This window comes from Oryx dammah, unplaced genomic scaffold (assembly GCF_014754425.2).
Source record: "Oryx dammah isolate SB20612 unplaced genomic scaffold, SCBI_Odam_1.1 HiC_scaffold_4, whole genome shotgun sequence".
NCBI lineage: Eukaryota > Metazoa > Chordata > Mammalia > Artiodactyla > Bovidae > Oryx > Oryx dammah.
This window is the reverse complement of record NW_024070188.1, coordinates 48,259,586-48,403,764: the sequence shown is the minus strand read 5'-3', so window position 1 is coordinate 48,403,764 and position 144,179 is coordinate 48,259,586. Positions and strand designations below refer to the sequence as shown.

General features: G+C 43.4%; 3 protein-coding genes and 1 pseudogene across 3 annotated transcripts; 1 reads left to right on the top strand and 3 right to left on the bottom strand.

The window, feature by feature from the left end:
* Window positions 1–3,316: 3,316 nt before the first annotated feature.
* On the bottom strand, window positions 3,317–21,374 carry GABRR1 (gamma-aminobutyric acid type A receptor subunit rho1). The gene is made up of 8 exons (XM_040238808.1): window positions 21,341–21,374; window positions 19,620–19,687; window positions 17,765–17,988; window positions 13,343–13,425; window positions 10,250–10,390; window positions 7,703–7,855; window positions 5,643–5,839; window positions 3,317–4,044 (listed from the first exon to the last, which is right to left on the bottom strand). The coding sequence occupies exons 1-8, from the start codon at window positions 21,357–21,359 to the stop codon at window positions 3,751–3,753; spliced, it is 1,179 nt and encodes a 392-aa protein (XP_040094742.1). The 5' UTR covers window positions 21,360–21,374; the 3' UTR covers window positions 3,317–3,750.
* Window positions 21,375–57,837: 36,463 nt separating this feature from the next.
* LOC120863146 lies at window positions 57,838–57,931 on the top strand (annotated as a pseudogene).
* Window positions 57,932–65,330: 7,399 nt separating this feature from the next.
* On the bottom strand, window positions 65,331–104,810 carry GABRR2 (gamma-aminobutyric acid type A receptor subunit rho2). The gene is made up of 9 exons (XM_040238807.1): window positions 104,686–104,810; window positions 95,820–95,926; window positions 76,759–76,826; window positions 74,874–75,097; window positions 73,754–73,836; window positions 73,435–73,575; window positions 71,157–71,309; window positions 69,876–70,072; window positions 65,331–65,658 (listed from the first exon to the last, which is right to left on the bottom strand). The coding sequence occupies exons 1-9, from the start codon at window positions 104,793–104,795 to the stop codon at window positions 65,347–65,349; spliced, it is 1,395 nt and encodes a 464-aa protein (XP_040094741.1). The 5' UTR covers window positions 104,796–104,810; the 3' UTR covers window positions 65,331–65,346.
* A 5,688-nt stretch (window positions 104,811–110,498) lies between these two features.
* UBE2J1 (ubiquitin conjugating enzyme E2 J1) lies at window positions 110,499–137,340 on the bottom strand. The gene is made up of 8 exons (XM_040238806.1): window positions 137,157–137,340; window positions 128,444–128,517; window positions 126,640–126,771; window positions 124,060–124,144; window positions 123,671–123,776; window positions 121,229–121,358; window positions 119,875–119,994; window positions 110,499–113,933 (listed from the first exon to the last, which is right to left on the bottom strand). Exons 1-8 carry the CDS (start codon window positions 137,185–137,187, stop codon window positions 113,655–113,657), a joined length of 957 nt encoding a protein of 318 aa, XP_040094740.1. The 5' UTR covers window positions 137,188–137,340; the 3' UTR covers window positions 110,499–113,654.
* Window positions 137,341–144,179: the final 6,839 nt, after the last annotated feature.

The window sequence follows — 144,179 nt, the reverse complement described above, 5'->3', positions numbered from 1 at the left end:
CCTAATTCAGTGCTTTGCTCACTTGAATGTATGTAAAAATCACCTGGGAACTTGTTAACATACAGATTCTAGTTGGGTGTGGGGTGAGGCTTGATGTTCTGCTTTCCTAACATGTTCCTAGGTAATGTCAGCGCTCTTCTGGGAATTACAAGTATTTGTCCCAATTATATATAGATAAAAATTAAACAATATGAAATTGAAAAGTTAAAGCATCCAATTATTTTGAGAGTGGTGATAATACTTAAGTGAACTAAATCGTTTTATTCTAACATTATTAATGTGTTTGTTGGATAATGTGCTTTCTTATTACTGCAAATACTGGAATTTCCCATAAAAGACATTCAGTTGTAACAGTTTTTTAAAGAACAATCAGAATGAAATGTTCTTTCTCTGTATGCTTTATTGTGATCATTATGACTTACATTCACACAGCTTTGGGCTCCATGGTCCAACCCACAAGTCCATGGGTGGAATGCAGGCTACAGGGTGGAATGCAGGCTCAGATCTAGGTTTGTGAAGTTCTCCAGTGAATTGGAAATATAAAATAATTAAACAAACTGGTCCTTCACCATAGACGGTTTGAGAAGCACTGCTCTTGAACATTGCATGCTACATACTAGGTGCTTAGAATTACTTGCTGAATGAATGAATAAATATAAAAAGTGCCACTATTAAAAATGAATAAATAGAAAAGTGCAACTATTAAAAATTTTTTCCTCATATTAATGTTTATGTATTATGAGTGACAATTTGTTTATTTGTTTAGTATTCATGTGATACCTGCCTTTTTTTTCTTTTTTTTTTTTTAGCTGTACTGCATGGCATGCAGGATCTTAGTCTCCCCACCAGGGATTGAATCCGTGCCCCTGCAGACTTAACCACTGGACCGGCGGGGAAGTCCTCATGCCTGCCTGTTAACTAGACCGTATTATTAACCGAATCTCTCTACTCTCCAGTCAAGCCAACAAGTTTATTAAGTACTATAGATGTCTACATATAAAGGGCGGTTTTCTCCAAAATTATCAGAAAAGAGAGTTGCTTTGTATTTGGGTTTTTATGAAGTCAAATTACAGAGTTCTGTCTCAGTGACATAGCTTTGAGAGCAAAGAACTGTCACCTCAATCAATGCTGTTAGATGCTTGTAGAGGTCACCTGAGAATTGCTAGAAAAGGTAGCAAAGACATTGAACATGAATTCAATAACTTATTCTTCATACCACTAATCTAGATATCAATGTAAACAAGCCTTTTAAAGATCACTCTAGAAAACAATACTGTATGTGATTATGTTGTAAAGATCAAGAGTAAATACTTAAAATATGCACTGTTGTTGTTGTTGTTGTTCAGCTGCTCAGTCATGTCTGACTCTTTGTGCCCCCATGGACTGCAGCACTCCAGGCTTCCCTGTCCTTCACTATCTCCTGGAGCGTGCTCAAACTCATGTCCATTGAATTAGTGATGCCATCCAACCATCTCATCCTGTCACCCCCGTCTCCTCCTGCCTTCAGATGCACTAGATATACTGTTATGAAGCTGAATAATTCCCATAGGCACATGGGCTAAATCGTGTCTTCTATTTTGAAGTTCTCACCCCTGTGATTTCTTTGAAGATAGGGCCTTGAAAAAGGTAATTAAGGTTAAATGAAATCGCAAGGTCTGGGCTATAATCCAATATGACTTGTGTCACCTAAAAGAAGAGACACCAAAGATGCATGTACTCAGAGAAAGAGGCCAGATGAGGACAGCAAGTAGGCAGCCATCTGCTAGCCAAGGAGACAGACCTCAGGAGAAAACAAACCTGCCAACCCCTTGACCTTGGACTTCCAGCCTCCAGAACTGAAAGAAAATAAATATCTATTGTTTAAGCTGCCCAGTGGAGTACCATAGTACCACTGGCAGCCTGAGCAGACTAATACAATACAGCATCCTATATGCTGGTTCAAATGGCAGAGCTCCCCAAATGCTGTGAATGGAAGTTCAGATTATGTGTTCTGGAGACCCACCCAGACAGTTCCTGCTCCAAGGAAGAAGCAAGTGGCAAAGATGTTTGTGAAATTTGGTTGGAATTGTTTCATAAAATAAGCATGAAAAAGGTAATGTTCTAAAAAATATTTTTAGTATTAAAAGTTGACATTTAACTATTTCATCTATATTCCTTTACATTTTTCTACTAGAGTTTGCTATTAAAAAAAAAAAAAGCTTTTTTTTATTTCAAGAAAATGGGAGATTGCCCTGTAACTAGACTTTCTGAAATTTTGGTTTTGTTTTTTTTTTCTCAAAGACCTAAGTATAGCCCTCATGAAGAAATAACGTGATATAGGGATCAGTCAAATTAGCTTTGGAGTAAAAATGACATAATAGGGTATAGAGTTTATCTGAATTTCAAACAAATGCTTTATGCATAAATTTGATGGGAGTTGATCCTGTGACTATATAGTATGAATAGCTATATGTTATTTAAATAATACACCAAATTAGAACCTTCTCCTTTATCCCCTGCCCTGATATCAGTGGCCATTGCTTTCTGGTTCACAGAAGATGCTGGTATTCACTGAGTATAAATGGAGATGTCCGGTGATGTGTAACCATTTCTTTTTCATTTTGGCATTCTCTTCTACATTCAGTAACCATGTATTTCTCATCCTAACAAATTATAGGTAGTCCCCAATTATGCATTTCCTTGCCATGGTTATGCAGAAAAAAGTCAGTCTAATCCCAGGTTCATCAGTGAAGATATCACATTACTAACTTCACTTTGAACTTGGACATGCTGCAAGGTGGAGATTCATGAAGCAGTGATTATTAAACAGGGAACACTCACACACAAATTTTCTAGGCTAGTTACCCCTATGACAAAACTGACAAAATGCCTGCAAATACTCTCTTCTTCAAAGTTTCCCTATCAGGGAAATACCTACCAAAATCAGAAACCACTGTACCTATCTAAAGAGCTTTTCTTGTGAAGAGGTGAAACCTTAGGAACCACAAGATGTAAATAAAGTAGGAATATTATTATTGCCTTGTAATGAAACCAACATGAAGAGATGCATATAAAATAGGTAAGAGGCTATAGACTAAAGTATAAGTTTTGGTCAAAGTGGGGATTTAGGTGCATGTAAATGAGTGGCTCAGCGGTAAAGAATCTGCCTGCCAATGCAGGAGATGTGGGTTTGATCCCTGGGTCAGGAAGATCCCCCCCAGAAGGAAACAGCAACTCTCTCCAGTATACTTGCCTGGGAAATCCCATGGACAGAGGAGCCTGCTGGGCTACACAATCCATGGGGTCACAAAGAGTCGGACATGACTAACAGACTAAACGACAACAACAAAAGAACTTCAGGTGCTTCCCAGATCCACCTGGTTCAGAGAACAGAGTCACGCTCACATAAAGGATATGGTTCGTATGAATAAGTATCTGGAGTCTAAAAGAGGTTGAACTACAGTGTGCCTACCCCACCCCAGGGTGCCTTTTCTCTTAGAAAGCTCACTGCTTTTCTAAGAGATCCCAGTAGCAACTAAGTTGCTACGGGTGTCTCTATACCTGCAGTACAGAGTATAATGCTGTGTATACAATAAGTGGTTAATAAGTGTAAATTAAACCAGTAAGTGCCTTGTCAGTGTAGTTTTGGAAAGCTGGAGAAGGGCGGGTACTGGGAACTTTGTTCTCATCATAACCTTAAATTATGTCTCATCATTCAATTATTTTTGTAGTACATACAGAAGAATGTGAAATATATAGAATTACAGGCATTTATGAGAAAATCGACCAGTATATTAAATTGAATAAGATGTACGCAGCTGGAAAAATGATCCTTGAGTATTTATCGATGGCGTGGGTGTCAATCCTCATGCTCACGTAGCTGCTCCTCTGGCTTTTCCTCCGCGGGGAGCTCCTCTCCGAGGCCAGCGTCAGCTGCACCATCATCCTGTCGGGCTTGTCTCCGTTCTCGGGGGTATAGTTGCCCAGGTCATTCACCTCCCCGTCACTGTAGCTGCCATCCAGGAGGACTGCACGCGGCTGAGGCAACCCGCAGGTGCAGGGAAGCTGCGGATATAGCAAACGCACGCTGGAATGTAAGCTCAGCCAAAAAAGTTGCACAGAGGAAGGGATCGCCTTTTCCTACTTTCTTTCAAGGTGTGTGTATTAGGTGCTCAGTCGTGTCCAACTCTTTGTGACCCCCTGGACTGTAGCCCACCAGGCCCCTCTGTCCATGGGATTCTCCAGGTAAGAATACTGGAGTGGATTGCCACTCCCTTCTCCAGAGGATCTTTCTGACCCAGGAATCAAACCCTAGTCTCCTGCATTGCAAGCAGATTCTTTATCATTTGAGCTACAGGAAAGTCTTTTCTTTTAAGGGGTTGGGGGAATAATGATGGTGGCATTGTAAACATTTTATCAATGAAAGAGCAGGTAACCCATCAACTGTTAGGAAACACCGTGATATTGGAGGCCCACAAGAAGGGTCATGATCAGATAATCGCTATGTTCTCTGATATGACCCCTGATAGAAATATTTGCAGTTATTGTGTATGTGAGGGGGTGGGGGAGAGAGAGAAAGAGAGAGAGATGGGGTGGGAATTTGAAAGGTGTGGCATTGTGGGGATAGTTTCCTCTACAGAGCCTGAGTTTTCTGGAGGAGATAATCATTGAACTGCAGACAGGAGAATGAAGGGGAAACCAGGTGTGAGGGAAGGTGATCTGGGAAGTGATGGGAGTTGTATGAGGTCACATATGAAGGAAATTTTCCTAGAAGGGAGGATGTGCTTCCTTGGAAGCTTATATATATATATATAAGCTTTCAAGAGACAGACATATCTATCCATCTATCTATGTATAATACATATATATAATGTTTATTGCAGCATATATAGTGGCAAAAAATGGAAAAGAAAAACACTGCCCATCAATAGGGGAGTAAATCATGTTATAATACATCCAAGACATTCTTTATTATGCAACTATTTAAAAGATTGTCTTGGAAAGAGACATTTCTGGAAGCTTCTTTTATGATTCCTCTATGTTCATAAATCATTTGTCCCACCATGTTGAATTGCCATTTACTTTTATCCCTGAACTAGGAACACCACCAAGATTGAAGAGACCTCGCCTTAGTTAACTTGACTTAGTTCCTGGTCTATGTGTGGGTGCTCAGTTGTTCAGTCCTGCCTGACTCTTTGAGATCCCATGGACAGCAGCCCACCAGGCTCCTCTGTCCATGGAATTTTCCTGGCAAGAATACTGGAGTGGGTTGCCATTTCCTTCTCCAAAGCATGAAAGTGAAAAGTGAAAGTGAAGTCGCTCAGTCATGTCTGACTCTACGGGACCCCATGGACTGCAGCCTACCAGGCTCCTCCATCCATGGGAGTTTCCAGGCAAGAGTACTGGAGTGGGTTGCCATTGCCTTCTCCAAAGCTAGTTTATGGTAGATGCTAAATAAATGTTTGAATGAGTAAAAGAGGTAGCTCAGAGTAAATTTCACACCATTTAAACTTATTCTCTTGTTTGTTCTTCACAGCTAACTGGTGAAAGAGTAGAGAAGGGAGTGCCATTACCCTATTTTACAGAGGAGGTCGGACCTGCCCAAGGTCCATTGCTAGACCAAATCCTACCCTTGCAGACACTCCTGCTCATGGTAAAGTCACCTTCTCCTGCGGCTTCCGCTCCTTCCGCTCCTGCACGGTGGTCAGGTAGTTGACGGCCGCGTACTCCAGCACCGAGAGGAACACGAACACGAAGCTGACCCAGAGGTAAATGTCCACGGCTTTGATGTAGGACACGCGGGGCATGGAGGCGTTCACACCCGTGATGATGGTGGACATGGTCAGCACCGTGGTGATCCCTGCAGACACAGAGAGAAAGGAGCAGGGGTTTGTCTTTCACCAAACCCACTGGATGGCTCCATGCCTCTCTTCTTTCTCCCAGCTGCTCCTCTGGCCTAGAACGTCTCCCTCCCTGCCCCTCCAGCTGCTCATGTTTCCAGTTTTAGCTTTTATGAAGTTTCTCCTATTCCTATGTTCCCAACTGTATCCCTGAATCTTTTTTTTTTTTTTTTTTGGTTTTGCTCAGTGTTATATCTTAGTTCCCAGACTAGGGATTGAACCCGTGTGCCCTGCAGTAAAAGCATGGAGTCTTAATGCAGTCAAAGTATGGCGTCTTAAGTGCAGGACTGCCAGGGAATTCCCCCTCCTTGTGTCTTCATCATGGCACCTTTATCACTTTGTTTTTCTGCAGAGAGCCCCTGACAGGTTAGCAGTAAGACAATTCTTTACATTCAGTTGTTTAAAACAAAGGTTGCAGGGGAGTTCCCTGGTAGTCTAGTGGTTAGGATTCAATCCCTGGTTGGGAAATTGAGATTTCACAAACCTTGCAAAATAGTCAAAAAATAAATTAATTAACTTTATTTATAAAATAAATATTTATAAACAAAATAAGAAGAAGACTGTATATACGAGCAGGTATGTATGTTTCTTGGAACTCCTTCTCCAAAAGAGGGGGGAAAAGTACACAAGTTATATTTTAATCTTTGTGTCCTTGTTGCTGGTGTAGAATCCTGTAGTCCTTGGCCTGTGTTATCAGCTGTCAGGGCCTGTCTGGGTCCTGGATCTGGCTGCCCATACTGCAATGTTGACTTAAGGACCCTGTCAATTTTACCAAGAATGATGTTAACCTCATTTATGGGAGACAGATTTCTGAATCTAGAATATTTAATTATTCAGCACAGTAACTGTTCAAGCTACAGAACAACTGTTAGAGGCCAGGGCATCTGTCAGTGGGAATGTCCCTGAGATTTCAAATTAAGCTCAGAACATTTGCTTGGCAAACACCAAATCACAGCGGATTGGGGTCATCTTAAGAGCCAGCACCAATCCAGTTTCACTAAAACCTGGTGAGTCATTCTCTCCCTTGAAGCCCCTGGGCCTCTGAGCCATGGTGGTACGTGTGGAATGGGTGCAATATTTAAATCAGGGAGGAGAGTGGGTGGCAAACAGCTATTGATAGTACAGTAGGGATTCTCAGACTTAAGTATGTATAGGAATTACTAGGGGAGGGACTTCTCTGGAAGTCCAGTGGTTGAGACTTCACCTTCTAATGCAGGGGTGCAGGTTTGAGTTCTGGTCAGGGAACTAAGATCCCACATGCCTCTCAGCCAAAAAACCAAAACATAAAACAGAAGGTGTTATAACAAACTAAATAAAGACTTTTAAAATGATCCACATCGAAGAAAAAGAAAAAAAAGGTTTACTGGGGGAGCTTGTTCAAAATGCAGATTCCTGGAACTCTCAGAGATTCTGATCCTATACATGTAGATAGACCGCAGGATTCTTCATTTTAAACAATTTCCCCCAGAGAATCTATCACAAAGATCCCTTGGGCCATCTTTTGAAAAGCCCTGTTACAGAATGTGACTTTCTTATCCAGGTGAGCAGAGAAAGCACTCTGCAGACCAGGACAACCCACTCCAGAACTCAGCTATACTAAGATTAAAGATAAACTGTTTGTGTGGACTCCCGGGGGGACCTAGAAACGGCTTTGCTACACAGATTCTTAATACTGGCATTATACCTGTGAATGAATAACTTGATGTTTTTCTGAGTTATAATGCCCACAGGGATTCAGGACCCATTTGGAAAAAAGGGTTTTATCTGAAAGGAATTCCTTGTATTTTCAGATGTCTTGAACGTGCACATGAGATGTTGCTTACCTAAAGGGACTCTGGCGGGCACGGCTCTGCGGTCAATCCAGAAGGACACCCAGGACAGCATGACCATCAGGGTGGCAGGAAAGTAGGTTTGGAGCAAGAAGAAGAAGATGTGGCGACGCAACGTGAAGTTGATGTACAGACGGTTGTACCAGCCTGCGGGACACAGGAAGAAGAAAGAATACACACCTTAGCTGCTTAGCTTCCCCATAGGACAGATTTTATTCAGAGAATCATAAATGCCTTAGACGCTTGCCTGGAAACTTACCCTATCTTTATAAAATGGAAGACCGAAAAACCATGGAACAGAATGATTATATGATAACCCACATCATAAGGGTTAGTACATTTCAAGGAATCTTTGGCCCCCATCCTTTTCAGGAAGGCCACGTAAGACTTTTGTTACTCAAATATGGCACATGGCCCAGCAGCATCACCATCACTTGGGTGCTTGTTAGAAACGTAGATTCTTGGACCCCGCCCTGGATCTACTGAATCATAACTTCCTTTTGGGAATTTCCTGATTGTCCAGTGGTTAGAACTTGGTGCTTTCACTGTGGTGGCCCAGGTTCAACCCCTGGTCAGGGAAATAAGATCCCACAAGCTCCGCACTGTGGTCAAAAAAAAGAAAAAGAAACTTCTTTCAACACTCCTCTCCACATGATTCTTACATGTGTTAAAGTTTGAGATGTGTGGATTTAACACAACTCCCTCTGGATTTCTCTATGGGGGAAAAATATGTTTAAAGTAAAAATACCACGCTCACTATAACAGTACATTTAGGCTATGCTTTAGCTTCACCCTGGTGCTCTTTACAAGGAAAACTTGCATGGAGGAATTGAAGGGAACAAAAAATGGTGGAAGGAGAGGAAAAGGCAGGATAAACTTGACATGACAAGAACTGAAAATAAAATGGGGACTTGGCAACATTAACTGGAAAACTGGCATCCCAGGACAATTTTAGTGCAACAGTTATATTTATAACAGCTCCAGAAAGTGATTGTGGAGGTGCTAGAGATTGAATTTGTCCTTCTCAAATTCATGTGTTGAAACCTAATCCTCTAAGTGATGGTATTTGGAGGTGGGGCCTTTGGAAGGTGAATTTCATTTGTGAATTTTATTTCATTGTAAATGGGATTTGTGCCCTTACACAATAGGCCTCGGAGAGCTCCCTTGCGACTTCTTTCCTGTGAAGACACAGTGTGTCCTAGGAAGCAGGCTCTCATCAGACACTGAATACTTCAGACTCCAGGAAAGACGAGCATGTCTGTGAGGCTCTCTGGGGACTGTAAGTAGGGTGAGTTTCCTTGATCTTGACTTCCCAGCCTCCAGAACTGTGCAAAACCAGTTCCTGTTGTTTAGAAGCCACCCAGCCTGTGGCTTCCTGGTGGCTCGGTGGCAAGGGATCTGCCTGCCAATGAAGGAGATGCAGAGGATGCCGGTTCGCTCCCTGCATTGGCAAGATCCCCTGGAGGAGGAAACAGTGATCCACTCTAGTATTCTTGATCCCATGGACAGAGGAGCCTGGTAGGCTACAGTCTATGGGGTTGCAAAGACTCAGACACAACCAAGCACACACACACACAGAGAATTATGGTAGTTTTTTATAGCAGCCCAAGCACACTCAGACAAGAGGGAATGTCAAAATGCTAAGAGTCAAAGGAATGCTTCTGCTGCTGCTAAGTCGCTTCAGTCGTGTCCGACTCTGTGCGACCCCATAGATGGCAGCCCAACAGGCTCCCCAGTCCCTGGGATTCTCCAGGCAAGAACACTGAGGGTTCCCCAAAGGACCAGGACTGGTGGGTGAGGTGTGCAAAAGATAAGAGATGTGATATCACCATATGTTGGAAATGAGCAATGCCTTCTGTTACAGATCAAAGAGTGTAGTCAACCATGCAGGGTTTTAGCAACAGAAATTGCAGAAAGATAAGAGCACAGTCATCTTGAAAGGCGATTAGTTAAGAAAGAGGCAAGGGTTGGACAGAGTGAAGCTCAGCTGTAACCTCAGCTGCCAGGAAGAAGACCACAGCGCCTGTCCTCAGGCAATATGGCGGTGGAGGTGGGGGGGTCATGGTGGCAAGCTTGCCCAGACTCGGTTCAGAAAACAACGACACTGCCCGTGGGGTGTAGTTCCCGCACTGTGGCTCACAAGAGGGTCATAAGAGGGGCTGTGCAAACAATATGGCAGCAGGGGATTGGTTAAGAGAGAACTCAAAGGGGCTGAAGTCAAGAGAACACGAACAGAAAGCAATAAACCTGAAATTGGACTATTTTTTGCCCATAGGAGATGTGTCTCTGGGAGTCATATCAGGGTCTCAAATAGACCTGCACAGAGGGCTTACGTTGGAGTTTTTATTAAGATTTTCTAGGTTATCATTTCTGATGCTGTGGTGGTATCAAAAAACCTTTTGCACCCTGTGCTCACCACCCTCTAGACCCGATCTGGAAATCTCATCTTTGGTTTCAAATCCTAGAGGCACAGGCTCTGCTCAACCAATCCACACGCCTCCTGAGATCCAAGTAGCCCCCTTTCTTCACTACCCCCCTCACCTGTGCTGCTGTAGAAAGCCAGCTTCGTGGTGGTGTGGAATTCCTGGATGAGGAACTGGGAGAGGGAGATCCGCTCATCTGTCTTTAAGGAGTCATTGCCTTTCTTCCAGTAGAGCATGAGGTCATCTTCCGTGTAGGCATCTAAAAAGACAAGATGGCATCAGACACCAGGAAAGATGAGCCTGTCTGCGAGGCTTTGTGGGGGTTGTAACAAGATCAGCTGAATAAACAAACTGCAGTCCAACAAAGCACAACAAAATCCAAAAAGACAAACCTAATTCTCCTCAGTCTTCCAGAATCATCAGGGCAAAGCTCTCAGGCCTAAATACTCATCCTAACTGCAAAAATGTTCACCCTTCAAGCCTAAAAGCAGATGAAATTGCTATTTTTGTAGACCAGAAACTACAATTTGCTCTTTAAAAAAAAAAAAAATTTTTTTTTTTTGCAGGTTCAGTTCAGTCGCTCAGTCGTGTCCAACTCTTTTCGACTCCATGAATTGCAGCACAACAGTCCTCCCTGTACATCATCAACTCTCGGAGTTCACTCAGACTCACATCCATCAAGTCAGTGATGCCATCCAGCCATCTCATCCTCTGTTGTCCCCTTCTCCTCCTGCCCCCAATCCCTCCCAGCATCAGATGTGGGACTCTTTTCCATTGAGTCAACTCTTTGCATGAGGTGGCCAAAGTACTGGAGTTTCAGCTTTAGCATCATTCCTTCCAAAGAAATCCCAGGGCTGATCTCCTTCAGAATGGATTGGTTGGATCTCCTTGCAGTCCAAGGTGGCAACATTGCATAGAGTTCAACTTTCTAAACCACAGGTAATTTAGCCCTTTCTTCTTTCAAAGGGTGCTGATGCATCATTGATGGCAAATACCTTTAAACACTCTCAGGTAACAGGGGCTGCATTCTAGCAAGGAAAGACCCACAAGGAGAGTTGCAGCCTAACAAGGTCTTTCTCTGCAGACCTCTTGTTGCTCTGCCCAGGGTAGAATCAAGGGGACTTCCCTGAGGATCCCTCCCTCTGGCCCCATACTTCCCCACCCCACTTATTTTAGGTGAGCACACCACTTACCCCAACCTGGCAGACCTACCTACTGTTTGGGCAAAACTAGGAGTAAAACCTGAAGGGGCTGCTCCTGTGTCAACAGTTCTTTCTGGGGCTCCCCGAGGCTCTGTTTTATTCCTCTTTTATTCTACCTTTAACCTTTGACCTATGCGATGACCTTTCACGTGTCTACTTGGCCAGGCTATGGTAAGTATCCAGTGATTCAATCCAGCACTAATCTGGGTGCTGCTGGGGAGATGCTTGTTGCTGTGTTATCTACACCCAGCTCACTTGAAATAAAGATAACCCAGGATAACCTGGGTGGGTCTGATCCCATCAGTTGAAAAGCCTTAAGAGCAGACCCGAGGTTCCCTGGAGGAAGATAAAATTCCACATGTGGACAGCAGGGTGGGCTCCTGCCTGAGAAGCCACAGCCTGCCCTTCCCACCACCTGCCCTACAGATGCTCACATAAGCCAGTCCTCTGCACTTGCCTCTCCCTGTGTATGTCTTATGGCAGTGGTCCCCAACATTTTTGGCACCAGGGGCCAGTTTTGTGGAAGACAGTTTTCTGCATGAACCAGGGTAGGGGCATAGTTTAAAGCACATTACATTTATTGTGCACTTTATTTCTATTATTATCCCATCAGCTCCACCTCAGATCATTAGGCATTCGATCCTGAAGGTTGGGGACCCCTGTCCTGTGGTTCTGCTTCTCTGGTGGAAGCCTGACGGGTACCACTGCCTGGGTGTCATGCAGAAAGCAAAATTCTTCAGCCAACGATTAGTCCTTCGCTGTTAAGCTCCATAAAGGAGATAACAGTAACCTTCTCACAGGGAGCTTGGGAGGATTAAAGGACAGAGCAGGCGGAGAGCCATGGTGCACGAGGCAGTCACTCCCTTGGTCCTGGGATTTAGTCTCCCTGACCCCATGCTGAGCAGCCCACAGAGCTGTCCCTCCTATGTGTGGAGTCCATGTCCCTGAACTCCTCAGCCCTGGGTGATTGGAGCCAGAGAACTCCTCATCCACCACCACAGCCACGGCAGGCTTACCAAGACGCGCCGGACCAATGAAAGTCCTCACTGAGACTCTGACACGGGCTGGGACATGTCAGTGGGTATGCGATGGTTTGAGACGAGTGTAGAAGGAGTCATGGTGGGGGATGGATCAGACTGTGACAGTCAGAGGAAACATTTTGGCAGAGATTGGAGCACGGACAGGTGCATAGAGAGCTAGGGATGCCAGTCCTGGACGTGGCCGCAGCCTTGGTCCTCCTATGGCTATTTAATTTTCCAGGGTTTCTGCATGTGTGTAAGTTTCCCAAGGCCCCTAGGTTATGCCTGAGTGTCTCAGCCACCACCTGCACTCACAGTGGCTGTCCCCTGGGGCAATTGCTGCCCAACTTGTTTTTGCCAGGAAATTCTTTCTTCAGCGGAAATCTTACTCAGAAGAGCAGTAACAGAGATCCATAAAGAGCTCTCTGGTGGACTGTGTGATGAGTGCCACGTTGGGGGCTTGGAAGGAGACCCATGTTTGCTGAGCCCTCAGCTCCCCTTCCCCAGGCACTTGCCCTGGGGAACTGGGAAACCTTCAGTTTCCACAGGACTGAGTTTATAACCACTGCCAAGAGTATTAAAAGGGTCAATTATGGGAATAGAAGGTTTTTAGTGCCAAATTTGTTCCTGATTTTCAAACTTACCCAAGACCTTGCTTCTATCTGAAACGTCATCTCAAAAGCATAGTCACCTGTGATGACCTAGAGGGGTGATGGGATGGGGTGGGAGGAAGATTCAAGACAGAGGGAACATACATATACCTATGGCTAATTCATGTTGATATATGGCAGAAACCAACACGATATTGTAAAGCAATTATCCTCCAATTAACAATAAATAAATTAATATTTATTAAGAGATTAAATTTCTTGTAAAAAAAAAAGAAAGCAGAGTCACGAATAGAAACACATCCTGCTCCTACTCCTGAGAGTCAGAGGCTCTAGGGTAACTTAAGGTCTGCAGGGGCTGTCTGAGCATAGGCTTACTCACAGCTCTCAATTTCAAGCGAGCACGTTTGTGTGTCCAGGGGAAACCGGCTGAAGTCCATGTTGCACATGGCGGTCACTGTAACCCTAGAAACAAACAGATAAAGTCCAAATGTGCAGAGGCTGCAAAATATAAGCGCAGAATGATAAAACAGAAAGAAAAGGCCTCTGCTTCCTCCCAATATAGAAGAATCTTATAGTTCATAAGCAGTGTGCCAGGACCTAGAGAACCAAGTAGCTTGTGTGTGATTTCCACACTGGAGAACTCTTGGGTGTTTATGTTTAACCCCAGGCTCACCATGGGGCCAGAAATGACTCCACTAACCCCCACCGCATGCAAGCATTTTAGAGAAGCAATGGTCTCCATCGATAAAACAATGTGGGGACTTCTTTTATGGTCCAGTGATTAAGATTTCGCCTTCCAGTGGAGGGGGTGGAGGTTCAATCTCTGGTCAGGGAGCGAAGATCCCACATGCCTTATGGCCAGAAAACCAAAACATAAAACAGAAGCAGTAGTGTAACAAATTCAATAAATATTTTTTTAAAAGAGCCACTTCTGAAATTAAAAATAAATAAAAAATAAAACAACGTGAAACCCCAGCTCCTATGGTTTCTTAAAAGAAACCGTAAGAGTATATTGCTCTCCTGTTTCAGCTTCATTCAAATTCTTCTTTTCTTGATTTTACTGACATTCACTATTTGTGTACAATGTTTTTACAATAATATTCATGAAGTATTTATGCCAGTTGCCAAATTAGGCACTTTATTTTTTTTTACAATGTTGATATTTCTATATTGATAATAACATCTACTAGTGGGAGCAGGTGTTCTTAGTGGATAATTCCATGGAGATCATGAAAATGGAAAAACACTGGAAGATCTTATGCATCAACATGCAAGCACTTGCTGGCATCTAATGGTTTTGCTTCAGAGTTTACACAGGAAAATTGGCTTTTGCATCAAAGAATAAGCAAATACAGATTGTTAGTCTTAGAAGAAAGATTTCCTACCGAGTGTGGAATTCCATGGCACGGTATAATTAACAGCCATTAGCTAGTGAAAATACTATTTTTCCTTCAGCCACAGAAAATTGGCTATGTGTAAGTTATGAAAATTATCTGGATAATTCAGGGCCAAAAAGAAAAAATCACTTTTAAATGGAAATTTCAAGGAAAAGAGCTTTTTTGAAACTCAGTTATCCAGATATTCGCCTTATTTTCCTCATTCCATTTGAGTCTTGTGGTCTGGAAGGGATCTTGTATTGTTGGCAGCTGGATCATCTTATCTCTCCTGGGAATACTGATGCTACACAGGATGTTTTTTGGGAGTGGTCAGGCCAGCCTCTGACTTGAACACCTAATGGGTGGGCTCCCATTTCTATGGATGCATCACCAGCACAACCACACCTGATGGCGTCACCAGCAAGAAAGAAACTAGGAGCTAAGCTTAGAGACACTTGTGGCGAACTCTGGGGACATCCAATGTCAAATGCAGGTAGGTTTTGCTATGAACAAAAGTATTAAATAGCTCTTCTCTCTGTTGTCAGTTGATACAGGAGCAGGTTTTCTAGAATCACAGACAATATCAGACTTGTTCTTGGCACCCTGACTTGATGCTTTTCCACTTGTAACCCAAACATTGAACAAGCACAGTGTGTGGTGTAATCTCACCCATGCTCACTGTTGTTTCCCTCAAGTCCTTTTGAATTATTTCATCTAGAGTATCTTCCCTTGGAAGCTTGGCTGGTCCTGAGATTTTCCTGCTTACCCCTCTCATGTAACAGGCAGTCAAAACCCTCAGAAGTAACCAAACATATCTCAGTTCAAAAACAAAGAATTTTGGTCCAAGGTATCGACACTTCAAACTTCATTCACATTGAGACTTCTGCTCCCCCTTCCCAGCTTAGGCACAGAGTTGGCATTTGAGTGGTCAGTGTCTGCCCATCTCTAATCACCTCCTACATGGGTAGAAGTGAGATAAGAGAGGGATGGTTCTCTGGTGAGGTGGTTTCAAGCTCTCTGAGACCACTACGTGGTTGAAGCTGAGACTTTTTTCCCCAGGTCCTTCATTCCCCCGACTGGGCACCTCCATCTTCCAGCAGCATCTTCCACTCCATCTCTTGGCTCACCACTCTCCATGCCACACATCCTGAACTATTCCCAACAAGCCTGGGAGTGCAGACTGGCCCCACAAGAGACGAAACTCCTCCTAGCTCTGCCCCTCGGCGGTTAAACTGCTCTTCTCTCACCCTCTAACTGCAGTGTCCCCCAACCATAAGCACTCTTGTGTCCTGTGCAGTCCTGCAAATGGCATGCCCACACCTCTCTCCCAAGAAAAATCTCTTCCTCCCAACAATCATTGACTCTCAGATCTTGAAACTGACTGGAAATTCAAGAACCATGGTATTGATTTTTCAATCTACCTAGTGTGATGGAGCATCTCATTTGTGAATTTCACTTGTTATTGTCTCTTGATGCCTAGGAAACTTCACCATCCTGTTACCTGTCGCTCCCTGCCCATACCTCCTTGGTGTCCAAGCCTCTCTCTGCATCTAATCCTTTGGTTCCTGCATGGCTCCCCCACCAGGCTGCAATCATGCTAAGCTCAGTGACTTTATACTATTCATTTTTATGTACCCAGAGCTTAAGACAAGACCTGACAGGGTTTTTATCTGTACAACTCTGGTGGCCAATCTTAACAAAAACACATTCTGTTGAATGGATCAGTGAGTATGGATGCGGTGGAGGGCAACATATTAGTACTGATTTGTGTTAACCTGCTGTTAACAGAGGTGACAGTACCCAGCTCCTCCATGTTTTCCCCCAAATAAATCTCAAAGTGATAGCCCTCACTAACTTGGACCTCTTTATTTCTCCCTTAAACAAACCCATGATTTCATTTGCAATGAAAAATCAAATTCTATGTTTTTAGGCACCTGGAGACTCACTGACAACTTTGATGCTGAATGAACAGAGGTTTTCCACTTCCTCTTTTCTCTCTTCTGCCTCTGGTGTCACATCCAATAGTGCCAGACTGGACCTCCACCCGTTCATGAGACCTGACTGCTAGACTATCAGAAGTTTGAAAGCCTCTTGTTAAACATAATTTTTTTTTTCTTTTGGCTATGCTGCTCAGCATGTGGGATCAGGGATAGAGTCCCCCATGCACTGGAAACTCAGAGTCTTAATCATTGGACGACCAAGAAAGTCCCAAACATAGCCATTATTAAAAATTAATGTTATGTTACTAACAGAAGTAAAACTCTGAGTCTGGGACCTAGCTGCTTAGATTCTAAGTCAGAATGAAGTATAAAAGATTACTATAAATATTCTTTTAGGGCAGAAATTCAGCTTCAATATTGCCATCTCTGACTCTAAAAATACACTGCATCGGTATAGGCACTCCCTTCTTAGACACTGGTGTGTGGATTCAGCTTTACCAAAATAAAGTCTGTAAAACTGAAATGCACTCTCAGCACAGCACAGAAGGAGTAAATCTCAGCCAGTAGCTGAGGTGCTGCTCTGTAAAGGCCTGCAGCTCATCTCTACACGTCCTCCTGGGGGAGGTGGGCACCAAGATTTTCTCAAGGGGGCATACAGGGAAAGCCCCACTGCAATGTCTGTGGCTAAGGGAAGGTTATCCAGGTCAGTGCTTAATGAGTAGTTAAACATTTCTAAGGCTACTGTTCAGCGCAGGGAATATAGCCAATATTTTACAATAACTTTTGAATCACTATGTCATACACCTGAAACTAATGTAATATTGCAAATCAACTGTACAGAAAGAATGAATGAATGAATGAGAGGAAGGAAGGAATAAAGAAAAAGAAGAAAAAAAACATTTCTATGATTTTATTCTTTATGTTTTCGAAGTGATGCTCAAAATACCATTTAAACTCCTCAAGTGGCCCGGGGTTCCCCATAGTCTCTTGAGGAGGACACTCTGGTGAGAAGAGATTTTTTAAAAAGAAACATGACTAAACTGACCAGGTGAGGTAAATGACTTTTTTTAAAGCAAAATTCCAAAATGGGAATCAGAGAGGTCAAAGGAGCCAGGTCTTTGAGAAGAATTACATTATCTACTTTTCTGACTCTCACTAGAGAAATAAAACCTTCATTAAACATTTGAAATTGAACGTGCACAGGGCCTAAATCATAAGCATCAGTATGAGAAATATCCCCAGATGTATTTTCAAGGAGAAATAATTCTTTAAAATGTTTACTCATGTGTAGAGTTAAGTTTTTCTGATGTTGAAAAGTTAGAGCCCCTGGAAAGTTAGAAGTTCACTGTTCAAAGCCAAAAGCAAAAGTGCTGTGGTGGGAGCAATGATACCCTTGGTTGACAAATGAGTTGCACTTCTTCCCAGCTTTGGGGTTAAGAGGACGCTGAGGGGAAGAGGCCCAGAAGGAGGTCGGGAAGGGCTCACCTGAGGCTGTAGAGCACTTTGCCATCGGGCTGGACTCGAAGCATCACGTTGTCTGTGGTGGTGTCGTGGATGAAGGAGCGCTTGGAGTGCACAAAAAACATGTCGGGGACCCAGATCTTCTTCACCAGCCGGCCGTCAAATGTCATGCTGAGGTTGTTGGTGCTCGGGAAGGACAGCCTCTCGTCCTTCCAGTAGTGCCTCAGGTAGAGGGTCATCGTGAAGTCCTGGGACCAAGGGTAGGGAGGAGGAGCCTCACGCTGAACGGCCGGGTGATAGCAGGGCACCGTGCACCCCCACCACTAGGCTGAGGAGTGAACTGAGCCCAGGGAGGCCTTGCTTCTAGTCTCTGCTGCTTCAGGAGGGAGGGAGCCTTGCATGGGGGACTCAGCTGGAGGTTGTACAGAGGGGGCCTTGAATCCACTGCACCCCACCCCTGGGCACTTGCCTCCATTTGCAGAAGGCTGCTCCTGCCACTGCTGGGACCGCAGCATGAGGGCAGCCTGCCCACACACAGGGCCAACTGCCAGCCTAAGAATTCATGCCTCTGGAAGCAGCCCTCAGCCAGGGAGTGGGGCTGGGGATGGGTAAGGGGGATGGATAACCCAGCTCTCTGGCCCCTCAGTGGGGACAACCCTGAGGCGAGCTCTTTGCTGACTCCCAGAGAAGCCCAAGAGGGACTGATTCTCACATAGATCTGATCTGATGACATGACCGTTTTTGCTTCCTTCCTTTTCCCTGTCTCACCTCTCCACCCTCTTCTTATATAGATAATTTTTTTATACCACCATATATATATATATATATATATATATATCCTAGGTGGTGCTAGTGGTAAAGAACCTGCCTGCCAATACAGGTAAACCCAGGAGATGCAGGTTCGATTCCTGGGGTCAGGAAGATCCCCTGAAGGAGGGCATGGCAACCCACTCCAGTATTCTTGCCTGGAGAATCCCATGGGCAGAGGAGCCTGGCAAGTTGCAGTCCATGGGGTCACACAAAGCTGGACATGACTGAAATGACCTAGCGCTCACGTGCGCGCACACACACACACACGCACACGCACACACACACACACACACACACACATATATAGGCTGTGCCACGCAGCTTGCAGGATCTTCATTCCCTGCCCAGGAATTGAACTCAGGCCCTCAGTAGTTAAAGTGTGGAGTCCTAAGCCCTGGACCATCAGAGAATCCCCCCCACTCTTTTCTTGTATTTCCTTGGTGTCTGTGTGTGCGCCCAGTCGCGTTTGACTCTTTGCAACCCCGTTAGCTATAGCCCACCAGGCTCCTCTGTCCATGGAATTCTCTAGGCGAGAATACTGGGGTGGGCTGCCATTAAACTACTTGTGCCAGAATGCTAGTCTCAGGTCTGCTTCTCCCCAGCTAAGACAAGTTTCTAAAAAGTCCTGTAAGTCAAGGAGTTGCAGAATGTTCTATTTGTTAATCAAAGCCCATTTAAAAAAGAAAAACAGAGGAAACTTGAGCTTTTTCTGCATTTTCACAGCCAGACACAGAATCCACAGGAGTAGCTTGCGTCTGGCTCCTTGGATCCTGCTGTTTACGCTGGACAGCATTTGCCCAGAGAACACATCCAGGTGGCAAGAGCCTGGACACTGGGGTGCGGACGGTCATGTCTGTCATGCGGCTCTGTTTCCTGCCAACGGGGCAGCTTTGAGCAAGTGTCTCGACCTCGCTGAGCCACCTGTAAATCAAGTATGGGAATTCCCACTGCCCGGGGGTTGTGAGCCCGGGGATTGTGAGCCCGGGGAATTGCGGTGTGTGGCGCTCCTGGCCCAGCACAAGGCCCGAGGGGATCCCCCACCCGCAGCCCTGGCCAGAGAAGCGCTTACCATATCCACCTCTGAGATGCTGTCCAAGCTCTCCACCTGCACGTCCACGCCAACAGGAATGGCTGGCCCTGGGGACGGGGCATGGCAAAAGCATTTACTCTTTTTATTTGAACTTTGACTATGAATGAGACAGGCATAAGCAGTATTTCTCGTAGCACATTCAGATTTGAAGGTTTGGTGTCCCACATGCCAGGCTAAAGTCAAACCAGAGATAAAAGGGTGGCATCATGGGCTCGCTCCCTAGAATATTCCAGCGAAGGTAAAAAAAAAAAAAATTCCTATTTGGTCTGAATCAGTCAGGTGATTCTGAAATGAGGAAGTTAATACAAAGCATTTGTCGTTGGTTACATATGCTCATCTGAAGGAACAATGAGACCTGGGTCAAAGTTGGGCCCCATCTAAAGAGTTACTCCTTACCATGAAGTCACACATTTTTAAATTTTTGTATTTACCTCCTGATTTTTCACCCTCTTTCATCTTGGAAGCCAGCGTCTCTGGCCAGGAGAAAGGCCCTGCTTGGGGAATTAGAACCAAGGTCATATTCAAAACATTTGCCAAGGTACTGGTCTGCATCTTTGCTAGACGATGGAGTCGCCTCCATGGCGGATGTGATACACTGGGTGGATATGAAAATATTATATTTGGGGGCATTTCTAGGCCATAAAAACTTAATATTTATAAAAAGAAAGAATTATCAGGGAAGTAGATTGCTGCCTCTTTTCTTCCCTGTTTTCAGGTGTGTAGGACAGGCATGAAACATCAACACAGAATATCATCATGGAACATCATCACTGAGTGAAAAGGTGAATTTGGGTCCAACAGCAGCAGATTAGGGACTGAATAAAGCCTCCCTACTAGAACCTGTTTATCTTTTAGGCAAAAGTGACTGGAAGAAATAAAAGGCATGAGAATGATTCCTGAAATAAATATTTTTTTCCCAGGGGGGAAAAAAAAAACCTCATAAGAATGAAAACCCTATTTGACACTAAGAAACCTGAAATGTGGCAGCTGCAGGCTAAGCTTCAAAGGGCTCTGGCACTAAATCATTATTTTCTAAACAATTTTCATTTAATTAAACTCAGCAGACCACACTCTACCCTAGGATATGGGCCCAGAGTTCTGTCTGCCAGCTCCAGGATAAGAACAAATTTAGTCCAAGATTCATATTTCACGTTAAATTGATAATACAGTCATGATTTTAGGGGTATGATTATTGTGCATTTTTAAATGTATATTGCAGACAGAACTTTTACATTTTATTTTTAAAATTATGCATTTCTAAGAGCTATGAAAGTGAACATCATTTAAGAAAATTTCAAAAACTGCTTCCACAAATAAATAAATTTAAAAGACCTAATTTTAAAAAAATTGTTATTTCAAAGCATTTTCAGGAGGCAACTTTGGACTGCAACCATCCCCACAGCCAGCTACTAGCCTCTCTATTACTGAGACATCCTTGTTGGGAGCCATGGCCTGAGGACAGCTCGGCTGGTCTGGCCACAAACCAGCCGCTGCCTCCCAAGAATGCGTTCAGCAGAGTCCAAGGCAGGCTGGCCAGGGCAGGTGCTCAGATGATGCTGAAGGCTCAGGCCTTGTTCACAACCTAGGCAGACCTGATTGGAGTAGGGAGCAATGCTGAATGGTTCCCTGGTCAGATGCTGCCCACAGACAGACAGAAGGACCTGGAAAGAAGACGAGCCTCAAGAGTGCATGCCTCATACCTCCAAAGCCAGGCCTCATGCTGAAATCGTGGTCATCTATCCTCAGAAGCTGCTCTGATTTTGTTAGTGGCGATTTCGTAATATCAGGGCTTCGTTTAAGAATTGGGCTGCAGAGCGGGAGAAAACAGGTTGATCACATACCCTAATTAAGTCAGATGAAAACTATTTGCATTCAGACCTGATCTTGACAAGTTTGATGGGCTGTGGTATTTTTTCTTTAAAGCTACTGGAAATCCTCTCTTCCATTGTCCAGCTTTCTGGATCAATGAACCAACCCAGAAGATCCAAGACAGGAGTTTAGGAATGTGAATCAGGAGCTTGCAAAATACCAACATCTAGGGGACTTTCCTGGTGGTTCAGTGGTTAAGACTTCACCTTCCAGTGCAGGGGGTGCAGGTTTGCACCCTGTTCAGGGAGATAAGATCTTACATGCCTCTTGGCCAAAACCCAAAAAACATAAAACAGAAGCAATATTGTAATAAATTCAACAAAGACTTTAAAATAAATAAAATATTTTAAAATCCAACATCCAGGCCCCATCTCAGAGGGGCCAATCTGGGCAGAATGGAACCTGGACATTAATGTTTTTAAAAGCCTCCCAGATGATTTTAATGTGAAACCAAGGCTGAAAACTGCTGGACCTGGGCTTACTAATAAGTCTGCTGCTGCTGCTGCTAAGTCACTTCAGTCGTGTCCGACTCTGTGCGACCCCATAGACGGCAGCCCACCAGGCTCCCCCGTCCCTGGGATTCTCCAGCCAAGGACACAAGTGGGTTGCCATTTCCTTCTCCAATGCATGAAAGTGAAAAGTGAAAGTGAAGTCGCTCAGTCGTGTCCGACTCTTAGCGACCCCATGGACTGCAGCCCACCAGACTCCTCCGTCCATGGAATTTTCCAGGCAAGAGTACTGGAGTGGGGTGCCATACTCACCCAAAGCTCCTCAGCCATTTGGAGCAGGTTGCAGCTGGAGGGGAGAGGCAGTGGGTGTGGATTGAGCCTGGCTCCCTTGGACCCCTCTGGCCCATCCTGCAGAGAGAGCATGGACTTGCCCTTGGTTCAAATGCCAACCATTCTGGCTCCCTGGGAGGCAGCTTCCTGTGCTTCTGCTTCTGAATCGAATCTAGTTCCATTTTAATTCATATTCACTTTTTCTAAATAGGTAATATATTTGCAGGGTTTGACAATTAAAAAGAGACAGGAAATGCAGTGAAAAGTTGGCTTTCTACCTGTGCCTCCGTTCATCCCATTCCCCAACCACTGTTACTGCTCTCTCTCTGCTCTTCATTTGGCCGTGGGGCTTGTAGGATCTTAGTTCCCTGACCAGGGATCAACCCAGAGCCCCTGCTTTGCAAGCGTGAGTCTTAACCACTGGACCACCAGGCAAGTCCCCCTTCCCCCTGGCACCCCTCTTATTGGTTTCTGGTCTATCTGTTCAGAGTATCTTGTAGGTACAAGTAAATACAAACATACATTCTTATATCCTGTATTTTTCCAGTTTCATTGAGATACAATCAATACTTAACATTGTATTAGTTTTAGCTGTACAACATGATGATTTGATGTATGTATATTTTGTGGTAAAATTATTACCACAATGCATCTAGTTAACACCCCTCACCTCACATAGTCACACTTTTTTTTTCTTGTGATGAGAAACTTTAAGAGCTACTCTTTTCAAATATACAATATAGTAGTGTTAACTATAGTCACCATGCTCTACATTAACATCCTCAGGACTTATTTATGATATAACTGGAGGCTTGTACCTCTTGATCCCTTTCATCCATTTCACCCACCCCACACCCCACACCTAAGGCAACCACCTATCTGTTCTCCGTATCTACTAGTTTGTTTTTTTTTTAATTCCACATAGAAGTGAAATCATACAGTATTTGTCTTGGCAAATAGTCTCTTATTTTTACACATCAAGGAACATATAAACTTACACTTTTAATTTCTTTCTTTATATATATATATAACTTGGATTTTTTTCCATATCAAAGCATCCCAAGCCTCATATTCTTTTTCACACTACATAGTGTTGCACTGCACAGATATACCATCACTCACGTGCTCAGTAGTCTTGCTGTTACAATCAGTGCTACAAGGGCCTTGCACAGTCTTCACTTACCCCTCAGCAGCATCTCTGGAACTCACAGAAACAATGAACTGCCCTCCCAGCTCCTCGTCCCAACAGCAGTGTGTGTGTCCTCCCGTGTATCATGCACACTCAAACACACACTCACACTTCTTTCAATGCACATGTCCCAAACTTTGGCCTACATCAGCATCTCTTGGAGGCCTGTTTCAAACCTAGGCTCCTGAACCTCGCCTTGCCCCAAAGTTTCTGATTTAGCAGGTCTGGGCTAAGGTCTAAGAATTTGTATTTGTCACACGTTTCCAGATGCTGCTGCTGGTGGTGGTGGTCAGGAGATGGCGCTTTATTTTAATGTTTTGGCCATACCACCCAGCATGTAAGATATTAGATTCCTGACCAAAATGGAACCTGTGCCCTCTGCATTGGAAGCACGGAGTCTTAACCACTGGGCCACCAGAAAAGTCCCTGAAGATGGCACTTTGAGAACCAGAGCTCTGGTGCATTCATTCTCAACACACAATTTCCTCCCTTGTAACTGGCTCCGTCCATCGTTAAGTGCTTGGCTATCTTCTTTCCTGAAGAAACTATCATTCTGGGCGGGGGGTGGGGGGTGAGGAGAATGTGTCTGGGAGACAGAAAAACAGAGTTCCACTCTCCAGTGACCTTCCTGCTCCGTGCCTTTGGGTACCTTTCCCTGGGATTCAGTTTCCTCATCTTATTGAAGGTGAAGCTCTGTGACAGGACCAGGGCTGCGTGGAGCCAATGGGATCATGTGTGTGTGTGTACTTTTTAAACTTGAAGGTGGACTGCACATGGAAGGAGCCATTGTTGTTTCTCAGCCAACAGGAAGTTTCCTCCTAAAGGAAGGAAATTGCTGAGCTGGCAGCAAAGGCTGTGCCCCGGGGAAGAATCTTAACTAATGGATCAGGATGGAGGTACGCTGCTGCTGGAAGGGAGGGAGGAAGCCATTGCTGCCTACCTCCTCTCTCTCCTAATGGAGCCAGGAGCCCTCCTTCTGCTCCCTCCCCCTTGGCCAGGAGTAGAGGCGTTGCTGCAAATCACTGCAGCTTAGGTGTGGAGAAGAGGCCCCTTACAGTGGTGTGCGTGCACCTGTGGTCACTGTCTGCCTTACTTGAGCACATCTTTGTGCACTCCATCTTTGAGGCTTACTATGAAATTAAAACTAAAGGTGTTCTAGAGAGCCCAGGTACTCAAATCAACAAAGTATCCTTCACCCTGTAGATTTGCTTCAAATCTAATTGGAATAAAATGTGAAAGAAAAAAAAAAGACTACAAAACTGCAATGCATTATTTCAGCTTTTCAACGAGCAATTCCCATGACCCACAGAAGCAGGAATTGGAGGATTAATTATTCAGAAGGCCTGATTTGAAGAGGTCTGACCTAAACTATCTCCCCAGCTGAAACTGATGGCATTTTTAACCTGGAACTGCCATGAAGCTGTCAGTATGGAGAGCGACACATTGCCAGGTGAACCATTTCTCTTGGGCATCCTTGCACTTCAGCTTAGGGATTCAGCCAAAAGTGCACTGGCAGGAGATGAGAGAGCAGAGGGTAAGTCTTCCTTCTCTCTCAGCTTCGATGCCAGGGACTAGCCATATCTGTGTTGCTCTGTGACCACAGATAATCACAGTACTTCAATAAGCTCCAGTTACACAATTTCCCCTTTAGGTCTGCAGGTAGTCATGGCTTCCTGTATTTCTTGTGCTTGGGGGTGGGGCATTCAGTTGCCTGGATGCTGCCCTGAACCCCGTGCACTGCTCTGCGAGCGGTCTCTTTATTCAATTATTGGTTAAGCCCTTTTGAGTGCACCGCTGTTTTCTGCCAAGACCCGACTGATACCCAGGGATATCAGGGCTGATGCACAGGGATTATGTCATCTGCGACAAAGTGGAGCAGGGGCAGGTGTGCACTCTGCAGGAGGTGGTCCCAGGGCTGGGGAAGGGCAAAGACTGGCCATCACAGTGGATGGTCAGCAGGGGCAGGACGAGGCCACAGGCCACTGAGGGCAGAGTCCTCTTCATCTTTGGCATTTTGCACAGTGCTGGGTGCCCGTGGACTCTCAGTACATGTTAGTGAGTGAAGAACGGTATTAGTTCTTTGGATCGGTGCCAGAGAGAGCAATACAAGAGATGCAGGAAGAAAGAGGGGGTAGGAATAAAAATAAAGTTTGGCCCCAGTCTTACTGTGGCTTTTGTTGTTGTTTAGTTGCTATGTCGTAGACCACCAGTCTCACCTGTCCATGGAATTCTCCAAGCAAGAACACTGGAATAGGTTGCCATGCTCTTCTCCAAGGGATTCTTCCCCACCCAGGGATCGAACCTGAGTCTCCTGAATTGGCAGGTGAATTCTTTACCACTGAACCACCAGGGAAGCCCTACTGTGGCTTTGGGCCAGTCTAAAACAGAACTGGGCACCCAAGGAAGGGCTGCCAAATTCTGAGATGTCACTACCTCTGCCACCATGAAGCTGAGATTCTAGCTTAGCAAAAAACTGATAATTAGGACACATAAAATCTTATTCTTTCTTTGCCACACCATGCAACTTGTGGGATCTTAGTTCCCAACCAGGGACTGAATCCCAGCCATGGCAGTGCAAGCACTGAGTCCTAACCACTGGACCACCAAGGAACTCCCATAAAATCTTTTTTAAATTGTTGCTATTTAATATTTTAAAATAACTATTTTCTGTTCACATTCCTATGTTAATATTTTTTGGAAAATAGATTGAAGCCTAAAGGAAAGGATGAAAACCACTAAGAAATAACCTGGACCATCCTGAGTATATCCTTACAACCCTGAGAGAGGGAAAAACACTGTAACTTGCTTCTAACTCAAGTTACGTATATCTTAAAATACTTTTCATGTCACCAGCATCATTTTACCAGCTGAGGTATGAGTATTAACCTTGAAATGAAGTGTAACACATAGCAAATAAAAGGATAACTAACACTGCCTGAGTACTTACTCTCTGCCAGTTACCAGGCTAATTATATCACATGTATTAACTGGGTTAGTCCTTATAACAACCCTGTGAGGTAGGCCTTGCCATTGTACCCATTTCATACATGAGGAAGCTAAGACACAGACAGTTTAAATAACTTGTGAAAGTGAAGGAGCCAGGAGTCACACTCAGAGGCTCTGGCTCTAAGGATGGGAGGCAAGTTTGGCCACTGTATCTCACTGGGAGATCTGGCTCCCATTGCCTGCAATCTGGGTTCAATGTGGAAGGTCCAAGCTTACCTTTCCCCTCACAGAAGAGCCAGCATGGACCTTGCACAAAACTGGTGCCCACTCACTGATTAAACAAAGGCATTTATTGGGATTTCTCTGGCAGTACAGTGGTTTAATTTCCATGCTTCCAATGCAGGTGAAGTGGGTTCAATCCTGGTTGGGAAAAAAATGAGTGCATTTACTGATTGAGTCCCTAGGAACTTATGAAGAAGCAATTGACATGTTCCAAGTTGGATACTTGGCTGTCTGAGGAGGCCTTACAAATAGCTGTGAAAAGAAGGGAAGCGAAAAGCAAAGGAGAAAAGGAAAGATATACCCATTTGAATGCAGAGTTCCAAATAATAGCAAAGAGAGACAAGAAAGCCTTCCTCAGCAATCAAAGCAAAGAAATAGAGAAAATCAATAGGATGGGAAAGACTAGAGATCTCTTCAAGAAAATTAGAGATACCAAGGGAACATTTCATGCAAAGATGGGCTCGATAAAGGACAGAAATGGCAGGGACCTAACAAAAGCAGAAGATATTAAGAAGAGGTGGCAAGAATACACAGAAGAACTGTACAAAAAAGATCTTCACGACCAAGATAATCACGATGGTGTGATCACTCACCTAGAGCCAGACATCCTGGAATGTGAAGTCAAGTGGGCCTTAGAAAGCATCACTATGAACAAAGCTAGTGAAGGTGATGGAATTCCAGTTGAGCTATTTCAAATCCTAAACGATGATGCTGTGAAAGTGCTGCACTCAATATGCCAGCAAATTTGGAAAACTCAGCAGTGGCCACAGGACTGGAAAAGGTCAGTTTTCATTCCAATCCCAAAGAAAGGCAATGCCAAAGAATGCTCAAACTACCGCACAATTGCACTCATCTCACACACTAGTAAAGTAATGCTCAAAATTCTCCAGGCCAGGCTTCAGCAATACCTGAACCACAAACTTCCAGATGCTCAACTGGATTTAGAAAAGGCAAAGGAACAAGAGATCAATTGCCAGTATCCACTGGATCATGGAAAAAGCAAGAGAGTTCCAGAAAAACATCTATTTCTGCTTTATTGACTATGCCAAAGCCTTTGACTGTGTGGATCACAATAAACTGTGGAAAAGTCTGAAAGAGATGGGTCTGGGAACCAGACCACCTGATCTGCCTCTTGAGAAACCTGTATGCAGGTCAGGAAGCAACAGCTAGAACAGGACATGGAACAACAGACTGGTTCCAAATAGGAAAAGGAGTATGTCAAGGCTGTATGTTGTCACTCTGCTTATTTAACTTATATGCAGAGGACATCATGAGAAATGCTGGACTGGAAGAAGCACAAGCTGGAATCAAGATTGTTGGAAGAATTATCAATAACCTCAGATATGCAGATGACACCACCCTTATGGCAGAAAGTGAAGAAGAACTAAAGAGCCTCTTGATGAAAGTGAAAGAGGAGAGTGAAAAAGTTGGCTTAAAGTTCAACATTCAGGAAACTAAGATCATGGCATCTGGTCCCATCACTTCATGGGAAATAGATGGGGAAACTGGAAACAGTGGCTGACTTTATTTTTCTGGGCTCCAAAATCACTGCAGATGGTGATTGCAGCCATGAAATTAAAAGACATTTACTCCTTGGAAGGAAAGTTATGACCAACCTAGACAGTATATTAAAAAGCAGAGACATTACTTCATCAACAAAGGTCTGTCTAGTCAAGGCTATGGTTTTTCCAGTGGTCATGTATGGATGTGAGAGTTGGACTATAAAGAAAGCTGAGCGCCGAAGAATTGATGCTTTTGAACTGTGGTGTTGGAGAAGACTCTTGAGAGTCCCTTGGACTGCAAGGAGATCCAACCAGTCCATCCTAAAGGAGATCGTCCTGGGTGTTCATTGAAAGGACTGATGCTGAAGCTGAAACTCCAATACTTTGGCCACCTGATGCGAAGAGTTGACTCACTGGAAAAGACTCTGATGCTGGGAGGGATTGGGGGCAGGAGGAGAAGGGGACGACAGAGGATGAGATGGCTTGATGGCCTCACTGACTGGATGGACATGAGTCCAAGTGAACTCCAGGAGTTGGTGATGGACAGGGAGGCCTGGCATGGTGCAGTTCATGGGGTTGCAAAGAGTCAGACACAACTGAGAGACTGAACTGAACTGAAGTTATAATAATACAGGATGACATTTCAGACAGCTTCTTGGACTGAATGGAGGGTGTATGTTTTTTGAACATACATTTTTATTCTATCTTCTTGGAGATTATGAAAAATTCTGGCCCATGGTCCTGCTTCTTGATATTTCCTTGCTGTAGTTACCAGTCAGTTTGTCTAAGGATGATGTTTTCTTAAAACATTTCCCAGAGGTTAGATCAGGTCTGCGGGCCTGTTAGGAGGCAGGGTTCTTCCGGAAGGCTCATTTAACTAATAGCAGAGCATTTGATAAGTTATACTTCACTTTGTTCATTACTTCATCTTCAAGCCTGGCATGCTGAAGTCCATAGGGTCGGAAAGAGTTGGACACAACGAGTGACTGAACAACAACATTATAGCTCTAGTCCTACTGGCAGACGGCAATGTGGAAATATGGTCAGTCTACTGTCAGAGCCCCACAGAGATGGTTTTATGTTCCCCATAGACTCACTGGCCTGGGGGTTGTGTGAGTATGTGTGTGTGCATTTAATTTTCTCTTTATTTTATTTATTTCTGCCATCATGTTATTTACACTTTCTTGAACAGCATTTCTTGAACTGCTAGAGAGACTGTGCATTTTTCCACATAAAGAGTAAGGATTGTGTATTTTCTCTCAAGTATAACTTTCCTTGAATTCCTCACTAAATGGATTTTTGGGTAACTGATGATCTCTTTTTCAAACCACTGCCTCTAAGACTGTGTGATAGGTAAGTTAGGTGTCAACTTGGCTAGACTCTGGTACCAGTTTTTGGTTTGAATACCAGCCTCGATGTTGCTATGAAGGTGTTCTTAAGATGTTAAGTCAGTAGCCTTTAAATAAAGCAGATTACCCTTCATAATGTGGGTAGATCCCATCCAATCAGTTGAAGACCTTAGAAAAAAAGACTGAGGTCCTCTGAGGAAGAGGGAATTTGTTCTGCAGACTGCCTTCAGCTGTAACACCAGCTCCTGCTGGAATTTCCCCCTGCCTGCCTGACTGTCATGTAAATTTCAGACTTGGTTGCCCACACAATCACATGAGCCAATTCTTTAAATAAATCCTCCTCCCACCCCAACTCCCCTCATATGTGTGTGTGTGTTTGTGTGTGTGTATGTGTATACGTATGTGCTTAGTCCCTCAGTTGCGTCCAACTCTTTGTGACCCCATGGACTATAGCCTGTCAGGCTCTTCTGTTCATGGGGATTCTCCAGGCAAGAATACTGGAGTGGGTTGCCATGCCCTCCTCCAGGGGATTTTCCCTACCCAGGGATTGAATCCAGGTCTCCTGTATTGCAGGCGGATTTTTTACCTTCTGAGCCACCAGGGAATCCCCGTGTATACACATATATAGGTATATATATATTATAATAAATATTGTACTATATATGTGTGTGTGTTTGTGTAATACCACAGAGAGATAGATAGATAGATATACACACATACATTGTTGTTGTTTAGTATCTAAGTTGTGTCTGACTCTTCTGGGACCACATGGACTATAGCCCACCAGGCTCCTCTGTCCATGAGACTTCCCAGGCAAGAATACTGGAGTGGGTTGCCGTTTCCTTCTCCAGAGGATCTTCCTGACCCAGGGATGGAATCTGCATCTGTTGCATTGGCAGGCAGACTCCTTATCACTGAGCCACCAGGGAAGCTCCACACACATACAGACATCATATATACATGTTACACACATCCTGTTGGTTCTATTTCTTGGGAGAACCCTTACTAATCGAGTCAGTGAATATTCCATGATGCCTAAAGTCTGCACACCTGTGGGAGACCTGAGTTGCCTAGACCCGGAAGGCTGTGTCTGGGGTGGGTGGAGTGTTTGTGCTGTCTCAGAGTCTTCTGAACCAGCCTTCTTGCCACCACAATGGACCCAGGTTCCCACCAACCTGATGGATCCTCAGCACTCAGACTTGGCCTGCTGTGGCCCTCCCAGGGGGACAAGATGGCACAGCAAGGGCATATTTGTCCACCTGCTTCTCTGGTAAAATCTCAACCTTGAACATCCCCTTTTCTTGATCCTTCTGCTTCAGTTTCCTATAAAATGAGGGAATAACCCTAACCTTACAGGATCACTATAAGGATTAAATAAGAAAATGTTAACATGAACATTGCTCTGGTTTTGACATATGAAAACATTTTCATATGGTTCAACCTGAATTTTACATCCATGAGTATAACTTCTTGTTCTCCTTTTATAGTGGGCAGAGTTGGGCACAGGAAGTAGAGAAACAGGGGACGCAGAACTCTGAGGGTACACTGTGTGACCTGGCACGACTTCTGTGCTTTTCTGGGCCTTTCTCTTCTCATCTTTGAAAGGAGGGCATTTCCAAGGCCTTTGAAATTCTGCAGTGGAAGGGGTGAGGTCCAATTTGCTCACCGCTTCTTCCAGTGCCTGGAGCAGAGTGTCATCAATACATATTTGTTGAATGAATGAATGAGTGAGTGAAGTACAAGAAAAGGAAGGGTTAAGAGTCTCTCATTTATTCATGCACAACATTTCTTGAATATCTGCTATTTATCAGATATTGTACTTGAACCTGGGGAGACAAGGATAAAGGTGTTAGCTGAGCCCTTGTTATAACTAAACTGTGCCCTGCCCATTCATATAGTCTCCTAACACTCCATGTGACTGTATTTGGAGGCAGGGCCTTTAGGGAGGTATTTAAGGTTAAATGAGACTGGTGCCCACTTATGAAGAGGAAGAGACACCAAAGAGCCTCCCCATCACATTCCATCTCCCCAGCGGTGAGCCCAGAGGAAAGACCCTGTAAGGACACAGCAAAAAGGCAGCATCTACAAGCCCAGAATAGATTCCTTCCCAGAAACCAAAGTTGCCACCATCTTGATCATGGCCTTCTAGCCTCCAGGACTTGAGAAAACGAATGTCTGTTGTTTAAGGCACCCAACCTGTGGTGTTTTGTTATGGTAGCCTGGGCAGACAGCTCTCAGGGGGCTCATAGGCTGATAATGCTGAATGATCAGTTGTCCGAGATAGGATAGATGGGGGCTGTGGAAGCTTGGAAAAAAGCCATCTGAGACTTGAGATGCAGGGATGGGGGAGGGCCAAGGAAGGTCCTCGAGAAAAGGTGACATCTGTGCTAACTGTTGGAGGAGGAAAAATAAATGAGCCAGAGGAAGAGGGAAGAGATGGGTGTGGTGAGCCTTGGAGCAGCCCAGTGAAGGCTCAGGAAACTATCAGGATGAGTGGCGCTTTGTAACCAGACAAGAGTGAGAAGCACAAAGTGAAGACTCAAAGTTCTAGCAAGCTCTCTGGAGAATGAAGGGATGCAATGAAGAGAGAACACTGCTAACTTAAAAGAAGAAATCACAGGGTTTCCCTGGTGGTCCAGTAGTTAAGACTCCACACTCCCAATGCAGAGGACCCAGGTTCAATTCCTGATCAGGGAACTAGGTCCTGAATGCCTCAACTAAGACCCAGCACAGCCAAATTAAGAAAAAATATTTTTAAATAAAAATCTAATAAAAGAGGAATAGGGCGATCAGAGAGACCCCACCCATAACCCAGAGGTTTGCGCTTTGTCAGGACAGGTCCTGACAGCCAACGACCTCCTCCCTCCTGGCCTCTGCCCTTCATCACCTGAATCCGCTGCAAGCTCCCATCGCTGTCTATCCCTCTCACTTCCTTCTAGTCTCAGTGGTCCGGTTGACAGCCAGGCTTCTTGTAAAAGTGAACCACATTCACTCTATTTTCTCCTCTCCTCAACACACCGCCACCCGTCTCCTCCCGCTGAGATTGTTAAGGGCTCTTCATCCCGTAAGTGGAGCTTGCATCTTGGCCCTCTACCTGACTGATTTTGACCCTGGTGGGATCTGACCCACCAGGTTTTGCAGTCCACCATGGATTGCTCCCTCCTTCTGGACACCTTTGACACCTCAACTGAATGCCTCTCTGGTCCGTAAGCCTCTTGCGAGGAGAGTGTGTACCTGACTTGGTCACTGATGAGGCACCCACTGCCCAGGGCGGTGTCTGCGCTGTAACACGCGTCTGATAACTGTCCCGTAGATGCTCCCGTAGCCTCTTTGACACCTCTCCATTCCAGTTTTACACCCATTTCTCTGATCACCCATTTCCAGCTTCCTTCCCTGAATCCTCTAGTTGTGTTATGTGGGATCTTTCCTCGTGGTGAGCGAGCTCAGTTGCCCTGCAGCATGTGGGGTCTTAGTTCCTCGACCAGAGATTGAACCTGTGTTCCCTGCATTGCAAGGCGAATTCCTAACCACTGGACCACCAGGGAGGTCCCCACGGAGTCCTCTTCATCCTTGCCTTAAATGTTGCTCATCACAGCTCTCTCTGTCCTGCTCTTATCTCATGCTGTCTTTGGGTCACTTCATCCATCACCACCGAGGAACTCTCTTTACAGCTTCACCTCCAGACCCTAATTCTCTTTTGAGCCACAGACCTGGAGGCCTTCCTGTCAACTGGACAATCATCTCCTAGTAGCTTGTAAGCACACCTGGGTCCACGTGCTCATACTGATCTCATCCTCTTTGCCCCCAAACCTGCTTCTCCTCCTGCTCTCCCTTTCCAGGCACTCCCCTCTACCCAGTTACACCTTCCAGATACCTGCTAGACTCCCACCCAGTCTAATCCTGACAACTCTGCCTCCTTAAACTTCTCATCCATCTTCCCCATCCCTGTTCATTTCATCCCACTAATACCGTCCTTGCTCCGGCTCTCACCGTCTCTTATCCGGTCTAAAGCAGGGACTCTGGATGACTTTTTCTGTCCGCCTTGCAACTCCTTCTGCATCCTCCTGCCACCCTGCCACCAGTGTCATCTCCCTAAAATGGAAATCAGCTGAAACTCTTAGATCCTCACTTTCCTGCAGTTTAAATTTGAGTTCTATAGCATTACAGACAAGAATGCTAATGGTACTTTGCTTCTGATGGGATCCATTTGTGCTTCCAGAGCTTGAGCAGGAATTTGTCCAGGGGCCTGAAGTATAAACAGGCTAGATTTTCATTCTTCCAAGGGGGAGGGAGAAACCATAAGTATTGATATATTCTAGAAACACTGCTCACTGCCCTGGCACTCTGATCTTTATCCAGCACGTTTCATGAAGGTGGATCCCACCTGGATATATCTCCCAAGAAGATGCTGAGAAAAACACAGAAATTATTTGCCACGGCAGAGACTAGAGTAAGCCCCAAGTGAGGCATAAAATGTAAGAAGGCCCTTACTCTTGGGTCGTGCAAGGCCCTATTCATTCATTCAGTCAGCTATTTACTTTTCAGTCGTGCTCTGAAGCTTCTAGGATCTTAGTTCCCTGACCAGGGATCAAACTCGCACCCTTGGCAGTGGAAGGAGTAGTAACCACTGGACCACCAGGGAATTCCCAAGGGTCTCTTTAAATTTTGCATCATTGGCACCTCACTAGCCTCACCCTCACCGTGTGCATGCATTCACCTTGCTTCTTATGTTATTAGTATGAACTGTGAAAAGCAGCCTGGCTACAAATTACCAGCAGTTTATGAGTTTAGAGTCTGGCTAAAATTAAGTGAGCCCTTTAAAAATTTAGGCTATATAAAAACAAAAAACCTGGCTGGGTTCACCATTTTGGAAAGCAATTCTGCCAACTCTACTGGAACTTTAAATGTTCTTATGCCATTTGTTCTAATATACTTCCAGGAGTCTATCCTAATTAAATAATCATGCACATAAACAATGACCTTGTATACAAAGATATCCAGACAGAATATTTATAATAACAAAGAGAAAACAATTAAATATTGTAAGCAGAGGAAGATACTTAAGCAGTTATAATTGTTATTGTGCTTTATAGTGTTCATTCAAATGATAACACTATATACTTCAAGTAAGAAAATATACAGATAAAATCACATTAGATACAATAAGGTTACAAAACTATATGCATAGAAAAATCCCAGACTAGTTAATATTCAATACATGCTTATAAAAAAGCAAAAGAAACTACACAAAAATGTTAACAAGGTTATTTCTAGGTTTTAGGGATTATGGGTGATTTTTGTGCACTGAAAAAATTTTTTTCCTATGGGTTTTAAAATAATGTCTTCCATAATAAAAATAAAAGTTCCTTTAAGTAATTTTTAAAAGAAAATTTATTTTGCTTTGTCATTGTGTGTGTGTGTGTGTGTGTGTGTGTGTGTGTGCGCGCTCAGTCTTGTCTCACTCTTTGTGACCCTATGGACTGTAGCCCACCAGACTCCTCTGTTCATGGGATTTTCCAGGCAAGAATACAGGAGTGGATTGCCATTTCCTTCTCCAGGGGATCTTCCTGACCCAGGGATCCACCCTGAGTCTTTGCATCTCCTGCATCGGCTGGCAGACTCTTTACCACTAGTGACACACTGGTATTCCTAATAAGTCACCTCTCTAACTCTGGCTTGGGAGAGAGGCTGAGAAGTTTTTGGTGACAACCAATAGGATTTGTTGCTGTCATCTGTAATCCTCGAGAGCACGTTTGGTTCAGATCATTTCTATGGCGGCACCGCTCCACAGATTCCACTGTTTGTCCAGCAGCCTCTGACTCTGACAGTGATGGGACATGTGTCTTGCACACAGCAGTCCCTGTCTGTGTCCTGGGCCCACCATGACCAATGGATATTTCAGCTCCTTAACTTTGATATGTTACTAAAACTGCTTGAAACAAGGGCTGTGAGCCATAGCTGGCTGTTCAGGAGCCCAGGTGTGAAGGGCTCTCTCAGACCCAGAGTGGGTCATTCAGGAGTCAGACACCCAGCCCTCCCACTAGCCCCAGACTCCAAGAAGCTGGATTTCCTTTCATATTCATCCATTTTGCTTTTTAAAAAAAGTTTTTGGCCACACCTTGTGGCATGTTGGATCTTAGTGCTCTGACTGGGGATTGAACCTACACCCCCTGCACAGGAAGGAAGAAGGTTTAACCACTGGACCACCAAGAAAGTCCTATATTAATTGATACTTATGACCTCTGTTCATCTTACATTCAGAGATGAAGAAAGCTAAAGCTCAATTTGAACTCAGCGTGATAAAGAACCAAGAATCAAGAATGCCCTTCCTGCCTCCATCTCTTCATCAGTAAAGAGAGAGCTGGTTTGGGGGGTGGGGAGCGGGGTCTCTAAAAATCCTATTTTATTGATACGTATCAGGCAAGCAGGTGTGCAGACATGCACTTCCACTACCAGTGCTGTCACAGAGCCACTCTGGTGAAGCTGATGCTAAAGGATCGGTCTGTTTCTGTCTGGGCTGGCACAGCCAGGCCGGCATGTACCTTGCTGGCAACCATCAGCAGCTGTTCCTCAGACTGGTCCACCTCTGTACCCTCCCAGTTTACAAATGGGGACAATCTAACGATCCTCCGGGCCATACAGCTTGAAGAAAGCTGTTTTGTTCTCTTTTAAAAGATTGTAAAAGGGACCTACACATCTAGCAGAAATAATTAGAACTCACAGAATCATTCTCCCTAATTAGAGGTCCCATCAGTCATTTGAGAATTCCCAGATTCGCTCCAACCTAGGATGCAAACATCAAATAATTGCCCTTATTATTTTTAATGTGCATATATGCTTTTTCCCCCCAGAATCTTTCACCCAGGACAGTTCCTAAGAGATTGAAGAATATGCAATGATAGCACTGTATCAAATCTAAGCATCATTTAAAAAGAAAATGTAATTCTAACATCATAAAAAAAGAGGGGAGGAAAGCAGGAGAACAAAGGGAAAAGGAGCAAGAAGGCAAAGGGCATCCACAGGAAACACCACATACTGGAAACGATTCCACAGTTAAACCAGAAGCTCACTGTACACACCATCTCCCCCGAAATCCTCTGTGCTGAAATGTCCACTCACCTGCCTTTCTTCGACATCTCCTGTATGTCTCTTTTTCGCCAGTGTACTCTGCTTTCAGTAGGCAAAACCCACGCCCACCACAAAAAGAAAACGCCAACTTTCATATTCTGGATGGCCAATGTGGGTTTCCAAATCCAAACGGTTCTCTGAAGAAACAGCAAAAAAAAAGGAAAAGGATGTTCTTTTTCTCTCTTAAGACATTATTGGTCTTTTCATTATTAGAAAGATGTTTATTCACGGGAAAAAAAAATCAACCCACAGTCTGTAATCTGGAGAGCAGGAGAAAGCAATTTCCACTAAACCTATAAATCCTCCTACGTCAGATGTCAGGGATTTTCTGCAGGGAGGTTGAAGTCCTGTGTCCCTGGCTGACAATTATTTTGGCTGGTCTAAATAAGTTCATCGTCAGACCTGGTGAATTCGTTCATAAAGGTCTGTATGAATTTCTGGTCCAACGAATAGAAGGAAGTAAGGAGGAACCAAAACAATTTCCAAATCCAGAACTGCCTGAGATGCTGAATTGCTTCTTATGCCCTGAAAATGAGCTCCTCCCTGGATCTATTTTAAGCTTTTAGCCATTATTATTTGCTTCAGATGAGGGCTAGATTTGGACAGCTCCCCACCCCCACTCCTCTCTGTGGTTGAATCTGTGGAAACTCAGGGCTTTGTAACTGGGTGGGCTGGCTATTTGGCTAACACTTCAGTAGAAGGCTAATCCTTGTCTGATGGACTCTCCAGGAATCTTCTCATCCTCTATGGATACGGTTTTCATTGTCTTTGTTTTATCTGTTTTGCTTTGATGTGGAGGATAGTAAATGCTTTCTTTTTCTGTATTTTTTCTTTATACTAGAGTCTGTTTGATCTACAGTGTTGTATTAGTTTCAGGTGTACAGCAAAGTGATTAGTTATACATATACAATATCTGGAGAGAAGGCAATGGCAACCCACTCCAGTACTCTTGCCTTGCAAATCCCATGGATGGAGCAGCCTGGTAGGATGCAGTCCACGGGGTCGCTAAGAGTCGGACATGACTGAGCGACTTCACTTTCACTTTTCACTTTCATGCATTGGAGAAGGCAGTGGCAACCCACTCCAGTACCCCTGCCTGGCAGATCCCATGGATGGAGGAGCCTGGTGGGCTGCTGTCTATGGGGTCGCACAGAGTCGGACACAACTGAAGCGACTTAGCAGCAGCAGCAGCAGCATACAATATCTGGACTTCCAAGGTGGCACAGTGGTAAAGAATCTGCCTGTCAATGCAGGAGGTGCAAGAGATGCCAGTTCCATCCCTGGGTCAGGAAGATCCCCTGGATCAGGAAACGGCAACCCCCTCCAGTATTCTTGGCTGGAAAATTCCATGGACAGAGGAGCCTGGCAGGCTATAGTCCATGGGGTTGCAAAGAGTCAGACAAAACTGAACACACACACATACATATATCTATTCTTTTTCATATTCTTTTCCCATATAGATTATTATGGAATATTGAGTAGCGTTCCCTATCCTATACACTAAGTCCTTATTGATTATCTATTTTATATGTAGTAGTGTTTATCTGTTAATCCCAAACTCTTAATTTATCCCTCCCCACCTCATTACAAACAAAGCTAGTGGAGGTGATGGAATTCCAGTTGAGCTATTTCAAATCCTGATGCTGTCAAAGTGCTGCACTCAATATGCCAGCAAATTTGGAAAACTCAGCAGTGGGCACAGGACTGGAAAAGGTCAGTTTTCATTCCAATCCCAAAGAAAGGCAATGCCAAAGAATGCTCAAACTGCTGCACAATTGCACTCATCTCACACACTAGTAAAGTAATGCTCAAAATTCTCCAGGCCAGGCTTCAGCAATATGTGAACTGTGAAATTCTAGATGTTCAAGCTGGTTTTAGAAAAGTCAGAGGAACCAGAGATCAAATTGTCAACATTCACTGGATCATGGAAAAAGCAAAAGAGTTCCAGAAAAACATCTATTTCTGCTTTATTAACTATGCCAAAGCCTTTGACTGTGTGGATCACAATAAACTGTGGAAAAGTCTGAAAGAGAAGAGAACACCATACCACCTGACCTGCCTCTTGAGAAACCTCTATGCAGGTCAGGAAGCAACAGTTAGAACTGGACATGGAACAATAGAGTGGTTCCAAATAGGAAAAGGAGTACATCAAGGCTGTATATTGTCACCCTGCTTATTTAACTTATATGCAGAGGACATCATGAAAAACACTGGGCTGGAGGAAGCACAAGCTGGAATCAAGATTTCCAGGAGAAATATCAATAACCTCAGATATGCAGATGACACCACCCTTATGGCAGAAAGTGAAGAAGAACTAAAGAGCCTCTTGATGAAAGTGAAAGAGGAGAGTGAAAAAGTTGGCTTAAAGTTCAACATTCAGAAAACAAAGATCATGGCATCTGATCCCATCACTTCATGGCAAATAGATGGAGAAACAGTAGAAACAGTGGCAGACTTTTTTGGGGGGGGGGGGCTCCAAAATCACTGCAGATGGTGATTGCAGCCATGAAATTAAAAGACACTTGCTCTTTGGAAGGAAAGTTATGAACAACATAGACAGCATGTTAAAAAGCAGAGACATCACTTTCTCAACAAAGGTCCGTCTAGTCAAGGCTATGGTTTCTCCAGTAGTCATGTGTGGATGCGAGAGTTGGACTGTGAAGAAAGCTCAGTGCCGAAGAACTGATGCTTTTGAACTGTGGTGTTGGAGAAGACTCTTGAGAGTCCCTTGGACTGCAAGGAGATCCAACCAGTCCATTCTGAAGGAGATCAGTCCTGAATGTTCATTGGAAGGACTGATGCTGAAGCTGAAACTCCAATACTTTGACCACCTGATGCGAAGAGCTGACTCATTTGAAAAGACCCTGATGCTAGGAAAGATCAAAGGCAGGAAAAGGGAACAACAGAGAATGAGATGGCTGGGTGGCATCACCGACTCAATGGACATGAATTTGAGTAAACTCCAGGAGCTGGTGATGGACAGGGAGGCTTGGTGTGCTGCAGTCCATGGGGTTGCAAAGAGTCGGACATGACTGAGTGACTGAACTGAACTGAACTGAACTGAACCTTGCCTTTCACTTTTGGTAACTAAGTTTGCTTGCTACGTTTTTTAGTCAGTTTTTGCTTTGTAAATAAGTTCATCTGGATCATTTTTTACAGATATCACTTATATGCGATGTCACATGATATTTATCTTTCTCTGACTTCATGTAGTATGATCATCTCTAGGCCCATTTGTGTTGCTGCAAATGGCATCATTCGTTCGTTTTCATGGCTGAGTGGTATTCCATAGTCTATATGTACCACATCTTTATCCATTCATCTGTCAACGGACATTTAGATTGCTTCCATGTCTTGGCTATTGTAAATGCTGCAATGAACATTTGGATGCATGTATCTTTTTGAAGTATGGTTTGCTCTAGATATACACCTAGGAATGGGGTTGCTGGATCATATGGTAGCTCTACTTTCAGTTTTTTAAGGAACCTCCAAACTGTTCTCTGTAATGGCTGTAACAATTTACATTCCCACCAACAGTGGAAGAGTGTTGATTTTCTTTACACTATTTTACAACCCTGTGAAAGGTAGATATTAACATGTAGAAAACTAATAGTAATACATATCTTTCCTGTCCATAGCTATGTAAATTATTCCTCTTGTCCACTAGAGAATATAAATCTCTGAAAAGCAAATCCTCATTTGAACCATTTATAGCATGTTCCCTCACTAATTAATGAATTAAGCAAATTCTTTCACATGTGTTCATTTTATGGTTATGTGAGTCATAATTAAATCCTCTTGTGTAAATCAGAATAGAGCACTTTCACTAAATACATGTTGGAAACAGTTCAACGCACAGAAAGAAAGGCGGAATATTTGATGTCTCCAGAAGTCAATATAAGCCAAGCATCATTAGATACTTAGTTGGTGTGTGTGTGTGTGTGTGTGTGTGTGTGTGTGTGTGTGTGTGCGCGCATCTGTGCTCAGTCATTTCGGACTCTTTCTGACCCCATGGACTGTAGCCCTCCAGACTCCTCTGTCCATGGGATTTCCCAGGCAAGAATACTGAAGTGGGTTGCATTTCCTGATCCAGGGGATCTTCTCGACCCAGGGATTGAACCCGAGTCTCCTGTCTCTGACATTGGCAGGTGAATTCTTTACCACTGAGCCACCTAGGAAGCCAATAGTGACTTGCTGAAGAACCAAAGTAGCAAAGTGGGATGATTCTGGGGTTGAGTATAATAAAAATGTCTCCAGGCCAAGAAGGCACTGAGAGGGACATTAAATGGCTTTTTGATGCCCAGATTAGAAAATCTCTTTCTTTCTTGTTTGGAGAACCCCAGACTAGCTCCAGCAGCCAGAAGCCCGGACATAACCACAGAGAACAAACCTGGATGGCCTCACAGGGACAATTCCTACCTTCCTCAGTAGCTTTGTAGCGAGCTGGCTCAGCAGATCTGAGTTAGCTCAGTGGAAGCACAGGCTGATACCAGGTGCTGAGCTTTCCCAACAGAGCCTCTTCTTCTTTCACCAGGAAGCTCCCATGGCAAAGCTGGATGGCAGGAGCCCATCCTGGAGCCATTTAGCCCCAGTCGACCATGCCCAACACAACTCAGAGGGATCAGGAGAGCTCAGAAAACTGTGTGATCTTTGCTACTTTCCTGCTTGTAAGTGCTCTTGATGACTGTTGTTTTTTTTTTTTTTTCCATTAACACCACATGACTCCATTGCAGAGTATCTGTGCCCCTCTGCAGGACATGGACATGGGAAAGAGTTGACAAGACATCTGAAGATAAACAAATAAGATAGAAAAGTGAAAATTCAGAGGCAAATAACCTAGACTGATGGGAGTGTCTGCTGCATATGATGGTCTTTTTTGTCTTCCTGCCCTTTCTTAGTGTGTGGTCCTTAGATGCACAAAGTTGGGTGGCCGCTAAGACTGTGGTCCAGGCCACTGAGAGAGGCAAGGAGAAGAAATGAAAGGCAAGCAATTTCACAAGTGACACAGAACTGTAGTCATCACTTTTATTCACATTCCACTGGCAAAAACTTGGCCACATAGCCACTCCTAGCTGTGAGGAATCTGAGAAATGTAGTCTCTAGCTGAGTCACCTTCAGTTCAGTTCAGTTCAGTTCAGTTCAGTTCAGTTGCTCAGTCGTGTCCGACTCTTTGTGACCCCATGAATCGCAGCACGCCAGGCCTCCCTGTCCATCACCAACTCCCAGAGTTCACTCAGACTCACATCCATCGAGTCCGTGATGCCATCCAGCCATCTCATCCTCTGTCGTCCCCTTCTCCTCCTGCCCCCAATCCCTCCCAGCATCAGAGTCTTTTCCAATAAGTCAACTCTTTGCATGAGGTGGCCAAAGTACTGGAGTTTCAGCTTCAGCATCATTCCTTCCAAAGAACACCCAGGGCTGATCTCCTTCAGAATGGACTGGTTGGATCTCCTTGCAGTCCAAGGGACTCTCAAGAGTCTTCTCCAACACCACAATTCAAAAGCATCAATCCTTCGGCGCTGAGCTTTCTTCACAGTCCAACTCTCACATCCATACATGACCACTGGAAAAACCATAGCCTTGACTAAATGGAACTTTGTTGGCAAAGTAATGTCTCTGCTTTTGAATATGCTATCTAGGTTGGTCATAACTTTTCTTCCAAGGAGTAAGCGTGTTTTAATTTCATGGCTGCAGTCACCATCTGCAGTGTTTTCACCTTACGTCCAGCTAAAATTCCATCACTATGGGAAAGACACTTACTCCTTGGAAGAAAAGTTATGACCAACCTAGATAGTATATTCAAAAGCAGAGACATTACTTTGCCGACTAAGGTCCGTCTAGTCAAGGCTATGGTTTTTCCTGTGGTCATGTATGGATGTGAGAGTTGGACTGTGAAGAAGGCTGAGCACCAAAGAATTGATGCTTTTGAACTGTGGTGTCGGAGAAGACTCTTGAGAGTCCCTTGGACTGCAAGGAGATCCAACCAGTCCATTCTGCAGGAGATCAGCCCCGGGTGTTCTTTGGAGGGAATGATGCTAAAGCTGAAACTCCAATACTTTGGCCACCTCATGCAAGGAGTTGACTCATTGGAAAAGACTCTGATGCTGGGAGGGATTGGGGGCAGGAGGAGAAGGGGACGACAGAGGATGAGATGGCTGGATGGCATCACAGACTCGACGGACATGAGTCTGAGTGAACTCTGGGAGTTGGTGACGGACAGGGAGGCCTGGCGTGCTGCGATTCATGGGGTCAAAAAGAATTGGACACGACTGAGCGACTGAACTGAACTGAACTGAACTGAACTGATGGGAAAAAAGGAGAGTAAATTTGGAGGAACAGTCAGCCATCTGCCAAACTCTCCAACTTTGCTTTCCATCTTAGGAATCAGGTAGCAGTGACTTGAATTGCAGCTTCTGTTCCAATAAACCCCTTTTGTTAGGGTTTACTAGGTCCCTTTCCTCCTGGCCTGCTTTATAATATAGAGCTAAACTTTTCAGGTCAGTCAGAGCATCCAGACTAAAGAGAGGGGACAAAACGTCAGTCAGACCATTCATCTGCGGCTTGTCGAAAGGCTGGTATTTACGATGAGCAGCTCAGTTACCACCTCAGATCTGCGTTGCTATTCTAATTCAGGTCAAAGTCCTTGATCCCTAGGTCCTTTAAAGCCCATCTGTAAGGTGTGCTCTCTTTCTCATTTCCCTGTTGTCCCTTCCCTGTTGAACCACCAATCCCACTAAAAACACTTAAATTACTTAATTCAAATTATTTAATATGGCAATGACAATACGCTGTCTGGAGACTGTGCGTGCTAAGTTGCTTCAGTCGTGTCCACCTCTTTGCAGCCCTATTGTCTGTAGCCCACCAGGCTCCTCTGTCCCTGGAATTCTCCAGGCAAGAATACTGGAGCCATTGGAACCATTCCCTCCTCCAGGGGGTCTTCCCAAATGAGGGATCAAACCTGCATCTCCCACATTGGCAGACAGGTTCTTTACCAGTAGTGACACCTGGGAAGCCCATTCGGAGACTACCCACCATCTCTACAGAAATTTTCATCCCTGATGGGAAATGTAAATTAATAAGAAACTTCAGTTACTTGGAGTTAACTTTTTTTTTTTTAACAGTATAAGTCTTGTGATCTGAACATATCTTATTGATATCCCTAAGATTTTAATCATCAGTGAGGCATATTTGTTTTGCTCATCACTTGGAACCTTAGCTAGTTCACTGTGGGTGCTCCATAAATATTTAGTAAATGAATAAATGAATCTATTAAATGCCCAATGCTTTTATTTCTTAAGGAAGATAATGTATATTTACATTTTTTCTAAGTTTAATTTTAAAACATTCTAAAATACTGTTAACTATTTCAGATGCTCATGTATTAATACATTTGGGAGAAATTTTTCAACAACCGTGTTTGACACAAAAATTATTCCTGACTAGTATTGATACCATTTTTTAAATCCAATACTATAACTGCCCCATTTCTCTCAGTTTGCAAGTTCATTCAAATCCAAACCACCCTATTTAGCGCTTCTCTGTAAAAAAACCTCCCCTGATCATAGTAGCTCACTCTAAGCCCTTTTTTTCCGTATACTGATAGCACTTCTATATCTCTTAACTTTAGCATTTAATTGCTGTTGTTGTTCAGTCACCAAGTCATGTCCTGCTCTTTGCGACCCCACGGACTGCAGCATGCCAGGCCTTCCTGTCCCTCACCAGCTCCTGAAGTTTGCCCAAGTTCATGTCCATTGCATCAGTGATGCCATCCAACCATTTGGCCCTCTGCCGCCCTCTTCTCCTTCTGCCTTCTATCTCTCCCCGCAGGCATTTAATTATCTGCTGCCTAAAATGGTTGACTACTTGCTTTCCCATATACGGTATTAGTCTTCTTCCTCTAAGGAAGACTATATAAATGTCATTACTGTATTTTAGTCATCTTTTAATCACATCAGCACTGAGCACAAGATTTTGTATACTGTTAGCTGAAAAATTACACCCTTTTTAAATTTTATTTTATCTTTTAGCTGTCCTGCACAGCCCATAGGATCTTAGTTCCCCAACAGGGATTGAACCCAGGCCACGGCAGTGAAAGCACTAAGTCCTAAACACTGGACCAGGAGGGAACTCCCTTTCTTTTTGGTTGTTTATTTCTCATGCCTGCGTGCATGCTAAGTTGCTTCAGTCATGTCCAACTCTGTGCAAAGCTATGGACTACAGCCTGCCAGGCTCCTCTGTCCATGGGATTTTCCAGGCAAGAATACTGGAGTGGGTTGCCATGCCCTTCTCTTATTTCTCATAATTATAGCCGAATAATAACTGTTTAATGAATGCTTGGATTGTTTATCTGGTGATTCTCTGAACAAGCCGTCAAACACTTGGCCAAAGTCCTTTGGATGCTGAGTAACTAGTCTTCTTCCTGTAACGCAACCACAACCTCCTGCTTTGGCAAGTTCTTTCTACCACAAGCCATGAAAGACTTTTATAATAAGGATTTTAGAAGCTATAAAGATTAACTAGCAATGAAAAATCGATAAGTAAAAACACATATATGATCTCTCACCCTTTGAAAAAGAGAACAAAGGAAGGCAGCACTAAAGATTTCTATTTTTTAAAATCACCATAAGACTTCCCTGATGGTCCAGTGGTTAAGAATCTGCCTGCCGATGCAGGGGACACGGGCTCAATCTTTGGTCCAAGAAGATTTCACGTGCTTCGGGGCAACTCAGCCCGTGAGCCAGAACTACTGAGCCCGTGTGATACAAACTACTGTAGATCACACGCCCTAGAGTCCATGTTCTGCAACAAGAGAAGCCATCGCAATGAGAAGCCCACACACCCCAACAGGAGAGTAGCCCCGTTCACCACCACAAGAGAAAGCCTGAGCACAGCAACAAAGACGCAGTGCAACCAAAAATAAATGAATAAAATTTTTAAAAACGACCATAATTTGCTATGTTAGTTAACTTGAATTTTTCCCTCCAACAGGGTAGAACTAGAAATGAATGGAGCACTTATGAAGTACATGGTATTTTCAGCACAGTCGTGGACATCTTGGGTGACTTTGGACATGTGTTGATTTGCTGTACTGCAATCTCTCACTTGGAGCGATAACCCTTCCAAGTTACAGATCCATCTAGGACTAAGAATAAATAACAAATATCTTTAAAGTACTGGATCAATGAAAAGAATAATACGTAACAACATCCTCAACAAGTGACCCAGGGAAAACCAATAGATAGTTTAATGTCCAAATTAGTCACTCTTGGCCCCTATGTCAGCCCAGCTAGTGGGTGGCCTTGGGGAAACTGAAGGGAGTTCATTAATCCATATAAGCATGATATCTGCAAAAAATAAAAGATTGATACAAGCGGGTTTAAACAGAAATGTGTCACCTCACAAGACAAGAAATTCAGGTGACAGGGTTGTTGGATTTAGTGATGTTACCAAAAACCTGGTTCTTTCCTCCTTTTTCCTTTGGCCATCTTACTCATGGTTACAATATGACTGCCAAAAGCAACAAGATTCCACTTTCATTCCATATTCGTATCCAGTGGGAAAGAAGGAGGAAAAGCTTTCTTCCAGATCATAATAGATCATAAGCCCTATACTTCAGTCTGATTGGACTAAGAAAGGTTCTAAGTCCATTCCTGGACCAGTTGCTTTTACCAGGTTAAAACATGCTCTGATTGGCTCAGACTAGTCAGGATCTCTTCTGGACTAGCAATGGGGAGATACTTGAGCAAAACCAAAGTTCTGATTCAGGAAGAAGGAAAACAGGGTGACTGCTAGCTCAGCCACCAGTGGTGCCCATTGCTCACCAAAGGTGAAAGCATTCAGCTTGCAAAAGCCCAAGTGGCTTCTGCAATTAAAAAAAAAAGTTTGAACCCATTTTGTAAGTGTTTGGAAGTGCAACTGAAAGCATAATGATGGCCTTCAGTAATGTCTTTTTTCCACAAAAATATTAAAACTATGACTGTTGTTCAGTTGCTAAGTCAAGTCTGACTCTTTGTGACCCCAAGAACTATAGCCCACCAGACTCCTCTGTCCATGGATTTCCCAGGTAAGAATATTGGAGTAGGTTGCCATTTCCTCCTCCAGGGGATCTTCCTGATCCAATAATCGAACCTCATCTTCTGAAAGAAAACAGGCTCTTTGTGGTGTTAACCTTTGAATTACATTGCGGTTCCCAGGTGGCTCAGATGATAAAGAATCTGCCTGCAATGCGAGAGACCCAGCTTCGATCCCTGGGTGGGGAAGATCCCCTGGAGAAGGGAACAGCTACCCACTCCAGTATTCTGGCCTGGAGATTTCCATGGACTGTATAGTCCATGGGAGCGCAAAGAGCCGGACACGAACTTTCACTTCACTTGACTTCACTCCAATAGGAGAGTCAGTGCAGCCCTGTCGCCCTCTACTGGAATCATAGTAAAACTGTTGAAGGCAACTTTATTCCTTCTCAAATCTGTTTTTAAAAACCACATACTTCTAGGTTCAAGTATGCGAAAAGATTTTATTATCTTACTTAACATGTTTCTCTCGGAGAAGGCAATGGCAACCCACTCCAGTACTCTTGCCTGGAAAATCCCATGGACAGGGGAGCCTGCTAGGCTGCAGTCCACAGGGTCGCTAAGAGTCAGGCACGACTGAGCGACTTCACTTTCACTTTTCACTTTAATGCACTGGAGAAGGAAATGGCAACCCACGCCAGTGCTCTTGCCTGGAGAATCCCAGGTACGGCGGAGCCTGGTGGGCTGCCGTCTATGGGGTCGCACAGAGTCGGACACGACTGAAGCGACTTAGCAGCAACATGTTTCTAGGTTCAAGTATACAAAAAGTCCCCCTGTTTTCTGCTGATGGACTTTGATATTCTTGTTCTGGCTCCAGGGGAGTCATTGTGGAGAAGAAAGGAAATACTGTGAGATCAATCTAGGTCTAAAGCCGCATTAATCATATGGAGAGCCTCAGGGAGTCTGTTGGGATGGAAGAGTGAGTGAGGATAAGAGGTTCTCTCAGCAGCATTTGAAGGCAAAAGGACAAGGGGGCGGCAGAGGATGAGATGGTTGGATGGCATCATCAACTCAATGGACGTGAACTTGAGCAAACTCGGGGAGACAGTGAAGGACAGGGAAATCTGGTGTGCTACAGTCCATGGGGTCACAGAGAGTCAGACACGACTGATCAGCAGCAGCAGCAGCAGCAGCAGCAGCAGCCTTACGTGGTCTGAAATCCGAATGTAAAACACAAGGGTTGTCTCCAAAGCAACTGGACTACTAAATAATTGTAGTTTGTAATCAAATGGTCCTTTGGCATTTATAAAGCATTTTTACAAGATTCATTGGGCCCCAAGAATGAACTCGGAAGCAGACTTAGGTTACTACTTTTGCTTCATCAATGAGGAACCCAAGGCCTTAAGACATCATTTTCCCCAGGATATGTAGCTAATAAATAGGAAAATTTGTGCTTTCAGTCCCAGGGCCCATGCTTTTCCATTGACTCTATATCCTGCTTTCCCTTCCTGGCTGGTCTGTAAAATGATTTTGTTATCTTACTTAATATGTTTCCCAAGGCAGTTTGATGACAACTCAGATCTTTTAGTTAATTAGTTCCAGATTTTTCCCTGCTAATTTGAGAAACTGATTCATTAGCATGAAATAAAGGGTTTTTCTGGCAGTGGTTTAGAATGAATTCTTTGAGTTAGAAGGCACATTTGGACCTATTCAACTCTTGAAGAAAAGAAAGAATGTAATTTAATTGTATGACTAAATAAACAACGGGCTTAAACTGAACTCATGAGTCAATGTCCAGCAGAAAAGAACAGTTGTGCAATTTAATATGTGACCATGCAATTTAATGTTCTAGGGGTAGACAATTTTTCCCTTCTTCCATTCTAGGTTCTTTGGCTGGTCTAATAATTAAATTGACATAAGACACATTAATAAGAGAACAACAAAATTTAATTTTGTATATATAGGATTCCCATAAAAATTTGAGACCCAGAGTTAAGTTGGGCAACTGAGACTTACACGCCATCCTTGGTCAAGCATTGGGTAGGGGTACTTCCCTGGCAGTACAGTGGATAAGACCCTGCATTTTCAAGGCAGGGGGCAGGAGTTTGATCCCTGGTTGGGGAACTAGGATCCCACATGCAGTGCAGCCAAAATAAAGAATTGGACCAGGGGCCTAGATCTTCAAAAGGGAGGAGGGTAATTCACAAGAAGATAAGAAGAGCTGGTATTTGATGGTCAGATATTCATCCTTCCATGTAGACAGGTCGTCAAATAAAATGTAGTTTCTACTAGGATCTCGTTTTCTTGACCAGGCCCCCTATCTAAGTTCTTTTAGGCAGTTAAGGGAAAGTAAGTTTTCCCTGAGTCTGCTGGGTCTTGACTGCCTTCAGTTCAAAACAATCCACAAGCCAAAGTGGCCTATTTGGGGGTGACCTATTCGCCTTCCCTTCGCTATTTAACTTTTTTCAGCATGTCACTTTCCTGGCTCATAGATTAACTTTGTTTGCATATAATTTAGTAAAATAAGTTAACAAATTCCATTTTTTCTTTGAATCTGTTAAAAAATCTTTTTAAACAGCAAGTCTCAGACTGTATTCATCTCTATATTTTCAGATGACATGGTTCTTTGCTTTAGGGAGAGAGAAGGTGCTGGAGATTGAGTCAGTAACATGAGATGTTTGTAGCCTGTGTCCACCTTCTGCACTCTGAGAGCTGGGGTTAGGATTTCTTTGGGGGCCTCTGCAATTTCTCTCCTCCATGTCCTGCCTCCCCACCGAGAAAACACCCAAGACAGCTCAGATGTGAACATTACAGGTACTTGGAGGGTTGTAGCCCTTCACTGGTGGTGGCTCAAGTGTACAGAATCATGACTATTCTAGCTGGGAATACGTGCTGGGGCTCCCCAGGTTAACTTAAGCCTCATTTAACAGAACAACACAGCTCCAGATGGGTTATTTGGTTTTAGCTGCTTTTTCCAAGTGGTTATAAAGTCATTGGAGGTTCTGGTTTTATTAGTTCCATTTAGGTACAACTGGTAATTTCCTGTTTTTAGTCAATGCTGGAGAGAGAGCTGGCCAATCCCTGGTGACGTGGTCTTTGGATCCATGACCACTGCTTTTAATTACTCTATGGGTTGTGTGCTAAGTCACTCCTCTGTCCGTGGGATTCTCCAGGCATTAACACTGGAGTGGGTCTCCATTTCCTCCTACAGGGGATCCTCCCAACCCAGGGATCGCACTTGCATCTCTTACGTCTCCTGCATTGGCAGGCGGGTTCTTTACCACTAGCACCACCTGGGAAGCCAGTCAATTGTTCTATAGAAAATGCTAAAGAGAGCAGCTGCAGGTGGTTTTCTCAGCTGGTTCTTGAGTTGTGTATTCAGTTGTTTCAGAAGTTGCTGAGTGAAGTTTCATCTAACTTTAGGATGTCCACAGCTCACACTCTGAAACCTCAGTGTTAGGGAAGTGTAATTTTTAAACATAAATTTTTTGCTTAAATACCATGTTTTACTTTCAGGTCAATTTACAGGCATTAGTCTGTTGATCCCTAGTAATTTTTTTTTTAATTGAAGTATAGTTGATTTACAATGTCTCAAGTGTACAGCAAAGCAATTCAATTATATACATATATATATGTATAACTTTTCAGATTCTCTGCCATTATAGGTTATTACAAGCTATTGAATATAGTTCCCTGTGCTGAACAAGTAGCTTCTTGCTGTTTATTTATCTTATATGTAGTAGTGTATGTCTGTTAATTCCAAATTCCTCATTTATCCCTTCCCTCCAACTAGTAATTTTTAAATGCAAATGAAAAGCTGGTCTGTCCAGCCCCACCTGTCCACACCCAGTCTTGCAAGCTTCTTCTCCAGCTCAGTTATTCATGGCCTCTCAGACAGAAGAGGTGGCCCCTGAGGTGCTGAAGGAGTCTGTTAAGAAGGAAGTCCAAACTGCGCAGGCGCTGAGGACAGAGCCATTTAGTAAATGACCAAATGGCCCTGGGCGTGGGGATGCTCATTTCTTAGCATTCAATGCCATGGGCATTTCCCACATCAGTTGGACACCATGCTGTGTGTCCTGGGGAAGGCAGCCATAGGTGGGAGCTCCTGGGATCTGTTCCAGCAAGTTGGTGGTTTTGATTATTGTGCAAATACAAAGTTTACACCAAGAATATGGCTGGCTCAGCGGTGTCTCAGCAAGCCTCTGGGACGACCATTAGCTTTTAGGCAAGATTTCAGTTTCTGTTACATCTGTTAGATAACATGCCAAAGAATTTGAATATAGCAACCCTCCCACGAGGAAATAAAGGCTGAAGACAGTTCCTGTAACGTGGGTGGCTAGGAGGAGGTATAATGACAACTTCTTAGAAAGACAGATGGCACAATAGTAACAGCTCAGATTAGAGCCAATTCTACCTGGGTTCAAATCCCAGAGATGCTATTTATAGCTGTGTGGCTTCTGGGTGGTAAACCTGCCCAGGCTTCAAGTTCTTCATCTGTAAAATGGAAATGATAGCAACAGTGCTTATTTCTTGGGGAGGTAAATGAGTTAACAAACAAAAAGTACATGACGTGTAAAATGTTCCACTCTAGTCTCTCAAGGGAAAACTGTGAATTCGTTACAGACACCACCCACCTTGTGCTTAGAGCTTTAAGCTAACAGTCTTCCATTTGCCTCTCACAACAGCCCTAGGAGGTTGGCTAGGTAGGAATTAATGCCTCTCTGCTGTAAAATGTGACGATTAACAGCCAAGAAATATCTCTGCTGTAAAATGGAACGATTAATAGCCCATTGGGAGTGGCTCATCTCTAAATTGTAGACATGCATTTTCCAACCAAGCCTATTTCATTTGGTTGCAACTGATAGATAAAAACCTTTTAAAACTACTTTTATTTATTTATTTTTATTCTTGGCTCTGCTGGACCTTCATTGCTGTGCAGGCTTTCTCTAGTTAGAGCAAGCAGGGGCTGCTCCCTGGTTGTGGTGTTCGGGCTTCTCATCTGGGCGGCTTCTCTTGTTGAGGAGCATGGCCTCTAGGACACAGGCTCAATAGTTGTGGCGAATGAGCTTAGCTGCTCCGCGGCGTGTGGGATCTTCACCACTGAACCACCAGGGAAGCCTGATAACAACTTTTTTAAACTGCATGAATTCTGCTTCATCCTACGAACGTCTGCAAATTCCTCACTCATCCGCTCTGTCCAACCAAAGCAAACTTCAAGTGTATGTTCGCCACCTCTGAGCTTTAGCCCAGGAACTTCTTTTTTTTTTTTTAAAGACTTCTTGATGTGGACCCCCCTTTTTTGTCTTTATTGAATTCATTACAATGTTTGAATTCATTACAATGTTTGTTTTATGTGTTTTTTGTTTGTTTTTTTTTTTTTGCTGAGAGGCTTGTGGAATCTTAGCTCCCCAAACAGGGATAGAACCCTCACAACCCTGCATTCAAAGGTGAAGTGTTGCTGGGCAAAATCTTGGCTTTCTGTGTCACTGAAGCGGAATTTTAAAATATGGAACTACAGTCTGGAAGAAATAGAAAAGTGGCTTTAATTCCCAGCTGGTGGAGAGGGGAACACAGTAGGTTCATGCCTCAAGAACTGTGTCCCCTTCTATGAGGAGTCTAGGGGCTTATACTAGAAGAGGGCTTGCTGTCAGGAGTCTGTGATGAGGAACAAAGGTGTTAAGAACTCAATCTCTTCCTCTTGCATTGTTTCAAAGACAGTCACAGGCTGGAGTCAGTAACCCAGTGATTGATTCTGGCCATTTGGTGGCTCTTCAGCCTTCTTTCTGATATGTAATTACAAGGGGAAGGGTGCTGCAAGGATAAATACCAGACACAGGATGTATTTAGCATACGGTCAAAGGAAAAGAGATGTGAAGTGTAGCTCCTACAGAGTTAGGGGACAGAAAAGCAAACTTAGATACTGACATGCAGAGTTAGAAGCAGTTAAAGTGGAAAAAACTAGGAATGTTCAGACTTGCTCACTGTTCTGTTTATCTTCTTTGTTCTCAGTAAAGGAAAAGGAAAAAAACCACAACTCATTCCTCTTTTCTTCTTTCCTTTTCACTGCAACAGAAGTCATAACCACTGGACTGCCAGGGAATTCCCTAATCCAGAAACTTCTCAATGAACATGTTTCTGTGCGATGTCAGGCACACACTCACACACACACTTGCTAGTTTCTTTGCTTATGAGTTACAAAGTCACTATTTGTTTACCATCATTATTATAAGAAGCTTTCTTTTTCCAAACCAGAAATAATCCAAATGTCTACCACATGAGAATGGAAGAAGAAATCATGGTTTATTCAAACAAGAGGCTACTTCTCAGCAGCAAATAGGAATGAACTATAGATACATGTAATGACGTGAATTCATCTCAGAAATGCTATATTGAGTGAGAAAAGCCAGACACAGAAGGGAACCTACCTTATAATTCCACTTATATGAAGCTTTAGAAATGACAGAACAAATTTAATGTGATAGAACTAAGAATATTGGATGTCAGGTCAGGGGGAGGTGAACACAGGGAATGATTAGAAATGCGGCACGTAGGGGCTTCATGAGGTGTCAGAAATGTTCTGTCTCTTAATAGGAAGACAGGTTAAGCAGAAATACTTTAAAACTCATTGAACTGCATACTTAAAGTCTGTGCATTTTATTGCAAGTAAATCATATCTCAATAAAAGCTGTCAGCTGTAGGTAGTTATACAGTTATGATTAAAAGGGAAGTGACTTCCCTGGAGGTCCAGTGGTTAAGACTTCACCTTCCACTGCAAGAGGCACAGGTTTGATCTCTGGTTGGGGAGCTAAGATCCCACATGCCTCCCGGCCAAAAAAACCAAAACAGAAAACAAAAGCAATATTGTAATAAGTTCAATAAAAGACTTTTAAAATGGTCAACATCATAAAAAATCTTTACGGTAAAAAAAGGCAACTTTCCCAGAAATACAGATATGACTAGGCATATAATTGGGAAGGGTTAATTTTGAATTTATGCTGGATCTGCTTCTGTAACTTTAACCTCATTTTGCCACTATTGTTATTGTGGTGGTGGTTCAGTTGCTCAGTCGTGTCCGACTCTTTGCGACTCCATGGACTGTAGCCCACAAGGCTCCTCTGTCCATGGAATTTTCCAGGCAAGAATACTGGAGTGGGTTGCCATTTCCTTCTCCAGGGGAACTTCCTGACCCAGGGAGCGAACCCTGGTCTCTTATACTGCAAGAAGTCTCCTGCACTGCTGGCGGATTATTTACTGACTGAGCCAGGAAGGAAGCCCCTTTGTTATTGCAGGTAAACATAATGGCCTGCCTCGGGGAGATGGCCTGAGCTGCCCACTTTCGAAGGACAGCAAGGAAGTGAAACTAACACATTCCCCTGGCTGAGGTTTGCCATTCTAGGGTACCTTTGCAAGGACTGAATAGTCCTTTTACTTTGATTCCTTACCTCCCCCCTCCCACCATCTCTGATCCATAAAAGAACCTGGCAACCAGGCCCCAATAAGATGGTTCTTTTGAGGCGCTACCCTGCCATCTTCTTGGTTAGCCAACTTCTGAATAAAGTCCCTTCCTCGTCCCAACACTTTGTCTTGGATTCTTTGGCCCATCTTGAGGCAAGCAGAGTGAGCCTGGACTCAGTAACAAGCACGCCAACTATTTAGATGACCATGTTCATGCAGACAAGATGGTTGGGTGGCATCACTGACTTAATGGACATGAGTCTGAACAAACTCTGGGAGATGGTGAAGGACAGGGAAGCCTGGAGTGCTGCAGTCCATGGGGTTGCAAAGAGTCAGACACAACTGAGGAACTGAACAACAATTCATACAGACTATTGACTAACATTCAATAGACAAGAGCAGCATAATGTGGTAGAAAATAAAAGATTCCTTTGTTCTTGGACACTACAACATTAAGGTGAGCAGTATCTTGAATCAAGCAGTCCAGATTACTGACTCATTTAGGGACCCATTGTTAATTTACAATGTTGTTTTTAAATATAGTCTTTTTTCTTTAGTTAAGAAAGACACTCCAGAACAGTAAACTCCACCTATCTGAATACACTGTGATATTGTTCTTGAGATATATATATATATATCTCATATTAGCCTACTGACTCGATTTTTAAAAAATATTCAAACTCAGAAGAACCTCTCCTCTCCCCTGTGGTCACATTTACATCCCCTCAGCCAGCAAGATATCTCAAAACAAGGCACTATTGTCGTGGTGAGAATGGGGGTGACTGGTGCAAATCCTTCACGCACCTGGGAAAACAACTAAGGTGATGAATCACTAAGGAGACCATGTCCTGCCCTCTTGAGTGTGGTAATTTAACTTCCTCTAGAGGGTGGGGATTACAGGCCAGCTTGCCTTCTGGAGAGAACAGCTCAGGGAGCAATCACCAAACAAGTGGGGCAGCTGGTGGGAGCAGAATATTTGGGACTCCACAGTCTACCCCAAGGAGAGTTATCCTAGGTTTCCTGACCCCACTGCTTTCTCTCCCAATTGGCAGAGTTGGTGGGAAACGGAGAACTCCTCCCTCTCCCAAAATAAACAACGATGGGGACTCACTCCTATTTCCAGGCTCAGAAACATTCCAAGTTTCCCTGAGCTTAGTTGTAGCTGAAGCTCTAGACATTACCACAGTACATTAGAAAGACCCATTTCTCTCTGACTGTCTGCTTCACACTTGAGATATAACAGGAAGGTGTATGCGTGAGAGGCAGGGAGAGCGGATGCATCAGCCATACATGTGCTTAGAGAGGAGCTTCCCTATAGTTCTTCACTGGTGCTTCAGGAAGATCCCCTGGAGGAGGGCATGGCAACCCACTCCAGTGTTCTTGCCTGAAGAATCCTATGGACCGAGGAGCCTGGCAGGCTATAGTCCACAGCGTCACACAGTCAGACACGGCCGAAGCATCTCGGCACAGCACAACACATGGAAACAAGGGGGTGCCCTATTCAGTGGTATGGCAGGAACTGCTCTATCCTATACTCTGCGTTTTCCCTTTCTTTCAGCATTTCCTCTTTGGGAGTTAGGTATATGCCTATTCAGAATAAATACATTTCCCAGCATTCTTTGCAGGTAGATGTGGCCAAGGGACCAAGTTCTGTCCAGTGGGAAGTGTGTGACAGCCTCCTGGAACTTTCCTTGAAAGATTACAGGCATGTTCCCTTTCCCCTTCATCCCCTTAAGCATCCTGCTTCTCCAGTGGCAGAAATGATGGCTGATGGGCCAGCGGTTAAGATGCCATGCTTCCACTGCAGGGGGCACGGGTTTGATCCCTGGTCGGGAAACTAGGATTCCACATGTTATGTGGCAGGACTAGAAAAAATAATAAAATAAAAATTGAAAAAAACAATAATGGCTCAAGCTCCTGCCATTGTCTTGAACCATGAGGTCAAGGGCCACACTCTAAGGCTGCATGCGGTGAGCTAGAAAGCCCAAGTTTTCCATCCCTGAGGTCTACATGGAGAGAGCTGACGTACTCTCTGGATTGCCTCTTCCAGACTTCTTTCTTCCGAATCCCTTGTTCTTTCACTGGTAACTGAGTCTAATGGAAACAGCAAGTCACTGAAAGCAAGTCACTGAGAACAAATGCAACCTGGAAGGTATTCCATGACATGAAGAAAATTTTTTCAAAGGAGTTTTCCTGAGGCCAGAAATAATACTCCATGATGCTCAATGAGTAGCAAGATTCAGTGAAAAATCCTGAGAGCTGGGCCATCTCATTCCAACTTCAGAGAGAACCCATGTAGTACCAGGATCGGGGTATTCACAGGTGTCCCAGGGCATCAGAGGGCTGAGAGGATGAAATCTGGAGCCAAAAGGACAAGCCTCAACCCAGGTCACATGTTGCCACCAGCTTTACATAGTCTGATGGATACTAACTAATTTAGGGTATCTGGACAAGATACTTTTGTCCATATTAGGGTATTACTTTTTCTTTAATAACTAGCCATCTGACATAAAGCCTGTTACTCAGCCTCTCTGGGTCTGTCTTTTTATCTGCAAAATGAAGGGTGAGACAGTTCCCTGGAAAGTTGGCCCCCCAACACTCCAGCTGGTCCATGACAGTTTTCATCTGTTCTTTTGATGAAAATGTCAGGATAAAGAGCAGACTAGAAGGATTTTATATTCTGAGATCACGTCTTCCTACATTTTCTGTGTGGAAATTTTTGTTGCTGATTTAGAAATGACTGTGGGCTTTCTAGGTGGTAAAGAATCCACTTGCCAATGAAGGAGACACAGGTTCAGTCCCTGGGTTGGGAAAATCCCTTGCAGGAGGAAATGGCAATTCACTCCAGTATTCTTGCCCAGAGAATCCCATGAACAGAGGAGCCTGGCAGGCTATAGTCCATAGAGTCTAAAAGAGTCGGACACAACTGAACAGCTGAGCATTAGAAATGATTGCAGTTATGGATGCAATTATAGATTGGCTTGTGGGTGTGGTTTCAAATATTTTCACTTGGCAAAATTAAAAGTTGGCTCATCCTCTCCTTCTTCCCTTTCTCATCCTTCTTCTTCCTCCTCATCCCCTTCCTTCTCCCCTTTGTCTAGTTTTTAATTTTCTGAACTGAATACTTCAGACCCTCTAACTCATTCCTCCCATCCACACTAAGAGGCCAGAATTATCCTCTTTTTTTTTTTTTCAGATAGAGAGATTAAAACTCAGAGAGATTAATTAAATTACTCAAGGTCACATAGCTGGCAAAATGCATTCACTTCATATCTAGCTTCCTGCCTCCATACTGAACATGAATAAGTGAAAGATAAAAAGAAAAGAAATTAGATAAAAAGATAAGGCATCCTTTTTTCTAATTACAAAGCTATGATGCAGTACCTTTGAAGCAATTTCTGTACAAACAGCAGAGTTAAAAAATCATTTTGGCAAAAATCGTACATGTGTCCTTACATGTAAAAGGTGTAACTACGAGGAAAATATCTTAGTTTGGGGACATCTTTACAATAATAGATGAAGTACAACTATCTCCTTCTTCAGCATTTCAATAAAAAAGACGATAGTCAAGGGTAACTGAAATTAAAATAAAAATACAAAGCCTGAGATTTTGGAGAGAAGAAATTTCTATAATCTCTATGTAGCACGGTGTCTAGTGCATAGTGAGCAGTTATAAACAGCAGCATTAGTGCTCACTTTGGCACATATATACTAAAATCAGAACAATACAGAGATTAGTATGGCCCCTGCTCAAAGATGACAAAGAAATTCATATTTTTTATGTATAGCTGAATCACTTTGCTATACACTAGAAACTAATAAAACATTGTAAATTAATTATATTTCAGTTTAAAAAATAGCTTTCATTCCTTCTTTCCATCAAAATTACTGAGCAAATAACATGTGCCAACACTGTTATGTACCCTGGAATACAGCAGCTGAGAAGCTAGACAAAAGCCCTGCCCCTCGGAGCTGACATTGTTAGGCTTGTTACACCTGTAATTACATCTTCTGCAGCAGCTTTCACTCACATGCACTCTCTCTGCTCACAGGAGGAAGGAGAAAGGTTCACGGCCACACTCTGCAGCCCTTCAAGGCCACGGCAGCCTGGACGTGGTGGGTAATCAGGAATACAGGGCCGCAGCTGCCAGCTTCCTACTGGGTGCAGAGGAGGAGTGCTCTCTGGGGGAATGGAAAGGTGACGGGAAGGAGGAACTGGGTAAAGGCAGGAGGTCAGAAGAGGCTGGCAACCAGAGGACCAGGACCTGGGTCTAAAATCTTCCTTCAAGCAGTTTGGGCAAATCCAATGTTGGAGCAGAAAACCAAAGCTCTACATGGTAGTACCTGCCTGCCTGTCACTCCCAACTCTGGCCTTCATTCCACCCATGCCAGGAGGCCAGGTACCTTCTGGATTAAGGAATGTTGATAGGAGCCCTTTGAGCCCTTTGTGTCTCATACCGCACAGCTTTCTTGTGGGAAACCATAAAAGTGAAAAGGTTTGGGGGCCAGAGGCCCCAGTTCTATTTCTGGCCTGTATCTTGCCATTTTCACCTCTTGCCTCCTCTAAACCCTACTGCAGCATCTCTCACTCCCAGAGCAGAACCTGAAGCACCCGCCCAGAGAACCTCTTGAGTTCCAGGGAATACCGTTTGCAAACTATGCAAAACTCTCCCCTCAAAATTTATTTCAGACTTGGTATGAGCCTTTTAAAAAGAGTTACTGTTATTAACAACAACCACCACCAAAAAAGAGTTGGGATTATAAGAAAATCATGAACTCTGGGAGTGGGACTCAGGCACTGAGAGTTTCTCAACAGTTTGCCGGGTGACTAATCCAGGCCTGGGAAGCAGGGATTAAGAAGAATAATCAAAACATCAAGGAAATGCCTCAGTGCACAAATGTATAACATGCTTTGGAAATATAGATGAGTTAAAGATTAGTTGTGCTTCGGGATGGGAGAGGATGTAAGGGAAAGTCACAAAGGGGAGGCAATATCTGAGCTCAACTTTAAATTATGAGAGAGAGGTCCCTAGGGCCTCCCTACTTAAGATGTGGTCTGCAGGCCAGCAGCACTGATGTCTCCAGGCCACTTGTTAGAAACACATAATCCTGGAACTTTCCTGGAGGTCCAGTGGCTAACAGTCTGAACTCCCAATGCAGGGGACCTGGTTCAGTTCCTAATTGGAGAATTAAGATCCCACCTGCCACAGCTAAGATGCAGCTCAGCCAAAGTAGAGCGGACTTTTGGACTCGGAGAGAGAGGGAGAGGGTGGGATGATTTGGGAGAATGGCATTGAAACATGTATACTATCATGTAAGAAACAAATCACCAGTCTATGTTCGATACAGGATACAGGATGCTTGGGGCTGGTGCACGGGGATGATCCAGAGAGATGATATGGGGTGGGAGGTTGGAGGGGGGTTCATGTTTGGGAACTCCTGTACACCTGTGGTGGATTCATGTCAATGTATGGCAAAACCAATACAGTATTTTAAAGTAAAATAAAGTAAAAATTAAAAAAAAAACCACATTTCTTAAAAAGAATGAAAGAAACGCATAAGCCAAGGTCCCCTCCCACACCTACTAAATGAGAATCTGCATTGTAACAAGGTCTGCAGATTATTAATGGGCACCTTTAATGTGAGATACCTTGGGCTAAATGGACTAAACAGCACTCGCCATCATAAACCTGGTCAGTTTAGATTCAACATGGTGTACTACACCTGAAGTTGATTTTTCAATTTATCTTTTAAAATAAATCCCAAACCTGATATTCTCAAAGTTGACCCAAATGCCATTTCATGATGACATCTGCAGGTCTGAAAGTGAGGACTGAGTATTTTAATGAATCTGCTGATGGAGAGTATGTTTATACTATAGGTGTGGATTGCCCTCAGATAGCTCTGGAGGTTGGACAGGCTGGGACATAGGTCCCTTCCTGCATGGGATTTAGCTCTCAGTGCAAATAGGCCAGTGCTCTTGCCCTCAGACACATGCTGGAGCACAGCCTTCCCTGTGGGTACCATTTTAACTTGCGTCACATTGCTTAGTGATTGGTGTGGGATTAGGGGTAGAGGGCTGGGGATGTGTAGACTGCTCTGAATGGCTGCTGGTCCAACAGCTCAGCTTCTGGTCTCAAGGAGCTAAGCCCATGGCCTAGTTTAACTCTCAATTTCAACTGGCTGTTAGGATAACTCCAGGCAGACATGTTTCGGCACAACCCAGGCCAGTTTGGGTTTTGTTTTTCAGCTGCTTCTCTAAGTAAAGAAATAAATCACTTTTTGCCTGAAAATACTATGAGCAATGAATTCTTTCATGCAAATCCACCTACCTGATGGGTTGAACACAATTATGGAAGATAGCACATTTCAGTCGGTATATAGAATGAAAATCCTTGAGACCCCTGTGAGGTTCATGTGAGAAATGAATTAGGAGCCACACATCCAGCTCTCACTGCGGTGCTCTTGGAGCAGAAAATGCACTCCGCACTCCTCCCTTTACACACTGCAGTTGCCCTACCCAGAGGCATATGGGATCCTAGTTTCCCCACCAGGGATCGGAACTAAACTCACCTGTAGTGGAAGTACAGAGTCTTAACCACTCAAGACTGCTGCTTCCCAAGCAGGGTCCACAGACCTGGTAACCAGGTTATAAACACCATTCGTGGACCACTTCCACCAACTCCAATAGAAGAGTTTGAAGAACCCACCATTAAAACCACAACCTCATCCAGGCCAGTTATGTCTGTCATAGTATTCTTTTGAAGTCCTCCAAGAAAACAAGAGTCTAAAACCATCTCCTATTGTAAATAGCAGTTCTCTGAACATTTTTTCTTCTACCCACATAAACCTTTTGTACTTGAGAGACTGGTTCCTCTTCTTTGCCAAGGAAGGCCATCATCTATCTGCACGATTTTTAAAAAATATTTATTTATTTGGCTGTGCCAGGTCTTCACTGAGGCACATGGGATCTTTAGTTGTGGCATGTGGGATCTTAGTTCCCTGACCAGGGATTAAACCCAGGCGCCCTGCATTGGGAGTTCCGAGTCTTAACCACTGGAAACCGGGGAAGTCCCCTTCATGCATGCTTGATCCCATCTAGCCTCTGGCCTCCATCTTGCTTTGTTTGTTCACAGCCCTTACCCTTCTCAATTTTTATGTTTTTATTTGCCCCAGCCCTCCTCTCCCCGACTTGAGAATATTCCTTCTTACTGTATCTGTGACAGTCTTCAGTTTATTCTGTTTCTCTGATCAGCATTCCTCTTCCCACCTAAATAAGTACTCCCAAGCTTTTATCTTCAGACCTCCTCTCTTCTGCTTTTCTTCTGAGGAGTTTTGTTCCCCTTGATAGAGTTTCCTTAAGCACATCTGGGAAGATAGTTCCAAATCTTTATTCCCTTCAGCCCTAGACCAGCCTTATTAAGTTTTTACTTGACATCTCCACTTGCCTGCCAGACCCCGACTCCTCACCTTCCACTGGACTGGCTTCTTCCTCTGGCTGCCTGGTCTAAGTCAATGTCAGCACACAGGCTGCACTTCTAAACATCACTGAGCTTAACATGAATTTTCTCCACTACCATCATCATTATTTTCCTGCCTCATTGGTTCCCTGAAACTCAGCAGCTTTCCATTTTTTAAATTCATGGTCTCCCTTCTGCAGAGGGAAGAACAAAATCAAAGTGGTTTTGAAGAGTCCTAACTTTCTAAACTTGCTTACAACCCAGAGCTCTGGTTTTTCTTTGACATTCGTGGGCCCAGACAAGATCCATCCAATTTCTTCCCCAGGTTTATTTCAAGTGGAATGAATCTAGAAGGACCCTTGACCCTGGGGTCCTGGAACTGCTAGGATGCGAACCCAAGACTTTTGTACATTTGGTGGAGTGTTTGCTCACAGTTCCCTGAACACACCCAAGCTTTCCTTCTGCCATGGTAATATTCCCTTCTCTCCTTTGCTATTAGTTGAAATTCTATCTAGCCATTGCTCAAAATTTACCATAAACAGCAAAATCTGTAATCTCTCCCTCCTTTGAACCATTTTGAACCATGCCTACTATGAGTGTGAACTTTTTTATCTTTTGTCTTTCTTTTTTTTTTTTTTGTCACTCTGCACAGCCTTGTGGGATCTTAGTTCCCTCACCAGGGATTAAACCTGGGCCTCAGCAGTGAAAGCATCAAGTCCTAGTCCCTGGACCTTCAGGAAATTCCCCAGTGTAAGTTTCTTAGTGACTAAAAGGAGTTTCCCATTCATTTTTTTATCTGCTACCACCCCAGGCACCACCCCATCTCCCACCTGGGCATAAGGCCTTGAAGACAAGTGCACGATAAGGCCTTGAAGACAAGTGCATGATAAATGTTGTCTCCTTGGTGTCCAGGAAGTGTGTCTGATCATCAGTTTTTGTATAATACTTATTTCTTTTATTCCAGCATACACATGTTTTACAATTTAACATTGGTGAAGTTGGGATTCATCCTATAATCATTGACTGCTGTAACTTAATTAGCAGCATTTTTTCCTCTCAGTGGTACATAAACTATGGGGGCATCTTACATTTGATGGTGCCTTAGATTCAGTGAAATCAAGCATCATTCAAGCATCTCTGATAACAATTATGTGCACTCATCTGTCCTCTCTCTATGGCGAATCATTCTCTTCTCAACGTTTCTTTAATTCCTGTTCTCCACTCCGACAGTTGTCTCCTCTCTACCTCATTTAAATTTCTACCTTTCTCATGTAGAGTCACATTATTACATTGCAATAAGACTGTGCTAAATCCAAAGGTGTTATTGGCTCATGATAAAATGCTGTTTACAATTCTGTTTGCTATAGAATGAAGGCCAGTTCACTATATAAGCTAGTTAAAATACATCTTTATTTTTGTTAAGTGTGAATAGGCCACCATGCTAAAGGAGCTTCCATTTATGAAGACAACGTGGTCAGAAGCCAAGCAGTGCTGAAATTAAATACGACAACTAGAGCAACAGGATGTATTTTTAATGACAATGTAATTATCATTCTTTGAGCAGCAGTGTGGCCAAGAGAGTAAGGTTTCTAAACATTTCCAGATGCCCTGTACCATGCAATTTCCTTCTTTATGTACCTTCATTCTTCATTTGTTTATGAGGCTGGGAGAGCCACTGGTCTTGGGCCAGGCAACCACATGAAGGGGACTCTGTCCCCATCAGCATGGGTGGGAGGGGAGAGGTTGGGGGACCTGCCATGACTCTGAGTGTTGCAGAAATAGCGTGTCTCTCACCTCTTCCCGCAAACTAGGATCCAGCAAAAAAAGATGACTTGCCCCACAAACTCTACACTCTGCGATCCCAAACTATTCTGCCTGTCTCAAGCTTTTTGCTCAGGCCAATCCTTCCATCCACAGCAGCACTAATAAGACTTTCTGTGACTGTGGAAATGTTTTATAACTCTGCAGTATCCAGTACAGCAGCCACTGGCCACATATGGCTATTGAGTAGAGCACTTGAAATGTGGCTAAAGCCATGTGGCAAGAACTCAGGTTTTTTTACTTTAATTAACTTAAATTTAAATTCATGGCCAGTGGCTACCATACTGGAAAGCCCACATTTAGCATGTACTTTCTACATGTGCACTTGGCATGAACATTTCTTCTCCAGATCCCCAACCTTCAAGGAACAGCTCAGAAGCTGTTAGCTCCACAAGATTCAGCCTTCCACTGGAAATCATTCCTTCCTCAGAATTTCCATTACACATTGAACCATTTTTGTTGCGTGTAACATTTTTAATGTATACATAATCATATATCACATCCTTGACCTGTCCTTCCTCTGAGGGCTGTGTGAGAATGTAATTATGTCTTCTTCTTACTTTGGATCCCATGTCTAGTGTAGTGAAAAAAAGTGAAAGTGTTAAACACTCTGTTGTGTCCAATTCTTTGCACCCCCATGGACTATAGCCCATCAGGCTCCTCTGTCCATGGAATTCTCCAGGCAAGAATACTAGAGTGGGTTGCCATTCCCTTCTCCAGGGGATCTTTCCAACCCAGGGATAAAACCCAGGTCTCCTGCATTGCAGGCAGATTCTTTACCTTTTGAGCCACCAGGAAAGCCCAATATCTAGTGTAGGATGTTTTTAAATGTCTGTTACATGAATCTTCTAATGACTGGAAGCAGAGTTATTCACATTAACAATGAGGAATTGACAAGGATTATTGTGTAGTACAGGATTACCAAAAGACAGATTTGGGCCTTGGCCTCCAGCTCTTGGGAGGTAACTTTTAGACCCCTGAACTATCCTACCTGATAGGTGGGTCTTTGTTCACCTGGGGGCCTACAGCCATGCCAGATGGTCTAGACTAACAGTTTGATTTATGGGGGTCTTGGGCCGAGGGTTATCAACTCAGCCTCTGGAGGAACGGGAGACTAAGGTCAACCATATGGGGAGTCAGCTGAGATGGCCAGCCCCCTCAAAAAACTCTGCATCTTGATGAGTTTGGGCAGTGTCTCCCTGGTAGGCAATATTCAGTGTATATTGTCACATATTGCTGAGAAAAATAAGCGTTGGCACAGGCTAGGTATTCAATATTTAATGAATGGCTGAATGGATGGATGAAAGAATGATGTTCCTTAATACTGCAAAATCATGGGAGTTGCCAGACTCACTCAGGTCAAATCATTTCCTGTCTGGGATCTGAGTTTTCCTTTTTCTTCTTTCCTAGATAGGCACTTAATCCAGGTGTAGAGTTTACAGATTTTTTCATTTCCATTTTGAATCCTCATTTCCTATCTCCTGTCAAGAAAGTCCCTAAGCTTGCCTTTCATTTTCCCCTTTCCTCTATAACAGAATCCTAGGCCTTATAAGGGTCTCAGAATATTTATCTGGAAGGCATTTGAGCCTTTTCTTTATTGGAAGGGGGCCCTCATGAAACTGTTCACACACAAGAACAGAAGAAGACAGTCCCAGAGAGGCAAGAAGTGGGACAGAGCACAGCAGGAATGACAAGCAAGCCCACGAGGTCTGGGGAAGGGCAGCTGGAGGGCTCCTGGGGTCCTCCAGGGGCCAGGATTCTGCTCAAGGTGGTCCAGGAGCTGCTGCTCTGTCTGTGAGGGGACATGGTCAGCAGGTCCATGTGTGGACAGCTGGCCAGACCCCATAGATGTCCATATCAGGCAGGACAGTCCAAGAGTTTAGAAGTTACCTTCGCCAGGCACAGCCTCGGAGTCCCTAGGCAAACACTGACCAATAAATCAAGTTGAAAAATATGTAGGAAGCTGGGAATATCAACCGGGAGTATTTGTCGATGGCATGGGTGTTCTGGAAGATGCGAAGACCCACCTGGCCCTTCAGAAGCCCCTTCTTCCTGGAGGAGCTGGATTCATTGCTCAGGGCCAGGTGGACCACTATTTTGTCTTGTCTTTCCTCTTCTGGCAGAATATGGCTTCTCGGGTACCCAGCTAGGCTGTTGGCCTCGGACTCACTGTAGCTTCCATCTAACATCATGGTTCTTGAGTGAAGCATTCCACACATGCATGGGAACTGCGGGCAACAAACACAAGGGGAGATGTCAGGCACGTTTAGACCTGGAAGAGATCCAGATGAAGGGGCCTGACTGAGAATATCAGTTCAGTTCAATTCAGTCGCTCAGTCATGTCCGACTCTGTGACACCATGAATTGCAGCACGCCAGGCCTCCCTGTCCATCACCAACTCCCAGAGTTCACTCAGACTCACGTCCATTGAGTCAGTGATGCCATCCAGCCATCTCATCCTCTGTCATCCGCTTCTCCTCCTGCCCCCAATCCCTCCCAGCATCAGAGTCTTTTCCAGTGAGTCAACTCTTCGCATGAGGTGGCCAAAGTACTAGCCCACAGCTATTCGGAACCATAGAAAGCAGAACTAGCAACATCTCCAGAGATTACTTTGTCCAATGACTCTCTACCCTAGCTGCATATTAGAATCACCTTGGGAGTGCTTTAAACTGGGCACACCTAGGCTCCACTCTAGACTAATTGATTTAAGGCTCTCAGGTTATTCTACTAAGAACCACTTATCTAGTCGAAATGCCCTTAGTTACAGAAGTGAAAACTAAGAACAAGAGAAGCTATACAACTCTCCTGGGATCAGGCAGCTGGTATCAGAATTAGGACTTCAAATCCACATATTCTGGTTCCAGCCAGGGGCCCCCACCTCTGTGTATAAATACAAAGATGACTAGGTAAGAGACTGTCCTTATTTTAAAGGGTTACATTTAAGGTTCAAGGGTCATGGTGCCTGCCTGTATTGTATTTTTATTGTTTTATTTTATTTTTTCTTGGATAATCCTCTAAGTATAATTGATTTACAATGTATAGTTTCAGGTATAGAACAAAGTGATTCAGTTTTATATATATAAGTATGCATATGCAGATCAGCAGCAGCATGCATATGCAGATAGATATAGATATATATAAGACCTTTTTCAGAGTCTTTTCCATTATAGGTTATAACAAGCTATTGGATACAGTTCCCTGTGCTATACAGTATGTCTTTGTTTATCTATTTTATATACAGTAGTGTATATCTGTTCATCCCAAACTCTTAATTTATCTCCTCTCCCACCAGCCCTTTGCCCTGTACTTTCAAATGGTTTAACTGCACTGACCAAAAGATATGTTTATATGAGAAAAAGTTCACACAAAAATGGCAAAATGTCAACAATGTTGGATGGAGGGGCAGGGTGTATGGATGTACATTATCCTATTTTTTCAACCACTTCTGCAAGTATGAAAATGTTCAGAGAAATTATAAGGTGGAGGGAGGGAAATGGTTTTGCTTAACACCTCCTCCTACTTAACTTCTCCTCAGCAAAGTTGGCACAATTAACGTTTGGCTCATGAGCCGATATTTTTTGAACGAAGGCTTTGCCATATTTTGAAAGTCCAATACTTTCCTGTATAAAGTCCAAAAGTATTTAAATATAATCCAAAGGTATTTGATAATAATCTATGTACAGATTATTAAAAATTTAAACAATACCCTAGTAAAAAGGATTTGTGTTTGATTGATGCTGGAAAAAGGTATGATGCTAGCCAACTGACCATGGGTTTATTCTCAGTCTGTTGGTTGTAATATGTTTCAAACTCTGCTGTCAGTGTGCCTTTTCCATCTGGGAAAGTAAAATAATAACATTTTACACCCTGTCTCCTACTGTCATGGATTTTGAAATATACAGATGGATACCAAGAGGCATTAGGATACAAAAATAGATGAGAAAAATCAAAATTACTTGAATTATTTTTACACTTGAAGAAATCTGTAGTTTGGAGAGCTATTTTTTTAATCAGGCATGATTGTTTCATTATAATTTCTATGTCTTGTCCCATCAGCAATAATAATTAAGTAGCACACTAATACATTCCTAGATCAATTAACATAGATTTTAAGGATAAGGGTTAATAAGAGGTCATCTATTCAATTCTTTGCATTTAGATATAATCACCCCAAACTTGGTAACATTATGAGACATTGTTATATCACTGGGGACTTCTTTTTTTAAGACACAGGTCTTTACTCCTTTTCCTTGCTCTAAGCTGAAATTCTGTCTGCTAAAATAAACACAGACTTTTAAGATTTTGAGTTAGACTCAGGTGATGCTCAAGATTATGGAAAATCTCTATTTCCCACATCAGCTCATTTCTAAGAAAAATTAAGCTGCTCTTGGCACATTGGGCAGGTCTGGATAATCAGCCAAAGAATTTGAGCACATACAGTGGAGCAGAGCCCGTGCCTCCACGCTTTGCCTTCCAGCTTCAACCCAAAACAGCATAGAGCCCCCTTTTGAACCTGGGTGAATTCAGCAAGCTCTGGTTAGACTTGCTGTCTGCAGAGCAGAAGCCAGACTTTAGTGGGCATTAGAATTGCTCGGGAACTTGTCAGCAACGCCAGTTCCAGGGTACCGGCTCCAGAGAATCTTAATCCATAGGTATGGGGTATGCCTGGGATCTTCATCTTTAGTAGGCTGAGAAGGTGAATCCAGGCCTCTTTGGGAACCTCAGCTCCACTGGGGGCCATGTTAACAGTTGTGAATAGTGATTTCTCTGTGGAGCAGTGAGAGAGGGATTTCATGTCTCCCCACCTATCTAGCCTCCAGCAACTAACTACACCTTCTCAACCTTTCAATCACATGTTTGACAACAGTGGAGAGCAAGTCCTTACTGCCCGGATTTCTGTTCCCATAGACAGGGAACTAGACTTGGGATCAATGGTCTGTCCACTGATGACTTCCTCTTGGCTCCTTAGATAGCATTGTATCATCACTGCCCAAGACCAGGCTTATCATATGGTAATAGGTTGATGATCTGCCTGAGAACATGTTATATGAGGTTAATAGTTTGTAAGTCCATATTTGTTAGAGGAAGCCTTTGCTATTTTTTTTGAAAAGCTCTCCACAAGGAAAGCCTCAGTTCAGTTCAGTTTCAGTTCAGTTCATTCACTCAGTCATGTCTGACTCTTTGCGACTCCATGAATTGCAGCACGCCAGGCCTCCCTGTCCATCACCCGGAGTTCACTCAGACTCACGTCCATCGAGTCAGTGATGCCATCCAGCCATCTCATCCTCTGTCGTCCCCTTCTCCTCCTGCCCCCAGTCCCTCCCAGCATCAGAGTCTTTTCCAATGAGTCAACTCTTCGCATGAGGTGGCCAAAGTACTGGAGTTTCAGCTTTAGCCTAACAGATTATAAATCAAGTGCTTAAGTAGAATCAAAGGCATTGGATAATGATCAATGTACAGATTATTGAAAATGTGAACAAATACCCAAATGCTGAAGCAGAAAAGTTCTGAAGAGAACTTGAAATGTGTATCTTAAACATTCTAGCATATTTAAAGACACCCTGGAAATACTTAGCAGATATATTGTGGAATTGAAAGACTATTTTTGAAAATGCAACACATCCTCTTTGCCTAAAATTTAAAGCTCTCTTATGCAAAGGAGCTCCCAGACATCTAGACATGCATCAATGTAGGATTTTTCAGTCCCCTAATCTCTACATCTTTCATATGAACATCATTTTTATTAGTGCAATGATTAGTAAGAATTTGGTAACAAGTTGGCATTTTATTTCTTAACATGATTCATAAGAGTCTGTGTGTGAATAGAATAGACTTTCCCTCTCTGCCCACGTGCATTGCCCATTTGCCCATTTGCCCATTTGCATTCCATCTCATAGTATACTTTAGTGTAGTGCAGTACTGCGTAGATAGCACAGTATTTCCAATGAGCCTAAAGGCTAAAGTCTTAGGATCAATGGGCCAGAGAACTGATAAATATATGCGTTTTTTATTTTAGAACTTTCCTCTTGTCTGCTCAAAGGCCATGGAGACATTTTCCCTAGACATGTTCAGGAATGATAGTGAGACTTCATGTGCATCTAGAACCATACAATTTCAAAGTAACTTTCCCATACATTATTGCAAGGGCGTTGTAACCCTTAACAGTAACCCTGGGAGGTAGGTGGGGTGAGGATTCCGTTTTACTTTTTTAAAACAGATGAGGAAACTGAGGCCCAAGAGAAGTGGCAGAGCTGAGATCAAGAACCCAAGTCTTTCTAGTTTTTGTCCAAAGACTAGCTACTTCCTGGGATCCATTGTGATAGAAGCTAGAATATTCTGAAATGGATTCTCCTCTTGCACAAACATCTCCCTTTTCTCCCTCCCACTATCCTCATCCAACCAGCAGCATGGACTCCAACAAGGAAATGAATGAAACTTCTCTCGCCTTCTCCTGCAGCTTCCGCTCCTTCCGCTCCTGCACGGTGGTCAGGTAGTTGACGGCCGCATACTCCAGCACCGAGAGGAACACGAACACGAAGCTGACCCAGAGGTAGATGTCCACGGCCTTGATGTAGGACACGCGGGGCATGGAGGCGTTCACGCCCGTGATGATGGTGGACATGGTCAGCACCGTGGTGATCCCTGCAACGTCCAGCTTTAGTTCAGCCTCTGACAAGCGTACATGGCTGCCCCATTTTACATTCTCTCTATCTCTATATCCAACCAGAAGTGCCCCTGGCAGGTTTCCACCTCACAGAGGTGTGAGGGTCTGCTCCTAAGCAGTCACCCCGTTCTCCTCCTGGGCCACTCACTGCGTGTCCCCTTTTACTCTGAGCCCCCTGGAGCTGGGGGTCTCTGTGATGTGACTGCCAAGATCCATGGTGCATCCCAGAGGATCTGCTCAGATGTGGAATTTAAGTCACTGTGAAAATCAACTATATGTCAATAAAAAATAATATTTTTAATTTAATAAAAATGTAACTAATTGAATTTAAATTTAAAACTAATTAATTTAATTTAATTTAATAAAAATTTAAAAGCAGGGGCTAAAGAACCCCTCTCAAGGAACCTTCCCAAACCTCAAGAAAAGAACACATCCGCCCTCATCTGAGTCCAGAAAGCTTGTCACACCAGTTTCTTCCTCATTGTGCCTTGCTGGTCAAACCCTCTCGTGTCTCAGGGCCCAACCTGATTTCATCCAAATTGACAATGATGAGGTGCAAGTGTTGACTCTGACACTTAGGGGCTTCTAAGGCTAAGCCACAACTCCAGGGAGTGCAGCCCCCCTCCTTCCAAGAAATCATGAAACATGGGCCCTGCTCCCAAACTCTGTCTAAACAAAGCCAACAAACTAATATTTTGTATTTACAGAGTAAGTTTGGGCATTTGTCGAATTGACTCATTTATCAAAGTACGGAGCTCTGACACGGCCAGTGGTAGAAGTCCACATCCAGAAAGTGGACTTTCTGAAAGTACTCTCTTTCTGAAATGATTTGAGCAGAGGTGGTGCGGTTTGAGCTCCCTCAGGTTTTCACCACGTGGTCTGGGAAACTGAGGGCAGCGTGGAATTGGAAAGCAAGAAGTAGGAGGAAAGTTCGCTCCTCTGACTCGGACAGACCATCACTTAAGAACCCTAAATGGTGATTTTTACTTCTCTACATAGTGGCTGGTTGAAAAAAACAAAAAACAAAAACCCACCCTGCCACACCTTATCAAGTGCTTTTACCCAGTGAGACTCTGGCGGGCACGGCTCTGCGATCGATCCAGAAGGACACCCAGGACAGCATGACCATCAGGGTGGCAGGAAAGTAGGTTTGGAGCAAGAAGAAGAAGATGTGGCGACGCAACGTGAAGTTGATGTACAGACGGTTGTACCAGCCTGCGGGACACAGGAAGAAGCCAGTGAGATCCCATCACAGAGGCAGAAACAGACTCCTTTCCTGGGAGCCCTTCTTTCCCCATCATCATATTCATCTTCAGCAGAAAGTTAAAAGTTCATGACTGGTTGCCTTAGTACAATAAGCTTCCTTTCTAAAATCTAATCCCTCTGAGCCTCAGTTTTCTGGTCTATAAACTGGGGAGAATATCAATATTATCTACACCATAGATTCATTGGGTAGACAGTAGTTAATTCATATAAAACGCTCAAAACAGCAGCACATAATGAAAAAGAAATTCTTTAAAATGGCTTTAGGGGCTTCCCTGGCAGCCCAGTGGTTAAGACTGCACACTTCCATTGCAGGGGGCACAAGTTTTACCCCTGGTTGATCCCTCACGCTGCTTGGTGCAGCCAAAAAATAAATAATTTGTTTCAAAAAAGGTTTTAGAAAAGAGTTTATTTAAACTTGCCAAGAAGAGATGAGAAAAGAAGATTGTGTGCCAAATACACATCAGAGCAGAAGAGAAGAGAGGGATGAAGGTGAGCACCATGGACATAAAGGGAAGCTGGCACGGGCTGTCCTGACACCCTTAGCTGGGGCTCGCTCTTCTCCACTGTTGGATGTTGTGGACAGAAGAGTGGGGCTGGGGGCAGGCAAATGGGGAGATAGTAGCCATGAGCAGACAATAGCACAAAATCTTCCCACACCTGCACCTGAGCTTCTCAGCACTGGGACAGGAAGGGTAAGGAAGTGAGAAGTCCTCTATGGTCCTGTGGCTACTGCAGAGCTGTATATTGTATAAAGGTACATTGAAGTCCTAATTCCCACCACCTGTGAATGTGACCTTACTGAGAAATCAGGTCTTCAATGTAAGGTGAGGTCCCTTTGAGTTAGGGTGGCCCATAACCCAATGACAGGGGTCCTTAGAGAAGAGGGAAGTTTGAACATAGATGCAGAAAAACACAGGCTTCCCTGGTAGGTCAGATGGTATTGCTCTGCCTGCAATGCAGGAGGCCTGGGTTCAGTCCCCAGGTTGGGAAGATCCCCTAGAGAAGGGAACGGCTACCCATGCCAGTATTCTTGCCTGGAGAATTCCATGGATAGAGGAGCCTGGTGGGCACCAGTCCACGGGGTTGCAAAGAGTCAGACATACCATGGACACACCAGAGACACAGGGAGCCACATAACAATAAAGGCTGAGGTTGAAGTAATGCTACAACTACCAGGAGCTGATAGGAAGCAGGGAAGGATTCCTTCCCAGAGCCTTCAGGAGGAGCAGAGTGCTCAGGCTTCCAGCCTCAGCACTGGGAGTAAACACATTCCTATTGTTTCAAGCAACCAGTTTGTGGTACTTTGTTAGGATGCCCCTAGGCAACTATTTACAAGGGCTGATGGTGAGATCAGAGAAGAGCTCACAAATGGACACTCTCAAAACTTCAAATATGGACCCAGGAAGAAATATGACCTCCAAGAAGAGGTCACACTACATGTGAGAAATGAATCTATATCTCTGAATATAGGTTGTAAATACATTTCCCTGGAAAGCTATCCATCTATATCGTTAAGTCAGATGAATCAGTTTACAGAATCGTGTGTAAAACCTGACTTTTGTAAAATTACACTTTTGTAATTTTTCTAAGGGCTTTCCAGGTGGCTCAGTGGTAGAGAATCCGCCTGCCAAGAGGGAGACACCAGTTCTGTCCCTGGGTTGGAACGATCGTCTGGAGAAGGAAATGTCAACCCACTCCAGTAGCCTTGCCTGGGAAATCCCATGGGCAGAGAAGGCAGGCAGGCTACAGTCCATGGGGTCTCAAAAGAGTCAGATATATTACTTAGTGACTAAACAATAACAATTTTGTAAAATTACATAATTTTGTAAAATGACATAATTAATCAGGATGTCTGCAAGGATATTTGCTGAACTGTTCAGAATGAGTGCCTCCAGCCATGGGATTTCAGAGGACAGCAACTTTTAAATCCTCTGCATTTAAGTGCTATTTTTGTTCTGTTGCACTATGCATTATTAAAATAATAAAAAAATTATTTTCATCAGAAGGGGGCCAAAGAAGAATTCTAATGTGTTTTCTTCCACATGTGAACCCAACCGTGGCAGAAGTTAGCTACCCGTGCTGCTGTAGAAGGCCAGTCTGGAAGTGGTGTGGAATTTCTGAATCAGAAACTGAGATAGGGAGATCTTTTCATCCGTTTTCAGGGATTCGTCCCCATTCTTCCAATATAGCATCAGATCTTCATCTGTATATGCATCTTTGGGGAGAGGAAAAGAAGTTAATTTGACTGCTTGTCTTCTGAGGCAAGGTGGAGCAACCCGGCCTGGGAGTAAATAGGTCTTATCTCTGGCCGGCGGTACTCAGTCTCACAGTTACTAAAATGGCACAGGGAGGGAAGAAGGCAAAGGTCTGTCATTCTGAATACAGATACTTACAGCTTTCCAGCTCCAAAGAACAGGTCTGAGAATCCAGGGGAAAGTGGCTGAAATCCATGTTGCACATGGCAGTAACCGTAATCCTAGAATCCAAACAAACATTCGGCTCATTCAGTGACCTACTGACTCGCCTGTCTACCCACAGTAAGGAGGACACAGGCGTGGCCAGGAGCAGCTGCCTCCTTCCAGGAGCTTGGAAACCCAGGTCTCTAACTTTTTTTTTTTTTTTTTTTTTCGGAGCACCATGTGGCACACTGGACCTTATTTCCCCAACCAGGGATCAAACCTGTGTCCCCTGCATTGGAGGCACTGAGTCCCTCTATGTTAACTTTTAGAGTTTTGTCTTCTGTAGATGGTGGTATTTGCTCCGGCCAGATGACAGCTCCTGAGGGTGTTGGCTGTGAATGACCCACGCTGGCACCTCCCTTGGGCATTGTTCTTATCCAAAGAGCCACCTTCCCCAGAGATGCCCAGAGGTTATGCCTTCGCAGCCCCCACATCAGATTCTGGCAAACTGTACAGGCAGGCCAGGAAGGTGGGAGATAAGACTGTAATCACTCAAGTCAGCCCAGAAGACATTCTATAGTAGCACCTATTAAGCAGTAGCTATTGCTATTTTTCTAATGTTTATTATTAATCAACATAGATCATATGTTTGATAGAATGTTAGAATCATAGGCTGTCAGAGGTGGAGGGTGTAAAGAAGGTCATTGTCTCCTTCAGTTCACTCAGGCTCAATTAGTTTCCTAACCCAAGCTTAAGATCCCCAGTGATGGGGAAGTTACCACCTACTATGGTGGCCATTTCATCTTTAGAGAGTTCTGTTATCAGAAAGTTCAGACCTTCCCATGTATTCCACAGACCCAACCACAGTGGCAAACTCTCCAGGGCCAGATGGACAGACCACACATTTTTTTAACAGAGGGTTGTCTTTTCTTTGTGGTGTTTTTTTAACCCAAAATTGAATAGCTAATTCATTCCACAAATACCGTTTCCTCACCTACCATGAAAAGCAGTTTAGCTCTGACGATACAGTGGTAAATCAGCCAAACTTTCCCTGGCGTTGTCCACACGTATTAGAATGACTCTAGACAGAGACCATGATCCTGGGGACAGTTACCTCATGCTATACAGCACCTGCCCATCGGGGAACACTCTCAGCATGATGTTGTCTGTGGTGGTGTCATGGATGAACGACCTTTTGGAGTGAACAAAGAACACATCGGGGACCCAGATCTTCTTCACCAGCCGGCCGTCGAAGGTCATGCTCTTGTTGCTGGCGCTGGGGAAAGCCAGCCGCTCATCCTTCCAGTAATGCCGCAGGTACAAGGTCATGGTGAAGTCCTGTGGAGCAGGGGTAAGACCAGACAGAGATGCCTTACAAAACTCCCTTCCTGACCATCCCTTCTACCACCATGATGGATGCCTCAGGCTCAGCCTCCAGGGTCTGGGTGACAGTCTGCTGTCCTGCCGGACCACAGCCACCACTGCCACAGGAAAGAGAATGACTCCTTCTCATGCCTTGTGAGATTGGAGCCCAGGAGACTGCACAGCTCCTCCTTCAGGCCTTGCAAAGGAAAAATGGCAGCTGTGATGCCCTCTGGCTGGCATGGAGCCAGCAAGGCAGGATTTCCCCAAAGCCCTGCACGCTCACCAATACCTGTGCACACACAGCTCCTTACCGATTGGCTAACCATTCAGCTCAACTCAGTAGACACTTCCAGAAACCTGGACAGTCAAGTGTCCCATTTAGGAGGATTTCTTAGACTTGTAAGATCTTTGAAGGCAGAATTGTGTCCTGCATACCACTGAATCTCCAGACCCTAGTTTAGTGCCTGGAAGAGCAGAGAAGTGGATGCTCAATAAATATTTGCAGGATGGAAAAAATGAAGGGAATGAATGGATGAAGAGATAGGCAGCAGTATAATTTCAGCCTGAAAGCTTATTCTGTTAACAAGTGTCTCCGTGGTTGTGCCTTAAACTAAGAGTGAAGCCCTTACACTGCAGCCAGAGCTAAGACATAAACGCAGATGAGTCTTCTGGGAGCAGGTGGAGGAAGGCTGGAAAGATGCCTGGGATGTTGCGCTCAGAGTGGATGCCCATTTCTGCTCTACCAGCTACACCCAGACCCCTCCTGCCTGTCCTGCAGGCCGGTCCCGTAGAGGTGAGCACCAACCAGCCCATTTCTTAAATCTTTCACTTCCCTCTTTTGTCTTTCTATTTGCAAACTCCCGGTTTCCTCTGCCTCAGAGACCTCGGACAAGCTCTTGCTGTGCCCTCTCCACAGCTATCAGGTCTCAGCTGAAATGAGACTTCTTCAAAGAGGCTCTGGTGACCCTCCAATCCTGCTGGACCCCTCCATAGAGTGAGAGGCGGGCACTGGTGATCAGAGACCTGCAGGACTTCCAGGTGAACGCGTCCACCTCCTGTGCTCCTCCGAGTGTGGCTCCTCTGACCACTCACATTACTTGAGGGGTGTCTTCAGAACAAAAAGTGCTGGCTCTCACTCCCAGAGACTGAATCTGCAAGTCTGGCGCAGGGCCTAGGATCTGCATTTAACCAACATCCCCTCCCAGGCCGGGGCTTCCCAGACAGCACAAGTTGGGCAAGAACCTGCCTGCCAGTGTAGGAGAGGCAAGAGTCTGGGGTTCAATTCCTGGGTCGGGAAGATCCCCAGGAGAAGGAAATGGCAACCCACTCCATATTCCTGCCTGGAGGATTCCATGAGGAGTCTGATGGGCCACAGTCCAGAGGGCCACAAAGAGTCAGACACGACTGAGCGACAGAGCACCCTCCCAAGTTATTTTGACCCATGAAGCTAGAGAACCCCGGCTGTAGATTTCACTGCACCTGGGTCAACCTCCAAGTGCCAGTATTATCCCCTCCAGCTGTGGCCCCGCCCCCAGGCACAGCCGGTACCAGCGTGGCCCCACCCACCGCAGGCTGCCGCAGGACAGCAGCCCTGGCATCCCACACTAGAGCTGCCCACCAAGGGCCCCGCGTACCATGTCCACCTCGGAGATGCTGTCCAGGCTCTCCACCTGCACGTCCACGCCCACCGGGATGGCAGGGCCTGCAGAGGGGCAAAGACAGCTGGTTAAGTTGCCTTCCACTGGGTGGGTATATAGCTCCAGCTGCCTTCCATGGGCACCCTGAGTAGAGCAGTAATGAGGTGATGATTTTAATTCCATGAGAGTTTTCTTACTACCTCCTGATGTGTTGGGTACCTAAGCTTTCTCCATGAAGGCTGGGACTGTGTCTACCTTAACTGTCTTTCCTGGGTCACATGTGTGTGTGCTAAGTCTCTTCAGTCGTGTCTGACTCTTTGTGACTCCAGGGACTGTAGCCGGCCAGGCTTCTCTGTCTGTGGGATTCTCCAGGCAAGAATACTGGAGTGGGTTGCCATGCTCTGCTCCAGGGGATCTTCCTTTTTTTTTTTTTTTCCAGGGGATCTTCCTGATCCAGGGATTGAAACTGCATCTCTTAGGTCTCCTGCACTGGCAGGCAGATTCTTTACCACTAGCGCCACCTGGAAGGCCAGGGTGGGTGTTTAATCTATGCTTGTATGAGTGGATGAGCTGGATTATGTATGTTATGCTTCTGTGAAATGACTTTTTTAGATTTTAATATTTATTTAAATTTAATCTTAATATTTTAAACTATTTAGTATTTTAAAAACCTCCTAAATGGGAAAAACCGAACAGCTGTATCTGTCAGGCATATTAATGAATGCTGTTCCACTCACAGGTAAAAGATGTCTTTGAGAGCATCAGGTAGCATCTGGACCGGGCCTTCTGAGAGGAAGGCATTGTCTGGAGGCTAGCCTGATGCACCTGGGGCCGCTGGGCCCTGACCAGTGGTTGCAGGACTGGGGCATGCCGACCCACAGTGGTCTGAGCTGGGAGAAACTTAGGGTGGCGGTGGGAGTTTGGGTCTCAGGGAATGAGGACTGGGAGGGCCAGGGACTTTAGCTGAGGGCAGGGAAGCAGGATCAGACATCCTAACAGGATCTAGTGGGTCAGGACATTGGATGGGCTCACCGATTTCCCCAAACCTCTCCCGGTAGGTTTGCTAATACTTGCAATCTTACCATAAGAGATTTGGGGGGTTTTGACTGAGCATGATAGAATGAGAGCATTTTAGTTATTACTGGTGGGATTTCATGGCTATTTTCTGTGTTCTTAAGCATGAACACAAATGAAAACATACACACCGCTTTTTTTTTCGGTCTGTCATACCACATGGCTTGTGGAATCCTAGTTCCCCAGCCAGGAATTGAACCCCGGCCCACAGCAGTGAAAGCATTGCGTCCTAACCACTGGACTGCCAGGGAATTCCCACTTTTTATTTTTTATTTTTGCTTTTCCCCTCCCAGAATAATTGGGTCATAAGCTGACCTTTTTATTTTCCTGTGCTTTCAACTGATGGCTCAGGTCAGGGCCCATGAAAGATCACTGCTCTGACAGCCAGTCTTTTCTTATTCCAGGCTCCAGGTAGAGTGGAATGGCCAGTGTGAGGCAGAGGCCCCCTCCTCAGGGCTGACTGCTGGTCTTTCTCTCCTGAGAGGACTGCAACATGAGGAACGGCCTGCCTGCAGCCTGGCCGGGGTTCCCCCTTGCAGCACCTAGACCCCTGTACCGGACCGTGTGCTCCCAGTATCACCGTGGGAAGCAGGGCTGTTTAATTCCTTGTCCTCTGGACCTCCTTTACCCCTGAGACATTAAAACAGCCCAGGGCCAGAGCTCTTCACCCTCCCTTGAGCCCTTATCCCCTTTCCCGTGTCCCCTTTCTATAGAGTACCACATAGCCTGTAATGCCCGGTCGTCCCAAAGCCAAAGGGCAGAAATAGTAGAGCCATCACCCCTCTTTGGAGCCACTTCCCAGTGCCCTGGTTTTCAGATAATGAGTACAGTGTTTGACCAGTGGCTGGACAATTTCCAGATAAAATACGTCAGCTTGCTTGGTGCCTGCTACTGTGTCTCTCTGTCCCCAGGGCCTGCCTTGTCCTCTGTAGCTCCAGTTGTTCTTTGGAGAGAAAGTTGATAAAGCCTAGGAGGGTGAATTCAAGGCTATGAGGTGTCGCCCATATGGGAGCACAGGACAGGTGTCAAAGATCCTGGGCTGCTGGAAACTATCTGTGTATTCAGGAGGCTCCAGAGCTGTGTTCAGGGGCTCGCACCCCCAAGCTTGAATGGAACCAACAACTCTGCCTCCCTTGGTTCCAGGGCAGTGAAGGTCATCTTGGCCATTGACCAGCTCAGCAGCCCAAGGCTAATGCTCCACCCCCAAGTTCTGAGTGCTCCGTTTTGTCACCCTTCCCAACCTTATTTTTGAGAAATTCTTCCAAATTACTGGCCTTTCTCCTTCCTCCGTGAACAATTTTATGTTTTTGGTAGGACTAAGCCCTATAAGAGTTAGAAAGAAAATAGTCTAGTGAAGTCACCTAGGCATTCATGTCTTGGCTCCAGAACACTGATGTGGGTTTTTCAGGTTTAAGAAGATTGAAAATGCACATGCTGCAACTAAAATCTGGCACAGCCGAATAAATAAATATTTTTAAAAAATATTTAGGAATAGGTACATAGAAATAAATTCAACAAAATATCCAAATGTCTTCTATAAAGAAAGCTATGAAGTACTGAGAGAAATGAAAGAAGACCTAAGTAAAGGAAAAATAATTTTCCTGAATTGGAAGATTCAATATTATAAAGATATTAATTGTGTGTTTGTGTGTTTACCTTGCCAACAAAGGTCCATCTAGTCAAGGCTATGGTTTTTCCAGTGGTCATGTATGGATGTAAGAGTTGGACTATAAAGAAAGCTGAGCGCTGAAGAATTGATGCTTTTGAACTGTGGTGCTGGAGAAGACTCTTGAGAATCCCTTGGACTGCAAGGAGATTCAACCAGTCCATCCTAAAGGAGATCAGTCCTGCGTGTTCATTGGAAGGACTGATGTTGAAGCTGAAACTCCAATACTTTGGCCACCTGATGCAAAGAGCTGACTCATTTGAAATGAGTCCCTGATGCTGGGAAAGATTGAGGGCAGGAGGAGAAGGGATGACAGAGGATGAGATGGCTGGATGGCATCACCGACTCAATGGACATGAGTTTGGGTAGACTCCGGGAGTAGGTGATGGACAGGGAGGCCTGGCGTGCTGCAATTCATGGGCTCACAAAGAGTTGGACACGACTGAGTGACTGGACTGAACTGAACTGTGTGTGTTAGTTGCTCAGCTATGTCTGACTCTTTGAGATCCCATGGACAGCAGCTCAGCAGGCTCCTCTGTCCATGGAATTTTCTAGGCAAGAATACTGGAGTGGGTTGCCATTCCCTTCTTTAGGGAATCTTCCCAACTCAGGGATAAAACCTGGATCTCCCACACTGCAGGCAGATTCTTTACTGTCTGAGCCACCAGGGAAGCCCAAAGATATTAATTACTCCATATTAAACTATAGACTCAATGCAATTATAATCAAAATCCCATTTGGTTTTCTTGTGGAACTTGACAAAGAGATTATTAGGAAATTCAAAGTTCCAATAGCAGTTCTTCTTGAAGGAAAAAAGGGTGGGAGGATTTGTTCTACCAGATATCAGGATTTGCTATAGAAATACAGTAATTCAGAAGTGAAGTACTAGGACTCCGGTGGCTAGGATTCTGGTCTTGCAATGCAGGGGCTTCAGGTTTGATCCCTGATGGGAGAACTAAGATCCCATGTGCCATGTGGTGCGGTCAAAAATTTTTTAAAAAGAAAAAGTGAAGTACCAGTATAAAAATGGACAAATGAATAAATGGAACAGAGTGGAGACTCCAGAAACACACACACACTTACAGACACCTGACTTTAGATACCACTGCAGATCATTCGCAGAGAAGGCAATGGCACCCCACTCCAGCACTCTTGCCTGGAAAATCCCATGGATGGAGGAGCCTGGTAGGCTGCAGTCCATGGGGTCGCGAGGAGTCGGACACGACTGAGCGACTTCACTTTCACTTTTCACTTTCATACATTGGAGAAGGCAATGGCACCCCACTCCAGTACTCTTGCCTGGGTAATCCCTTGAATGGAGGAGCCTGGTAGGCTACAGTCCATGAGGATGCTGAGTCGGACACGACAGGGTGACTTCACTTTCACTTTTCACTTTCATGCACTGGAGAAGGAAATGGCAACCCACTCCAGTGTTCTTGCCTGGAGAATCCCAGGGACGGGGGAGCCTGGTGGGCTACCGTCTATGGGGTCACACAGAGTCAAACACGACTGAAGTGACTTAGCAGCAGCAGCAGATCATTGGAGAGGGAATAGTATTTTCAATAACTAATGCTGCTGCTGCTGCTGCTAAGTTGCTTCAGTCGTGTCCGACTCTGTGTGACCCCATAGACAGCAGCCCACCAGTCTCCCCCATCTCTGGGATTCTCCAGGCAAGAACACTGGAGTGGGTAACTAATGCTGAGACAAAGTATATGTGAAAATCATGCAATGTGCAGAACAACTCCAAGTGGACTGTGGATTCAAAGAAAAGAGGCAAAACAACAAATAGCAGGATAGCAATGATCTTCTTTATCCAGACTCAAAAAGCACTACCCTTAAGAAAACTCATGGCAAAATGAATCCTTTGGTATTAGAAGCTAGGACAATGGTTGGCTACGGTGGAGAGAATGAGACTTCTGGAATTCTGGAAATTCTGTTTCTTAGTCAAGGTGCTGGTTGCAAGAATGTGTTCACTTTTTGATAATTTACTAAGCTGAACAGTTATGATTTGTGTACTTTTCTGTACACATGTTGTAGGTCAATGAAAAATTCTGATCAAAAAAATCAAGAACTCTTATTTATCAAAGACACCATGGAGAAAGTAAAAATAAGCTACTGAGTGGAAGATATTCACAGTACATGTGACTGGCAAAGGGCTCATATATAGAATATAAAAATAACTCCTAAGAGTTCCATTAAGAAAAAATCATATAATCCAGTACAAAAAGGGGCAAGAGATTTGAATAGGCATTTAACAAAAGAACAACCAATAGACATGAGAAAGTACACAGTTGCATTAATATTTCCCTTAGAACCACAGTGAAATAATGATACTATCACCCAACAAATCAGGCTCATGAAAGAGCAACTACACATGGTGTTGATAAGGATATAGAGCAACAGGAGGAACCTCATACATTGCCAGTGGTGGGTGCAAATTGGTACAATCACCTTAGAAGACATTATCCAGCAAAATGGAAGCTATATAAACCTCATGACCTATCTACAGAATAGGAAAAATACATTATGGTATATTCTCAGAATGGAATGTTACCTTTACATTCAACAACATGGATGAATACACTTTATGAAAATTTTATCAATGCAGATTGCTTGGCTTGACTTTCCCCTCCATGGCCCTTCCCGTTCCTTGAGAGCTTCTTAGAAAGTCTGAGTTAATTTGAAGACTGAGTTAAGTTGAAACTCTTTCTCATGTTGGTGAATATAATCAAGCATTTTGGTTTGAAAACAGACCTGACTTTTTTCATGGTGAGCACTGCCTCCTGTACAGCAGTGCCATATGGCAGGCATTAACCATCCACCTGGGGTGGGGTAGTGGAGGCTGGACTAGATCAAGGCTCTCCATTCCACAAACCAGCATCAGCATCGCCAGGCACCTAGAGATGCAATTCTTGGGTCCCACCCTGAGTCTCCTGCCCCAGAGACATCACAAGTCCTGGAATGATGCTGATCCATAGTCACGTTTGAGGACACTGGACAACTGACCTTTAATGAAACTCCAGGAGTGAGGTTTTATACTGTCCCATGTCCTGGTTACCATTTTCCTCTTGTTTTCAACTCTTCCACTGTGCTATCTCCACCAGCTGTCTCCACTTTCTGCTCAACCATGCCTTCCTTCCCCCAAAGCACTTGCTGAGCTGAGGAGTCTTTTTTCCTAAGCCTTGCTTGGCTCCCTGACCTCTCTCCCATGATCACTCACCTTAGTAGAAACCCCCTTCCTTTTCCATCTCTGTGACACAGATCTTGCCTGGCCCCTTCTCTTCTCTGCAGACACTCAGTCCCTCCCACAGCCAACTCGCCTCTTAAAGCTGATGACTCTTGGTACTTTCCTGGCATCCAGTGGTTAAGAATCCATCTTCCAATCAAAGGATATAGGTTCCATCCCTGGTCAGGGAACTAAGATCCCATATGCCACAGTGCAACTAAACCCACAACCTCTGGAGCCCGAGCACTACAACCAGAGAGCCCACGTGCCATAGTAATGACCCAGCATAGCCAAGATTAAAAAAATAAAAACTGATGACTCTTTGTCCATCCTGGTTCCAATCTCTGACCCAAACTCTGACACTGTTGTTGTTAAAGTCTGGAAGGAGTCTCCACTGGATATCAAACCAAGTTCTCAAATTTAACAAGGTGCATAGTGATTTCACTGGTCACTGGGTGCAGGTGAGGTCAGGGAGCAGAGGAGTGAGAATGCCCAGAGGGTATTGTAGAAAAAAGACTTTCTGAGGAAGAAGCTAGGAAAAGAAGATTAATTTTAGGGGAAGGATGAAACTGAGTCCCCCTGCTGAATTTATGATTACCCTCTCTATCCAAAACTTTGTTCCCTTTCTTGTCCCGCCCTTGTTCCCTTCAGTACAGAAGAATGTCAATGAGAAGTAAAAACTGAAGCTGAACAGGATCTTCTTGGGTATAATAGCCCCACTATGTGCCCAGTTTCTACTTTTGTAGAAAAAGACTTTATTCTCCAAGGACTTCTTAGAGTTCTAAAGAGCAGACTCAAGAAGTTACCAATTAGGGAAATGAAAGAATTCAGAAACGAAGGAAAAGAAGTCAAGCAAGAAAAGTAATGATAGTTTAAACAACAGTTCATCAATAAAGCAGAGCCCTGGGACTTCCCTGGTGGTCCAGTGGTTAGGCCCCGGCGCTTTAATTGCTAGGATCTGGGTCCGACCCCTGGTCAGGAAACTGGGTGTCCTTGAGCTGTGCAGCACAGCCAAAATAAAGATAAATATCTTTATTTATACCTTTATTTATATATTTAAATATCTGTGTGGATCACAACAAACTGGAAAATTCTTAAAGAGATGGAAATACCAGACTACCTTACCTGCATACTGAGAAATCTATATGCAAGTCAAGAAGCAACACTTAGAACCAGACATGGAACAACAGACTGGTTCCAAATCAGGAAAGGAGTACATCAAGGCTGTATATTGTCACCCTGCTTATTTAACTTATATGCAGAATACATCATGCAAAATGCTGGGCTGGATGAAGCACAAGCTGGAATCAAGATTGCTGGGAGAAATATCAATAACCTCAGATATGCAGATGATACCACCCTTATAGCAGAAAGCGAAGAACTAAAGAGCCTCTTGAGAAAGTGAAAGAGGAGAGTGAAAAAGTTGGCTTAAAACTCAACATTCAGAAAACGAAGATCGTGGCATCTGGTCCCATCACTTCATGGCAAATAGATGGAGAAACAGTGGAAACAGTGGCAGACTTTCTTTTTTTGGGCTCCAAAATCACCGCAGATGGTGATTAAAAGACGCTTGCTCCTTGGAAGAAAAGCTATGACCAACTTAGACAGCATTTTAAAAAGCAGAGACATTACTTTGCCAACAAAAGGTCCATCTAGTCAAGGCTATGGTTTTTCCAGTAGTCATGTATGGATGTGAGAGCTGGACCATAAAGAAAGCTGAGCACCAAAGAATTGATGCTTTTGAATTGTGGTGTTGGAGAAGACTCTTGAGAGTCCCTTGGACTGCAAGGAGATCCAACCAGTCTATCTTAAAGGAAATCAGTCCTGACTATTCATTGGAAGGAGTGATGCTGAAGCTGAAACTACAATACTTTGGTCACCTGATGCGAAGAACTGACTCATTTGAAAAGATTCTGATGCTGTCAAAGATTGCAGGCAGGAGGAAAAGGGGATGACAGAAGATGAGATGGTTGTATGGCATCACCGACTCAATGTACTTGAGTTTGAGCAAGCTCCGAGAGTTGATGATGGACAGGGAGGCCTGGTGTGCTGCAGTCCATGGATCACAAAGAGTCGGACATGACTGAGCAATTGAACGGAACTGATCTTTTAAAAAAAGAGAGTCCTAGTTCCTCTTCACAGGATATATATAATTATCTGACCCATATGTTTGAGTTGTTCTACAGAAACTAAGGCCTCCACCCAAGTGGAGGATGGTGACTACATGCAGACTGGTTGGAACCAGAAGGCTGACTTTAAGATTTCCAAAGAATTTTCATGTTACCTCACTAACTACCAAACAGAAGAAAGTTCCACAAGCTGCAACCCTTACTCCAAATGGCTGCCTTTAAACACCCTTCCAAAGCCAGTGGGGAAGGCGGGTCTTTGGAGCACAAGCTGCCTTTCACAACAACCAGCATCAGTAAACTAGCTTCACTGTGAGTGGACTCAAGTTCAGTTTGGTAACAGGAGTGGGGTGTGAGTGTAAGCCAGGGTTTGTGCTCCAGAAGGTGAGGGCCAAGGACACTGCAGAGGAGTCAGAGGGGTCTCCTCTGAGGGAAGAAGGCTGCTGGAGCCCCAGAAGGCCGACTTCCTGCCCAGCTTTGGCTCTCCAACCTGCTCACCATAACAGTGAAGCATAGACCACACCACCCTGTGGGGAAGTGGCCGGGGATGTCCAAGAAGCCTTCAGGGGAAGAGGCCACAGCTCCAAAAAGAGGCAGACCCTTGCTTTGAGCTGGCTCCACGGGCCTCAACTCGACCACCTGAGTGACATTTGGGGGCCTTGGTGGCCAGACTCCTGTGGCTTGGAAATCCAAGGCTTGAACCCCTCCTAGGAAGAAGGCCACAGAGTAAAGCATTCAAGAGGGTCTCCATTCACAGTCTGGGTGCCCCACACAGAGGGCTCCTTAAATAGGGGTGGAGCGAAAGTATACCAGGTGAAGATCATGTGTCTGAATTACCCTGGAAAGTCCCTAGGAAGGCATCACATTGGAGACACTCCACCTGGAGATGTAACTAGGAAGTAACCTTGCGAAGTGACACAGCAGTTGGGATATTATGATATATTAAGAAATATTTATTTGGTTTTCAGCCCCAGTTCCTGGCACAGAGCTCCTGAAACTCTTGTAGCTTCCTAAGTGATAGGGGTAAAAGGAGTATTCTTTTGTTGTTCATAACAAACCACACCTGAGTTTAAGCTAGAGTGGTGACTCTCGGTTAGCTCTCAGTTTCAGGATGGGGGCTGGTTATTAAGGAAACAACCAGGTGGTTAGATGGTTGGAACTTTCAGCCCAACCCCCCAACTTCTGGGGAAGGGAGGGCCTGGAGCTTGAGTTAACCAGCAGTGGGCAATGAGAACACCAATCATGTCTACACAATGGAACCTCCATAAAACCCCTAAACAGTCAGGTTCAGTGAGATTCCTGGTGAACACTTCAGGGAAGATGGTGCGCCCCAACTGCCCGGGACAGAGGCTCCTGAGCTCAGGACCCTTCCGGTTCTCACCCTATGCCTTGCCTCATCCTCTGTCCCTCTGTATCTTTTATAATGATCTTTATAATAAACTGGAGACAGTAAATAATGTGTTCCCTGACTCTACAAGTGATTCTAGCAAATTAGCAGGGGGTTGTGGTTGCAGCCACGTCGGAGAGAAGTATAGATAACTGGGGACCCAATTCTTCTGACTGATGTCTGTGGGACAGAGCCCTTAACCTGTGGAGTCTGTGCTAACCCTTGTTGTTGTCGTTGTTGTTTAGTCATTCAGTTGTATCCAACTCTTTTGCAACCCCATGGACTGCAGCCCATCAGGCTCCACTGTCCATGAAATTTCTGGAGCAAGAATACTGGATGGGTTGCCATGCCCTTCTCCAGGGGATCTTCCCAAGCCAGGGAGTGAACTTGCTTCTCCTGCAAGTCTCCTGCATGGCAGGGAGCTTCTTTACCTCTTAAGCCACCAGGGAAGCCCTAGGTAGTGTTAGAACCAAATTAAATTGTAGGACATGCAACTGGTATCCACAGACAATAGAAGAATTGTTTGGAGCAGAAAACCCACACATTAGACTCAGAAGTTTCGTGAGTAGAACAGATCATAGTAGCAGTAATAGTAACAGTATGAGCACTTGTCCTGGGAAAGGCCCTAACGGATTGTTTGCTGGGTGTCTAGGAGGCTGGGCCGCACACTCCCCGGGGCAGGAGCCATGTCTTTATCACATGTCAGCATCCAGTGCCTGATGCATGGCCCACGCCACACTGTCCCCATGTCCCCAGGCACACACTCTCTGCTGCACCAGTCCTTGTTGGGTGCTTCCTGTAGGACACCTGGGTTTCAACCTCACAACAATCTGTTAAGGCAGTTACTGGAATTACCTCCATTCTATAGGCAAGAAGCTGAGGACTAGAGATGAAAGTCTGAGAATGGAAGTCCCAGCCAGTGGAGGCATAACCAGAAAGAAGTTGTACCAGAACCCCCTCTTTAATGAATGCATCTCGCTGACTGGAGCATTCTCAATCAATAAAAACAGTTAATGTTTCTTGAGCACTTTTTATGTGTCATGCACTTTGCTGAAAACTCCACACATAATCTTCACTGAGGTTGCTCTAAGGATTCAAGAATTTGCCTTAGCCACACAGCTATTAAGAGGCAGAGCTGGGGTCTGGACTAAGCAAGGAAGGGTGGCCCCAGTATAATGGTTTTACAAGACGTCTGTAAATCCTTCAACACTCCTCCTAACAAAAGTCTAATTCCTCTCCCCTTTGAATCTGATTGGACCTCTGTGGTCAATTCAAAGACTAGAATGCACCAGAACCAACAACATTGTGAAACTTCCAGTTTCTGCTGGTTTCTCTTATGCTGTCAGGTGGGCAAATTAGAGGCCAGAGAGAGAGGGAGTGACGAGAATGATGCCTTGATGCCCAAGGAGTTCCAGCTGTCCCAGGCCTAGCTTTGACATCTTTCCACCCTGGGCACCAGACACGAGAAGGAAGACACTTTTGAGATGACCCTGCAGAGGAGAAAAACTTGCCAGCCCACAATGTCTCTTTGGCATATGGGTTATTTTGAGCTGAAAACGATCGAAGCAGGAAAGAGGAAGAAATTTTGACTTTCCACCTAACCACGTTGGCGTTCCTGGTGGCTCAGATGCTAAAGAATCCACCTGTAATGGAGGAGTCTCAGATTTGATCCCTGGGTCGGGAAGATCCCCTGGAGAAGGGACTGGTTACCCACTTCAGTATCCTTGCCTGGAGAATTCCATGGACAGAGGAGCCTGGCAGGTTACTGTCCATGGGGTTGCAAAGAGCTGGACATGACTGAGTGAGTAACACACACACACACACAAACTGCCTTATATAATTTACACAGAGGGCCTGTTCCCACGACAGAGTTTACTAAACTTGTTTGACTTTCTCTGGTGAATCAATCTCACATCAACTTAATTCTTAGACCAGCCAGAAGAACCTAGAAGGGTAGAAGAGGCTTTCCTCCTGGACAGTGCCACCCGCTGCCACCATCTGACTGCATTCCCTTGAGAACTGACCCACTGAACACAACGTGATCTGTGAGCAGAAATAGCCTATGACCTAAAGGTCACAGCCAGGGTAGCTGGTTACATAGGAGTGAATAGCCAGACACCAGAATTCTACAGCCCATGTTCTTAACCACAAGGCTGTGAACAAATTAATTAATCAATAAGTGAGTGAAAGAATGAGTCTGTGTGATGATTTCAAAGAAGAAAAAGGTCTCACTGAAACAGGAGGGAAGAGGGCAGGGTACAATCTTTAAAAGAATGACATAACTGTTGAAGACCCGACAAAAATTGGTTAGAACCAACTAGGTCCAACATGGCAGAAGATCTGACTTCTAGTGGGTCTTGAGCTGCACCATATGCTCGCTGTAATACATTAGCTAAATGACCCTCCCACCAGCGCTATGAGAATTCCAAGGCTGACCATAAAAGGCCAAAAAGTGGGTGGTGGCCCAATTCCTGGAAATTTCCACACCTTCTCCAGAACAGTTGGAATAATCCTGTCCTCCCACTCATTAGCCTATGAAATTACCCTGCCCATAAAATCTACTCACCCCATATTTGGGGGAATGTCACCTTCTGAGATGGCCTATGCTCTGTGAACTGTGTTCCTGCCATTACCACTCTCTCCTTTCAAGATGGATTATATTCTGCATGTGTCTCTAAACAAATCCACTTCTTACCCATCACTTTGTCTCTCACTGAATTCTTTCTGCAACGAGATATTGAGGACCTGAGATTCAGTCAGCCTTGAGAACAGGGGTGTGATTTCAATTTAAAGACAGTGGGTTCAGGTCCCAATCTGAGTTGAGCAGTTTCAATACAGTTCCAAATAGCCAAGAGATGTTTCATGTTAGAGGAAAGGCATCAACCTGGGGCTCTGGGCAGGGATGGGCCTTTGGATGAAGCAGGATGGCCCAGGGGCCACCATGGAGTGATGCTCACATCAGACTCTGCAGGGATGTGGGGAACAGAGAGCCTTCTAAGACAGGAGAGGTGAGAGGTGAGGTAGTTCATGAGGTAGCTCACTTCCACCAGGGGAGGTGAGCCAGGGAGGCAGTTGGCCAGACCACAGAAATTCTTGGGACTCAGAGGGGAGAGGCAGGGGCTGTACTTCATCCCATAGAAGATGGGACTCCTGAAGTTCCTGAGGGAGCAGCGTCAGGAAGGGATGTTTCCAGGAGGTGAATTTGATGACATGGGGTAGTGTGAGGGCCATGGTGTGGGTATCAGCAGGGCGTCCAGCCTTCTTATCATTATCATCCACTAAAGAGAAAATTTAATTGATTTCAGTTTATGAATTCATTTACACTTAAATGCCAAAGAATAAGATTTTTTCAGGGAGTTGGAGCTTTGGAGGGCCACAACCATTGTAACGCCTGAGATTTTTCTACTCTGCAACAAGGGGCTGAGAAACGTGGTGTGAGGGGGTGGGGTGGGGAGGGAGGGGCAGATCTGAGAGACACTGTAATAATTCATGATTCAACCTGGTTGATCAGGAGGGGGAAAAAGGGCAGGAGGGAGGGGGACAAAATCAGCAAGGGCCCCAGAGCCCACTGCCTGAATAGCCGGAGAAAGAGCTACAGAACATTGGCAGGTTCACTAAATGAAGGCCAGAAGCATGAGATTTGCAATTATCTCAGGGAAGCATGGGAACCAATGTTTGCTGCCCTGTCTGCTACATTCAGCCCTTTGTTGTTTGGGTATAGCACAGGAAAGAGTTCTCCTGTGCTCTAGAAATGATATGGAGGAAGCGGATTATACTACAGGCCCAGCCACTGCCCCGACCTGCCCCTTATCACAGGCTGGGCCCCCTGACCCCTTCTTTCCAGACTCACTCAATCTCAGCCCGCCCAGACATGGCCCCTCCAGATCAAGACTCCACCCTACTCCGTGTGGGCAGCTGACCACTAAGGGCAGCATCCACATGTACAAACCCACCCCCCAGGCAGGAGCATCATCAGAGATCCAGATGCCACATGCTTGAATACCTAAAGGCTACAAGTCAAGCTAAGAAACTGCTAATGCTATATATCCTGTCCTACTGCTTTGACCAATACACCTTCATGTCACCCCAGAAGGCCAACCCCAACCTTGGACTCAGGCTTCTGGGAGCTCTGGCTGGCCCAAGACGGGGCAGGGAGAATGGCCCAGCTCTGAAGGGCCCAGTTTCCACCCACAGCAGCACCCAGCACGTGCCTATGGACACCCAGGTGCACCGCCTACACACACACACACACACACACACACACACGCTGCTTGCATCCCACTGCCATGCTCCCGTTATCCATGAGCACCCTTCACCTTGGCCCCCTCTTCCTTTCTCCACCCACTGGGCTCAGACCCTGTGCATCTTTCCTCATTGCGAGCATTGCCTCTTGAATGAAGGCATCTCTGATTCTCTGGACAGAATTGACCACTTAACTCCCCCTCCATCAGCAGAGATGCCCGCCATTGCTTCTGTAATACGTGACTGCACTGAGTCATTTCTGTTTCACCTGTAGACAGCCTCTTGGGATGTCACTTCTTGGGATGACACTCTGGCATGCCAGGAATGCCAAGTGAAGTGACTAAACCCATGTCTTGTCCAACAAGGGTGGCTCTTTGGCCTTCCTTCTCCCGAACTCCTGGAGGGAGCCCTCCCCTGGTGCCCACAACCAGCCCTGTTGTGCCCACCCTACGGCTCCTCTGTCTTTCCAGCAGTTCTCTGTAATTTCACGTCTTGATGTGAAGACTTCATTAACACTGGTCTCCCCGACCAGAGCATTAACACTCCAAGGACTGTGGCTGTACTGCTTACTGCTGGGTCCCCAAGTGCCACCGACCCTGCTTCATACAAATCAGCTCCAAAAAACACCATATTTGTCTTAAGAATGAAAATGAAAGTATTTTGGTTGGAGGACCTAACCTACTTTGTGGCTACTTGCCCACCATCCTGACAAACTCCTTGGGTTTAGTTCAAAAGAATTAACTCAGGGATCAAACCCGTGTCTCTTTAGTCTCCTGCATTGGCAGGCAGACTCGTTACCACTAGCACCACCTGGGAAGTGCCCCACTTCTACAGTTTGAATTAAAAACCAGCACCATGTGGGACTTCTCTGCTGGTCCAGTGGTTAAGACCACACAACCACTGCAAGGCATGTGGGTTCAATCCCTGATCAGAGAACTAAGTTCTCACATGCTGCTTGGCAAAAAAAAAATTTTTTAAAGAATCAGCATTGTGCTGGTGAAAAGGTGAAATGATGTAGTTGCTGTGTGAGAATGTGTGATGTGTGAGAAGCTGCTGATGTGAAAAAGTATGAGAGTCCCTCCAAAAATTAAACATAGAACTACCATGGGTTTCAGCAATTCCACTTCTAGGTATATTAACCCCCAAATTGAAAACAGGGTCTTGAACAGATGTTGTACACACATGTTCATGGAAGCTTTTTTCCCAATACTCAAAAGGAAGGAGTAATCCAAATGTCCGATGACAGATACATGGGTAAACAAGATGTGATATATTCATACAATGGACTATTGTTTGGCCTTAAAAAAGAAAGGAATCCTGTCACACATTACAACATGGATGAGCCTTGAAGACAACGCTGAGTGAATCAGCCAGTCACAAAAAGACAAGCACTGTATAATTCCACTGACACGAGGTGCCTAGAGCAGTCATATTCAGAGGCTGAAAGTAGAATGGTGGTCCTCAGGGACAGGGGGAAGCAGGGAGTAGACAGTTATTGTTTAATGGAGCTTCGGTTTGGGAAGATGAAAAAGCTCTAGACATGGATGCTGGTGATAGCTGGATAACAGCGTGAATGTGCTTTGGCCCCTGAACTACATGCTTCCAATGGTTGAGATGGTAAGTTATATGTTCTGTGTGTTTTACACTCGATTTTTTAAAAATTAAACTTTAATTAAAAAAAAAAAGCATATCACTTTTTCTGCAGGTTCTCCTAATCAGGACACACTACCGAACCAGGCAGCTGGGAGCTTAGACAAGATATTTTTGTTTCAACTGATCCCTGGGATTATTAGGAAGCTGCTAGATTTTTAATCTTTTCTTTTTCCAGACTGAAAAGGTCATCCAAGGGGTATCTAGTCTTAGGCAAATTCCTCTCTATCAGTTATTTTTAAATATCAGTCCACAAGGAAGCCCCTCATCGAGACACAAGTTAGAGAAGGCAGGGATGGAAATACCTACCCCATAATTGTTGAAGGGTAACCGGTGGGTGTGGCCTGCTGAGTAAGTGGGGCTAAGTGCTAAGTTGGGGGTATGTTAGGCTGGATCTGCATTAGGGCAATTTGGGCCCAGGCTTTGCTTTGGACTGGGGCCTGGCACAGGGCTGCCCCCAAAGAAGGCAGGCTTACTATTACTTGCACAGAGTCACCTATGTGCTGTCTGTCAGCCTCCTTCCTCAGAGTAACACCCGCCACCAGCCACACTCCTGCCCAGGAGTGAGGGCCTGGGTGGAGTCCCTCAGGAGCACCGGCAGAGATAGCTTCTGGGCTCTAAACCATCCACAGAGGCTCCAGGGACCGTGGACTGTGACAATCATTGGACCCCTGGGCAGTGGGAAGCCCTCTCCTGTGGTGGCCCCACCCAGCCTGCTTGGTCAGGACCCCTCCAGCTGCAAAGCTCTTTCTGAGTTCACGTATGTGTGCCTCACCGTGAGTTCTCCTAGTCTTACTTCATCCAAGTACCATCTAGACATCCGGGATAGCCCTGAAGGGAAGAAAAGGTGGCCCACGGACCAGCTGCCCTGGCGGAGGGGGTTGGGAGCAAGGAGGAGCAGCTCCCACCCTTTGCCTTGGTGACTGAGATCGTGACAGCTGATGTGTAAGGGTCTTATCACACCTGCTGGAGGTGACACCTCTTTCTCCCGCAGCTTTCCGTGAAACCAGGGCCTTTCCCAGCCTCAGAGGCTTACTCAGGCAGAGGCAGGGGACTGTCCTGATCCTTTATACTCTGGAGGAGTCCAGCTGATGGGCCCAGCACTTGCAGGGATCAGAATACAGGAAGCCCAACTTGCTCCCCGAACGTGGCTTGAAGAAGGAGCACCCTGACTGGGGCTGCAGCCTGTTGGATGATTCTCCTCAGAGCTGAGTTTTCTGAGAATGTGGCAGGATTTCACTCTCTGGTCCTGAGAGCTAGCTCCTGGCTTTCTCCCAGAGGAGGAGGGTGGTTTTATGAGGCTTTCACTTTTGCATCTGACATCACAGAAGAAACCCAAGTTTTGCCCCCAGGTGTTCTGTGCTCATCACTTAACCCTCTGGAGCCCAGGCTCTTCTGCAAACTGAAGGTCCTGACCAGGTGACGGCTCAGGCTCCTGCCAGCAACGACAGCCTCCATGAGAAAGTTACAAGGCGTGATTCGGAAGGTCACTCACACCCAGACACACTCAGCTGCCCCATAGAACTGTGTTCTGCCGAAAGGCTACACTGTGACTTTTGAGGACCCTGAACTCTTGCCTTCATGGACCCTTCCACCAGATAAAACATTTTAAAAAGTATTGGTATAAAGATGAATATATTAGTATTATATATTAACATTTTATTCTACCTAAAATTTTATTTTTTCTTCTGATTTTAAAATAAAATCTTTGTAGAGGCCCCTAGGAGTATTGTTTGTGAGCTCTAAACCCTATATCTACTCTGCTTAATTGCCTAGCACTGGAGGACACGCAGGTCAAAGGAGGCAAGAAAGAGACCCACTCAGGAGGGTGGGTCAGCAGCTGTGTGACGTGGGCCAGTCACCTCACCTCTCCATACCTCACGTTCCTCATCTGGGCATAACAATATCTACTTCATAATTATGGTCTACTTCATGGAGTTGTGAGGACTAAAGTAAGATGATGTCTGTAAGTGCCCTGATTAGAACGGTGCCTGGCACAGAAGTCACCAAGGATTGTTCGTTGGCATTAATGCTATTGTTTGGCAACCTTGTCCCAGTCACCTGCTGACCCTCTGCATCTTAGCTCATCCTCCAGAACAGCGGTCCCCAGCCACCTTGGGACCAGATACTGGTTTCATGGAAGATAATTTTTCCACGGACAGGGGAGGTTTCTGGATGATTCAAGCACATTACATTTATTTTGCACTTCATTTCTATTATTATGCCATCAGCTCCACCTCAGATCATCAGGCATTAAATCCTAGAGGTTGGGGACCCCTGCTCTAGAAGAAAAACAAAGAGGAGCTTTCTGCTTATAGGATATCATCTTGCTTGGACCTCCTGGAGCACATCCAGCTAATTTTAGAGCTGCTTACTCAGGAAAATGTTACTGAAATTCACTAAATTCTCAGAGAAAGCCCTCGAGGGCAGCTGAATGCCTGGCTGAGCAGCTTTCTGTCCCAGCAGGAAGAAGAGGCAGGGACTGTCATTGGTCACCTGCTTTCTCCTCCTGCTTCGCAGGTGTCAGAGCTCAGGGAACTGAGTGAGAGGCTTTGAAAATGCAAAGGCCCCTGGGATAGATTAACATCCTAATCCCCTCACAGTCACACAAGAGGGAGGCCTGACAGCTGGCTTTTTCTAAGGGGCTGTGAACCTGTAGGTGCCGGGGGCTTTACATACATCATCTCGTTTAATCCTGACAGCCCCCACAGATGGAGGGATTACTCCCCTCTACTTCACAAACCACAAGCAGAGGGTTGGTGGCTTGCTCACAAGTCCCTCCTGCTCCTTCCTGCTGGTCCAGGAGGACGCTGGCACCTGAGAGAAGTTCAAGAGCGAGCTAAAGGGGAGTAGAGACAAGCCTGCCAGGGTCTCTCTGGCCTTGCTCTGGGCCTCAGCTTCCCCACCTGCACAAGGGGTGCCCGGGCCTGTGTCTCATGCATCCTGTGAGTCCCTTCCTTCCCCTTGCCTTGTCGGTGCAGACAGCTCGCCCCTGTCCAGGCTCCTCTCTCCTTGTGGCATTTTTCTCCAGTTCCTGAGAAGGGCAGCCACCATCCATGCTACCCCTGCTGGACCCCCCAGAGCAGGGAAACTCTTTTGGGGTCAAGTCTGCAAGGGGCCTTTGCAAGCAGTTAAATTGTTTTTTGGATTTTCTTTTTTTAACATCTTTTTTTTTTTTTGGCCACATTGTGCAGCATACGGGATCTTAGCTTCCCAACCAGGGACTGAGCCCACTCCCTCTGCACTGGGAGTGTGGAGTCTTAACCACGGGACCACCAGGGAAGTTCCTGTAAGGGGTTAAATGGTTGCTGCATGGGCAAGCAGGTGGCCCCCCTCAGAAACCCAAATTCCCAGCCAGGCAAGGGGCAGCAGAGAACAGAGTCATTTTCTGTGCAAAACTTCCCACCTGCTCTTATTCTTTTGAGAAAGGCAAGTTGGCAGCAGCAGGGCTAGGCCTTTGAGAATATAAACAGCTTCATCTCCCCAACGCCTCTTCTCAATGCTCACTTCCTTCCATTGCTTTGCTCCAGGGGATAATTACTGAGTTGGGCTTTGCTGACCATGACTGGGAAACTCAAGGCCCCCCGGGGAGGAGGGCTGTGCCTGAGGGAACCCGATGGAACAGCAGCAGGAGGCTGTCCTGGGATCAGGCCCCAAAGGGCTGAAGGTAGGGGGCACACATCATACCTCCAAAGGCAGGCCTCATGGTGAAATCGTGGTCATCCACTCTGAGAAGCGGCTGAGGTTTTCCATGTCGGATTTTGGTCATATCAGGGTTCTTCTTATACAGGTGACTGCAAAGACAGGCAAGAAACGTTTTCCATCCTCCCACCGAGGCATTTTGTAAAATGATTTGGGGAGATTACTTTCTGCAGGATCTACCTGTTAGACGCTTTTCCCCCATCTTACTGTCTCTCTCCCCTGAAGGGAGGTTGAGAGATAAACGATCCTTGCTCCCCGATCCCCGCTTGCCCCCAGCACCCCAGGCCCTCACCAACAGGCTGACCTGAGGACCTGGCCCTTCCAGAGGCTTCTAAAATAGATCCCTCCCAGACAGGACCCCATTCTACCTTGGCAAGCTCCTAACTGTCTTGCCAAAGGTCATGACTGGATGACCAATGCTTCGGTTGAATGGTTTATGATGTTTTTTTTTCTTTTGAAATATTTCTTTAGGAATTTCCCTGGTGGTCCAGTGGTTAAGAATCTGCCTACTAATGCAGGGACATATCCTGATTAGGGAAGATCCTACATGCTGCAGAGCAACTAAGCCCATGTGCCACAGCTATGAAAGCCCACATCCCAGAGGCAGTGCTCAGCAAGAGAAGGAGCCCCAACGAGGCTCAAGGGAGAGTGCTACCTGCTTGCTGCAATTAGAGAAAGCATGCTTGCAGTGGCCAAGACCCAGTGCAGCCAAGAATTAATTAAATTAATTAATTAACTTACAAAAATTTCTTCAATGTTGTTATAATATTTGTTTTGTGATAAGTAAAATTCTGAGACAAATAAAATTTTAACAGGCTGGTTTGATCCTGGCCAGACCTGATATTCCTCATGTCCATCCAGTTGGCAGCTGTCTACAGAAGCGGAGAGAGCCTCAACCCTCGGGAGAACAGACCATTACCATTCACAGCCAGCGGGCATGGAGGCCACAGCTGGGCACAGAACTGCTCGAACCATCCAGCCAGGTGATGAGGGAGGGGTGTTGGAGCCCAGGATGGCAGACCCCGCTTCCCTGTCCTTCCTTTAACCCAGAGGACAAAGGAGTGATTCTCTCCTCACTCACACTCATTCTTTCCATATCTTTTTTCCCACCACAACCACACATAATCCTAAAGCAGTCAAGTTCCAAATATTCCAAAGCAATATTCTACTTACAGGACGATCACTAAACATGAAACATCATAAGAGGAGAGGGAGGATAAAATGGAGAGGAAGGAAGGAATGCAAGCAAGCAGGTTATTTGAACATTTAGGTCTGATGGAATGTGAGTTTTAATTTTTTTTTTTTTTTTTGGCCATACTGTGATGCTTACAGGATCTCAAAGTTCCCCAATAGGGATGGAAAGTGGGCCCCAGCAGTGAAAACCCAGAATCCTCACCACTAGGCCACCAGGAAACTCCCTGAGATTTAATTCTTGATGGAAGGAAATAACCTTATAAGAAATCAGTGTTACTATAATACTATCTGTAATGTGTTAGATATTGAAAGGTTTTAGAAATCAAGGGAGAGACTTTGTTTTTGAACGTCTATTGTTCATTTATATACAGCCCTATTTACTCTCTGTGTTCTTATCACATTTCATTGACTTTTTAGAGGAACAAGCATATTTTCCTGTTTAAATTCTGTAAGAGGAAAGTGACACATTCCCTGTCTCATGGTCCTGCTCTTTGAGACATCTTCCTATGAAATCCTTAAATTTCATTCTCTCAGCTCTGCCCAGGTGGTATTATTGGATGGGAGGTCAAGAAAATGGCAACCTACTCCAGTATTCTTGTCTAGAATATCCCATGGACAGAAGAGCCTGGCGGGCTTCAGTCGATGGGGTCGCCAAGAGTCAGACACAATTGAAGCGACTTAGCATGCAGCATGCCTAAAAGAATTTGCACAGAGGGTCTGTTCCTGGAATAGAGCTGTCGCCAGAGATGTCTGCAAAGAATAGAAGGTAGGGGTGGTGGAGAAACTCTGCAGGGCCTGGAGATCAGCATCCACCATGTCCCACTGTCTGCACAGCCTGGCACACCATTGCTTTACCAAACATTTCTTTTTCCATCTTCATGTGGATTGCCTTCCTCCTGACTGAAGTCCTAAACCACTACCTCCAACATCCTCCTTTATCTTTAGCTGAAGATGGTATTTAATGTGAGGGCTTGGCCATTTGGGAGAATTACTCATTTTTCCTGTGTCTCTCCCATGGATACAGATTATTGAACCTTTGTTTGATCTTCTCCTGTTAAGTTCTCTCATGTCAATTTTATTCCTACACCAACCAGAAGAACCTAGCAGGGCAGAGGAAAATATCTTTGTCTGGACAATATGGACAGCCATCCTGCTCTCTCGTTGCATGATTCTTTGACTCCTGGACTAAAATTTATTTTCTCAGCACATTCCTATGGAGCATTTACTCTGTCCAAAGACTCCTCACTCAAGTCATGGGAGGACAGACACTCATTCCCCTCAAGATAAACAGACAGTAAACAAATGGAGAAGGAAAGAATATGACTTCAGAAAGTATGTGCCATAAAAATATAATAAGGCAGAGTAAGGAAGAAGAGAGAGATGGGTTGGGGTAGAGGGTGGTCAAGGAAGCCTTGTGAGCCCTGGAGAGAAGGTGAACTGTGAGAGGAGCTGAAGAAGTGCATCCTGAGAGAGGCACCAGCAAGTGCAAATGTCCTGAGGTGAGTCTTATGTGTGGAACAGTAAGAAGACCAGTGGGTAGAGAATGAGGCAGAGGAAAGCAATAAGAAAGGAGGTAGGAGACAAGGCCAGGGGCTAGGTCTGAGGCCCTCAGACGTATGACACTGAAAGGGGAAACCCATGGGAATTCTAAGCAGGGGAGTCACAAGGTCTGGATTAATACCTAAGAAGATCACTCAGGTAGAAGAGATGGTGGAAGGGCAGAGAAGCAGCAGGAAACCATTAGAAGGCTTTTGCTGAGAGAACATGCTACCTGGGTTAGGGCAGTGAGTGGTGAGGGTGTAGAGAACTGATCAGATTTCAGGGAGGCAGAAAGACCTTGCTGATGGCTTAGGGATGGGGATGGGGGAAACAGAGAGGCAAGGATGGCCCAGGATTATGACTAGCACCTGGGTGAATGGTGGAAACATTCACTAAGATGATAAAAGCTGGGGGAGTGGCATGTTTGTGGAGATGATGGTGCATCAAATTCTTAGGAGCCATCTCGATTTCCGGATGCCTGTGAGACACCAGGTAGAAAGTGCAAATAGGGTGGTGGCAACTCAGAAAGCAGGAGCAGTAGCAGTGTTTTCACTTCCTTTGGACTTGTAGGTTCTGGAGGTCCCTGGGGGCTCAGCAGAGGTGCCTGACCCTCCTTCTCCCTGAGCCCTTTGAACTCTGCCCTCAAACACCCTGGCCCAACTTCCATCCCTTCTCCCCTTCTCACCCTAATTCTCATCAGCATTCAAACTGAATTCTAGTCTCTCTCACCTTGAACCAAAACAAAGAAGATCTGTCCAGACCCCACAACCTCCTCCTGCAAAATTCACTGGAAAGTGAAGGTGGCACTGTGGGGGTAGTTATATTCTCATTTGAACGTTTCTTTTTTTAAAAAATCATCTCTCCCTCCTCCCAATAAGTAAATAACTTTCCCAAAGAGCTGCAGCCACTTTCTCAGTCCCAAGTGCTTCTTCCCCACTCGGGCGAGCCGAGGCCCTGCAGGTGCCCTTGCCGAAGGTCAGGGAGGGCCAGCCTCTGCTGGAAACCTGTCTTCCAGGACAGGGCGCTTGGTCCTCCTCCCACCTCCACTGCAGTTTTTCTCCCTCCTCAGCAGCTTCTTTTCATGCCATTTTCCTCAGGGCCCTGTCTCAGGCACCTTCTCTCCCTTTCAACACTCTCTCTGGCAATGGCTTCAACTGGCATTCACTTACTGATGATTCGAGACCTGAGTCCCTTGCCCTGGACCTCTGTATCCTACTAACTGGTTATTCCCAGCTGGGTATGCTATAGGCTTTTCAACTCAACATGTCCACGGTTTGAGAACTTCTAAGCGCAAAGTAACCCAGCTGAAGGATGGGTGGGCCATTGTATGAAACTGGAGAAAGGGTAGGAGGGGTGAGGATGAAATGGACAGACTGAGGTTGCAGAGCTCAGCCAGGGAGAGCCTTGAAGATGCTGTGAAGAATTTTATCTCTAACCAAAGGCTGAGGGAAAACATGGAAGGGTGCTGGAGAAAGAAGCCTTGATCAGATTTGCTTTTGGACAAGGCAGCTGCAGCTGCAAGCTCTGAGGAGAGGCCAGTGGTCTCTTCCCGTCCTTTAGCTGGAAAGTGGGACCTCAGTCAGTTCCCTAGAAGCTTGTGTGGTCACAGAGAGGTCATTTCAAGGACCTGCTGCCCACTTGGGTCTCTTCCCCAAGAAGCTGAGCGGGACCAGGCATGGCTCCCTGCGTGGCAGCCCCTGGGGAGCTGTTCAGAAGCCTCAGCAAAGACATCCCAGGATGGTGGGAGGCAGAGCTCAGCCCGAGGGCTTAGCCCATCACGGACAGTAAATTGTGAGGGCAGCCGGCTCGCTGCCCTCCCTGCCTTGCAGGGAACAAATCCCTCCGGGTCAGCACAGTTTCTCTGTTTGGAGGGGAGGATTAGGGCAGCGGAAGTCCTCATATGCCAGCATGCTGGGGAGAGGGAGATTGACATCCCAGTGCCATTCAGAGGACCTGGAATTTTTCTTAAAGGTCCAGTCATTTGATAACTCAGGCCGCTGATACCTTGAGGCTTGGGATGTTTGTGGGAACAGGATGCCCTGTATCCATCCTTCACAATGGGTGCCCACCCGAGTTCGAATGCCCGAGCCCTCCCACCCCAGACTCCAGGGGCAGTATGTTGGGCCCCAGCTGCGAGGCTGGTAATCTTCACAGAACCTCAAATCCAGTGAAAGGGGGAGAGCAGAAAAATGTGTTCACTCCACCTTGAGAAGCAGGACAAGTGCCATCGTTTTGAGGGTTATTTGCTGCAATAACAACAGCAATCATAACGACCACACCCCCTTGAGTCACCCCTCCTTTCACAGGCCCCAAGCTGCGGTCACTCCATCATTCTATTTGGAGAAATGAGGTTCAGAAAGATCAGGAAACATGGCTACACAGCCAGCAAGCAGCAGAAGCAGGTCCCCAACCTGGTTTTCCCTGACTTCCCAACCCCACAGACCTCTGGGGAGAGGGAGGGTCACTGGGGAGAGAGAGAGAAGGGTTCCTGGGTCCAGCCTTGGAGCCATGATGCAGAGAGAAGGGTGGTCAAGTGCAGGCAGAAGCAAGGGGGCAGCAAGTGGGGAGGAAAGATGAAAGGGGCCCCGCGCTTTGGGACCAGGAGAGGCCAGACAGTGTGATCAGGACAGAGCCCAAACTCCAAGGTCTTGTTGTATTTTCAGATCTCAAGAGAGAAGGGCCTCTCTTGGCAGGAAAGCAGTCATGTGGTCGGGGGGCCACCTGAGGCACCAGGATGGGAAGAAGTTGGAATAAAGCTGGGAGGCTGAGAGGCCAGAAGAACAGAACAAAACAGAGAGCCAAGAGCAAACAGGCTCACTTGGCAGTGAGTCAGTAAAAAGGGACACAAAGGGTCAGAAAACTGGAAGCGGTTTTGAAAAAGCTGCTGCTGGACAGAATAGTTGTTTTGTGAGGGTATGTTGGTTGGAGTGACACAGAGAAGGCTGACAGGTTAGAAGAGGTCCCTGTGTGGCTGTATGTGTGGATGTGACCATATGTGTTACATGTGAATGTATGACTGTATGTCAGACCAAGTGTGTGGTATGTGGTGTGGGGTATATGTGTGTGTGTCTGTGTGTCTGTATGTCTGTGTGAACAGGACATCTAAGAGAAGGAGCTATTCCACAGAGGTGAAATGCTCTAAGACTGTCAGGAGAAAGGGTCAGGTCATTTCATTCCTATTTATCAGTATACCTTAACTCTTGTGTCAATAATGAAAGTACTTGTTCGTCAAATATTTGGCTGAAATTTTTCACACACAGACGTAGCTCTGTGATTGTCTGAGTGTGCACACACCCTGGTGGATTGCAGAAAGGCCTGGAACCATGTTTCCTGATACGACTTTTCTCTATTGTTTCTTCCGGTTTCTGCTCAATAATTATTTTATATTCTTTGAATGATGTATGTTCATCTTTTCACCCACATGACCACCTTATGGGATAGATTTCAAGTTCTCATTCCTAAGGGTCAGATTTAATTCATCAATAAACAGTATGAAGTTTCCTCAAAAAATTAAAACTAGAACTACCATATGATCCAGCAGTTCCACTCTGGGTGGAAGAAACCAAAAACACTAATTTGAAAAGATACATGCACCCCAATGTTCATAGCAGCATTGTTTACAATGGTCAAGATGTGGAAGCAACCTCAGTGTCCATAACAAATGAATAAAGAAGACGTGGTATATATTACAATGGAACAGTACTCAGTCATAAAAAGAAGAATGAAATTTTGCCATTTGCAACAACATAAATGGCAAAAGGGCAGGGAGAAGTTGGAATAAAGGAGGATATTATGTTAAGTGAAATATTAATAAGAGAAAGACAAATACTATATGATATCACTTATATGCAAAATCTAAAAAATAAAACAAAGTAGTGAATATAACAAAAAAAATAGACTCACAGATATAGAGAATAAATTAGTGATTAGGAGTGGGGAGAAGGAAGGGGAAGGGATAAGAAAGGGGTAGGGGCATAAGAGGTACAAACTACTATGTATAAAGTAAATAAGCTACAAGGATATATTGTACAGCACAGAGAATATAGCCAATATTTTATAATAACTGTAAATGGAGTATAATCTATAAAATTTTTGAATCACTATGCTCTATACCTGAAACTAATATAATACTGAAAATCAACTATACTACAGTTTAAAAAAATTTTTTAAATAAATTCAGTCTGTCCACAAGCTCAAGCAAGTGTCTGGGAATGAGACTGTGGGTCTTCTGAGGAGGGACAGAGATGCTGTAATTGCCCAGGTTGCAGAGTGGAATCCCTGAGGGTCCCAGAGGGGCTCATGCTGAACCCAGCACCACTGGAGAGAATAGACAGGTTCAGATGAAGCTTTCCTTCCAGCCTGAGTAAGTCAGGGTCCTAGGATCTGGACCCGACAAGCTACTAGCAACTGCATGAGTTACTCAGGCTGACGTCTTGGCCTCTGTAAAATGAGGCAGTGTTTCCCCGAGTGTTCTCTGTGGAATATGAAACCCACAAGATAGTCCAAAAAAAGTGGTGGGTGTGTTTTTTTGATAACCTCTGTGTAATTTATCCCCCTCTTCAAATACACAATGTCTATTTACATAGTAAAAGTACCTGTTTAAAATGGTCTAAACCAGGATTTCCCAAGCTTCTTAGACCCTGGAGCCTCTTTTTCATACAATACCTATTCACATTTACAGAATTAGAACTCAGGGGAACTGCTGGATCCAGTGACCTCTGAGGTTCCTGCCAGTTCAACAGCCTAGGATCCTGAGATTATGTGTAACCAGGATGAGCCCTCGAGAGTGCTGCTTCTTTTCCATCATCCTGGTCAGTTTGTAACTGGTTGCTTTCTGACTGAGTGGTATTAGACTCCACAGAGTCTTCACGTCTCCCAGAGCAGCAGTCTCTAAAGTAGGGGCACACGTGGAGGGCTCAAGATAGTCCACTGAGTTGCAGGAAGTAGAGACTGTGACTCTTATTTACAATTAATTTTTATCTAAAAACAAAGCTATGAAACTTTAATTTAGTACACATATTTATAATAGTACATGTATGCAATTTGTGCATACACACACACACACACACACACACACACACACGCACACGCCCTGGAGGTACAGTTTCAAAAAACTGTCACTGATAGTGGTACATGATTAGAAAGGGAAACTAGGGGATGCCCTAGTAGCCCAGTGTTTAAGACTCTGTGATCTCACTGCCAAGGGCCCAGGTTCAATCCCTGGTTGGGAAACTAAGATCCTGAAAGCTGATGTGACGAAAAAAAATTTTTTAAAAAGGAGACCACTGGCTTAGAAAATGTACCTCGAGATATTAGCTTATATTCATAATCACTAGTTCACGCAGTGCCTAGTAGGATGGAAAACAGGTGTGTAACATCTCACACGTGGTGTGGATATCTTAGCTGCTTGATCTTTCCTTTGTGCTGAACAGACCTAGAGTATCGTGCTTGGTATATCAGTTCAAAACACACAGTAAGGAACTTGATTTGTGATAATGAGTGCACATTCTGGGCCTAACCAGTTTTTCTTGGAAATGTTTCCCTTACATCACAAAATTGCCTTCTCTGTTGTCCACACAAGTATTTCTGTTAAGCTAGCAAATTTCAAACCCCTTTTCTAAGATTCAAAACAGTGAAATGATACTCGAAACCATTATAAAATTGTTACCAATCAAATAATTTAAAGAAAATAACTCCCAGTTACATGTTTTCTTCATAATTCAAACTAAATTCCTGTATACCATTCCCCTCAAAAAAAATTGTTGAGGTAATTGCTTAGCAAGCCATTTATGGTCCCTACAGGATGTAATCCCGAGAATCAAGCCAGCACAATCTGAGACGTACAAAGATGCTTTACCCACTAACTCTTCAGCTACCTGCCTTAAATCAGAATGCTTTGGAGGAACACAAACATCCGAATGAAAGGCCCAGCCTGGTCACTCACTGCTGGTGACACGATAGTGTATTTGTGCCCAGTGAGAGGCTGTGCTCATCTCCCTCCGCCTGGAAAAGAGATTCCAGTAGGACGGACGATCTAACCCCCAGCCCTCGCGGAAGCTGTCCCAGAGTGCAGCTGCCACCTCCAGTCACCTTCCTCCCATCCTGCCCACGACTTTACCTTGGCTTGGTTTCCAGCTGCCCTGTCCATCTCCTCTTCTTGGGCTTTCTGCTCTCCACAAGAACCATCAAGCAAAACAAGAACAAAATGAGTCTTGGAAAATAAGGCATCCTGTGAATGTCTGTGATGCTACAAGCTGCCTTCCGGGGACCTGCAGCAGGGCAGATACCCCCAGGCTTAACCATTGAGTCGGTCTGCTGCCTTGAGCCGGCGCTGCGAGGAGGGCATGGCTGGCCTGGCTGAGTTTCCCAATCTAATATTGATACCGAGGCTTGTGCCAACCCACTTCCCACCCCTTTGGACTGTCGTGACACCAACAGCAAGGCTTTGCCCTCCCTGCTACTTAGTGATTGGCTATTAGTAAGTTGGTTCTCCTGTGAAACTCAGCTTCCGCTGTGTCCTAGTAGAGCTTTGGTTAAAACTGTTACATAAAAAAAAAAAAAAATTAAATCTCTTGAACATGCCAGCTTTTTGCTGAGATCATTAATCCATCTCGCTGGTGACATAAAACCAGTCTGTCACATGCACCAGGGAGCAGGTTGGATTCTGAGTGGATTTGCAGGAAGGACTTGTGGACACAGAGATGAGCGCCTGACTGTGCCCAGGAAATGCTGAGCAAACACGAGATTGACCTGTTTCCATAGGCTTGCTTTATTCCTTGAGCTAAGAGCCTGGGCTTTGCCTGTGGACAAGCGTGCTTGTTTTTTTTTCCCCAAATACACATCCTTTTTTTTTCTTCAATCTTATCAAAGCGTAAAATGCATTTTGATTTTGAAAGAAAGCATAAACCAAAGGAGAATTGGTGATTACGTAAGTTCACCTTCCTAGCAGGAACACTAGACTAATGCTGATCTTTCATCCTAAAAGGTATAATGTCGCCATCAGTGAGGCTTGATCCCTATCCTGGAATATGGAATTACGAACATTAGAAGTGCAAAGATACACATGGTTGTTTCATCTACTCAACCAAAGAAAATGTTTAAAAACTACTTACTGGGGACTTCCCAGGTGATTAAGACTCCAAGCTTTCTATTGCAGTGGAGCAAGTCAGATCCCTGGTCAGGGAACTAAGATTCCACATGAGCAAAAAAAGAAAACAACCAAAAACTACTTATTTCTTGCTCGCTGCATCCTGGGAACGGAAACGACAAGTGTGCAGAGACATCCTTATAGGTGGGGATGGAGGTCAGAAGGAACAATAGCTAAAGGGGAAACAGCATTAGGGTTTTCTTAGGAAAGGATCAAAAGCAGTTCTTTTGATCTCTTTAAGCAAAGTGGTATGACATGATCCACTTTATTTTTTCAGGAACTTCTAACTGGTATCAGTAAGGTCAGAGAAATTGTCATAATAAAAGAGGATGAGGTCCTGCCCTAAGGGAGGGGAACGGGGAAGACGAAAGCATGAGATAGTCAAGTCATCACCAAAGGGCAACGGTGACTGTTCAGAGTAGGAGGTGAAAGAATTCAGTGAAAGCCAGGACTCTAGAGTAGAGGCAGGCCTGGTGGGTCATGAGGCTTTCCAGGTGGCATTAGAATCCCAGGTGGTAAAGAATCTGCCTACGAACGCAGGAGATGCAGCAGGCACAGGTTCAGGTAGATCCCCTGGAGGAGGGCATGACAACCCACTCCAGTACTCTTCCCTGGAGAATCCCAGGGACAGAGGCGCCTGGCAGGCTATAGTCAATGAGGTCGCAAAGAGTCGGACACATCTGAGCACTGGTGAGTTCAGTTCAGTTCAGTTCAGCCACTCAGTTGCGTCCGACTCTTTGCGACCCCATGGACTGCAGCATGCCAGGCCTCCCTGTCCACCACCAACTCCCAGAGCTCACTCAAGCTCATGTCCATCGAGTCAGTGATGCCATCCAACCATCTCATCCTCTGTTGTCCCCTTCTCCTCCTGCCCTCAATCTTTCCTAGCATCAGGGTCTTTTCTAGTGAGTCAGTTCTTCGCATCAGGTGGCCAAGGTATTGGAGTTTCAGCTTCAGCATCAGTCCTTCCAATGAATATTCAAGACTGATTTCCTTTAGGATAGACTGGTTGGATCTCCTTGTAATCCAAGGGACTCTCAAGATTCTTCTCCAACACCACAGTTCAAAAACATCAATTCTTTGGTGCTCAGCTTTCTTTATAGTCCAACTCTCACATCCATACATGACTACTGGAAAAAATCATAGCTTTGACATTATCTGATGTTCCTGAAAGGTGGACAAGTTTGGAGGGGGGAGATAAATTTTAACTTGTGGAGTATGAGATGTCATGGGACCTCTGGATGCCCAGTAGGCAGCTGGAGTATGAGCCTGGTGCTCAGGAAAAGGGTCTGGATTGAAGAAATAAATGGGGCTCCATCAGTGGCATGGCGGTAGTTTAACCACAGGAAAGGTGAGATCTTGTCAGGGAACAGAAGAGGTCAGAGCTCAAGCACAGAATCCTAGAAAATCTACACTCTTGCACTCTGGGTGGGCAGCCAGAACACAGGCATAGAAGAACTAGCAGAGAGGTTGACTATGAAAACCAAAGGAATTTCAGGAGTGGGCCAGTTATCAGTCAGTGCTGGGAAGGAGTAAGAGCTCAAAACAGTCTCCTGGATCTGGCAGCCCGAGCATTGTAGTTTCAGCTGTGAGATGTGGCAAGAAGCGAAATTGCAACGAATTAACTAGAAATTTGGGTGTGGGAGTAATTTAGTAAAGGGACTGGAGCTTCAGCTTCAGCACTGATCCTTCCAATGAATATTTAGGGTTGATTTCCTTTAGATTGACTGGTTTGATCTCCTTGCAGTTGGAGGGACTCTCAAGAGTCTTCTCCAACACCACAGTTCTAAAGCGTCAATTCTTTGGCACTCAGCCTTCTTTATGTTCCAACTCTCACATCCATACATGACTACTGGGAAAACTGTAGCTTTGACTATATGGACCTTTGTCAGCAAAGTGATGAATCTGTTTAAAAGTCCCATTCCTGCTAAAGATTTAGTGAGGAAGAGATGCGACCTACGAAAAGTTCTTTGCCATAAATTTTGTTCCAAAGATCTCTTTTTATTTCTGTCATTTGGAACAGGCCAATTAGGGGCTGACTGGCTGGGAGCCTAGAATCATGCATGGATGTTATTGGTCTTGAAGTATCTGTTTTGTTGCATTTCAGATGCAACTTACTTACCAATTTTTTTTTAAAATTTTACTTTTAGTAGTTCAATTCCTGTGATTACAGTAATAAAAATCAGTTGGAGATGTGTAACATTTCTTATAATTTTTTTTGAAATATCACTCACATACCATAAATTTACCCCAAATGGGGTTTTTAGTTTTGTGCAACTGTCACCACATCTAATTTTAGAAGAGTTTCATCTCCTCCTCCAAAAGAAACTTCATACACAGTAGCAGTCTCTCTTCATTCTCCATTCCCTCCGGCCCCTGGCAATCACCAATCTACTTTTTGTATCCATGGATTTGCCTGTTTGGGGTATTCCATATAAATGGAATCATGCAATATGTAGTCTTTTGCGTCTGGCTTCACTCAGTATGTTTTCATCATTCAGCCATAGTGAAGCAGGTATCGATAGTATAACTTCACTCCCTTTTATTGCCAAATAACATTGCATTGTATAGCTACATGTCTTGTTTATTCATGCGTCAGTTGATGGACATTTGAGTTTCCAGTTTGGGGCTATTAACAATACTACTATGAGGACTTCCCTGTCAGTTGAGTGGTTAAGACTTCACCTTTCAATTCGGGGGATGAGCGTTTGATCCCTCATCAAGGAGTTAGGATCCCACATGCCTCGTCACCAAAAAACCAAAACATAAAGCAGGAGCAATATTGTAACAAATTCCATAAAGACTTTAAAAATGGCCTACAAAAGAAATTTTAAAAATATTTTTTGAACATTCAAAAGCTATAAACATTCATGTACAAGTTGTGTGTATGTATTTTGTCTTGGACATATACCTGGGTGTATTCCTGGGTCATATAACTCCATGTTTAAATTTTGAGGAACTAGTAAGTGGTTTTTCAAAGTGGCTGCACCATTTTACATTCCCACCAGCAGCACACCCTCTAGCTGTGAAGTGGTGTCTCACTGTAGTATTGACGTGCATGTCCCTAATGTCTAATTAATGATTCAAGTATCTTCTTTGTGCAAACGGCTATTCAAATCCTTTGGCACTTTTTAACCAGGTGCTTATTTTTGAGTTATGAGTTCTTTAGATATTCTTGATACAAGTCTCTTATCAGACATATGATCTACATTTATTTTCTCCCATTTTGTGTTTTCACTTTATTAATGTTCTTTCAAACACAAAAGGTTTTGCATTTTGATGGAATATAACTTATCTTTTTTTTTGGTTGCTTGTGCTTTTATCTTCTAGCTAGGAAACTGCACTCATGTAGACAGTGCATTTACAAACGTGTTGAGCACTCAAAGTGAAGTCAACTGTTAAGTTCTTTTAATGATACCAGTTTTAATTTATAGACTGTCATGGCCTTAAAAATATTCTGTACAAAATACTGCACCGTGTTTGCACTACTTGCTTTCCTCCACTCACATTTTTATGAGTAGAACCTCGGCTTTTAAAATTCTGTTCTTACTCTTTGATGCATGTTGCATACTTCCCTGATGGGATGGATGGTTCTGTAAACAAAGGGAAATTTGCTACTGTATATGAACACCATTAATGGTCACTGTGAACCATTACAAAGAATGTGGCGACTTGCTTGTGCCTAAAAGGAGGAACCAGAACTAGAATGTGACTTTGCGGGGACCACATAGGTTCGTTTAATTGACCTACAGCTAAACCGTAATGTGTTTGTGTGTCTCTTCATTGCTTCCAGCATTTCAAGACATCCAGACACTACTACCAACATTTTCCTGTGCATTAACTTCTGCATGTGAAACTTAACTGTTACCGAACTTTGTAAATACGTGAATTTTTAAAATTTAGGTGGACACATTTTTTTGTCTGTTTATTGCTCTTCTCAGCTTTATTAAATAAACTTGCATTTTGGAAAAAAAAAAAACACCCATGGTCATGAAGATTTACATTTTCTTCTAAGTTTTTGCTCTTACTTTAAGGTCTTAAGATTCATTTTGAATTAATTTTGCATGTGGTGTGAGGCAGTGGATGTATAACTTTAACATTTATTTCTCAGGACCAAGGATTGTCCCCAGTGGCTCAAGATGAGGGGTGTGGAAAGTCCCCAGTAAGTTATATGCTGCCAAATTAGGCCAGAGTTAGGTGGGACTCTGGTCACACAGTCTTGTGTCCTACATTAAGGGTTCAAGCCTATTTTAAGGGCCCTGAGCTTTTCTATTAAAATGGTACAAGAAATATTTCAGTATTATGCATATTCCTGGAATAATTAAATTTATAGTGATTATAAAGCTAGGCACATTAATACAACTGAAAATACATACAAGTCCAAGTAGAGCATTAGAGAAGTTTCCAGCTGCAGTGTGCAGCAAGAATGCAGACTTGTACTATTAATATATACAAAATAGATATCAAGAACCTAGTATATAGCACAGGGAACTCTACACAATACTCTGTAATAACTTACATGGGAAACGAATCTAAAAGAGTGGATGTATGTATATGTACAACTGATTCACCTTGCTGTACAGTAGAAAGTAGTACACATTGTAAATCAACTATATTCCAATAAAAATTAATCAAAAAGAACAGAAACTTAAGAGATTACTGTGCTAGTTGAGACGATATGGCTCATTAGGGTAGTGGCGGTGAGCATGAAGAGTGGAAAAAGGCAAGGGAACATTTAAGGAGGTAGAATGGACAGGACACCAAATGACACAAAGAATTCAAAATCAGGTACAAATAGTCACTGGTTTTATTCAGCCGCTCAAACTAGTTCTGAGGCATTTAAAGAGGTGTTTCAAACAGCTCTGGAGCAATTAAGAGCCTCCCACAAAGGCTATAAGAATACACTTCTTTTTTTTCTTTTTTTCAGTGAGCCGCACAGCTTCTGGGATCTGAGTTCCTTGACCAAGGATTGAACCTGGGCCCTCAGCAGTGAAAGCACACAGTCCTGACCACTGGACTGCCAGGAGATTCCCAAAGTATACATTTATGTACACATTATTTGTTTAAAGTTAGGTTCACTAAACACCTTCACCTTTCATATACTTCTTTGTTAAGTAATAAAACAATATAGTACTTCAGCCTATATTTCTGCACAATTAAGCCCAATTGTGTGAGGTTTGCTTGTTTCTTGATTCTGCTCTATAAAAATGGGAGGACTCAGGTACCAGGAAGTTTATTCATAGCCAGAAAATAATAAAAAGATTTCTTATTCTCCTGAAACAGGAAACTTTGTGTTTTCATAGTCAAAATAATACACAATTTTAAAGGATTTTGTTTTTTAAAAAGTAGCTGAGAATTTTGATGAAATTCATTTATTTCAGTAGAATTAAACTATAAGCAGCATGAAAATGTAAAGTGCTACATAAAAGCCCACAATACATAAAATTTAAAAGGTTTCATTGGTTTAAACAGTTACAGGCAAAACAGACATGTTTTTTTCAAGCATGCATGCTATTTTAACTACCCTTGTATGTGCTGTGTTGGTCAAAAAAAAGTCATGACTTACCTAAATCTTAGGATTTGGGAAAGGAGTCCTAAGCATTTATCTACCAGATCACATGTTTTTTTCCTGGCCTTATGCTATAAATAAGGGATTACAGAGGGGCTTTAAAAATAACAGTTTTCTGAAGAGGCCCTTTATTGGGGTGTTAAGAGTGGCTCCAAAGACCAATTTTGTTCTTTAACTCCACGATGGGGGTCAGATCAACAACTTAAGGATTTTTAAGTAGCAATGTGAGCTGAAAGGGAAGAAGCAAAAGATATGCCACTTTCAGACATGTGTATCAGCTGCTAAAAAAGAAAAAAAGAAAAAAAAAAAAAAAAAGGAGAAGCTGGCCTGGCAGTTGATGAGTGAGGGATGAGAGGCCAACTCAGGTAGAGGAGGAACTGTATGATGTGCCTTCTTCTTAATCAGTTTTAAGTATACATACACCCCATGAAACCATGCAACAATATCACATGGATTGAGGCTGGCTCAGAGGGAAAGCAGGGGAGATTGTTCCTAGCACACAATTTATCTCAGCATAGGCTGAGACATGGGGATGTTCTTCTTAGGTGATAAGATGACCTGGTGCTGCCCAGGTGAGTCAGTGACCTCTTGCTAGGAGACCACTGAACCAATATCCCTAATATCTTACATTCCAAACCAAGACTTCAGAACGTATTTTCTCAGGGCAATAAAGTTGTAAGATACTAACCTATAATTTTTCTGACATAGGAGGTCTTCATTAAGTCCTTAGGCTTTTTAGACTTTACCAACTTCAGCTTTAGACAGAACAGTAACAATCTGTAAAGACCTTAAAAATGCTAATTTATTAAAATTTAAGAAAACTGTGCATTATATCATAGTATACAATACGTTCTTATTTTAGATACAGACATAAACTGGGCTATCAAATGAAAACAAATTGTGTCTAACAGTTCATAGAACCAAAGCCTTATGAGAGCAGGAGTAAAAATTAAATTGGCCTTTAAAATCATTTTATAAACTGTTTCTATATTGCCCATAATAAACCACATAGGGACTTTATAAATACCACTCTCCAAAGTACTCAAGATACATTATGGACTAACTTTTGTCGTCTTGCCTAAAACCTAAACATAATTTGCAAAACTGAGTTGTAAAAAAAAAAAATTAACTTACAAATGCACTTTTAGAGCATAACCTATTTGAAAGTTGGGGACTGCCTGTATTTAAAAATTAAATCTTCATTAGCAATACTCTCGAGAGTGCCCTCAAGGCTGCTACTGAACATGCTGAAAGCAATGTTTTCCTGTGATTATATGTTCTCACCAGGCATTATTTACGATGATAGTTTAAATTATCTACCAGAGTCTGTGGAGCTAGCCAGCACTAAGTTATATATTGATTTTTGCACTGAAAATGATCTCTTGGGCTTTGATTAGGTGGGCGATTCTAAGGAGAGGTTTTTCTAATTTCTATCACTGTTACATGGGCCCTGAGCTTTTCTATTAAAATGGTACGTGAAATAGTTCAATATTATGCATATTCCTAAAATAATTAAATTTATAGTGATTATAAAGCTAGGCATATAATACAACTCAAAAGACATACAAGTCCAAGTAGAGCAAACATTCAAATCTTAAGACCCTCCCATTTAACTTTTGGAAGAAAATCAAGCAATTTCCTGGCTTGGACCCTTCCTTCCTTAAATCAAAGATCTATGGAGGATTGTTTTCCTTCTTTTTAAAAAAAATCTTGTGTGTGAACTGGAGAGAAGGGGATAATAGCATATCAAAGTGGTTACAGAGCATTATTTCCTCCTCAAATAACATCCAGTAATAAAGATGTAATCTCATTTCCTCAGAAATGTTTGACCAAAATAGTTACTTTCACCAAAGAATGTTTAGGACATAGAGTCAGTCATAGAATGGGCAATCCCAGTATCTCTCACATGAATACGTTTTAAGCAAGCTATTTGAGGGGTTTTATTTTCCCTTTTCAACTCTTATCCCTATATCATTCTAAATAAGTAGAAACAGAGTACTCAATAAATGGTATTGAGTAACTAGTAATACTCACTGGAACTTAAAATACCATCTTTTATCCAAAAATTTCAAAGGGCTATACAGAAAAGTATCACAAATTTACATAAAGAAAAGCTGAGGCGTGAAAACCAACAAATAAGTTATTTCCCTGTAGAGCAGGCTGGATAGAGAGACAAGGGACTTTGACTTCCAGTCCCTTAAACTAAGCAGGACACTGAATGTCTAGATATATTTATACTGAATTTATAAGGATCAAAAAAGGAATGAAGGGTAAATATAAAAAATTATTTTGTAAACAATTCTTAGATTATACCCAATGCAGAATGTTTAATGAAGCAGCTGAGTCACAGCTCTTAAGACACAAAACAATATTATAACTCAAAGTCAAATATGTACTCATTGGCCAGATATATTCGTCGGAATATAAGAGCTGCCAATGCCAAAGTCAGGATGACAATCAAGACAGCAGATCCGCCATGATCGGTGTGGTTGCCTCTTGGCTGCTGGCCCTGGGTGACATCCGGTGAAGTAGACGACCTTCTTTGACTCTGCTGCTGGGCCCGGCGTTGTCGAGGGCTCATGGAGGTACTCTTAGCTACAGGTTGGGCAGGCTGTTGAAGGGATGCTGCTGAGGGGTTCTGGGTTCCATACTACGAAATTTTAAGAAACTCAGTTTGAAACTGGCAAAGAAAACTTGTATACATACAGGCTATTCAACAGTACATGATATCGCAGAGCAGTAAGGCAAAACTACCAAGAATTCTCTGAATGCTGAGATGAGTAACTCACCCTTCTGAATAAGCCAGCAACACAACTTATTCTGAGTGCTCGCAGGTGGAGAAGGAATTTACCAGCAACAAATAGGACAAGGACAGAGTTTATCCATATTCTCCACAGATGGCTTTGTATTCTCCTCCGGCTGCAACTCCAGCAGTATCTGCTAGCATCTGAGTACTTCCCTTCTTTCAGGAGTCAAGGAGAGAAGCAATCTGATTCCCACTTTCTACATAAAGATTTACCATATTCTAAATGGCAAAAAAAGGACAACCCTCAATAGTGTTCTTCCTCCAGTGTTATCCTGCTGCTGCTGAGTCGCTTCAGTCGTGTCCAACTCTGTGCGACCCCACAGACAGCAGCCTACTAGGCTCCCCCGTCCCTGGGATTCTCCAGGCAAGAACACTGGAGTGGGTTGCCATTTCCTTCTCCAATGCATGAAAGTGAAAAGTAAAAGTGAGGTCGCTCAGTCGTGCTCGACTCATAGCGACCCCATGGACTGCAGCCTACCAGGCTCCTCCATCCATGGGATTTTCCAGGCAAGTGTGCTGGAGTGGGGTGCCATTGATAATTTCAAACCATATGTTCTACATAGTAATATTGTTATAAAAGTTAGATGTGGTTTTCAAAACAGGTTTATCCATTCTCACACTCCCCATCAACTGAATTGAACACAAGTCCAGAACTCTTTACTGTGTGTTTGAACTGTGTTACTTTATGAGTGTAAAGCATGAACTATTGTCAAGAGTACCCTGGGTATGTGCTGAGAAAAATGTGGAGGCAGGTATGGGAGACTCAAGTGTATCCTTTACTTTGGCACAGGAGGTGCCCCCTAAAAAGCCCTGGATGTCAACTGCTTTCTATCCTTTCAATGAATGCTTGGTCAAAGCAAAAACACATGTGGTAACAAGTGATTCAAAGTCTTAAATGTGGTTTATAGACAAGAATGGAGAAGGAAATGGCAACCCACTCCAGTAGTCTTGCCTGGAAAATTCCATAGATGGAGGAGCCTGGTAGGCTACAGTCCATGGGGTCGCAAAGAGTCAGACATGACTGAGCGACTTCACTTTCTTTCTATAGTTCCTTTTGGAGAAGGAAATGGCAACCCACTCCAGTGTTCTTGCCTAGAGAATCCTTCATGGATGGAGGGGCCTGGTGGGCTAGTCTATGGGGTTGTAAAAAGTCGGATACCACTAAGCAACTAACACACACACACAGACAAGAAAGCTCTACAAAATACGAATTTCATTTTGCTTATATAGATACCTTAACTCTACCTCTAATAGCCAAAGTCTTTGTTGTATTGAAAACTTTATACTGATTACAGTAGAGCCAACACACATTCTTTCAAGTAAGTAAGAATGCATGTTTTATTCAGAATAACTTTTTAAATTGAGTAAATACAAAAGATTTTAAATACTTTTCATTATATAAAATTTCAGTATTTAGAAGAAAAAAGAATCTAAAAATATAATGCAAATACTTAAAAAAAAATAGGTAAGAGAATGAGCTTTGTCCTGACAACAGCTATAAACAATAGGGAAAAAACTGCTGATCTTAGTTATCTACAGAAGACATTACACTTTAATTCTGGCATCACCCCAACATTAAAAGATGTAAATAATCTGAGTTTCTTAAAACTATCCTTTGGAAGCACTCAAACGTAGTGACCCATAACACAGAGGCAGAACTTGAACTTCCCTACTCCAGGGCTCAGAAGAAAGGTGCTCATTGAAGAGCAGGCACACGACGACCACATTTTATGAGGCTTACACTGTCACACTGTCATGTAGCGATTTAATACTAACGGAGGTGAACCGAGTTATAGTAACCAAGACAAGCGCACCACTGCACTTGAAACCTCCCGTTCTTCCAACTGTTCAGCCAAGAAGACAAAAGTGTCTGATAGAGCAAAAGTACTCAAGGCTTATAGGGAAATGGGTTCTTAAAAATAAAAAGGAAGGTGGTAGAATCAATCCAGAAACTAGCATAAGAGATTGACTCATCTTAAAGCTTTTATTTACAGCCCGACCAGGACTAAAACAGGTAGTCTTATCATCACTAGGCTGGCTTCAAGCACTTCACGGATGTGTGACCCTAATCAAGTTATTTGACCAAGGACTCAGCTCCCTCTCTTGTACAAGGGTAATATCCAGTTCAGTAGTTGTAAAGATTCAACAGGATAATGATATAAAGCGTGCAGGATACACAATTGCTTATTAAATGTTAAGGCATTACTAATATTACTATCAATACATCCGTTTGAAGACTCCAGATTGACGTTAACAAAAGAAAAGTCATGACTTTATTTAGGACTAATTCTCACAATTTTATTAGTATGATTAACATATTTAGAACAACAACCCCTCAAACCATGACTTCAGATGACATTTTAGTATGTGTACTTCATGGAAATATTTATGTAGGTACACTTCTTTAAACAGGTTCCTAAATTTCAGATTCCTTTTGGATGATACATTACTGACTAAAACTTAGTGCTGTGATATTATGAACTTCTCCCTATTTTAAACAATCACATCCTGGTAAAACTGTATGACTTCAATGCTGCAGACCTAGAGGACTCTAGATTGGAAGGGCTAACCGGATTCGGTTTTGGTGGTTCTTACTGAACCGCAGATGCAGAGTCAAGCTGGACTTGGCCATTTTCAAAACACCATAGGTTTGGTGGCACAACATTTAAATCGTTGCTGTTTGCCTAAACTTGTTCAAACACATATCACAGAATGTATACTTAAGTGATAATCATTTATATTTCCTTCATTAAGATGAAGTGATCATTTCTGGGAACATAAAAATATGTGATGTTTGTATCCAATTAAATTACATTTAAATATATATGTCACAATCACACATAAGTTCCTTGTAATGCATATAAAATTTTCTATAGTTTAGCATGTATAAGGGAGTTTTGTGTTTGCTTCTTAATACAAAGTGGAATGGCTCATTCAGAACCTCAATCTTGCGAAGAAGAAAAAACCTGATAGACTGGAAGAACATAAGTCGACCATCAGCATTGTTCCCATTTCTACAGGGCTAAAAAGTCTGCATCAAAAAGCAACAGATGGCCTGATGTTATCTGCTGTATTTAGACTGTGGGCAATCTCTCGCCCCCTCAAAGATAAAAAAACGTAGCTTATCTGGGATTTGATGTATAACATCTCAGTGAATTCATATTACACTAGCATGTAAAGCAGCTACCCCCAGCCAAAACCAGGTTTCAGTTACCTCCCTAGTGATCAAATTATATAATCACACTCTGAGATAATCTGTATGTAAATATAATTAAGAGCTAAACTTGTAACTATATGCAATTTATTGTTTTAACCAGAATTGGTATCAGTTACTTACCTATACCTGTGAAGAAGAGTTCTGTGTTAGGTACTTTAAAATCAAAATGGGTGGTGATCACTTTGTAATGTATAGAAATACCAAATCACTACGTTGTACACAAAACTAACATAGTATTATAGGTAGATTAAACTTCAAAAACAAACTCAGAGAAAAAGAGATCAGATTTGTGGTTACCAGAGGGGTAGGAGAAACAGATGAAAGTAGTCAAAAGGTACAAACTTCCAGTTATACGATAAATAAGTCCTAAGGATTTAATGTACAATATGATTGATGCAATTAACACTGCTGTTACATATGAAAGTTGTTGAGAGTAAATCCTAAGTTTTCATCACAACGGAAAAAATTTTTTTTCTTTTTCCATTCATTTTGTATCTATGAGCTACTAGATATTTGCTAAATTTATTGTGGTAATCATTTCATGGTATATGCAAGTCAGATCATTATGCTGTACACCTGTAAATTTACACAGTGCTACATGTCAATTATATTGCAATAAAACCAGAAGAAAAAATAAGGAAGAAATCAAAATAGAAAAGACTACTGTAATAACAAAAGTATTGTTTGTGCGATCTAATTTACTAAACTGTGTCATTTCTTTACCTGTATTACTAGTATATTTTTAAAGTGCCAATCCTCAGATTCATTTATTCAAAACCAACAAATATGACCTACTATATACAAGGCACTATGCCAGGCACTAGGGATACAGTGCAGTGGAGAGGAACGTACATTCTGGGAAGTGAAATAGACAATAAATCATTGTAAAATAAATTACAACTGGAATAAGGATAACTGGAACTGCAACAGGGGACTTGACACAGATTTAAAACAGACTAAAGACATATTTAAATACATCACAAAGTATTAGCAGACTGTCTTTATAGGTGACTACTCTCCTCTCTGCAGTAGGATGGTTCTATTTTTTTAAAAAACTATTTATGACATAGAAAACAATTAGAATTCTAAAGGTGAAAAGTAATCTGAATATTTTTTTAACTATTTCAAGCTAAAACATATATTGACTAAAATTAATTCACTATATTCCTCTATAACACATAATTACATGGGCAACACATAAAAACAATTAATCTCTTAGCACACACTTTTTTCTTACACCTTCTTTTCCAGTCCCCTCCAAGAATTTACTTTACAGCACCCTCTCTCCTGCTTTCTCCAACCTACTTTTTTCTACCCATCTCAGTCTCTTGAATGGGAGAGGACCACTCAGTCCCACTTTATATTTGCCTGGGCAAATCTGTATTTGCCCAGCTTCTATTTCAATTTCTCTGACCCTTTAACATCCTCTCTAAACTGGGGAAGGGGAGAAAGATGTGTCTATTCAACCAAACAACTTGTTACCAATATGAGTTCATCTCATATATAGAAAGGAAAGTCAATGTTTTTTCCCTATAATCCTAATTATTTAGCAACAAACCAGTCACATTTTCTTAATTGGTCTCTCCAGCGACCAAGACCCACTAATGTTTAGACAATAGGTCAGGGCACAACTAATAAGATGCACAGCACCCATGGAATCTTTCCTTCAATGATTATTTATTAGACACTTACTATGTGCAAGGCAGCACTGTCCAACAGAATATTTTCTGAGATGACAATAATGTTCTATATTTATGCTGTCCAAAACGGTAGCCACTGGCCACTTGGGGCTTTTGAATGCTTGAATTGTGGCCAGTGTGACTAAGGAACTGAAGATTTAGCTTAATTCTGAATAAGAACAAGAAGTTTATTTGGGAAGTGATCCCAAGGAAGCGTGCGCATGCACGCTTAGTTGCTCAGTTGTGTCTGGCTCTTTGCAACTCTTTTGACTGTAGCCCGCCAGGCTCCTCTGTCCATGGAATTCTCCAGGCAAGAATACTGGAGTGGGTTGCCATTTCCTCCTCGAGGGGATCTTCTCAACCCAGGGATCAAACCAGAGTCTCTTGTGTCTCCTGTACTTCAGGCAGACTCTTTACCCTCTGAGTTTTAATAAGGAAAATATAAATTCAGAGAGCCACATGTGGCTAGTGGCTATTCTACTGGACAGAGACAGCCTAAGGCAAATCTCTGACTCCAGGCCTTTGAGTCAGTGCCTTAAGAAACCTGCCAAAGACAGAGCACCTATTGAGAAAGTGGCTAATGTATGTATGTTTAATTTTATTCGGAGTCTAGCACTATACTGAAGCTAACTTTTCAGAAAAGTCATATCAATAGAAGAAAGGTCCTATTTACAAACCTAGAATTGTTTTAGTCCAGCTCCATTTAACGAAAAAGACGACTCAGAAAATATGAATAACTTGTTTAAGATACTGTAATTCATTAGAGGGACAGCTTGTCTCGAGTCTGTTAGGAGGACCAAAACATTCAGATAGTTCATCTAGAGACTCCTCTTCCTACTGCAAATAATTATGATGGTACAGATATAGATATAAAAGATAAGAGCCATACCGATGTACTTGCTGTAGCACCCTGGAATGTTGCAGGTATATCATCCTGTAAATCATTTAGTGAAAAAGAGTGGTTTAAGTCCGACTCAGCAATAGTCTTTCCAGATGAATTAACTTCTGCCTATTATAAAAAAAAGATACACCCAAGAGCAGTGTCACAAGAGATGTACAGAATAACCCACAACCTACTAAATTCTCTCTTGGATTCATTTTTAATTATTTATTTTAATTACTACTTTAATATCAATTATCCATTAGGTAAGCTCTGAACACTCATGGTGTCCAACACTGTGCTGGTAATTTAGGAGGAGGAATAGACGATACCTGTTCTCAAGGAGCTATTACTTGGTGAAGGACAAAACTAATACTCATGGATCATGGTCCACTCCAAAAAACTCTAAAAACTAAAGTTTTTTTGTAATTTTTAGGCATAATCCGACATGTGAGGTTAACAGTGTATGTTTTTTCACATTAGTGTAAATATTCCCAGGTTTGCTGATGAGATATTAATAGATTTGATTATCAGGAGCTGCCCCAGATCCCACTGTGCATGTTAGTGCAAGTTTAATATTTTCTAAAATCTGAAATTCTGATGTACAAGAGACATTTGGCCCTAAGATTTTCAGAGAAGTAATGTTAGGTACAACAGGAATCCTCAGAAGGAAGAAAATAACCAACATTTATTAAGCACCCCCTCTTTCAGGCACCACAATAAAACAGAAGGAAAAGTTTCTCCCAAGACCTGGACATAGAAGGATATACAGGATGGGTGAGACAAGGGAGGAGGCAGCATGCTGCTTAATGCAGGCTGACTTTTTTGATGAAACTAATTAAATTCTAGAAGTAATTAAATGTTTGTGCAAAACATATGCAGAGCAAAAGAATATGAGAGATATGTCAGAATATTAACAGCAGCTATTGCGTGGGGATGGGATTATGCATGATTATTATTTTTCCCTTATTGCTTATCTATAGTTTCTATAATAATAGTTAAAATTTATTATGCACCAGACAGTTCTAAAGTGAGAATTAACTCAATCCTTATAAAAATCAAACTAGTACCATTATTTATTTACAGATGAGAAAAAGGTACAATATGAGCAATATGTCTCATGTCCTACTACTAATAAGCAGCAAAGCTGAGACATGACCCCTGGCAGAGTATACCGGAGTCCAAGCTTTTAACTATTACTATGCTATAATGCTGCTTCTGAACATACATTAGTTTTGTAATAAGGAAAATAATCTGTAAAGATCTCAGTACAATGGAACTATACTGCTTTACTTTCTATCCAAAATTTGGCTAGGCAACAAAAGGGTTTCATAGTTAGAATTTATTTACAAATTTAGAATACCTTAAAACTGATTTGTCTAGCCAGTTCCTTGGCTTCTTGGTCAGCCTGGCTTGAATCACTTCCAGATTTTAAAGGCAACAGGATATCCTTCATGGCAAAGCCACATCCCTCACAACAGAAATCTTGTGATCTGGTGGGAAGTAATTTTTTGATGAATATAAATCAGATACTCGAAAGTTGATCTATCTAAGATACTCAAATACTGAGTGATTAAATTTAAAAGAACACTAGACAACTCCATATCACATTCCTACATGTAAATTAGACAATTTTGGCAATAATTATAGCTCAAACAAACACACAAGTTAAATTGGTTTTCTAAAAAAAATTCATGTCAATTATTCCTCAATTTTAACTATCTGAAATTAAAAAAAAAAAAATCAGGGTTTAGATTTCATTTTTTCCCAATATACTATCTCTTTAAAAGAAAAGTTTTAGATCTATAAGACAGCATACAAATTGCTTAACTACACTGTCCTTAAGTTCACACACAACAAGCATATATTAAGTCTGTGTAAAAAGTCCATTATAAAGCTCAAATTGGGAATTCTCTGGCAGTCCAGTGGTTAAGACAGTGCTTTCACTGCCATAGGTGTGGGTTTGATCCCTGGTCGAGGAACTAACATTCCATATTCTTTTGGTGTGGCCAATAAAAAATTAAAAAAATTGAATACTATTTACAGATATTTCCAGGGGAAAAACCCAACAACTCTACTCATCTAAATAGCAGTACAATTTGAAAGATAAAAGACAATTCATGGAAAATCCAGACAGTGAAATTCATCATTCATTATAACAAATAGAAGCTCAAAATAAGTCTGTTAACTATTTCCTAATATTAATTTGATTTTCTATGCTTCCATTTTCTTTTTTGTATGACTAGAAGTAAATGTGTATAATATACACTGTTACACTACTAAACTTTTACAAAAACTATTTTGTCATACTTCTAGTTCAACATAATAAAACTCTTAGATCTTGAAGAACATACTATCACATTATAAAGAACATACTATTTATAATTTCATGTAAACAAAACACATGTAAAAGCTATACTAATTTAGTACTTACTGATGAACATTTTTTGTTTCAGCAGAAGTAGCATTGCTGTCCATATCCTTTTGAGAATCAGTTGTATCCGAATTATTTATCTTAAAGTGTGTGCACTTTTTTTTCTCCCTCTCTATTTTTCAGTCGTGCTGAGCAGCATGTGGGATTTTAGTTCCCTGACCAGGGAAAGAACCCTCGCCCCCTGCTGTGGAAGTGTGGCATCTTAATCACAGGACTACCAGCGATGTCCCAAAAATATGTTCATTTTTTAACTGAGAAGTCAGATGAAGTTTAAAGGAGAAAGTTTATTTTTAATACATTAGTTTATCCATAAGGACAGTATGCTACCATGATTGAACGCAAAATCATGTTTTAGAAAGCCTATATCACAGACTAAGAACCTAGACTATATACAGTGAGAAGTATAAACAAAAAAAGCCTTATTTTTTTTTTTAACCTTGTACATGAAATGAGCTGGATACAAGTATCAATTTAGAAAGTCAACAAAGGAGATCAAAACAAATGCTATGTATTCAAAGTACATACTATAGTCTGTGAATAGTAGCTGCAAGGTATATTCCGAATTTGGGAATAATGTTTAAAAGAAAAGTTGCTGATAAAACAGGGAGTCTATCAAATCTTCCTGAGGGATAGAACCCAAGGATCAAACCCGCATCTCCTGCAAAGCTGGTGGATTCTTTACCGCTGAGCCACCGGGGAAGCCATGCTAGGGTGAGATATACTATCATTTAATTAAACACAGTAGATCTGAAGGGCGGCAGGCAGCCAAGTTCAGAACAGGACAATGGTCAAACTCAAGAACGGGTCTCCACACTACTCAAAGGAGAGGCTACTCTGAATCTACTGGGTTATACAGACAAAAGGTACCTGAAAAAAACTAGAAGGCAGAACTGCTGGGAAACTACAATTCGATAAAGAAAATCTCCTTTGCTTTATTCCAGATCACTTGTTGTGCACTTGCTATGAGGCAGATGCTACAGATACAAAGATGATAAAATGAGTTTCCTCCCTGCCTTCAAAATGGTTTTTAAAATTTTCATGGAAAGCAACATACATATCATTACTCTGGCTTTTTTCTACCTGTAACACTGCCCACGTGGAGATAAATAACCAGTACTGTCTTCTAGAAGATACCGTGCACTGTAGGCTGGTATTACCAACTACTTTTTAAAGGAAGATAGCATGAAATAAATTCTTTAGAGTCTGATCACTCCTGGGGAAATTAATACAACTAAATTTCTAAGATAGCATAACTAAGACTAGATCCTGTAGCACCAAGGTAGGTCACACAAAGAGACAGAGCTTATCTGCTAACAGCCATTATCTAGAATGGTATTCACATCTTAACAAACAAGAAAAGGCAAAACTTACTTTTTGGCAAGGGCTCTTCTTTCCTCAGGTGTGTAATCGAGAGAACCTATGGCTCCCTCTCCTTTTGTTGGCATAAACCCAATGATGGCTAATAAAGCTGTTCTTACTGAAATAAAAAGTAAACATCAATCTAAGTTGCTTTGCAAAAGGAACTCAGGCTACTCTGAAAAGAAAAAAGGAAAAGACTCAGGGTTTCAACTAAAGAGATACAAGTAGGGGACTGTATTAAAATGATGCAAAAATCCCAATAGGGAAAAGTATTTCTATTATTTATTCAATAATATAAAATTATTTATCCCAAACAGCTTCAATCTTGAGAGAGTATTATATCTTATTATTTATGAATTGACTCAAGTTCTTTAAGACTTGTATTCACTGTAAATACTCACTGCTCCATGAAGGCTGCCAAGTTTCAGGATGATGTCCTGAGATGCTCAAACAGATTTTCTTGCCTACTTCAAATCGTCCATTAGCCTTAGGAATAAATAAGGCATTTAAAAAATTAGGTATGTGTGTGTTTAATGTTTTATACTTTATAAGCATAAATACATTTTACATATAAATAATTTTTTAAAGAGAAGTTTTAGAGGATGGGATCTCTAAGGGGATACAGATTTTTGTCTTCTTATAGATACCCCACAAATATTTGTTAGATTCAGAATGAAAAATAAAAGCTGTCTTTAGAAGCTGTCATAGCACATTTTGAAACTGAGTCCCACAACTGACATCTCAGTAACTGACATATAATGACGTCCTGATAGCCTCCTCTGTGCCTAGTATGGTGCTAGGCTCTGGGAAGGAGCTAAAAGAGAAGACATACAAAGGCCAGGATAAAATCTAAAGACTGGGTGTCACCTAACTAGACCCTGGGGAGGAAGGCTCTGAGGTGGGAGTGCCTCTCAGAAGGATGATGCAATTCCATACAGGAACACAGAAGTGAAAGATGAGAATGGTTTCAGTTTTGTCTTGCTGGAAGAGCTACTGATGGTGTCCAGCAGGCAGGCAAAAATACAGACCTGCTGACCGCAGAAGAAGATAATGCATTCCTGATGCTTGACTTTCACAGAGGTGATCAATGAAACCATTTCATAGAAACAAGAGAAAACAGCTGTAGTCTGAACTTGTAGAATATCCATACTTGGGAGAAGGAGAGGAAGAAGAGGCATGAAGTTAGAATACAAGTTCCAAGTAGGCAGAGTTTTGACTTACTCTCTGCTACACACACAGGGTATACGGCACGAGTTTAATAAATATTTGTCAAGTGAAAGCTGGAGAAGATTTTTTCAAAAGAGAGGAAATGAATCAGAAAGAGCAAATATTGCACATCAGCATACATGATGATATCATTGATGAATAGCTGTGGCATCAAATACCCTCCACCAGTTTCACCACGTACCAGCTCTTCCTTCAGACCAGCTGGCTCTCCCTACCATCTAGCAACTGAAAGAAGAGACTCCTAACACAGTAGGGCCCCTCCAGGCCTCCCACTCCAGACCTACTGCCAGCGTGACTAATTCTCAGTATCACCTAAGATTTATTAAGCAGCTTCCATATATCAGGACCTGACAGTATGATTATATTCTTCACACACATTCCTTTTGACAACTGAGAAAAATGAATCTCAAAGAGACTATGTAATTTGCCCATGACACGACGGACATGGTACTGGCCAGAATTCAGGTCTACTGGCCCTAAACAAACGCTCTTTCCACTAGAAACAAACGCCACAGGGAAAACCATTAATTTGGTAATGATGACAATGTTTTCTTTCACTATTTGCTGCTCCATGTGTATCAGAAGTTTAACTTAGATTGGAAAAGGATGAAGACTGAGAAGAGATGGTGTGACTTCTCAAGCTGCTCTCTTGAGACTGGCGTAGTAAGCATGTTTCAACAGAGTGCTATGTGTGGTCACCAGAACACAAGAGATGACACTATAGAGTTAGGATGTTTTGAAGGTTACAAAGAGAAAAAAAGGCTACAGCTTAAAGTCGTAGCAGAGACATGGGAAGGTTTTTGTTTCATTTTTGCTTCTTTCAAGTTAGAGGATAATCAAACACACATAAATGAAAGGAAATGAAGGAAGGAAAGCTTTAACAATTAAGAGAGGAATTTACTGATGGAACAAGGTCCCAGGAAAGATAAGAGAAACCTGGATGTATAGCTTTCCTTTACATGGAGATAAAATATGTGAAGATGGAGAGAAATTCTAAGATATAAACAATAACAACATAGCTAACATTTATTGAGGACTCTATGTGAGGACTCTATGTCAGTTCTTACTCTAAGAGCTGCATGTGAAGATGAGGAAACTGTAAAAAAAAAAAAAAAAGATGAGGAAAATGAAGGACAAAGCATAAGGTGAAAAGCTGAAGGAGATAATGGGATGAAGCACAACAATAGTAACTACCCTCTGCTGCTGCTGTTAAGTCACTTCAGTCGTGTCCGACTCTGTGCGACCCCATAGACGGCAGCCCACCAGGCTCCCCCGTCCCTGGGATTCTCCAGGCAAGAACAATGGAGTGGGTTGCCATTTCCTTCTCCAATGCACGAAAGTAAAAAGTGAAAGTGAAGTCGCTCAGTCGTGTCTGACTCTTAGCGACCCCATGGACTACAGCCCACCAGGCTCCTCCATCCGTGGGATTTTCCAGGCAAAAGTCCTGGAGTGGGTTGCCATTGCCTTCTTGGAACTACCCTCTACTGAGTACTTATCATGTGCCAGACACTGTGCACAGCACTTTGTCCACTAATTCACTGAATCCTAACAATCACACTATGGCAATGAGCATCACAAGTACTTCTCAGATGCTTCAACTTCCTAGGAATTTTTTTCCAGAAAAAATATAGTCCCAGGTCTGGTCTCCAAAAGCAAAGTTATAATAATAATGATTCCTTTTCTTAATGAAAAGGAATATGCATACTACACTTTACAGCCGCCAGGAAGCATTCCAAAAAGCCGAGAATTCTTACCGTTAGGAGAATAATGCTTGGTGGTTTCATGGGATACTCTGGTGGCAGTACTATTCGTCCATGATAAACTCCTCCATCAAAATCAGAATCTGGGGGCCCTCTAACTGTGAAGTGCCATTCAAAAAGATTATCCTGAACAAAAACAATAAGCACCAAGGGATCAAGAACATTAAAAAACTGGATTGTTTCTACCAGTGAGTATTAGAAACATTACTGGGTGAGAAAAAATAACATTTTATCCTATTCTAATGCACAATGTCTCAAGTATAAAAGTTATAAGTAAAAGCTATTTAATCTAGCTTTCATGTCACATAAGAGCTAAAAATTTTTTTAATGCATTTTAAAACACATGAGCACCGTTTTCATTGCCGTTGTTTAGTTGCTAAGTCTTGTCCAACTCTTTTGCGACCCCATGGACTGTCCATGGGATTCTCCAGGCAAGAATGCTGGAGTGGGGTGCCATTTCCTTCTCTAGGGGATCTTCCTGACCCAGGGATCAAACCCACGTCTCCTGTATTGGCAGGTGGATTCCTTGCCACTGAGCCACCAGGGAAGCCCCCTGAGCACCATTACATGTTCATAAATAAGATTATAGATGTATATACTTTCTATTACATTAGCTCCATTTATTTTTTCTGAAAAATATCTTCTGGACCCTGAAGTTTTAATATGGACTAACTGCTTGACACATTCCAAAATTCTTCACTTGAATGTCTCCTGGGTTTACTGGAATCTCAATCTTCCTTTGTATGTTTTGTTCAGTTTTTGCATTATTTTGGTGTGGTTTATTGTCAACTACATTTCTCTGAAAGGAATTTAAGGAAGAAAATCTGTGCTCTTGTATGTCTAAAAATATATTTATTTTGAGTTCATGCTTGATCATTTTTTGGATGTGGATTTACTTAATCAATTAAATTATTTTTATTAAAAATTTATTTTTATTAAATTATTATTTGATCTAAAAATATTATAGACTTAATTAAACTGATAAATAACCCCTGAATCCAAATTAGTGAAAATTATTATTTATATAATCAAATAATTTACTATAAATTTGGATTATTTTAGCAAATTTTCCAAATTTATCCCTCATAGATGCCAAAAAGCTTATTAGTAAGTGGTCAGTTAACACATAGGCTGTTAACATTATATGTTAATATCATCGGTTACCAAGTACTTCATAGTCTGCAAAATACTTGCACAAACATTATTACATTTTAGTCCCACCATTACCATGAAAATGAGACTGGGCACATTTAAATACCTTCCTTTCACAGACTGGAAGACTGAGGTAGAGGTAGAGATGTTTGTACAAAAAGCCCAAACTAGTTGCAGAGACCCCTCAAGCGGCTAAGTCTCCCAAATATAGAGTCTGGAGTTCTTTCTACTTTTCCTCCCTCATACCTAAACTAATTTAGTATCTGAGGCCCCCCTCCCTTTTTTTAGCTGAGCTGTGGCATGGGGGATCTTAGTTCCCCAATCAAGGACTGAACTCCTGCCGTGGAAGACTGGAGTCTTAGCCACTGGACCACCAGGAAAGTCCCTGAGACCCATTTTATAGAGACCAGAAATCTGCTTCTTCTAAAACATCTGATTCTGAATGGCTAACAGAATTACTCAGTGCATACCTTAAACTAACACAACATTGTAAATAACTGTACTTCAATTTTCAATGGTTTAAAAAAATACTCAGAAAATATAGGGAATAAAATATATCAATAAAGCATACCAAACACATTTATAATGATTCAATGCAATGAAAAAATAATTTTAAGAAACTTAGAAGACAGAGATAGAAACTAACCTCTAAAGGCTGAGCATGGTAATGATCTGTTGGATCTTTCAATTCTGCTGCTTCTTTCATCAAACGTTTAACAGCTAAAACGAAATTCACAAGATAGAGACATTTCAAATAAACTTTTTCCATGTGATTAGCAGATTTACAGACCTAATGAATAAGTTCCTACTTCAACAAAAAACGTGCAGAGGACTTATTCAATACAGCATATGATTTAATTATGCAATAATAGTAATAATGGGGGAAGAAAAGGCAGCTAGGCACTAGAAGAGTTACATATTAAATTAAATATATAGGGAAGTTTCAAAGAGATGCTATTTTTCTCTAGTAAGTACTTATATACAATCCCTATTAGGTAGCACTCAAATATTAATTCATGTAATCCTCAAAACAACTGAGATAGGTGCTGTTTTTATCCCCATTTTCCAGATGAAGAAACTGAGACATGGAGAGATTATACATGCCCAAGGTTACATGGTAAATGACAGAACTAGGATCTCAACACAGGCAGTCCAACTGTACCTTGTTAAAGATCTGCACTGACAAGAAACATGGCCTCTGGTACTTATGCTCACGAACAGTAAACCCCCTAAAATCCTCAACATCAGAACTTTCCACTCAATATCTTCTTTGACTTAATGGCGCTGTCCTGGTATCACTGAATCTCCATAGCACTAACTGAATTCCTGTTTGAGATTATTTCTTTGCTAAATTAAAACCTCCAATCCACTGACCCCACAACTTTCTTAATGCCACCTACACCTATACTCACTTCTCTCTCTATCCATGCTCTTGGCTCTTAGATGTTCCCCTTTCATACTCCCCTAATAAGTTCAATTCTAACTGAGCCAAGTCAACCATCTTCTAATTTGGAGTCTATACCCAAACAGCTAAGCATTACTGAACAGGGTTTAAAAAGTCACAGAGACAGGCCCACTGACGCTATTATAGAGGTATTATTAACAACCTCCGCTGGGACATGGAGTGCCGCATCCAATGCCACGCAAGGGTCTATATCTCCAGTAAACCCCACCCAACACCTTCCAACTAGTGCCCCAAGACTATTCATACCTATTCACTCTCTTCTCTTCCACCTCTTTCAGTTAATGGCACAGACCTTATCCCCATGATAAATGACTGTGAGCAGCCTATGACAGTTTAGAGTCCTATGTGTATCTGTACCCTCTTTCCTACCCTATTGGTTCATAAAGGTCAATCCTTTGATCCCAGCCCCCTCACCCTCAAGCTTTAGATGCTAAAAAAAAAATGTCAGGACACTGGTATAGGATACAGGATAGCAAAGCCAGAGAAACACCAGATAGCTCAAGGCTCTCTGAAACTCTGCTTGAGAACAAACTAACATAGTTTAATACATGTTATGAGAGAAGTATGCACCAGGTGGGCACCTAACCTGAGAGCAGACAGAAGAGAAAAGGGGTCAGGTACTGAGATCTGAAAGAAAGACAGTAGGAATTACCCAGCTAGGAATAAGCAAAGGAAACAAAAAAAGTAAATGTGCAGTGGCGCAGATAGGCATGCTATGGGGAAAGGTTACCTGAGAAGCAACTCACACATAAACAACCAAACAGTTCCTTATGTATCAGGACTTTTGCAGAAAATTTCATTTTAATCAAGCGTTCCTAAGCTGCAAAAAAAATTCTTAAGTCACTATCCTATTCCATAACTATGAATATTCTTTTCCATCTCCTACTCTGAACTAATCCCTATAGGCAGAGAATTTGTTCATCTGATTGTAAATATTCCCTAAGCTCATACTAGATGCTATGTGTGCCAAGCTGCTTCAGTGGTGTCTGATTCTGCGGAGCAGACGCTATAGCTACAAGCAAACTAAAATACAGTTTCTGTTATCAAGGAGCTTATAGTCTGGAGGGGAGGAGTCAATGCAAATAATACAAAAAATGCTTTATTAGAAACAAGCACATATTGAGACCCAATTTCTCCCCTACCCTCCACCCTCGAGTTCTAGTCACTCGGCTTTGTTCAGTTCTTTGCACACATTCTACCTTCTATTTCAGACCTTCTTTCTTCCGCACCAATTCCTCAGCCTGCAGCTCTGCTCCTCTTCCCATCCCCCACTTCATCGAGTCTGGCTCTCACTAGACCTTTAAGGGTCTCCTTGATACCTTCCTTTGTCCACGCTCAGAGGAGTGACTAGAGATTCCTACTGGGACACATAAAAGTCCCTGAGGAGTCCTGGGAGGAGAGTGGACACCAGGAATGCTCTCCAAGTTATTTCTAGTGGTCAGTCAGGTTTGGAAACCACCGCTCTGGAGACTACATTGAGCCCCCTGGCTCTAAGTCCTCACAACATTCTATAATTTCGCTTTTATAAATTTTACCTTCACTGGTGATTAACACCTGTCTTTCGTGCTCATTAACAACATCTACTTCACTGAAGTCTCCTCTGGACTTAAACACTCATATATTAGCTGAAATGAATGCTAGTATCTTCCCCCAACAAAACTCTCTCCAAAGATCTGATTAAAAGCAGTGGTTTTCAAATTTATTTGATGAGATAAAATCCTTTGTTCAAAGAAAGGTTTAAGGAGGACCTCAATATATAAAACAGATAACAGCAGGCTAGCATGAAAGGACCTCTAAGCTATCTACCCTCTTCCACCTATTCTAAGAGGCCCAGAGAAAAAAGAATTGAAAACCCTTGGTTTAGAGCCATGTAAAAATACCATTAAGTTAATACTATCAGATATAAATAAAATCATGAAAGTTGTTTAACATGACTAGTTTTACATGATTGCTGTCAGCAATCAAAGATGCCAAGGAAACTGTTTTTTCTTTATTTCTCATCAGCTGGCTGCATAAACTGATGAGGTCAGATTTTATTCATTCCGTAACCTTATCACATTTTTCTCTGTCTCTTCCTCACTCAGTTTATTAGAAAAGAAGAAAATAAAAATTCAATGGGTATTATGAGAGATGTATGGAAGGGTCAGAACTGCTGCAAGAAAGAATTTAAAGGAACAATCACTGGCTCAACTGAAACAAGAGGGAAAGGGGCAGGGCACAACCTCTGAAAGAATGACATGGCCCAAGGCCCATCAGCAACAGAAACTGATTAGAACCAAATAGGTCCAAGATGGCAGACAAGTGGACTTCCACTAGACCTTGAGCCTCAGTAAATGTTTATGCTCTTTCTAACACTTCAGCAAGCTAAAGGACACACCAACAGGCACCGTGACAGTTCCAAGGCAGTTCCTCCACCAAAAAGTGGGCAGTGGCCCAATTCCAAAAAATCCCCAACCCCTTTCCCAAAACAGCTATTACAGTCCTCCCAGTCATTAGCCTATGAAATTACCCAGCCCATCAAAGCTAACGACATCATATCTCCAGGCACCTCTCACCTTCTGTGATGGCCTACACTCTGTCTGTAGAGTGTGTTTCTCTCTAAATCCACTTCTTACCTATCACTTTGTCTCTCACGGAATTCTTTCTGTGATGAGACATCAAGAACCTGAGCTTCATTACGTGCAGAAACCAGATGTGTGATCCCAGTTGGAGGACTGTGGGTTCTGGCTGAGTTCAAATCCTGGCCAAGTGAGTTCAAGTCTTAATATGAGGTGCATGGTTTTACATGGTTTCACTAAACAAGTTGATTTATTAGTTCATGGGCCAACATAAGGACATACCATGTGAGAGCCAAAGTACATAGTCAAACAGAAGGTAAAACTATTCTAGTGTACTTATAATTCATTTTTCCGGAAACAACATATACTATGAACATTTTTCTGAAAAAGAACATGGATTCTGGAATTAGATCTGCATTAAAATTGGCTCTGACATTTTGTAGCTCTAAATACTTGAAAAGTCTCCCAGTCTTCTTCTGCTGTAATGTTTATATCTGTCACATGAAAGTCAGTAATTTCTTCACAGAATTCTCCTTTCCTTTTCAACCCTCCCTCTTCACCAGGTCAGAAATGGACTGGGATTTAAGGGTCCTTCAGTGATTCTCTCTGGTTCAAATGCAGGCCTTAAGCATATGAAGTTGGCAACATGGCATGGCTCCCTGCCCGCAAAAGAAATGTCACTGCTATGGAATAGTCAAGATTCAAAATACTGCCTGGAAACTAGGGCTGGAGCACAGTATGCTCCTGACACTCCATCTCTTGCTACCACATGGCTAGTGAGGAAACTTCCCATTCCAGCTCCTCTCTTATCTCTTTGCAAGGTTATAAATGGAACTCTCCAACCATGGTAAGATAAGATGTGATAGCAAAGGAAAGGAAGGTGGGGAGCACATGCATTCCTGCTTTCTTCTTTTCATGGAGGCCACATGACCACTCTGGATCCAATCTCTAGGTTTCAAGGGCCTCCCGTTAGCATTCTTCACATGCTCAGCTAACTCACTGGACTTTGGAGACAAAGCTCCAGGAAAAGGGGATCATTTACTGGTCACTCTTATGCAACTATATTCTCTTGGAAAATAAATATCTTGATATCATCAGACTCCAAAGCATGGGTAAAATGCAGGAGACAGGCTTATCAAGGATGTGAAGCCAATGTCATGCTCCCCAAGAGCCTCTTCCTGCTCCCATAGTGAAGACACTTAAGCAAATATTTAAGGACTGATATTTCTGCCCAGGAAGATCTTGCAAAGGTATATATTCGACAAACATTTAAAGAATATCTGAGTTATGGAGATAGAATAATGACCAAAACTGCTTCTTGTCTTCAAAAAGCTCGTAGAGAAAGACATGAAAACAATTAAAACAGAAATACTGACCAAGTGTGCACAATCACACGGACTACTTAGTATGCCTAGGGAAGCTGGACAAGGCGGAACCTTAAAGAAGACTGAAGAACTAATAGGAATCTCACATGAATCAAGGCATACAGGTTAGAGCTGCTCCATCTGGATAATCACTCAGGCCAAATGGGTAGATGGTAAAAATGCAAAGGAGCGTAAGAGTGGTAGGAGATGAGGCTGGTGAGGAAGGCAAGGATCAAATCACGTTCAGCCCTCTGTGTTTAGTTGCTCAGTTGTGTCTGACTCTTTGTGACCCCATGGACTGTAGCCTGCTAGGTTCCTCTGTCCATGGGATTCTCCAGACAAGAATACTAGAGTGGGTTGCCTATCCCTTCTCCAGGGAAACTTCCTGACTCAGAAATAGAATAAGGGTCTCCTGCATTGCAGGCAGATTCTTTACCAGCTGAGCTACCAGGGAAGTCTACTTTGAACTTTATCCGTAGCTACAAGGAAGCTATTAAAATTTTGTCAATTTGAGGGGGCTTCCCTGGTGGCTCAGCTGGTAAAGAATTCGCCTGTAATGCAGGAGACCTGGGTTCAATCCCTGGGTTGGGGAGATCCCCTGAAGGGAATGGCTGGCTACCCACTCCAGTATTCTGCCATGGAGAATTCCATGGACTGTAGAGTCCATGGGGTTACAGAGTTGGAAACAACTGAGCAACTTTCACTTTCACCAGGAAGCTATTAAAATTTTGCCAATTTGAGGACTGACCTAATCAGTTTTTATTTTGTTCCAACTGATCTGGTGATGATGGACAGTAACTGATTAGATATATGTGACTTTGTTCATTGGTGCCCGCATGGAAATGCATGTATTTGTGTGTGTTTCAGGGTAGGGAGTGGAATAAAAAAGTAGACCAAGATCTCAAAGATGACTCCCATGGGTTCCTGGGGGCTGTCAATTCCTGAGATAAGGAAAGAGGGGGAGCAAAGAAAACTGATTGGTTTTTGGTTTTTACACCTTGTAGAGATTTTTTTGGCGGGGCGGGGGGGGGGAGGGAGTTTGTGGGAAATCTAGGTAAAGATGTTAAATCACCAATAAGTTCTGTGTATCTATAGCCTAGGAGAAGGGTTTAAATCGGACATTAAAACTTGAGAATGATTAGCGTGAAGGGGCAGTAGATATCCTGGATATGGACAGAGTAAGTGTGTGCTCAGTCACTTCAGTCGTATCCAACTCTTTGCAACCCCATGGACTGTAACCCGCCAGGCTCCTCTGTCCACGAGATTCTCCAGGCAAGAATATTTGAGTGGGTTGCCATGCCCTCCTCCAGGGGATCTTCCTGACCTAGGGATTGAACCCGTGTCTCCTGTGGCTCCTGCACTGCAGGCAGATTCTTTACCACTGAGTTACCAGGGAAGCCCATTGATAGAGTGACTCCTGTATTTCTGATGGAGGTAATGGGTGCCTTTGCACCAATTTCTTATATGCCAACCATCTGCTGAATGAGCAGATAGGGCCCTTCTGAAGAAATCTTGCCACAGGAAGTTCTTTACATGTTATGTCCCCTTACTTTGTACTCTGAGACCCTGATACTTAGACCAGAACAGACCCAAAAAAGAGAGCAGGGTGCTTGATCCAGAAGCAACTACTGACAGGGTAGTCAGAGGCTTATGAGGTAGCCTCACATAGAGTTCTGCCCATTATCACAGGTCCATTCTAGAAAAGTCATTAAAAATACATTGTTCCATCTATAAAATGAACAAATCCATATGCTAACAAACTGGCCTTTAACCAGTTATTTGTATTGTCTTAATTGTCCCATCCATATCTCTAAGACAATTCCACGTCAGATAGAAAAAGGGTTATAGCTCTTACATTGTGCGTTTTTAACCACTTCCTTTCATGCATTCATTACCTTAAAAAGTATTACAAGACAGAAAAAAAACAAAGAAAACATTTTCAAAAAAACAAAACATTTTCACTATGCTTCCCGCACTTTCAATAAGTTCCATATTTCGGCTAATTCACTTTTTCTGTGAACACCAAATGATCTGTAGAATTAAAAAAAAAAGTTTAAAAAACCTCTTTTTTAGAACAACAGCACTACCTCTGAGGAAATGAAACCGAAAAGACGAAGCAATTATACAGCTAGAAGCATGTCTACCAAAGAAAGCTCAACCAGTACCTTACAGTAGGTCATACAGTGTAGAAATAGAACAAAAATTCTGAAGAATTCTAAAAGCTTATCACAGTCTTGGGTACAATAACCTATCAAAATTCAGCAAAGTCCTCTGACAACAATCTCTTGGGACCCACCAACACTCCATTCCAAATTGCACTATTACTCATTTTCATTATTCTCTGGACATTCCACTAAATACCTCAGCTGTCTCAAAGAACTTGGTACCATGTGACCAAACAGTCACCCTACATTTTACCCACATATTTTTATTAAAATCTAGCACAATTTTCACATTCTAAGCATTCTACCATCTAATCTTAAAATTAAGCTTTTCTTTCCCTCTTTCTCTTTCATCTCCCTTTATTCCCCCTGGCGTAGGAGATGGGTTGAGGATGGCAGGGGTGGTGAATCCACTGAAATTGAATCCTATAAACGTATTTCTTGGAGAGTCCAAACCCTTCCGCGGATTTTTTAAGTCTATGGCTCCCCCAAACGTTATGACTGATTCTTGGTTACCGGAGAACGTTTCTTAGGCCTGACAGAACTCAAGTTAACAAAGCTCTGTTCAATCAGTATCCTCAGGCTTTTCTTCAGTTTTTATTATGTTTTCAAGTCATTAAAAAAAAAATCCAAGATTCACAATATCAACTCTCTCCATGAGCATGCTAATCTTGCTGATTCTTACTGAGAAGTCGCTTCTTCGGAAGGGAAAAAAAAAAAAAAAAGAACCAATAAAGGTTGGCCAAACCATCACTAAAATCCTTTATTAGGATTATTTAGACCTGAAGTGTGGAGTTTCTCCCTCTGAACAAATTTATCAAGGTACAAATCCAATACCACTTACAGAATCCAAAGGTTTGTAAGCCTGTCTTAATCTGAGAGCTGCTTCCTTTTCGTGCTTCTTTATTTTGTTGTTTAGTCGCTAAGTCGTTTCTGACTCTTTCGCGACCCCATGGACTGTAGCCCGCCAGGCTCCTCTGTCCACGGGATTCTCCAGGCAAGAACACTGGAGTGGGTTGCCATTTCCTCCTCCAGGGGATCTTCCGGGCCAGAATGCAACCCGCGTCTCCTGCACTGGCAGGCGGATTCTTTATCGCTGAGCCATCAGGGAAGCCCGCTTCTTTATTATACACCAGAAAAGTATTTGAGGCTAGGATTGTTTGGCTGCTTCTGTGAATGAAGCAGGGGTATTAAAGACAGGAAGAGAAGTTTCTATGCCTGAACGGAGACATACATACATCATACCAGTATGGCTAAAATCATGGTTAGTTCTAAAGTACCTGGCTCAACTAGTTTTCTTAGCTTTTTGGTTAACCGCTTTAGTCCAGAACATTTCCTTTATGTCTGTAATTCTATTTGCCCCAAAGGCTGCAAACAGGACGTTTAAACGAAATCCTCAAATGAGAGTGAATCAAACAGCTAATAAAAGTCCGGTGGCAGCGACGGAGAAGAGCTAACGACCGTGTTCAAGGCGCAGGTAGGGCAAAGGATTGATCTCTATTACTCACGGCCATCACCATTACACCTGTTCTCGGGGATGAGCTGATAACCCAGTTCTACGTGGCGAAAATGAGGGAAGGGCAGTCGGGGTGCGGAAGGGAGACCCCAGGTTTTGTGCCTGCCGGGCCGCCCGGCTCCGCGGCCTGCACCAGCCCGGCAGGCGGCGGGCTGGCGTAGAGCGCGGAACCGGGAGCGGAGCGGCGAGTGGCGGCCGACGCGAGGGGACCGCGGCGCGGGTCCCCGGGGTCCGGGGTCACTCCCCCATCGCGCTCACTGTGCGGCACCGCCCCCTGCCCACAGCCCCGCTCACCCGGACTCTTCAGGTTGTAGCGGGTCTCCATGGCGGGGGGCTGGCCCGGCTCCAGCCTCCCGGCCCGCCGCCGCCGTCGCCGCCTCTCCGCGCCGCCGCCTCCCGCGTCTCAACTCGGTTCGGGCCGACCGGGTCTGGCCGAGGGGCCTCCGCGGTGGCCGCCCCGCCCAGGCCGGGACTGAGGGCGGGGCGGGAGGGCGCGGGCTCCGCGGTGGCGCCGCCTCCTCCGCTGCTCCCCCGCCTCCCAGAGGGCCGGGCAGGCGCCGGCGCCGGCCGGGGTGTCGCTGAAGCCGGGGCTGGGCTGGAGGTCAGCCTCCCCGTCTGGCCGCGGGCCCAAAGCCGCCACGGCCGCCCGGCCTGCGTCACCCGCCCTCGCCCAGGTTTTGTGAAGTTGTCCTGACGTGGCAGTCGCTTCGTGGCGGGGGCGCGGCTCGGCCGCTGGTCACTTCCCCGGTCCCGCGAAGCGCACTCCCGAATCTGGCAGGAGCGGGCGGCGCTCAGGTCTTACCCTTGCCCGGGCCCACCGGGGCTCCCCAGGCGCTTGCGGGACTTCCCGCGGAAAGGCGCGGCCCGAAACGCCCCGACCGCCCTCGCTGCGGGCGGATCTGGGCCCAGGTCCTCGAGACCGGTTCAGAGCCACCCCGGCCCGTCGCCCGTGTGGGCTGGCTACTGCCAAGTGCTTTGTTTTCAGATCGGTAGCTGTTTGAGGTGGAAACAGTTAAGCAGGAAAGGAGAAATCCAGTGGTGAGAGAATGAGAAGGGTTTTTATAACATTTTTTTTCCCCCGAGACAAATATGCTTGGGTGCAAGGCCGTTAAGCATTTGGGGAGATTTTTTAAAAAAAGAATTGAATCGGGTTCGGAAGCATACATATATGAAAGGTATCCCCTCAAAGAACACATTTCCGGCTTCATTGTAGAAACTGACGTCACGAAAAAGACGTAAAAAGGGACAAGGATTTAGTAAAAGAGGGGGGATTGGGACGATGGAGAGGATGAAGAGGGAAGGAGAGAATTCTATGTGGAATGAAGAGGGTTAATCAGGCTGGGCAAATTTTATTTTGTTATATAAAAATAGAAAACTTTCTTTTTGAAAGGTAACAATATGCCACCCCAAAATATACCTCTTTGGCATAAGGATTATCTTGAGCTGAATATTTTTGAGAAAGAGCAGGCACAAGAGAATCTCTGAACATAGAGTACAATTTACCGTTTCCTAAGGGGTAGCAGAGTCGGACACGACTGAGCGACTGAACTGAACTGAAGGGAAATTCACGTTTTTTAAAACACATTTTTTTTTTTGCTGTCCTGTGCTTAGTCGCTCAGTTGTGTCTTCTTGCGACCCCATGGACTCTTTGCAACCCCGTGGACTGTAGCCCACCAGGTTCCTCTGTCCATGGGGATTTGCCAGGCGAGAATACCGATGAGAGTTGCCATACCCTCCTCCAGGGGAATCTTCCCAACCCAGGGATCGAATCCAGGTCTTCCGCATTGCAGGTGGATCCTTTATGGCCTGAGCCACCAGTGTCTGAGAAAGTTGATGGAGGAGGTACTAACAAATCTTCAAAACAACCTTTACCCCTGTTTCCCTGTGCCCTTTCATTACTGGCCTCCTTCAATCCCCCTACAGCTTTCTTCTGTCTTTAGCTGAAGATACTGTTAAATCTTTGGTAGTGACTCAGAGAGTTACTCAGCTTGTTTCTTCTTTTGTTCATTTGTCTGTTGCAAGGGGTTTCAGCCAAGAACTCATAAGGGAAAAGCAGTGCCTTTTCACTGGTAGTGACATGAGTTATATATACCCATTTTACAGATGAAGACAACTGAGGTCTCAGAATTCAAGCTTAAATTCTTCATGTTTTCAACTACATTAAAAGTTCTTATCTGTGGCTCCCCAGAATATTGCCTGCCATTTCAGTAAACAAAGGATGTCTGCCTGCCATCAGCTGTGGCAGTTGCCCGTTGAAGGTACACCCTGAGGGGAATTCAGGATAAAGTAAAACAGGATACTGGCCCTAGAGAGGGGACAGAATAATTTCAGAGTCCAGACTCTTGCATCTTCTCATAGGTAAAAAAGCACTAAAATCATTAACTTGAGATACCTGTATTTTTGTGATTAACAGTAATCTTTTGATGTTCAACTACATGTTTTTTTACGTTTTTTGTTTGGTTGTTTTTTTCTCAGCAAGAACTCCTATATATCCTGGCTCCTCTCTTACCAATTTGGAATGACTCCTCAGAGATACCTGAGAGGCAGCATCCTAGGCTAAAGTCCTCAGTAAGGCCACCAAATAAAACAGAATTCTCAACATTTAGAATGTGCATTTTTTTCCTGTTGACATATCTTTCTGACATTTTTTATCATATTGATAAAAAGTTTTCTAGATTTTTATTAATTTCTTGATTTGAATACTTTGAAATCCAATTTACAGAGGTTCTTCAAGTTTCATTGACTTACATTCAAGGCTACTTATCTAGAAAGTGGAAGGACCCTGATTCAAGTCCAGGTCTTCTGACTCTGAAATGGGATTGTTTTCACTGCAATAAAAAGGAATCAAGCTGTCTTTCTTGTCTTATATTCATGTAAAGCCTTTCTTCCCTACCATTCGAAAAGAGGAACATGCTTCTTAGAACCTCAGAGGTATTCTTGAACTGCTGTCAATTGCAAGTTCATGTGCCTGACACAGTGAGGCCAAACAAACCAAAATGTCAGAGTTTGGAGCAGAGAACAGTTCACTACAAGGGCCAAGCTAAGAGAGTGGCTCCTGCTCAAAAAAACATGAACTCCCAGATGATTTTCTGGGGAGTTTTAGGGCTCCCAGGTGTGTGACTTTCTTCTGATTGGTTGGTGGTGATGTAACAGGGTGGTGCACCAGGAATCTTGTGCTCAGCCTGAAGTTACCCTGCTTATTTGACTTATATGCAGAGTACATCATGGGAAACGCTGGGCTGGATGAAGCCCAAGCTGGAATCAAGATTGCAGGGAGAAATATCAATAACCTTAGATATGCAGATGATACCACCCTTATGGAAGAAAGTGAAGAAAAACTAAAGAGCCTCATGATTAAAGTGAAAGAGGAGAGTGAAAAAGTTGGCTTAAAACTCAACATTCAGAAAACTAAGATCATGGCATGAGCTTCCATCACTTCATGGCAAATAGATGGGGAAACAGTGGAAAGAGTGAGACTGTATTTTGGGGGACTCCAAAATCACTGCAGATGGTGATTGCAGCCATGAAATTAAAAGACGGTTCTTGGAAGAAAAGTTATGACCAACTTAGACAGCGTATTCAAAAGCAGAGACATTACTTTGCCAACAAAGGTCCGTCTAGTCAAAGCTATGGTTTTTCCAGTAGTCACGTGTGGATGTGAGAGTTGGACCATAAAGAAAGCTGAGCACCGAAGAACTGATGCTTTTGAACTGTGGTGTTGGAGAAGACTCTTGAGAGTCCCTTGAACAGCAAGGAGATTCAACCAGTCCATGCTAAAGGAAATCAGTCCTGACTATTCATTGGAAGGAGTGATGCTGAAGCTGAAACTCCAATACTTTGGCCACCTGATACAAAGAACTGACTCACTGGAAAAAGACCCTGATGCTGGGAAAGATTGAGAGTGGGAGGAGAAGGGGACGGCAGAGGATGAGATAGTTGGATGGCATCACTGACTCATGGACATGAATTTGAGGAAACTCCAGGAGTTGGTGATGGACAGGGAGGCCTGGCATGCTACAGTCCATGAGGTAGTGAAGAATTGGACACAGCTGATGGACTCAACTGACTGACTGAAGTTACCATCCTCCACCTGAGTGGGGCGCCTTACTTCCTATAGAAAGACTAAAAGATATATTGTTTTATATATCTCCCTTGAGGAGGAACTAGAACTCTGATTTCCGGCTGCACTATTATTTCTTGAGTGTTTTTCCTGTTTCTTCATTCCATCACTTCCCATATTAGTAACTGTTTGAATCTGCCCTTAGAATTTTTTTCTTTTGACCACGCTGCTGGGCATGCGGGATCTTATTTCCCAGCCCAGGGATGGAACCTGAGCCCCCTGTAGTGGAAGCACAGGAGTCCTAACCACTAGACCACCAGGAAATTCTGGAAATTTTTTTTCCTGGTCATAAAAGTAATAACATGATTGTTGTTCAATATTGGAATATGAATAAAATACAACTCTCCTATAGTTCTCCTGTTCAGAAATGACCATGATTAACACTGTAGTGTAGTTACCTTTAGCCTTTGTTTAGGAAGTATAGTTATAACACAGTTGAAATTCTATTAATTTTATGCTAAAAATATCTGTCATCAGCTAACTGGATTACTTGTTTTGGAAGCAGCAGTGCTTATAACTTGTATAGTTTAAAAAGAAATGGCAGGCCCAAAATGGAGTCACTTGTGTTAAGCTCCCCATCAGCAAACCAATATTCAATACCCAACCTAATTGCAGTTACAACCTCCTCCAATAATGCATTCTTAACTGGTCAGCCTGGAATTTTCTGGTCAGCACCAACGAGGTAACCTTCCACATAGTCCCCTGCCATACCAACAGGTAGGTTATCTAAAACTGAAACGATGCACTTGTTCCCCAATTCTGCCTGTTAAGGCTTTCCATTTTGTACAGCTCCTTGGAACTCCTTTCTGCTTGCTACTGCCCAATTCATGAATCATTCAATAAAGCCAATTAGATCTTTAAAATTTAACTTAGTTGAATTAAGTTTGAACTGACAAATTTTATGTCAGTGTCTTCCCAGTATATAATGCAAATTGAAAAAAATCTCAAAAAGCCATATATGGACTTTATTATAAACATTTTATTAATTACTTTGAATAGTTGGTGAGGTTTTGATTTCTCATTTAAAAAAAAGAACCTGCCATAGATTTTCCAATTTTCTTCCCCCAGGATTTCCCCTTTGTAGTGGTTAATATGGTACTAATTTGCTGGCTGGTATTAATGTTAGGAGATGTTGGTTGTTATCAGGGGTACTCGTTTAAACTCTGGTTACCTAAACAAAAATGTCAGCCAGAAAGGAGTTCTTTGTTGCTTTCATGCCTCACCTTACTGCATTGCAGGCATAATAGTTTTGTTTTTGTCTACCATCTGGTGGCCAGTTGAGGGATCCAGGAGAAAACTGCTTCTTTGTTTTTTCTTTCTTAATTTCTGCTATAGTCAAAATATGTCTTCCCTGCTCGTTCTATGTGAACACTTTTCTAATATTATATCCCAGAAGAAAATATTCTGGAGAGGTATCAAGTGAGTATACCTGAAACCAAGGGAGTGCTTACAGTACTAGTGCAGTAGATTCCTTCCACCAGATGACTTGTACCACATTTCAAAAAGTTTTCCCTGGGACTTCGCTGAGGGTCCAGTGGCCAACACTCCGCATTCCCAGTGCAGGGGGCCTGGAACTAGATTTCGGATACCGCAACTAAATTTCCTGCATATTGCATCTGAAGATCCTGTGTCTTGCAACTAAGACCCAGTGCAGCCAAGTAAATATATAAAAAAGTATTCCCCATTTTAAGCAAAGAAACATTTTCTAATAGTTGTTTGCAACATTATTAAAATCACTTTTACTATGACTTTCTTAAAAATCATGTCTTTTCTTGAAAACCTAATTTGCTACTGTATCTTTGAATTTATCTGACATCTCCCCCCAAACTACAGCTCTTGTTATTAGGGATGAGGAAAAGCAAATCTGCTTAGAATTGTGCTTTTGCTTTATTTGCATGATTTCATTTCTTCTTTTTTTAAAATAAAGATGCTTTTAAAAACAGCAACAAAAATGACAATACTTTATTTCTTACTCCTTAGTTTTGATGAACTGATGAGTCTGACACGAGGTCTTTCATTTGCTAAACTTGGCTCTGCAGGAAACACCTGCACCTCGAGTCCTTTCCTAACAGCTCTTTGGGCACTGTCCCTCTGCCCCTCAGTCTATGCCTTTCTTCCTTGTGTCCCCATATCCTGTCGCCCCAATTTGTCATTCTCTGGACTCCTTTTAGCCACTTGCTGAGGGATAACACTTGGTTAGCTACAGATCAGTCAGAATAGCTGAGAACTCTGCTCTCTACATTCACAGAATTTTCAGTTCCTATTCATTAGGAAAATGCAAAATGACCAAAAAACCACCCCGCTATCTACAGTTCAATACTTTAAATAAAATTGTGTTTTATTTACCGCTATGGCATCCACAAACTTTCAAAAAAAATCATAGTCCATAGACGTGAAACATTCTATTGACGATGCTCAAGGCATATAGGAATTATGGAACTCGCAATAATTCTACAGCCACAGAACATTAGACAATATTAACACCTTTAGAACAAACAACCTTACCTGCTTCTTGGTAAAATTCTCTTTACAATTATAGGCAAATTTTGAATAATAACCAAGTACTCCACCTCTTTAAAAATAAAAAAGTGGTCCTGGACTTCCCTACAATGTATTCTTTCATCATAAAATAACCAAAAGGTATGGGTATCTCATACTTCGTCTGCCTTATCGCATCTTGTGAGAAAACAGCTGGCCAGTCTGACTTCCCCAGAAGCTGAAGTGGGCTTTAGGTGCAAATGTTCTTAAATGGAAATATACACCATATATGCCAGGATAGAAAGCAAACTTTTCGCCAAAATATCATTCTTCAGAAGAGAGTTGCCTTATATTTTTTTGTCTTTGTCCTTTTTGAAAAAAATACTCCAAGAAGACACTATCTTTTGAAAGGACCTCAAGCAATGAGACAAATTTCTTATACATTTTTATAAAATTTCTTATAAAGGCCACCTAGCAGAATCAGGAGAAAATGGTGAAGACATATTTATTAATTATTCCTGAGGTTATGACCTCAGAGAACAAGCACTGGAAATCATTAGTAGTAAGCTTCTTACAAAGGTATTAGAAATACAAGAATATCTATTTGTGGAGATTGTGAATATGCAAGGGAACAAAACACCTGTCCTTTGTTTAACAAATGGCTCCTGAGACGCAGTAAAATCTTCACTGACAGCACAAGTGAAAATTTTCTGATCCAC

Coding starts and splice junctions, on each gene's coding strand:
- GABRR1 (XM_040238808.1), bottom strand. Junction 5,840..7,702: donor GCCCGCCAGAGTCCCTTTAG/GTAAGCAACATC, acceptor CTGTGTCTGCAG/GGATCACCACGGTGCTGACC. Junction 4,045..5,642: donor AGCGGAAGCCGCAGGAGAAG/GTGACTTTACCA, acceptor CTATATCCGCAG/CTTCCCTGCACCTGCGGGTT.
- GABRR2 (XM_040238807.1), bottom strand. CDS start 104,795: ATGCCTTATTTTCCAAGACTCATTTTGTTCTTGTTTTGCTTGATGGTT. Junction 75,098..76,758: donor GCATCTCCGAGGTGGACATG/GTACGCGGGGCC, acceptor CCTGCTCCACAG/GACTTCACCATGACCTTGTA. Junction 73,837..74,873: donor CAGGTGCTGTATAGCATGAG/GTAACTGTCCCC, acceptor TTTGGATTCTAG/GATTACGGTTACTGCCATGT.
- UBE2J1 (XM_040238806.1), bottom strand. CDS start 137,187: ATGGAGACCCGCTACAACCTGAAGAGTCCGG. Junction 121,359..123,670: donor AGAAGAGCCCTTGCCAAAAA/GTAAGTTTTGCC, acceptor ACTTCCCACCAG/ATCACAAGATTTCTGTTGTG. Junction 113,934..119,874: donor GTGCTACAGCAAGTACATCG/GTATGGCTCTTA, acceptor AAAATTTCGTAG/TATGGAACCCAGAACCCCTC.